A 144,179-nucleotide genomic window follows, 5' to 3' on the forward strand; every position below is an offset into this window, starting at 1 on the left:
CCCTACAAGACTCTCAATACAAGTAGAAGAAATGGTAGTAAAGAATAAGCAAAAGCTTACAAGAGATGCAGTAAAAACCCTAGCTTCTTCTTCTTCTCGTTGCAACTCGCCTCTTGACTTGGATGAACCTCCAAGAACCTTCAAGAACTGGCGGTGAGGAGCTTAGAGAGTGCTGGGGAGGAGCTGTGATGAATCTGGAATCAATCGATAAAGTTCTACTGAAGGAATCGCACGCCAACAGCTATAAACGACGCCAACGGTCGAATCTCAATCGATTGGGGAGGCTTTGGATCGATCCACGGATCGATCCAGAGTGCCTCTGTGTTTTGAAAAAATGTCTGGATCGATCCACGGATCGATCCAGCGCTTATCGCGCGAAGCAGCAGCGTCCCAATCGATCCACTGATCGATTGAGACCTCTGGATCGATCCGGAGGCTTTCTGTTCGCTGGGAAAATCCTGGATCGATCCACTGATCGATACGGAGGCCTGGATCGATCCACTGATCGATCCAGAGGCTTTTTGTTCGCTGGGAAAAGCCTGGATCGATCCACTGATCGATTCGGAGGCCTGGATCGATCCACTGATCGATCCAGAGGCTTTCTGTTCGCTGGGAAAAGCCTGGATCGATCCACTGATCAATCCACTGATTGATTCAGCTCTTGGTTTTTACCCAAAACCAAGTCCCAAGCCTCCCAAACCAACATCCGGTCAACCATGACTTGTTGGTACATAAAACCTAGCATCCGGTCACCCTTGACCAGCTAGGACTCTCTCACCAAGTGTCCGGTCAATCTCTTTAACCCACTTGGACTTTTTTCTTCTTGCCAAGTATCCGGTCAATCCCTTTGACCTACTTGGTCTTTTCTTCCTTGTGTCAAGTATCCGATCAATCCCTTTGACCTACTTGGACTTTTCACCAAATGTCTGGTCAACCTTGACCCATCTGGATTTCCCTTGCCTGGCTTCACTCACCAAGACTTTCATACTGCCTAGCTTCACTCACTAGGACTTTCTCTTCTGCCGGGCTTCACTCACCAGGACTTTCATACTGCCTAGCTTCACTCACTAGGACTTTCATACTGCCTAGCTTCACTCACTACAACTTTCCAACTGCCTGGCTTCACTCACCAGGACTTTCACCTAGCTTCACTCACTAGGACTTTCCTCGTCAAGTATCCAGTCAACTTTGACCTACTTGACTCTTCTTCATCCACACTGATCAGTCCCTGATCAGACTCTTCCCACATAGACAACTGCACCTACATTGTCCATGTGTCTACCTGTATTGTCAAACATCGAAACCATGACCAAGACTCAAGTTTGGTCAACTAGGTCAACCTTGACCTGACGAATATTGCACCAACAATCTCCCCCTTTTTGATGTTTGACAATACCACATGTTGAGTTAGGAAATTAGACTAATCCCATAGCCTCAACTCCCTTCATGCCAATATATGAATGATGGTTTCCTTCATTCTCCTCCTTTTCTAGAGGGCAAACTCCCCCTTTAGGTAATGAAGACCTAACTTAACATGCATTCTCCCCCTATTGGCACACATCACAAACATGCCCCCATCTATGGGCACACATCAACAACTTAACTTGTTGAATAACTCTCCCCTTTGAGACTCTCCCCCTGAAGAGTTGCTCATCGTTGTTCACAACTTCACTTGTTGTGATCAACACGATAAAGAAGGTCTCATACCCTTCATTTATCCTAAAATCTACATTCTCCCCAATGTAGTCAAATGCTCATCCTTGAGCATTTTGAATGTGTCACAACTTGTAACCACTTGAACAATGAGGATATGCACTCCCCATTAAAGTTCCAACGCTCAACCTTGAGCATATTTTTAAAAGAATGTTAACCACCTTCCAAGGTTCATGAAAAATAGGTTTCATGCCCTTAGTGAGTAACTCCCCCTAAAGACATGGTGGTAACTTCTGTCATTGCACCAACAATGACTTGGAATCCCTAAACCTTTAGGAAACCCAAAATTAGAAGTTTCGAGATTCAAAGATTCAAAATTTGAAACAACCTCAGCCTAAACTTCTTCTTAGTCTCACTTAGCCAATCCATCCTTGTTTTCAACATGAAAACACCCTTTTTATGTATACAAATGTATTTAGAGGGTTTGAAAAGGTTCCCTAGACTAAACATGGTTCAAAAGTGCTGAAATTAGGCTTTCCCAGCCAAAATCAGCAACTTGGATCGATTGGAGTTGGGTTCCAATCGATTGGACCATGCTGAATCGATTCAGGCTTCCTGGATCGATCGACTGATCGATCCAGTGAGCTTCTGCTCGCGGAAACTGCCTTCTCAATCGATCCACTGATCGATTGAGGCACTCCAATCGATCGGGTGATCGATTGAAGCCCTGATATTTCTGAAATTCACTTTCACTGAATTTCAGAAACCCCTAGAAAAATCTACAAAATTCCAAAAATCGTAAAAATTTGTGTAGACATTATTTAGGGTATACTTTATCATGAAAAAATAGTTTTCTAAGAAAATACTTCATATTTTCAAAGATTGACACAAACTTGAGAACTTATAAAAACTTTAGTGTTTTCTTCAAGTTTGTGTCTAACTATTCAATGATGATTACTATCAAAAGCTAGCCTTCACCAAGGTTTTCCAAAAGCATTTTAAAAATATTTTCAAAACCAATATCCCACCATGTTCCTTGGGCTTAATGCACATGACTTGTACATTAGCTTTCCCAATGATGGGAAAACACATAACTATGTGTTTTGATGAACTTAAAACTCAAGGAAATGCACTAACTCAGCATGTTGAGTTTTGTTCATCTTCCTAACATCTCACTTGTATCTATTGTGCATAAAACACATACAAGTCATCTTATAGGTCTTTGTGAGATGTTAATTTTGGTTTTGCCCTAACCTAGGGTTCATGCATATTTATCTAGGCATCTTGTGGATATTGACCATCCACCTAGGATGTCATTTGGTATACCACTTGATGATAACTGCCATTTGTCCTTAATTTTAAGGAAATAACATAATGCATGATAATGTTATGGCATACATCAAAAAAAAATAATTTTCAGAAGAAAATTTCCTATAACTGCATGATGTATGTATGTCATGACATGGTATTTTTGAGTTTTTCATAATAAGTCATGAATGCACAAATAAAACATGATGTCATGGCATATAATGGGCAACCAAACATGGCAAGATTTAGCATAATTAAAATATACCTAGATTATCTATCTAAGTATCCTTAACCCTTAGCTAATCCTAAAGCATAAACCCTAGATTGCCCAATTTCCTTAAGAAAATGTCAAAACCCAACTTGACATTTCTTTAATCTCTTGAATTAATTATGCCAATTAAAAATTTAAAACATTTCTCAAATGTTGGCATATTTCATTTTCCCATAAGAGTAATCACTTTAAATTAAGGCTTAGATTTGCCTTAAATTCCTAAGACAATACCAAAGTCCCAATTTGGTATTTCTTAACACTTGATTTCTTGTGTCATTTAAAGTCATCTCAAATTTCTTCCTTTATAGCACATTTTACTCTTTCCAAGAGTAACAATAAATCCATTTCATTTTCAAAGGTTAACAAAAACCTTGAAAATGCTCCTTAAGTGTCAATTTCTTCAAAGTTGGGTTAACTACCCTTCTTCTCAGAGTTGACACTCTCTAACCCATCTATGGGATAGAGAAAATACTCCTGGGAACCCAAAACCTATTGGTGCTCCTTGGATGCTCTAGGTATTCACTAGGGATAACTTCCCTAGATACCTTCCTAGTGACCTTGTTTGGCTTCTTAGAAGTCTTGGTCACTTTTTCTAGGTCAACTCTAGGGATTGCTTCCCTTGTAACCTTCTTTGTGACTTTCTTAGACTTCTTAGAAGTCTTAGTCACATTTGTTGCAAAAATACTCTTAGGGATAACTTTCCTTGTATTTTTGGCTTGACCACTAGACCTAGGGTTGGTTCCATAACTATATGGAACCCTATGGTAAGAGATTACATCCTTCTTAGCCTTTGGTTTGTATCCCAAACCCCTATGGCCATTAGATGACCTTTGTACTCCTAGACCTAGGCTATGCTCATTTTGCCCTTTTAGGATATTTTCCATCCTTTTTAGGGTCTTTTCCATTTTATCAAGCCTTGACTTCAAGACTTGATTTTCTATCACTAAGTCCTTAGTTTTTGGTTTTCCATTAAATTTATGAGTATTTTTATTTCTAGTCTTGTAGCTAAGGTCCTTAGTGTGATTGCCTAGATTTTTATCTACCTTCCTAATCCTAGGTGTGGTAGTTTTAGCATGGTAAGCTACATTATTTTCCTTAATTTTACCATGCTCTCTATTCTTATGGTAAATAGCATTAAAATGATATAAGTTAGAACTAGCATACTTTTTACCATAATATAAAGGAGTAGGCTCAATAAAAGTTACCTTCCTTTTTACCTTAGAGGCTCCCCCTTGACTTGAGCTTCCTCCTTGAGCCTTGACCATCTTCTTCCCCTTAGGGCATTGACTCCAGTAATGCCCCTTTTGATTGCAAGAGAAGCACACAATGTGCTCCTTGCTTTTCTTTGTTCCGGGGATGGTCTCCTTTGGCTTCTCCTTGCCCTTAGGTGCCACTTGGCCCTTCTTCTTGGCCAATTTAGGGCACTTGCTTTTGTAGTGCCCATGTTCCCTACATTCAAAACATATAATATGATTCTTATTATTAATTGAACTATTTATACCTTCTTGTGTAGGGGTGGCACTTGCTCCTCCATTTGATATGAATGTAGAGGCTTCCTCTTGATCCGAAATCGATTTCCCTCCAATTGATTTATCTTGACTTGTGGAGGTGGAAGCTTCTTCATCCTCTTCTTCTCTTGACCCGGATGTGGAGGATTCTCCTTCTTCTTGATCCGGTGTCACCAAGAGTTGCTCCCCCTCAATCCTAGAGGTGGAGGCTTCACCTTCTTCTTCATCCTCTTGTACATGAAACAAGGAATATGCTCCTTCCTTGCTCTTTTGATTACACTCCTTGAGAATGAAGCTTCTTGGATTTCTTCTTGGAAGTTGAGCATCTCTCAACTCGGAGTCCTCCTCTTGATCTTGCTCCAATGAGTCACCCTCTTTGGATTCTTCTTGGTTAGGTACAGTGGAGGGGATCTCATGAGCCTTTTCCAATTTGCTCCATAGCTCTTTGGCATCTTCAACTTCTCCAATTTTCTCCAAGATGTTGCTCGGCAATAGATTGACCAAAAGCTTGGTCACTTTGTCATTGGCCTCACATCTTTGGATTTGTTCTTGGCTCCATTTGCTCCTTTTGAGAACTTTGCCCTTTGAATTCCTTGGAGCCTTAAAACCTTCCATTAGAGCAAACCATTGCTCTATCTCCATCATCAAGAAATTTTCAATTCTTGATCTCCAAGAATCGAAGCTTGTGGATGTGTATGGTGGAGCCACCCTTGTATCAAATCCAAGTCCATCTTGGAATTGCATCTTGAAGTTGAGCTTCTTGAATTCTTTGACTTTGATGAATTTGCTCCAACTTCTTCACCCTCTAGCTTTGCTTGTTATGTTTGCCCCTTCCGGCGATGATTCCAGTGAAGAGCAACCTTGCTCTGATACCACTTGTTAGGACCGAAAAGTAGATAGCTTCGCGTGTGCTCGTCGTGCTTCGTTGCTTGTTTCTTCAAAGTGATGCGCAGCGGAATACAAAGAAACAAACTACAACAATGCTAACAATAGGATTTTACTTGGTATCCACCTCACAAGAGGTGACTAGTCCAAGGATCCACGCACACACACACCTCCACTAATAAACACTCCTTTTCGGTAACTACCGAAGGCGGAGAAGCCCTACAAGACTCTCAATACAAGTAGAAGAAAGGGTAGTAAAGAATAAGCAAAAGCTTACAAGAGATGCAGTAAAAACCCTAGCTTCTTCTTCTTCTCGTTGCAACTCACCTCTTGACTTGGATGAACCTCCAAGAACCTTCAAGAACTGGCGGTGAGGAGCTTAGAGAGTGCTGGGGAGGAGCTGTGATGAATCTGGAATCAATCGATAAAGTTCTACTGAAGGAATCGCACGCCAACAGCTATAAACGTCGCCAACGGTCGAATCCCAATCGATTGGATTGCTCCCAATCGATTGGGGAGGCTTTGGATCGATCCACGGATCGATCCAGAGTGCCTCTGTGCTGTGAAAAAATGTCTGGATCGATCCACGGATCGATCCAGCGCTTATCGCGCGAAGCAGCAGCGTCCCAATCGATCCACTGATCGATTGAGACCTCTGGATCGATCCACTGATCGATCCGGAGGCTTTCTGTTCGCTGAGAAAATCCTGGATCGATCCACTGATCGATCCGGAGGCCTGGATCGATCCACTGATTGATCCAGAGGCTTTCTGTTCGTTGGGAAAAGCCTGGATCGATCCACTGATCGATCCGGAGGCCTGGATCGATCCACTGATCGATCCAGAGGCTTTCTGTTTGCTGGGAAAAGCCTGGATCGATCCACTGATTGATCCACTGATCAATCCATTGATCAATCCACTGATTGATTCAGCTCTTGGTTTTTACCCAAAACCAAGTCCCAAGCCTCCCAAACCAACATCCGGTCAACCATGACTTGTTGGTACATAAAACCTAGCATCCGGTCACCCTTGACCAGCTAGGACTCTCTCACCAAGTGTCCGGTCAATCTCTTTAACCCACTTGGACTTTTTTCTTCTTGCCAAGTATCCGGTCAATCCCTTTGACCTACTTGGTCTTTTCTTCCTTGTGCCAAGTATCCGATCAATCCCTTTGACCTACTTGGACTTTTCACCAAATGTCTGGTCAACCTTGACCCATCTGGATTTCCCTTGCCTGGCTTCACTCACCAAGACTTTCATACTGCCTAGCTTCACTCACTAGGACTTTCTCTTCTGCCTGGCTTCACTCACCAGGACTTTCATACTGCCTAGCTTCACTCACTAGGACTTTCATACTGCCTAGCTTCACTCACTACAACTTTCCAACTGCCTGGCTTCACTCACCAGGACTTTCACCTAGCTTCACTCACTAGGACTTTCCTCGTCAAGTATCCAGTCAACTTTGACCTACTTGACTCTTCTTCATCCACACTGATCAGTCCCTGATCAGACTCTTCCCACATAGACAACTGCACCTACATTGTCCATGTGTCTACCTGTATTGTCAAACATCGAAACCATGACCAAGACTCAAGCTTGGTCAACTAGGTCAACCTTGACCTGACGAATATTGCACCAACACACCACTCTCATACCAGCAGATTGGAGATCTACACCTCCGCCCATAGAGAGCCTCGTAAGGTGTCATGCCGATGGTGGCCTGATAGCTGTTGTTGTATGCAAATTCTGCTAAGCTCAGATATTTGCACCAACTTCCCTTGAAGTCTAGGGCACATGCTCGGAGCATATCTTCGAGTACCTTATTTACTCGCTCCGTCTGACCATCTGTCTGAGGATGGAAGGCTGTGCTGAACTTTAACTTCGTGCCCAAAGCTGACTGTACACACTCCCAGAAGTGTGATGTGAACCTACTGTCCCTGTTTGAAATAATGGTTCGTGGGACTCCATGTAATCTAACGATCTCCTTGAGATACAACTGTGCTAGCTGTTCCATGGAGTAGGATATCCTGATAGCTAAGAAGTGGGCTGATTTAGTCAACCTGTCGACTATTACCCAGATGGTATCAAAACCATTCGTGGTTCTGGGTAATCCCACTATGAAATCCATAGAAATATCCTCCCACTTCCATTCTGGGATCTGAATAGGCTGCAGAACTCCTCTTGGTCTCTGATGTTCTGCCTTGACTCTCTGGCAAGTCAGATAGGTGCTAACGTATCTAGCGATGTCTCTTTTCATCCCGGGCCACCAAAAATGTTTCAAGTCCTGGTACATCTTGGTGGAGCCAGGATGCATCGCATAAGGAGTCTTGTGAGCCTCATCTAGAATCTTCCTGCGTAGTTCCTCCTGATCTGGAACACATAATCTGTCACCAAAGTACAATACCCCACTATCAGATACTCTGAATTCTCCACTGTCTGATTCTGCTAATCCTTGCTTGATTTTCTGAATTTCAGGATTCTGTTCCTGAGCTGTCTGAAGATCACCAAGCAAGGTAGACTCTAACGTCATAGTAGAGAGCTGTCCAACTATGAGTTCAAGACCGAAGTCTGTGATCTCCTTCTGTAGGGGCGGTGACATGGCTGCTAGAGATAATAGGGCAGCACTGGACTTCCTGCTAAGTGCATCTGCTACCCTATTTGCCTTTCCTGGGTGGTAGAGGATGTCTATATCGTAGTCCTTGACCAGCTCTAACCATCTGCACTGTCGCATATTCAGATCCTTCTGAGTGAAGAAGTACTTCAGACTCTGATGATCTGTATACACTCTGCACTGAGCTCCATACAAGTAATGCCTCCAAATTTTGAGAGCGAACACCACTGCTGCAAGCTCAAGGTCATGGGTAGGATAGTTCTTCTCATAATCCTTGAGTTGTCTGGAGGCGTAGGCGATTACCTTGCCGTCTTGCATCAGCACTGCTCCTAGTCCCAACTTAGAGGCATCACTATAAATATCAAAGCTGTCTGTGTTCTCGGGTAGAGCTAGAATAGGTGCACTGGTCAATCTTCTTTTTAACTCGCTGAAGCTGTTCTCACAATCCTCTGTCCACTGAAATTTCCTGTTCTTCCTGGTAAGAGCTGTCAGTGGGGAGGCTATTCTGGAGAAGTCCTCTACAAACTTTCTGTAATAACCTGCCAGTCCCAGAAAGCTTCTGATCTCGCTAGCGTTCTTGGGTCTTTTCCAGTTACTCATAGCTTCTATCTTACTGGGGTCTACCATAATACCATCCTTTGAGATGATGTAACCCAGGAAGGACACCTGATCTAACCAAAATTCACATTTTGTGAACTTGGCGTACAGTTGGTTCTGCTGAAGGGTCTGCAGTACTATTTTTAGGTGCTCTACGTGTTCTTCCTGAGTTCCTGAATAGATAAGAATGTCATCGATGAATACGATAACGAATTTATCTAAGTATTCTCTGAATACCCTGTTCATGAGGTCTATGAAAGTAGCTTGGGCATTTGTCACACCAAAGGGCATGACTACGAACTCGTAATGTCCGTATCTGGTCCTGAATGTTGTCTTGGGTATATCCCCTTCTTTAACTCTCACCTGATGATAACCTGATCTGAGGTCTATCTTAGAGAACACTGCTGCTCCCTTTAACTGATCAAACAGGTCATCTATTCTGGGAAGAGGATATCTGTTCTTGATCGTGACTTGGTTTAGTGCCCGGTAATCTATACACAGGCGAATGCTCCCGTCCTTCTTCTTCACGAACAATACAGGCGCTCCCCATGGTGAGTGACTAGGGCGTATGAAGCTCTTGTCAAGCAGCTCCTGTAGTTGCTCATGAAGTTCCTTCAGTTCTGCTGGAGCCATGCGGTAAGGCGCTTTGGAGATAGGATTTGTACCGGGAATGAGTTCTATCTCGAATTCAATCTCCCTGTCTGGTGCTAAGCCTGGTAACTCTTCAGGGAAGACTGCTGGGTAGTCACATACGACTCGGACCTCTGCTAGTTGTTGGTCCCTATCCTGACTGGTACTGACTACATGTGCTAAAAATCTCGTACATCCTGAATCCATTAATCTCTGTGCCTTCATAGCTGAGAGAAATTTCTTGGGCTTTCTCTTTGGTTCTCCGACGAACTCCAACTGTGCTTCTGCTTCAAGTTGGAATACAACTTTCTGCTTATGGCATTCTATTGAGGCACCGTATTCGATCAAGAAGTCCATCCCAAATATGACGTCGTAGTCAGTCATATTTAGCACTATCAGATCACAAAAGAGCTCTCTGTTTGCTATAATGACTGGCACTGCTCTGAGCCAGTGCGTGGATGCCATAATTTCTCTTGAAGGTAAGGTCGTCAGAAACTGACTACTGAATACCTCTGGAGGTCTTGCTAACTTCTCAGCAAATACCCTGGATATATAAGAATGGGGTGCCCCAGTATCGAATAAGACAGTTGTACTTTGCTGTAAAATACTAATCTGACCTGTAACAACTGTCGAGGCATTTGCTACGTCCTCTATGGTCAGTGAATAGATCCTCGCATTGGTCGTAGCTGGAGGGGCTTCTAATCTGCCCTGACTGATGTGTGGACCATCTAAAGCAGCTTGCATATGATGCAACTGTGCTGGCTTGGCTTCGTACTGGATCGGTTGTGGTGGAGGGAAGCTGACCTTATTCGGACACTGCTTGGCCATATGCCCTTCCTGTCCGCATTCGAAGCATCCTCGTGTGCCCTTACGACAAACTACAGGATGGAATTTCCCACAAGTAGCACACTTTGGGTAACTAGGGTGCTTGCTAGCTGGTCCTCCTTTTGGGTAGTTCCCTGGTTTGCGCTTGTTGCTGGAGTTCCCTTTCCAGTTAGAGCCGTGGGAGCTGTGGCCCTGGTGTTTCTGAGTGCCTGAGCCTCCTTGACCTTTAGATTCTGCGAGAACTTGCTTCTGCTGCTTGATATTGTTCTGGTAGTGCTCGGTGGTCAGAGCACTGCTGACTAGTTCTTCGGTGGTTTGCGGCCTATGAACGCCGCCAGCCACGTTTATTGCTATTTCTGGCCTCAGCATCTTGAGCATCAACCGGACTCGTTCTTTTTCTGTGCTGACTAGTTCAGGGCATAGACGAGCCAGTCTATTGAATTTCTTCACGGCTTCCTCAACTGATAGGTTGCCCTGACGAAACTCAGTGAACTCGTCGTAGTGGCAGTTTGTGACCCGCATGTGAAAGAATTCCTCAAAGAACTCCTTCTCAAAGTCCGCCCATGTCATCTGGTTTACTGGGCGCTTCGCTCTAATTCTCTCCCACCACATGCGTGCATCCCCTGTCAAGCAGAAAGAGGCGCACTTCACCTTTTCACACTCTGGCCAGTCCAGGAGCTCCATCGTACTTTCCAGTGTTTTGAACCAGGCTTGAGCATCCCATGGTTCATTGGTACTTGAGAAATTCTCTGGCTTGACTCTCTGCCACTGGATCAGATAGACTTCTCTCTGTGTTCCTGCTGCTGGAGCTACTGGTGTTGCAGGCTGGGCTGGTGGAACCTCTAAGACTACTGGTGTCGCTAAGTTTGGTTCCGGGGTAACTGTGGGAGTATTCTGCTGATTAGCCTTTAAGGTGGCTATTTCTTGTTGCTGTTCAGCTAGCTGCTGCTGTAACTGAGCCACTAATGATGTAAGGTTTGGGGTAGGCACTGAACTGTCTGCCTCATGCTGGGGCTCAGTAGCTGGTGCCCTTCTAGTTGGGCGTCCTCGTGCCATTCTAGAGACATAGAGGCATATATGACTAATACAATCTTAATAGAGTAACTACTGTTATCATATTAACTACTATCATAAACAAGCATGCTTTAGTTATATCTGAACATGGAAGCAAGAAACATAGAGAAAGTGAGAGACGTTCTTACTTGGAAGCTGCAGGTTCAATGCTGATGTGTGTGTAGGAAGTATAGAACTGCTCTGATACCACTCTGTAACGACCCGCCTTCTACTGACTAGGCTGTGAGGCCGATCGTTACATTAATCTGTGCTAACTATTCCAAGACCATCATCAAATCTAGGTGCGGAAGCTGTACTAATTAAAATTTTGCTAAACTGTCAACATTTCTTGGTTCTACATGTACTAAGGGGTGTAACTAAAGTGTACTTAACATATACTACATCCCCTATGGTCATGGAACTGAAATAAACGTTTTCCAGCTGTTATCAGACCTCCCAATCGATCCACAGATCGATTGGAATGGTTGAATCAATCCAGTGATCGACTCAGCCGGCTATTGTATGCGGGGCTTGGGTTGGATCGATCTAGTGATCGATCCAGCACGCTTCTGTGCTCAGGACAATATTCTGGATCGATCGGCTGATCGATCCAGGCTAACCAATCGATCCAGTGATCGATCCCAGAGCCTTCTGTTCGCGACAGAATTTGCTGGATCGATCGGCTGATCGATCCAGACGTCTACTGTTCGCGGTACGAACTTCCCGATCGATCGGCTGATCGATTGAGAAGCCTCCAATCGATCGGTCGATCGATTGGGGTTTCTGATTTCGCACCAACACTCTGATTTCAGCACTGTTTCGTGCCAGGATTACATATATGAGTTCTAAAACAATTGGAAAACATTCTAATCTCACACAACTAAGGTTCTAAGCATGATAGGGTGCATGATTTACTAATCCATAGCATTTAACATACCAAGGTGCAAATAATGAAATGCTAAAAGGTTTTAATGTTTAACACAAAGTTTGCTGAATTCCCTAAGATCTTTTATTTCAAGTTCCTGCCCACACACATCTTCGTAGCATTGCCCTCCAGCCTCCGCTAGTCCATCTTCCCTTTACCTTTATCTGCAGTATAAGGAAAATAGTATCTGTAAGTTTGAGAGCTTAGTAAGAAACCATCTACCTCACTAAAACATGCATTCGATGCAATATGCTTTTGAAAGAATGCTATTAAAATCATATGCTGAACTTGAGAAACATGGCATACTGAAATCATTACACATGAATACTAAAACATGGCATACAGGTTCATAAGATATGGAAATCAAAACTGATCATAAGACTATCACATGCCTTCATAAGAAAACTAAACATAGCATGGACTGAACTAAGCTGATGTTAAACTATTGCTAGAATTATACTACTTTCACATAACTATTTTGTGAGGTTCTGAAAACTATTTACATAGTAAGTGAAAATACATAATCATGTTGCTATTTGGGCCTGACAACTATACTTTGCTGTGCGCGCATCCCTTACTAGACCCTGGTTTGCAAGTCTCGAATTTAGTAGGGTTACTAGGTTAGCTGAACCTAGGGACAACTATGGGAGCCCAACCTAATGGATATCTAATCCAGTACAGTGCCACTGAGAAAGTAAAATACTGGACATAGGCTAATAAATTCTCGTCTTGCTTTCACTAGGTTGTCTAAACCTAGAACTAGGTTATCTAAACCTAGAGGCGACTGTGGGAGCCCACCCATTGGACATCTAGTCCTATAAAAGCTGGAGCAAGACTCAATAAGCTATGAAATGCTTCTATTGCATTTATCTAAGCCACTAAAATGCCTAAGTTGCATTTTTCTGTGCTAAACAATTTAAATCGAACACTTAGTATGCGCTAATTCGCATCCTTTGTGTCGGTAGTCTACATATTACTAAACTAATACATGAAATTCACACGAGAGCTACTTATACTGCAGGTGAGGGGTTTCTTACCTCCTGCTCGAAGTTTCTTACGATTCTAATCGCTAGATTTCCGGTGGGGAAGATCCCTTCGACGATCTCCTTGCGTCTATGCGTTCCTCTCGCAGAGAGGAGCATCCTCGTGCCTTTGACGTTGCCGGAAACTACTCCTATGGCCCTAGGGATGGAACCCTAGGTCTTCCTTGTGGTTGGCGCCGAAGGAAGAAGAAAAGGGAGAGGTGCGGCGTGAGGTTAGGGTGAGGAGGAGAAGTTGCCGATTAAAAATTCTATCTCCCCACTTATTAATTCCTATTTATATTAAGGAATTAATTCACCCAACTCCAACATAAATATAATTGATTTCCTTTCCTTTCAGCATGGCCCTGTTGGGTTCACTTGGTTACTAGAGTCCGCTATAAGTCGTAGGACCCAATAGGTCTCGGGTTCAATTCCCGCATAGGCTATTTTCGTTTTCTATTTATTTTTGCTACTTCCATTACTCTAAAAATTCTGTAAAAATATCCTAAAATTCCAGAAAAATACTAGGATATTTCTAATAATTATTTTGAGAATTTTCGGGCGTTACAGTGTTTACTGCCATAGGTGTTTTTATCTCTTTAGTATTTTCCATTCCAAATCTCTTAAGTAATTCCTTAGTGTATTTTTGTTGAAAAATGTAATTTCCTTCATTTTTTTGTTTGATTTGTAATTCTAAAAAATAGGTTAATTTACCTACTAGACTCATTTTAAACTCGTGTTCCATTAGGCTTGTAAATTCATCTAAAAATTCTGAATTTGTTGAACCAAAGATTATATCTAAGTAGATTTGGGCAATAAAAATATCTTCTTTTATTAATTTGACAAATAAGGTAGGATCAATTTGACATTGGTTGAACCCTTTAGAGATTAGGTAAGAAGTTAGTCTTTCATACCATGCCCTAGGTGCCTGTTTGAGAGCATATAAAGCCTTTTTTAATTTGTAGACATAGTCAGGGTGTTCTAGATTTTCAAACCCAGGTGGTTGTCCTACATAGACTTATTCTTTAATTAGTCCATTTAGGAACGCAGATTTAACGTTCATCTGATATAATCTGAACCCTTTGTGGGCTGCATAGCTAAGTAACATTCTAATGGACTATAATCTGGCTACCGGGGTATAAGTCTCATCATAGTCAAGTCCTTCTACTTGACTAAACCCTTTAGCAACTAGTCTGCCTTTATTTCTAGTAATTTCCCCAGTTTCACTTAGTTTATTTCTAAATACCCATTTTGTTTCTATTACTTTCTTATTTTTGGGTGGTGGTACTAAGTCTCAAACTTCATTACGCTCAAATTGAGCTAGTTCTTCTTGTATAGCTATGACCCAGTCTAGGTCAAGTAGGGATTTAGCTATGGTTTTAGGTTCAATTTTTGAGATTAAGGATATTTGGCTTAGATTTCTAAAGGATGACCTAGTTTGAACCCTTAGGTCTGGGTCACCAATTATTTGATCAGTTGGATGATTTGGGTTGACTTTTATAGTTCTAGGATGTTGATTCTCTTGAGGTTGATCTTCTTCTTCATGATTTAGGGGTTGATTGGTTCCTTCAGAATTATTTTCTTGAATAAATTCAATTGGTTGTAGTTGAGTTTATTCTAGGTTTTCATTGAATTCTTCAAATTTCACATTGGTAGTCTCTTCAATCTTTAAGGTAACCTTATTATAAACTCTGTAGCCCCTACTATTTAGGGAGTAACCTACAAAAATTCCATTTTCTACTTTTGAAGTGAATTTTCCTAAATATTCTCTTGTGTTTAAGATGAAGACTGGGAACCCAAATACTCTAAAATATTTTATATTTGGCTGTTTGTTATAGTAAATTTCAAAAGGGGTTTTATTGTGTGTTTTATTTAGTGTTGTTCTATTTTGCACATAGCAGACTGTGCTGACAGCTTCTGCCCAAAAATATTTAGGTAGATTATATTCATTTAGCATAGTTCTGGAAGCTTCAAGTAGGGTTCTATTTTTTCTTTCAACAATTCCATTTTGTTGGGGGGTTTTCGGATACGAAAATTCGTGATGATATTCATTTTCGAGACAAAGTTTACTAAAATTGTGGTTTTTAAATTCTCTCCCATTGTCGCTTCTAATTCTTTTAATCTTAATACCTTTTTCATTTTCAATTTGTTTATAGAAATTTGTAAATATTTCAAAGGTTTCATCTTTATTTTTTAAGAATTTTACCTAAGTGAACCTAGAATAGTCATCGATTATTACTAGACAGTATAGACTTCCATTTATTGATTTGACTCCATGGGAGTCAAATATGTCTAAGTGTAACAGTTCTAATATTGAGTTGGTTTGTGATTGATTAGTTGGTTTGTGGGTAGATTTTGTCTGTTTACCTTGTTGACAGGCATTACATATGGTTGAATCTAAGTTAGATAATTTTGGTAGACCTCTAACTAATCCATTTAGTCTGCTTATATTTCTAAAATTTGTGTGTGACATTCTTCTATGTCATAACCAGGTTTCTTCTTTTTGTGTTAAGTAACACTTAATTAAAGAAGTGGTTAAGTTAATTGCATAATGTTGTCTTTTCTAAACCCTTTTAGGCTTGTGTTAGGGTTGTCTAAGTGTTTGATTAAGCATTCTGTAGATAAAAATATAATCTTAGACCTAGTATCACAATTGACTGATACTTAAAAGATTATACTTGAAATTTTTAACAAGTAAAACATTTGTAATAATAAAGTCAATTTTTAGTTCGATATTACCTATACCAATTACCTTGAGTTTGTCGTTGTTTCCAAAGGCAACTGTTCCTAGGCTTTTGTAGGTGAGTTGAGTGAATTTTGTGTGATCTCCAGTCATATGTTTGAAACAATCACTGTCCAAAATCCACTTAAATCCTATAATAGGTAGGATTTGGGGTTAGTCTAAATTTTGGACTTATAGTCATTCTTTAGATTTAATGAAACTAAGTTGAAATGAGATTTATTAGAGTGAATTTTTAAGTTAAGTTTAATTTTTAAGAAAAAAAATTAGGTTTCAATTTTTTGTCAAAAAAAAATTTTAAGTTTAATTTTTAAAATAATTTTTAAGTTAAAAAATATTAAGTTTAATTTTTAAAATAATTTTTAAGTAAAAAAAATTAAGTTTAATTTTTAAAATAACTTTTAAGTTAAAAAAAATTAAGTTTACTTTTTAAAATAATTTTTAAGTTAAAAAAAATTAAGTTTAATTTTTAAAATTAATTTTTAAGATAAAAAAAATTTAAGTATAATTTTTAAGTTAAAAAAATTTAAGTTTAATTTTTAAAATATTTTTTAAGTTAAAATAAATTTAAGTTTAATTTTTAAAATAATTTTTAAGTTAAAAAAGTTTAAGTTTAATTTTTAAAATTAATTTTTAGGTTAAAAAAAATTTAAGTTCAATTTTGAATTAAAAAAAATTAAGTTTAATTTTTAAAATAATTTTTAATTTAAAAAAAAATAATTTAAAATTTTAAAATTAATTTTTAAGTTAAAAAAAATTAAGTTTAATTTTTAAGTAAAAATAATTTAGGTTTAATTTCTAATATAATTTTTTTAAAAAATTAAGTTTAATTTTTAAGATAATTTTTAAGTTAAAAAAAAAATAAGTTTAATTTTTAAGTTAAAAAAAAATAAAAAAGTTTAATTTTTAAACGAGTTTTTAAGTTAAAAAAAATTAAGTTTAGTTTTTTTTTTTTTGTAAAATAAGTGTTTAAGTAAAAAAAATTAAGTTTAAAATAAGTTTTTAAGTTAAAAGAAATTAAGTTTAATTTTTTTTTAAAATAAGTTTTTAAGTTAAAAGAAATTAAGTTTAATTAAAATAAGTTTTTAAGTTAAAAAAAATTAAGTTTAATTTTTAAAATAAGTTTTTAAGTTAAAAGAAATTAAGTTTAATTTTTAAAATATGTTTTTAAGTTAAAAAGATTAAGTTTAATTTTTAAAATAAGTTTTTAAGTTAAAAGAAATTAAGTTTAATTTTTAAAATAAGTTTTTAAGTTAAAAAAAAATAAGTTTTAATTTTTAAAATAAATTTTAAGTTTAATTTTTTTTTAAAATAACTTTTTTAAGTTAAAAAAAATTTAAGTTTTAATTTTTAAAATAAATTTTAAGTTTTAATTTTTAAAATAAATTTTAAGTTAAAAAAAAATTAATTCTAATTTTTTTTAAAATAAATTTTTAAGTTAAAAAAATTTAAGTTTTAATTTTTAAAATAAATTTTAAGTTTAATTTTTTTAAATAAATTTTTAAGTTAAAAAAAAATTAAGTTTTAATAAAATAAATTTTAAGTTAAAAAAATTTAAGTTTAATTTTTTAAAATAAATTTTTAAGTTAAAAAAAATTAAGTTTTAATAAAATAAATTTTAAGTTAAAAAAATTTGGTTTTAATTTTTTTAAAATAAATTTTTAAGTTAAAAAAAAATTAATTTTAATTTTTTTTAAAATAAATTTTTAAGTAAAAAAAATTTAAGTTTTAATTTTTAAAATAATTTTTAAAATAAATTTTAAGTTAAAAAAAATTAAGTTTAATTTTTTAAATAATTTATAAAATAAATTTTAAGTTAAAAAAATTTAAGTTTTATTTAACATGTTAATTTAATTGATTTAATTTATTAATTTAATTTAACTTAATATAATTTAAATTTAATTTATTTTAATTCAATTGATTTAATTAATTTCATTTAGGTCGTTAGTCATCTCACCCGATCTATATTTTCAATCAGAGAATCCTATAATTTTGTGAAATGAATTAGGTTCAAATTTAGGGTTTGTTTTTAACTTGTGTTAGATTCAGGTTTAGCTTTGGGTTCAACAAATAGGCGTTCTCTGGATAAACTTCTGGGTTATGGTGAGTCACTTGGACATCATTAGAGTAACCATGCCTTCGAGGTTTTCTAAATAGTCTTATCCACTAAACTTAGTACAAAACCTTGGTCTAACTGGTTAGGATCCATAAAGGATAGCTTCGGTCAGTTCCACTTAGTCAAATGTACCAGGTCGAAGTCATATCTTCCTAGACATGCATAGACTAAGCTTCCCTAACGTACTATCATCCAAAACTTCACCAATACCATTTTTCAAGTTAAACTTTGAACCCTTTTTAACTAGTCCTAATTACCCTGTCGGGTAGGTTGGTTAGGGTTACCCTGCCGGGTAGGTTAGTTTTGGAGGTGTCAGCTATTTTGGAGCCTCCCCCTGAATTAATGGCCTTAATTTATTTTTTAGTTCTAGGTTTATGTTTATTTCTTTTATAATTATACTTTACTTGGTGATAGTTTAAATTTTGGTGAGTTCTAATATATTTATATTTTAAATTTTTTGGTTTAGATTTGTATTCTGGTTTTTGATTTGGTTTATTTGACTTTATGTAATATATTTTATCTTTAGGGATATAATATTGGTTAGGTCCTATTTGCGTGGTCAAACACGCTTTCAGAACCTAGGCTTTATTAGTTGGTTTGTATTGGGTTATTAATGATTTAAAAGTTTTATTTGAGTTCGACTTATATCCGAGTCTAGTTTTATTGTAACATGCTTTTTGATTATTTAGGATTAAGTCTAAATTTTTTGATCTGGTAGTAAATTTTTCTAATATATTTTTTAAATTACTGATTTCTAATTTTAATGATGAATTCTCCTCCTCAAGTGTTAGATCTTGAGTTGGTTTATTATTTACAACTTGTCCTTGAGGATTTGATTTTCCTTGAGGAGCAATTTGTTTTCATTTTCTAATTTAACTAACTTATTATTTAAGCAAGAAATAATTTTTAAAAACTTTTGGTTTAAGGTTAGGAATACCTCTTCAGAACCTTCGGAAACGAGTATGGACTCGTGGCTCGATTCGGGTTCGGACTCGTCTTCCGATTCGTCTTCCGACTCTGCTTCGCGGGCCATCAACGCGAGGTGCTCTGGTGCTTCTGATTTTCTGCTTCCGATTCATCCGAGGAGGAGTCGTCCCATGTCGCTTTGAGGGCCTTCTTTTTGGTCGGCTTCGGTTTGTCGATCTTCAGTCTTGGACACTTGTTCTTGTAGTGCCCCTTTTTGTTGCATCCGAAGCATGTTAAGTTCCTCGAATCGGCTAGAGAACTGATCTTTTGTAGATCCTTCTTGCTGAAGCTTCTCTTCCTCCTGGTGAGCATCTTCCTTACCAGGTTCACCGGGTGTTCTTCATCTTCAGAGCTTTGGTCAGAGTCTTCTTCAGGTTCAGGCTTGTTCTTCTTGGAGGAACCTGCATATAAGGCAACACCTTTCTCGGCCCCAGCGTTAGTCTGCTCATGTAATTCCAATTCACAAAACAGTTCATCTAATTTAAGTTTAGTTAAATTCTTAGAAATTTTGTAGGCATCCACGATGGATGCCCACAAACTATTACGTGGAAATGAATTTAACGCATACCTGATTAGGTCTCTGTTGTCCATCTGGTGGCCTATTGCGTGGAGCCCGTTGAGGATATCCTTGATCCTCGCGTGCAGCTGACTCGCTGTTTCTCCTTCCTGCATTTTTATATTAAATATTTTATTTAATAATAAATCCCTTTTTGTTACCTTAGCGTCGCGAGTTCCTTCGTGCAGCTCGATCAGTTTATCCCACAACTCTTTAGCGTTCTGATGCGGTCCGACCCGGTTCAGTTCTTCTCTTGTTAATCCGCATTGTAATGTGTTGATCGCCTTGTTCTCCGTTGATGCCTTCTTCTTTATGTCTGATGTCCATTGTTTAGGATCCAGTAGGTTCCCGGAGCTGTCAACTGGCGGTTTGTAAGCTTTTGTGACGCTCAGCCACTGGTCGAAATCTGTCTTGAGATAAACCTCCATCCGCTTCTTCCAGTACGGAAAATCATCCCCGTTGAAAAGGGGAGGTCGCACTATGTTGAAGCCCTCGATCTGCGACATTTTAATTTGCACAAAAAAATAGATAGAGAGGTTCCAAGACTTGGTCTTGGATTAGTAGTGCAGGAAGAATTAAATAAAAATAACTAAATTGGTGTTGCACCAATTTAGATTTAATTACTACGGAAGGAGATTTCCAAAAAGGTAATAATACCAGTTTGGAATTATATGAAAAACTGAAATCCGAAAGCAAGAGAAAAAAAAATCTAAAAAATAGATCACCCCCTTGTTTGATTGGTGGTTGCACCAAATCAGAGCGGTACTTGCTCTGATACCACTTGTTGGATCGTGATCGTTCGATAGAGAGGGGGGTGAATATCGATTACAAAAAACTCATCGAGAGTAGGCGCAGCGGAAAAGTAAAACAATGCTAACACAGAACCTTTTTACTTGGTTCGGAGCCTGTGTCGACTCCTACTCCAAGGCCCGTACTCGTTGAGTACTTTCGTTGGGCAATCACTATCAATTCGAATAATAATTACAAAAGAGTTAAGTACAAGAATTGATAGAAGTAAAATACTGACAATAGAGCAATAATAAAGAAATCGAAGCTTTGCCGGAGTGGTGTTGCAACGTCGTAGGAGCGCAGGAGAGAAGATCGTCAATTCAGAGTTGTTGTCTTGAGCTCCGCTTTTGACCCTCCTTATATAGGAGGCTCGGGGCGCCCCGGATCCCTTCTGGGCGCCCTGGTGTGACGTGGTGGTCCCAACCAGCGAGCTCCATGTGTCAACGCCGCGTCCTGGATAATATTTGCCTCGGGGCGCCCGGATCCCTTCCGGGCGCCCGGATCCCTTCCGGGCGCCCGGACCACCTTTCTCCAGAAAGAGTCCTTCTCCTGCAAGACAAAGTTAGTCCGAGGCAAATATAACAAATTTCCTGCAAAACAAAGTGTTAGCACAGTTTATAAGTTCAACATTAAGAGTATGACTTAGATTCCGTCTTTCCGAGACCGGAATCTAGTCACTATCTCGACTTAGATATCCGAAATGGATCTAAGCCCGATCGGCGCCTATTGTTCCCTTCCCGGGAACGCGTCATCACAGTCACTCCCTTCCAGTGACTTACCTTTACTCACCTGTCAGACGTCCGGTCAGCCCTTCGACCCATCTAGACTTCTTGCCAACTATCCGGTCAGCCCGTCGACCTAGCTGGACTTCGTGCCAAGCGTCCGGTCAGCCCGTTGACCCGCTTGGACTTCGTACCAAATGTCCGGTCAGCCCGTCGACCCATTTGGACTTCGTGCCAAGTGTCCGGTCAGCCCGTCAACCCCCTTGGACTTCGTGCCAGACATCCGGTCAGACCGTCGACCTGTCTGGACTTCGCCTGCACACTCGGTCAAAGTGTTAGATAATGACAAACCTACTTAACCTAATTTGTCATTCATCAAAACCTGAGTTAGATGGTTAGTGCTAACCGCACCAACATTATTAGGTTCAACAATAGAGTATCTTTTAAATCTCGATCGTGCCAGGGTAAGATACATCTGAACCCTCTTGCTAAGAGTTCCTGACCTTTCATTTGTCTTAAACCTTGTTCGTGGAGAAGGAAGGTACTTTCTTGCTCTAGGTCTTAGGCCTTCATTAAATATGCTCATCTTCAAATGGTTGTCATGAGATTGTCTATGTAATTGTTGTGAAAAATATGTCCTACCATAAACATGTTCAAAAAAAAAAGATTGATTAATAACTTCGAATATATCAAATGAAATTTTTACCATCACTAATCACCAAATTGAGCAAATCATCGAACATGATTTCATATGTGGATAGGAAAGACTCTGGCTTAAGTGGTGGTACTACTAAATAAGGTGATTCTTAGGATTTTGCCACCAGTATACAAGTTCCTACACTTCCATCATCAACAAATTCAATTCCTGCAACATCCATTGTGTCAAGTGGTTATGCAATCACAGGAAATGATTCTTGGGACATTTCTTCCACAACATAAGTCCCTATACTTCCATCCACAACATCATCATAGGCAAGATATACTATACCAAAATTAATATCAATAATAGGAGTATCAAGAACAACGGTAGACACAACTAATTTTTCTTCTTCAATTGATGCCTCAGTGTCTTCATCCTCTTTACCCTAGTTGTTTTGAGTATAAAAAAAAATCATCAAAATTTCCAACCAGCTACAATTTTCGGTTATATGCCCTATTTCTTCACAAACCTCACAACATTGTTGGTTTTAATTTTCTATCAAAATTTTCAACTAGTGTAACTTGCTACAATTTTATATTGTATGTCCTATTTTTTCACAAGCCTCATAATATTGTTGTTTTTACAACCAATTATTCTATTCGGGGAGGACACCATATTTTTCTCCACTTAATCTATATGCAGGGTCAATTAGTATTGGACAATTATCAATCATATGTCATGTTACACTACAGAGCTCACAATAAGAGTCAGAAAGATCCACAACATTTAATTGGTTGAACCATTGAGTTTGAGAATCCATTCAGCTTACAAAGAAAGTTTGTCACTTGCAGAATAGAAAATGTGAGAAAAGAAGAGAGATGAAGTAGGAATTGCAAGAAAGAAAGAAATCTAGATTAACTAATTAAATTGCTAGTCAACTAATGTTAATCGAAAATAGTCTCTGACAACAATACTAAAAACTTATTATTTAATCCAAGTGCGCAGTTATGTTGTCAAGTAATAAAATATTAAATCCACAAACACTGTTAATTAAACACTAGTTGAGTTTACAAAGCAAGTTATCTAGACGATCGAAGTTGTGCATGGTCACGAGAATAAGAGAAAAAGAGAGAGTTGAGAGAGCAAGAGAGAAAGATTTGAGAAAGGACCCAGAGCATAGAAGGTTAGGGGAAGGTAAGCAATTGAAGAGAGAAGTTGGATTAGAGGATGATTCTAGAATTTTGATTTCACTACAATGCTAGTTGATGTCCTATGTATTGTTCACCTCCATATTTATGGACTTATAGGGGTTCTAACTAAATTATCGGTACAGACTCGTAAAGAAGTAATACAAAAAAGTCTGGTTAAAGAGATACCCTTGTCATATGAGAGCCCCTAGTCATACAGTCTAGATTACACAAGTCACTTCCTAACATTAAATTGAAAAAAAAACTCATTAAACTCTAATTAGTTGATCCCTTATTGAGAATTGACCCACTTTTCAAGATGATTACTTTAAAAGTCTGATTAAATGGATACCCTCTATCACTAAAGGCTCTCAGTCATACAGTATAGAGCATCACCTCTATATGGTGACTAATGCTCTACATCTAATCTCACATTCAACACACACAATTCATCAAAATAGAGAAATGACCAAATACATAGTTTACACATCAACATCACATCATAGTTACTTCCTACATCCTAGAATTCAGAGAATCTACTCTATAGAGAAGGAAATACACCCAAGAGATAAAGAATAATAATAATCTACAACTCAATACATGAAATAGAGAGGTAAGAATGCTTATCAATGCGTTGTCGGTCTTCTTAGATGAAATTCTTGCTCCGGTGGTAGACATATCGTCTTGATGGAAGATGGTTGCTCTAAGATTTTTTTTCAAAAGGTAAAACCCTCTCCCAAGGAAGGGGGTGGAGCCCCCTAGTGTAAGATGAGCCAAGTAAGGGTTTTATTGACCCTGTTATACCTCTCCCAAATTGTCCAGATCTGTTAGGTTTATAGGGCTCCGCCAAAATGGGTTTTTTACCAATTAAACCTAGTTTTCTTATGTTGTACTCTGAACCAAACTTGTAGATCTTGAAATTATTTATATTTTGATAGGTCTGTTAGGACCGAAAATATAGCTAGAGGGGGGGGGGGGGGGGGAATAGCTCGGCGTGATCTCGTGCCCGTCGTTGCTCTCTTCTTTGAATTGATGTGCAGCGGAAATACAAGAAACAAACACACAACGCTAACTCTAGGGATTTACTTGGTATCCACCTCAAGAAGAGATGACTAATCCAAGGATCTACACACTCACGCACCCTCCACTATAAAAACACTCCTTCTCGGTAACTACTGAAGGCAGAGAAGCCTTACAACACTCTCAATATAACAAGAAATAAAGAAAAGCAAATACAAGGGAAAGCTTACAAGATTTACACAAGAAACCCTAACCCTAGCTTCTTCTTGTTGTTGTATTCTCGCCTCTTGACTTGAACGTGCCTCCAAGATCCTTCAAGAACTGGCGTGAGAGTGGAAAAGAAAGCTGTGGAGAAATTACCTATAGTCGCGTGGAAGAAAGCCGTGGAGAGAAGAACGCTTGCCAACGTCTTTATCTGCGCTAACGGTCGAATCCCAATCGATTGGATTGCTCCCAATCGATTGGGGAGGATTTGGATCGATCGACCGATCGATCCAGAGTACCTCTGTGCTCTTGGAAATTGCCTGGATCGATCGAAAGATCGATCCAGAGCTTATCGCGCGAAATCGCAGCTCCCAATCGATCACCCGATCGATTGGAGGCTCTGGATCGATCGACCGATCGATCCAGAGCTGTTCTGTGCGATCACGAGCTTCTCTCAATCGATTAGCCGATCGATTGGGAGGAGGCTTGTCGTGGGGACTCACCCAATCGATTAGTCGATCGATTGGGCATGAGCCAATCGATCGGCTGATCGATCCAGCTCATGGTTTTTGCCCAAAACCAAGTCCAAAGTCTCATAAACCAACATCCGGTCAACCATGACCTGTTGGTACATCATGCCTAGCATCCGGTCACCCTCGACCTGCTAGGACTCCCTCACCAAGTGTCCGGTCAATCCCTTTGATCCACTTGGACTTTTCTCCTCGTGCCATGTGTCCGGTCATCCTTGAACCACTTGGACTTATCTCCACCAGGTGTCCGATCAACCTTAATCCACCTAAATTTCCCATGTCTGGCTTCACTCACCAGGACTTCCCTTCTGCCTAGCTTTACTCACTAGGACTTCTCATCTGCCTGACTTCACTCACCAGGACTTTCCTTCTGCCTAACTTCACTCACTAGGGCTTCTCATCTGCCTGGCTTAACTCACCAGGACTTTCCTTCTGCTTAGCTTCACTCACTTGGACTTTCTTTTTGCCTAACTTCACTCACTAGGACTTCTCATCTGCCTGGCTTCACTCACCAGGACTTTTCCAGTCAAGTATCCAGTCAACCTTGACCTACTTGACTCTCCTTCACAATCTCCCCCACATGAACAATTGCACCTGCAATCTCCATGTATTATCTACATGTATTGTCAAACATCGAAACCCAAACATCAAGACTCGAGCTTAAACCAATTCAAGCTCAGTCAACCAGGTCAACCTTGACCTAGGAAATATTGCACCAATAATCTTCCCCTTTTTGATGTTTGACAATACCTCATTTAAGTTAGGCTAATCTCATAGCCTCAAACTCCTTCATGCTAATATATGAATGAGGATTCCCTTCATTCTCCTCCTTTTCTAAAGGGCAAACTCCCTCTTAGGTAATGAAGGCCTAACTTAAACTCAACATTCTCCCCCTATTGGCACACATCAAAAACTCTCCCCCTGAAGAGTTACCCAACGTTGTTTACAACTTCACTCATTGTTCACAATACAATAACGAAGGTCTCATGCCCTTCATTATTCTTAACGCTCATCCTTGAGCATATACCACTTGGTATATTCATACACAATTTAAATGAAGGTCTCATACCCTTCATTGTCATCAAATGCTCATCCGTGAGCATACACCATTTGAATAATGAAGATATCCACTCTTCATTACATTCAAATGTCCAACCTTGAGTATTTTTGCTAAAGAAGGTTAACCACCTTCCAAGGTGTATGAAAAAATAGATTTTCATATCCTTAAATAGTAACTCCCCCTAAAAGCATGCACGTAACTTCTGTCATTGCACTAACAATGACTTGGAATCCCTAAACATATAGGAAACTCAAATTTAGAAGTTTTAAGGTTCATAAATTCAATATAGAAACCAAACCTCAACCTAAACCTCTACTTAGTCTTCCTTAACCAATCCATCATTGTTTTCATCATGAAAACTCCCCTTAAATGTATGCAAATATGTTTTGAGGGGTAAGGAGTGGTTATATAGATTAAAAATGATTTAGAATGCTGAAAATAAGCTTTCCTAGCTAAAATCAGCATCCCAATCGATTGGAGTTGGGTCCCAATCGATTGAACCATGTTCAATCGATCACTGGATCGATTCACTAGGCGTGGATCTATCGGTGGATCGATCCAGCGAGCTTTTGCTCGCGGGAAAACTCCTCTCAATCGATCACCCAATCGATTGAGGCACTCCAATCGATCGGGTGATTGATTGGAGCTCTGAAAAACTGAAATTTTATTTCAGTGAATTTCAGAAACTTCCCTAAAATTCTACAAAAATTGAAAAATCATGAAAATTCATATAGACATTCCTTAGGGCATATACTATAAAGGAAAAATAATTTTCTATGAAAATACTTTCTATTTTCATAGATTGACACAAACTTGGAAACTTGTAAAAAGTTTAGTATTTTCTTCCAAGTTTGTGCTCAACTATTCAATGATGATTACTATCAAAAGATAGTCTTCATCAAGGTTTTCCAAAGAATATTTAAAATATTTTTCAAAACCAATATCCAACCATATTCTTTAGGCTCAATGCACATGACTTATATATTAGCTTTCCCAATGATTGGAAAACACATAACTATGTGTTTTGATGAACCTAAAACTCATAAAAATGCACTAAATCAATATCTTGAGTTTTGTTCATCATCCTAACATCTCACTTGCATCTAATGTGTGCAAAAACACATACAAGTCAGCTTATAGTTCTTTAGTGAGATGTAAATTTTAGTTTTGCCCTAATCTAGGGATCATGCATATCTATCTAGACATTTTGAGGTTAGGAACATCCACCAAGGATGTTACTTGTTAATGAATGTCATTTATTCTTAGTTTGCAAGAAATTAAAATAATGCATGATGTGTTATGGCATACATAAAAAATAAATAATTTTCAGAAGAAAATTTTCTATAATTACATGATGTATGTATGACATGACATGGTATTTTTGTATTTTTCATAATAAAACATGAATGCAAGAATAAATATGATGTCATGACATATGATGGGCAAACAAAGCATGGCAAATTAGCATAAATAAAATACCTAGATTATCTATCTAAGTATCCTAAAACCTTAGCTAACTTAACTTAAATCCTAGATTGCCCATGATTTCCCAAGAAGATGCCAAAACCCAATTTGACATTTCTTTTGCTTTTATAAATTTTTGTGCCAATTTAAATTAAGTATATTCCTCAAATTTTGACACACTTTACTCTTTCAAGAGTAACCAAATAACACAAGGCTTAGATTTGCCTTTAACTTCCCAATAAAATGTCAAAATCCCAACTTGACATTTCTTTGCGCTTGATTTCTTGTGCCAATTAAAATTATATACAAATACTCAAATTATGACATATTTTACTCTATTTAGGAAGTAAATGATAATCCTTTTCATTTTCAAAGGTTAATAATAACCTTGAAAATGCTCTCCGAGTGTCAACTTCATCAAAATTGGGTTAACTACCCTTCTAATTGGAGTTGACACTCTCTATCCTATCTAAGGGGTAGAGAAAATGCTCCTAGGAACCCAAAACCTATTGGAGCTCCTTGGATGCACTAGGTACTCACTAGGGATAACTTCCCTAGATACCTTCTTAGTGACCTTGTTAGGCTTCTTAGAAGCCTTGGTCACTTTTTCTATATCAACTCTAGAGATTTCTTCCCTTGTGATATTCTTAGTGACTTTCTTAGACTTCTTAGAAGTCTTAGTCACGTTTGTTGTTGCAAAAATACTTCTAGGGATAACTTTCCTTGTATTTTTGACTTGACCACTAGGCCTAGGGTTAGTTCTATAACTATATGGAACTCTATGGTAAAAAGACACATACTTTTTGGTTTTAGGTTTGTATCCCAAACCTCTATGACCCTTGGATGACCCTTGTTGTCCTAAACCTAGATTTTACTCATTTTTCCCTTTTAGGATATTTTCCATCCTTTTTAGGATCTTTTCTAATTTATCAAGTCTTGACCTCAAGACTTGATTTTCTCTCATTAAGTCCTTAGTTTTTGGTTTTTCATTTAATCCTTGAGCAATTTTATTTTTAGGCTTGTAACTAAAATTCTTAGAATTCTTGCCTAAATTTTTATCTACCTTCCTAGACTTAGGTGTGGTAGTTTTAGCATGAAAAGCTATATGTTTTTCCTTAATGCTATCATGCTTCCTATTTTTATGGTAAATTACATTAAAATGATATAGATTAGAACTAGCATGCTTTTTACCATTATTTAAAGGGGTAGACTCAACAAATGATACCTTGCGTTTTACCTTGGAGGCTCCCCCTTGAGTTGTGCTTCCTCCTTGAGTCTTGACTGCTTTCTTCCCCTTGGGACATTGACTATGATAGTGTCCCTTTTGATTGCAAGAGAAGCACACAATGTGCTCCTTGCTCTTCTTTATTCCAGGAGCGGTCACCTTGGGCTTCTCCTTGCCCTTTGGTGCCACTTGACCCTTCTTCTTGGCCAATTTAGGGCACTTGCTTTTGTAGTACCCATGTTCCCTACATTCAAAACATATAATATGATCTTTATTTTTAAATGAAATATTTATACCTTCACATGTAGGGATGACACTTGATCCTCCATTTGATGTCTCTTGATTTTTGGAGGATACATCTGTTGGTGCAATTTCCAGTAGGTCAAGGTTGACCTAGTTGACCAAGCGTAAACCTTGGTCATGGTTTCGATGTTTGACAATACAGAAAGACATGTAGACATGGACAATGCAGGTGCAGTTGTCCATGCGGAGAGATACTGATCAAGGTCTGATCAGGTTGAATGAAGAAGAGTCAAGTAGGTCAAGGTTGACCGGATACTTGACTGGGAAGTCCTAACTGGGATGTTAGGCAGAGTGAAAATCCTAGTGAGTGAAGCTAGGTGAAAGTGAAAGTCCTGGTGAGTGAAGCCAGGTAGTGGGAAAGTCCTGGTGAGTGAAGCCAGGCAGTTGGAAAAGTCCTGGTGAGTGAAGCCAGGCAGTTCGGAAAGTCCTGGTGAGTGAAGCCAGACAGTTGGAAAAGTCCTGGTGAGTGAAGCCAGGTGAAAATCCTAGTGAGTGAAGCTAGGTGGAAGTCCTGGTGAGTGAAGCCAGGCAGTCGGAAAGTCCTAGTGAGTGAAGCTAGGCAGTTGGGAAGTCCTGGTGAGTGAAGCCAAGCAGTTGGGAAGTCCTGGTGAGTGAAGCCAGGCAAGGGAAAGTCCTAGTGAGTGAAGATAGGCAGTTGGGAAGTCCTGGTGAGTGAAGCCGGGCAAGGGAAAAATCCAGATGGATCAAGGGTGATCGGACATCTGGTGTTGGAAAGACCAAGTGGGTCAAAGGGATTGACCGGACACTTATTGGGGAGTCTTAGCAGGTCAAGGGAGTGACCGGATGCTAAGCATGATGTACCAACAGGTCAAGGTTGACCGGATGTTGGTTTGGAAGGTTTGGGACTTGGTTTGGGCAAAAACCAAGTTCTGGATCGATCAGTGAATCGATCCAGTGATACACTGGGTATCTGGATCGGTCTGGTGACCGATCAAGAATTAAAATGCTGATTTTCGACTGATTGTCTGAACAGGAAACAACGATCGAAGGCAAGAAGTTCGGGAGAAAGGAAGGACATGCATCCGATCGGTCCTGGACCGATCGAGGAAGCTCGATCGGTCCCGGGACCGATCGGTCTTCTGGACCGATCGGACATAGCTGATCGGTCCAGCTCTGATCGGTCCCCAAGACCGATCGGGATGTGGACCGATCAGGTTGGAGCCTGATCGGTCCAGGACTAGCCGTTGTGAGTAACAACGGCTAGATCTCGGTCTTCTGTGTCTTCTTCTGCCTTCATAGGTTTGCAGGTTCAGCTATATAAAGAGTCGAGCGACTCTACAGGGCCTTCTTCTTGCTTCTGCAAGTTCTTCCTGGTTCCTTCTGCGAGCTTTGCTGAGCTCTCATTGCCGAAGCTTCGGGTGAGCTTCCTGCTGGTTTTCTAGCTGAGCTTGGATCCGAGAAGTTGCTGCTTCATCAAGATTCCAGTCGACAACGAGAAGGTAAGCAAAGGGTTTTACATTTCGATTGTTCTTGTTTGCTTTCTCTACTGTTGTACTCCTTATTGCTGTTGCAAAGTTATTGTGGCGAGGTTTCTCCACCCAGAAGGAGTTCATATTAGCCGGTTTTCCGGGGTCTCATCCACCGACAGATTAATAGGTTTCGTCCACCTTACGGACACGCCGAGGAGTAGGAGTTTATCTCCGAACCTCGTTACATCGACGAGTTTGAGGTTTGTTATTCTCCGTTGTCGTTTCTATTGTTTATTTTCGCTACGCTAACCTTGATTTGTAGAAAGAAACGCGAAGAATTTGGGGCGGCTATTCACACCCCCCTCTCTAGCCGCAATCCATCGATCCTAACAAGTGGTATCAGAGCAAGGTCGCTCTTCGTTGGATCAACACCCGGGGGAGCACGAGCTAGAGAATGGATTTATTTGGAGAAGATGTCACGATTCCACCCTTCTACGATCGCGACGACTTCGCGTTTTGGAAGGTAAGAATGAAGTACTTTCTTATGACTAACCTTGAAAATTGGAGTTGTGTTCAATTAGGTTTCAAGCCTCCGATGGACAAGAAAGGAGAAACCCTAGAGAAGAAGGAGTGGACCAAAGAACAAGTCCACCGATCCCTAGTCAACGATGAGGTATTGAAAATTTTTGAATTTTCTTTACCTAATGATGTTTTGTGTAGGATAGGTGGATATAACGATGCCAAGGAGTTGTGGAACAACTTGGCAAAGTTCCATGAGGAGAACTCCACTTCAAGCCATGAAGAGGAGTCAAGTGAGCCAAGGAGTTCACTTCATGGAGGAATGGATTTAGAAGTTGAGGGCCACTCAACATCTAAAGAAGAAGAGGAGGAGAGTTCTTCTTCAAGTTCGGAGCAAGAAGAAGAAGCTTCTACCTCCGGAAGGGATGAAGGAGAGAGCGTTCATCCATCCTCAACTCTAGGTAACTCAAGCCATTTAGTTTCTAGCAAATTACACATAATGTGCTTTGAGTGTAGGGAATTTGGACATTACAAGAGTAAATGTCCAAAGAGGGTTAGAAAGACTCCACCGGCGCCAAAGGTCAAGGAAGCCGGAGTCCCAACACGCAAGGACAAGGAGCACGTGGTGTGCTTCCAATGCAAGCGAAGGGGACACTATAGGAGTCAATGTCCGAGGGGGAGGCAAACTCACAAGGACAAGAGACCGAGCACGTCAATAGGGGGAGCGAAGGCAAACCCTAAGGTAACATTTAAGTCTCACTCTTGTAATAAGACACATGCTAGTAGTTTTGTTGCAATTGTTAATAATGATAAGCATGTTAACTTTAGGAACCAATATATGTGCTTAGGTGCTAAACATGTTAGCCTAGGTAAGGACAACACTAGAAATGTCAATCCTAGGATTAACTCATCTAAGGTTAGGGAGAACCTAGGTAGAAATCCCAAATCAACTAGACACATGCCTAGGAATACCTCAAAGAAAAAGGATAAATTAAAGCTTGAGGTATTAGAGAAAGAAAATCAAGTCTTGAGGTCAAGACTTGACTCTCTAGAAAAGGCTCTTGAGGATTTGACTCTAGGGTCTAGGGGTCAAAAACCCAAGTCCAAGGACAAGAAAGGTTTGGGTCACAAACCTAAGTCCCAAGTGGTCAAGCCCACTTACCATGATGTTCCATTCGATTATGGAACAAAACCTAGGACTAGGAAAACCATCACCAAGGTCACAAGGGGAGTCACCCCTAGAGTTGATCTTGATGAGTCCCAAACGACCAAGGCTTCAAAGCCTAGGAGGGTCATTAGGAGGGTTGCTAGGGAAGTCATCCCTAGTGAATATTTAGTGAACCCAATGAGCTCAAATAGGTATTGGGTTCCTAGGAGCGTGATTTCATCACGCTAGATGAGTTAGGGTGTGCCAACCTTATTTGAATAGGTAGTTAACCTAATCATGGCAAAAGGTGGCACTTTAGGAATTTTTAAGGTGTGATCAAGCCTTGAAAATGAAATTAAGAATTATTCCTAAGGTGATTAGAATGTGCCAACTACATTTGAGGAGTTCTCTTAGGTCAGTTTAATTGGCACATAGTGATCTAAACATCCTTGGTATATGATTTTAGGTCTATTACTCTTAGGAATATAGAACATATGGCAAAATGATCAAAATTATCAAAAATGGCAACTAAGGCTAGAATTAGGTATTTCCTATACCTTTACATGTTATTTGCCATATGTCATGTCATGACATCATATTTAATCTATGATCATTTGAAATGTCATGATAATGCTTAGGTTATTTATATGTCATGCTTTATTTAAGTTTCATACTTTATGCCATGACATCATGACATTGGCACATGTTATTATGTATGATATCATTTTATGTCATGTCATCATTTCTTGCATTTATAATCAATGAAATTGATTTAAGGTTAAAAACACAATTTGATATGGAGATCAAATTGATGTTTAGAAAATGCATGAGACCTTAGCCTAAGATAACCTAAACCCATATCTCACATCAAAATTGACTTGGATGTGTTTGATACACCTTAGATGTGTGTGAGATATTAGGATGATGAGTTAGGAACAAGGTGCATAGTTCTTGTACCTAGATGAGCCTAATTCAAAATTGGGGATCATAGGGAAAGCTTATGTACAAGTCATGTACATTTAGCCCAAAGATTGTGGTCCTAAATTAAATGGTTTAAAATGATTTCAAAATTGATTTGAAAAACCTTGATGAAGCTTTTCTAGTGATAGCATTCATCATTGAACAAGTTGATACAAAGATAAGTTAACTTTGAGCTATTTCAAAGACTTTTGAACTTTGTATCAAGATTGAAAAATGGAAGTTATTTTCATAGAAAACTATTTTTCCATGATAGTATATGTTATGAGGAATGTATCCTCAAAATTTCACAATTTTTGAAATTTTCTGTAATTTTCTAGAGGTTTCTGAATTTCGTGGAGAGAAATCAGAACTTATCAGACCTTTATCAGGTTTGTGGACCGATCAGAAGGGTTTCTGATCGGTCCAGGGGAGCCTGGATCGGTCACTGTGACCGTGCCAACCTGCTGATTTTTCGACTGTTGTCTGAAATTTCAGCTGGGAGTTGGTGTTTTGGATTTCTAAAGGCTTGAAACTCTCCAAGACATTGTTGGTGCAATGGTCAAGGGGGAGTTGACCTTTATGGGGAGTTTTACCTATTAGTCAAAGAGGAGTTGACTTTTAGGGGGAGTTATGTTTGAGGATGAGTGATATGGGATTATCACTTAGTTGATTGTTGACTTTAATATCAAGGGGGAAATTAAGGGTTTCAATGAAAGGTATGGGACTTTCATTAGGAAGAAACTCTTGACCTTGATTCACTCTTTTTGATGTGTGTCAAAAAGGGGGAGAATGGAGAATGTCTAGAGAATGTTCAAGGAAGAACATTGGAGTTAGTGGGAGAGTTTGTTGATCACGACGAGTGAAGTTGTGAACAACGATAACTTACTCTTCAGGGGGAGAGTTTGTTGATGTGTGCCAATAGGGGGAGAATGAAGGGTTTAAGTTAGGCCTTCATTATCTAAGAAGGAGGTTGTCTTCTTAGAAGGAGAATGTAAGGTTGTAACTTATGTTTCATTACCTAGTGGCATGAAGAAAGTTGAGGCTATTGGATTAGCCTAACTTAAAGGTATTGTCAAACATCAAAAAGGGGGAGATTGTTGGTGCAATTTCCAGTAGGTCAAGGTTGACCTAGTTGACCAAGCGTAAACCTTGGTCATGGTTTCGATGTTTGACAATACAGAAAGACATGTAGACATGGACAATGCAGGTGCAGTTGTCCATGCGGAGAGATACTGATCAAGGTCTGATCAGGTTGAATGAAGAAGAGTCAAGTAGGTCAAGGTTGATACTTAACTGGGAAGTCCTAACTGGGATGTTAGGCGAGTGAAAATCCTAGTGAGTGAAGCTAGGTGAAAGTGAAAGTCCGGTGAGTGAAGCTGGGAAGTGGGTGAGTGAAGCAGACAGTTGAAAAGTCTGGTGAGTGAAGCTTCGGAAAGTCCCGTGAGGACACTTGGTGGAAAAGTCTGGTGAGTGAAGCCAGGCGATTCCAAGTGAGTGAAGCCAGGTGAAAATCCTAGTGAGTGAAGCTAGGTGGAAGTCCTGGTGAGTGAAGCCAGGCAGTCGGAAAGTCCTAGTGAGTGAAGCTAGGCAGTTGGGAAGTCCTGGTGAGTGAAGCCAGACAGTTGGGAAGTCCTGGTGAGTGAAGCCAGGCAAGGGAAAGTCCTAGTGAGTGAAGATAGGCAGTTGGGAAGTCCTGGTGAGTGAAGCCGGGCAAGGGAAAAATCCAGATGGATCAAGGGTGATCGGACATCTGGTGTTGGAAAGACCAAGTGGGTCAAAGGGATTGACCGGACACTTGTTGGGGAGTCTTAGCAGGTCAAGGGAGTAACCGGATGCTAAGCATGATGTACCAACAGGTCAAGGTTGACCGGATGTTGGTTTGGAAGGTTTGGGACTTGGTTTGGGCAAAAACCAAGTTCTGGATCGATCAGTGAATCGATCCAGTGATACACTGGGTATCTGGATCGGTCTGGTGACCGATCAGTAACCAAACAGTAGCCTACTGAGTGTTATCTGATCGGTCTGCAGTCCGATCAGGAAACAACGATCAGAAGGCAAGAAGTTCGGGAGAAAAGGAAGGGACATGCATGCTGATCGGTCCCTGGACCGATCAGAGGAAGCTCGATCGGTCCCGGACCGATCAGGTCTTCTGGACCGATCGAGACATAGCGATCGGTCCAGCTTAGCTGATCGGTCCCCAAGACCGATCAGGGTCTCAGGGGGGAGCCTGATCGGTCCAGGACTAGCCGTTGTGAGTAACAACGGCTAGATCTCGGTCTTCTGTGTCTTCTTCTGCCTTCACAGGTTTGCAGGTTCAGCTATATAAAGAGTCGAGCGACTCTACAGGGCCTTCTTCTTGCTTCTGCAAGTTCTTCCTGGTTCCTTCTACGAGCTTTGCTGAGCTCTCACTGCCGAAGCTTCGGGTGAGTTTCCTGCTGGTTTTCTAGTTGAGCTTGGATCCGAGAAGTTGCTGCTTCATCAGGATTTCAGTCGACAACGAGAAGGCAAGCAAAGGGTTTTACATTTCGATTGTTCTTGTTTGCTTTCTCTACTGTTGTACTCCTTATTGTTGTTGCAAAGTTATTGTGGCGAGGTTTCTCCACCCAGAAGGAGTTCATATTAGCCGGTTTTCCGGAGTCTCATCCACCGACGGATTGATAGGTTTCGTCCACCTAACGGACACGCCGAGGAGTAGGAGTTTATCTCCGAACCTCGTTACATCGACGAGTTTGAGGTTTGCTATTCTCCGTTGTCGTTTCTATTGTTTATTTCCGCTGCGCTAACCTTGATTTGTAGAAAGAAACGCGAAGAATTTGGGGCGGCTATTCACACCCTCCTCTCTAGCCGCAATCCATCGATCCTAACATCTTCTTCTCCTTTTGACCCGGATGTAGAAGCTTCTCTTTCTTCTTGATTTGGCGTCACCGAAAGTCGCTCCCCCTCAATCCTAGAGGTGGAGGCTTCTTCATCTTCATCTTGTATATGGAACAAAAAGTATGCTCCCTCTTTGCCCTTTTCATTGTATTCCTTTGAAGATGAAGCTTCTTGGACTTCTTCTTCTTTAGAAGTTGAGCATCTCTCAACTTCAGAGTCCTCTTGCTCTTGGTATCGCTCCAACGAGTTGCCCTCTTTGAATTTTTCTTAGATCGGTACAGTGAAGGGTTCTTCATGAAGCTTGGCCAACTTGCTCCATAGCTCTTTGGAATCCTCAAATTCTCCAATTTGAGCCAATATATTGCTTGGTAACAAATTGACCAAAAGTTTGGTCACTTTATCATTTGTCTCGCTCCTTTAAATTTGCTCTTGCCTCCATTTGCTCTTCTTGAGGATCTTGGCTTTTGAACTTGTTGGAGCTTTGAAGCATTCCATTAGAGCAAACCATTGCTCTATCTCCACCATCAAGAAATTTTTGATCCTTGATTTCCAAAGATCGAAGCTCATCATTATGAATGGTGGAGGCACCCTTGTATCGAATCCAAGTCCATCTTGGAATTCCATTTGAAGTTGAGCTTCTTGAATGAAGTCTTCGACTTGTAGAATTGCTCCAACTTCTTCACCCTCTGGCTTTTTGCCCCTTCCGGCGATAATTCCGGTGAAGAGCAACCTTGCTCTGATACCACTTGTTGGGACTGAAAATGTAGCTAGAGGGGGGGGTGAATTGCTCAGCGCGATCTCATGCTCGTCGTTGCTCGCTTCTTTGAAATGATGTGCAGCGGAAATACAAGAAACAAACACACAACGCTAACTCTAGGGATTTACTTGGTATCCACCTCAAGAAGAGATGACTAATCCAAGGATCTACACACTCACGCACCCTTCACTATAAAAACACTCCTTCTCGGTAACTACTGAAGGCAGAGAAGCCTTACAACACTCTCAATATAACAAGAAATAAAGAAAAGCAAATACAAGGGAAAGCTTACAAGATTTACACAAGAAACCCTAACCCTAGCTTCTTCTTGTTGTTGTATTCTCGCCTCTTGACTTGAACGTGCCTCCAAGATCCTTCAAGAACTGGCGTGAGAGTGGAAAAGAAAGCTGTGGAGAAATCGCTTGTAGTCATGTGGAAGAAAGCCGAGAAAGCTGTGGAGAGAAGAACGCTCGCCAACGTCTTTATCTGCGCTAACGGTCGGATCCCAATCGATTGGATTGCTCCCAATCGATTGGGGAGGCTTTGGATCTATCGATTGATCCAGAGCACCTCTATGCTCTTGGAAATTGCCTGGATCGATCGACCGATCGATCCAGGGCTTATCGCGCGAAATCGCAGCCTCCAATCGATCACTCGATCGATTGGAGCCTCTGGATCGATCGACCGATCGATCCAGAGCTGTTCTGTGTGATTGCGAGCTTCTCTCAATCGATTAGCCGATCGATTGGGAGGAGGCTTGTCGTGGGGACTCACCCAATCGATCAGCCGATCGATTGGGCATGAGCCAATCGATCGGTTGATCGATCTAGCTCATGGTTTTTGCCCAAAACCAAGTCCAAAGTCCCCTAAACCAACATCTGGTCAACCATGACCTGTTGGTACATCATGCCTAGCATCCGGTCACCCTCGACCTGCTAGGACTCCCTCACCAAGTGTTTGGTCAATCCCTTTAATCCACTTGGAATTTTCTCCTCGTGCCAAGTGTCCGGTCATCCTTGAACCACTTGGATTTATCTCCACCAAGTGTCCGATTAACCTTGATCCACCTGAATTTCCCATGCCTGGCTTCACTCACCAGGACTTCCCTTCTGCCTAGCTTCACTCACTAGGACTTCTCATCTGCCTGGCTTCACTCACCAGGGCTTTCCTTCTGCCTAATTTCACTCACTAAGACTTCTTATCTGCCTGGCTTAACTCACCAGGACTTTCCTTCTGCCTAGCTTCACTCACTTGGACTTTCCTTCTGCCTAGCTTCACTCACTAGGACTTCTCATCTACCTGGCTTCACTCACTAGGACTTTCCTTCTGCCTAGCTTCACTCACTAGGACTTCTCATCTGCCTGGCTTCACTCACCAGGACTTTCCTTCTGCCTAGCTTCACTCACTAGGACTTTCCTTTTGCCTAGCTTCACTCACTAGGACTTCTCATCTGCCTGGCTTCACTCACCAGGACTTTTCCAGTCAAGTATCCAGTCAACCTTGACCTACTTGACTCTCCTTCACAATCTCCCCACATGAACAATTGCACCTGCAATCTCCATGTATTGTCTACATGTATTATCAAACATCGAAACTCAAACATCAAGACTCGAGCTTAAACCAATTCAAGCTCAGTCAACCAGGTCAACCTTGACCTAGGGAATATTGCACCAACAAGGTTGAATGACTCGTGGCTCAAGCTGATCCAAAAGTTGGGTGTTTTAAAGTTTGGTCTGTAGTCAAGGCGAAAGCTGACATGATTGTATGACTATGATTTTTAGCATGATCTTGACATGTTAGAAGCTGTTGGTGGAATTTTAGCATTATTTTGGGTTTGATTTCATCCAAGGAACACGACCGTGTCTCGGGACACGGTCGAAGCATGTTCCTTGATTAAAACTCCCTTTTAAAAGTATTTTTTGTTATGTATGTTTCATCTCGATGATGAAGCATGGCTAGCCCGTGTTGAGCCTTTTTCCATTCCATTCTTCGTCTTTCTTGATCATAGGAGCACACCCATGTCATAGGACACAACCAGAGTATGTTCCTTATTATAACTTCATATTTCAAGGGCTTTTTGCTTTATTTTAATTCCAAATTCACATCCTATCAACAAAAATAAGCAAAGAACAGTTCTTTGAACCAAAAGAGTAAAACTAATAAAATCATATAGAAATAAGGCGTGTGAATGTAAATTATGCTCATGAAATACAATAAGATATATGTTAAATGATGCTTAAAAATATTTATAATCTTCACTCATCACTTGCGTGTTGTAGACGATGGTTCCCAACAACTCAAAGATGGATAAAGCGTAATTGATCGGCAACGCCATCGTCCACATCACCGAACTATATCAAAGAGTTGGGGAAATGGAGGTTGTCCATGCTTCCAAGTGCGTGAAGCACCAGATAGGCATGGGTGATAAACGCATATGTCGTACTATGGTTATAATTCAAATTATTGAACCCCCTAACTAGTACAATATAGGGTCAATCTGGATCATCTCTCAAGGAATAAAATGATGAATGATAATCTCAAAATTAAGTTATTTGTGAGGTTTGATTTTTGAGGTTGTAAATGGAGGTTTGTTGTTGATTCGAATGCTAAGAATAATAAATGAAAAATATCCTAATCTAACCTTGCTAAACTATTATTGCAAAGGAATTAATGAAAACATAAAGTAATGCATTCTAAACTAATCTAATTTACTTGAAATCCAAATGAAGAACAAAAACTTAATGTATTCAACAAAACAAGCATTGCAAAAATTAAATGAATTGAAATTCATTGATTAAAGTAGCAAAAGTGTAAATAGAAATTAAATCAAACACATTGTAAGCAATAAAATTAAATGAAATTAAGTGCTACAAATGATGAATATTTCCTTGATAGGAATGAATGTTTGTCAATGAGTTCCGGGACCCCCAAGCTCATGAATGAAATGGGTTGTGGATGATAGATGATTAGATGATGGACTTGCAAAAGCTAAGAAGGTGGAAGACCTCCACACCTACTTCTCCTCTCCAAGTGTGTGTTCCCTTACGTGAGAACCTTCCCAATTGGGGTGAGAATGGAGATGCTTCCATCAATGAGGCAGGGAACCACCTTACCTTGAGGTGTCAGTGAGATAGGGATGGTCGGAGATGAAGATGGTGGCATCTCTCCCAACCGGGCCAAGTGCTTCTTGGATGGAGGATCAAATGGAGGAGAAAGAGCTCCATGTGGAAGAAGATGGAGGCTTGAATCCTAATGGCTGCCTTTTCCTGAGGAAAAAAAATCAACCTTTAAGTGATGAACTGCAACCATGCTCCACGGCTGTGCCATAGGACACGACCAAGCCATGTAGGCTACTGTGGAGGGCTTCGAGTTGCGTTGTAGAGAGGGACACAACCAAACCACATTCCCTACTATGAGCATTTCTAGACATATTGGTTGATTCCTCCTTTGATATCTACAAACAAGATACATTCACATTTTAGTAATAACAATGTCAATTAGAAAGGATTTAAAATAAAGCTCAAAATAAATTCTTACTTATGAAATATGATATAAACACGAATTTAAACACATGAGAGGATTAAAACATCAAGTATGAGTGCAAAACAATATGTTAGAATATTAGTTATCAGTGGGCACGACTGGTGAGGAGATCGTCACCCGCGTGAGCTATGCTCTAGGAGCCACCTAATGAGGAGCATCATCCAACCCATGAAACTGTAAAGGTCAAAGTAGTGGATTAAAAGGCCACTGTGAGAGGCGATAAAGTGATGCAGCTATAGAAAATGAGCTGAATGTTGCAACTATAAGGAAAGAATGAGATTCTTCTTATCCCCTATTCCAAATGCATGTGTACAATGAGGAAAAGTGTGGGACCTACTACATAAGTTTAATAGGATTCATTTTCCCATTTCATCTCTATAGGGAAGCATGAAATTTTTCTGACTCCCTGCCCCAAATATGTACAATAAGAAAAGGTGTGAAGCACATTGCATAAGCTTAATGGGATTCCTTATGTCTTGAGAAAGCTTCCCCTCTGTCGGACCATTCGAGTATGCTTGGGAGTCAAAGACTTTGAGAATCCAAACTTGAGCATAATAGTGATAATTACAAAGGTGGGAGAGGAACAACGATGATACAAGTGCATCCTTTAAGAAAAGGCAGGATAGTCTTTCATCGTTCTTCTCTCCCTATATAAGGTAATGATGACAACATTAAGAGGTATATTATTCTATATTATCTCATCTGTTGGTTATTCTCACATCTAATGTTTGACTTAAGCATCAGAGAGGTTTCGCCAATGTCTGCCTCAAGCCCTTCTAACCTTCTTCTTGTAAGCACAGGATATAAAAAATCAGAAGTTCATCCTAATCCCTACATGGTAGCCAACCTCTTCCTTGTCGTCGACTCATCATTCAATAAGTATCGTTGACCTATCAGAACTTTTTGCCCATTGCCCACCCATCTTGATGTGAACTGGATCATTTTAGCACTGTTTGTGAAAATTTTGAACTGCGACATTGAGATGAGAGGCGTTTGAAGAAGCCATGAAGAAAGAGGATCTACTTCTAAATGAAGGGATTCCACTACATTCTAAGAATCCACCTCCCCTTCCTCATTGATGGAGGGTTTGAGTCTCTAGTATCAACCATTGTAGAAGAGATCCTTCAACAACAGTTCTCCACAAATCCTCCATTCTTGGGGATGCCTTGCTTGTGTTTAAAGGAAGATAGATAAGATGAAACAAAAAATAGGCATGCATCTTTATATGATATCCAAAAAGGAATGAGAGGATATTACTTATATAGTCCTTAGGATAAAAAGGTATTTATAAGTACACATGTAACTTTTTAAGAGGACATATATATAGAAGAATATGAATCAAAAAGTAAAGTTCTTTTGAAAGATAATCCTAGATATTTGCACTAAACCAACTTAATTTAAATTTATATTTTTACCATCATAGATTAATATTGGTTTTATTGGGAAACAAATGGAGGTTCCATCTGTTGTGTCCACTAATTTGGTAACAACTAAGATGGTGGAGGATTATTCAATTTCTTTTATGTATTAAATGAACAAAGAGGGACATGGTAATCAAGTGTTAGTGAGAGAGCAACAATCAATTCCAAACAACTAAGAGCCTCCGCAGCTTAGACGTAGTAATAAGAGAGTTGTTCATTGACCCCCCAGGTACTTACTTTATGGAGAGTCTTTTGAGACAATATCTATTGAACAAGAGGATGAACTCACTTTGTATAAGGAAGCTATAAAGAATATAGACGCTGATCATTGAAAGAGTGTTATGGACTTAAAAATAAAATCCATATACACTAACTTCGTTTGGGATCTTGTGGATATATTTAATGGGGTGAAACCCATTGGGTGTAAGTAGATCTACAAAAGAAAGAGAAGAATAGACAAAAATGTAGAGACATTTAAATCTAGATTGATTGTAAAAGGATATATCCAACAAGAAAGAATCAATTTATGATGCAATCTTCTCACTTGTGGCCATGCTAAAGTCTATTCAGATCCTTTTGTCCATTACAACTTATTTTAATTATGAAGTATAACAAATGAATGTTAAGAGTGCCTTTCTTAACAAAAATCTTGATGAAAGCATCTATATGATGCAACCAAATGGTTTCATCCTAAGGGATCAAGAGGATCTGGTATGCAAAATGAAAAGATCTATTTATGAACTTAAATAGGCATCTATGTTTTGGAACATTAGATTTGATCAAGTATTATAAAGACTTATGGTTATGATCACAATCTAGATGAACCCAATGTCTATAAAAAAAATTAAAAACAACAAGGTAGTTTTTCACGCGCTATATGTGGATAATATCTTGCTCATTAGGAATGACGTAGGAGAATTAACATCAATTAACCATTGATTGACTCAATGTTTGACATGAAAGTTTGGGAGAAGCAAACTATGTTCTAGATATCTAAATCCTTCGGGATAGAAAGAATAAAAGAATTGCATTATCCCAAGTTTCGAATATTGATAAGATATTGGTGAAATTTTCTATGTAAGATTCCAAGAAAGATCAACAACTTTTTAGGGTTGATCCTATCTTTATGGGTAGTGCCCGTAAGGGTACCGTGTGCAACTGTGCACACAATAATTTTTAAATTTTTTTAATGTTTTTTAAACTTCATAATTAGAGATTGAGTTATAATATTAAGTAATTTTTTTTTCCAAAACTCGGTGCAAAAATTCATTTAACCTCATATTACAATTAATATTCACCTAAATCATAGTAGCCTAAGTTTCATATTGATTCGTTAGGGGAACAGATCAAATTTGCCAGTCTACTATAACGTGGTTTACTATATTTTAATTAGGGATGACAATTAGATGGGTTCAAGTCGGATTTGACCAATTTCAGAATTTGCCCTGCTAAAAAAATAAATCCAAATCCGAACTCATCCTACTTAATTTTTTAATTTGTCCTGCCCTGATCCTACTTAAAATTCGACGGAGCTATAATGGGTTGGACCCGCTAACCCATTAAACTTATTATTATTATATATTTTATATTATATTATATAGATATAAAACATAATTATAATATATATATATATTTGTTAAAATAAGGACCTTGCCATGCGGACTCATCCGCGATTTACAAAAGTTAGATTTTTTTAAATATTTTTTTATTTTTAAATATAAGTTTTTCTCTCACCGAAGTTGCTCACCACGCCATCCGCTCACCGCGCCTACTCGCGCGCCCGCCACCCGCCCGGCCGCCGACCATCTGCCCACCGCCGGCGGCCTCTGGCCGCATGGATGCGCCCGCCACCCGCCGGCCATCTGCCCATCGCCGGCGGCCCCACCCACATTATAGCCCAGGGGTGAATCCGTCAGGGATCGCAGCATGGATTCTGTCGCTACCAAGTCTGTCGCTGCATGAATTTTTTTAAAAAATAAAAAAGTATTAAAAAAAAAACTTATGTAGATCGCGGATGAGTCCGTATGCCAAGGTCTTTATTTTAACAATTATATATATATATATATATATATATATATATATATATATATAATAAACCGACTCTAACCACCCGTTCAATAACTTTAGACCGATCTTATAACCCATCTAACCATATTTAAATCCGTCCCAAATAAAACAAATTTAATATGACGTCGGATTTAAACCCGACCATTACGATCCCTAATTTCAACCGACGGAAAATACTTGTTTTTTACCTCGCTACGTAGGATCAAATTGTCAATTGTGCGAAGAGCCCAGGACTTTTATGCTGACAACGTTTCCATGAATCGCCCAGGAAACGCGTGTCGAATGTGATACCGGATCCCATATTCCTTGCTCTTCCCTTCCGCAAAGCCGTGCCCTTTGAAATGCATCCCCATCTCTCGCTGCTCTGCTCTTCCTCCCATCGCCTCCATCCAAACGCCAATGATCGCCGTCACTTCCCCAGTGCTCCTCCCTTGTCACAGTATACGCCGCCTCCGCACGGCTCCTCTCCTCACTATCTCCTCCTCCCTCTTCGGTCGCCGCCATCGCTGGTCCCCAGAACCCAAAACCTCCACTGGCCGCAACCTTGACCTCACAATTGACGCTGAGGCCATTGCAGCGCGTGCCTTAGCTGCAGGTACGCGCTCCCTACGCTCCTTGGAGGCGTCCGTCCGCGGTTTCCTCTCCGACGGCAGCGAGGCCTTCCGCGACCTCCAGACTTCGGTTAGAGTCGACAGCGCACGCAACCGCGTCGTCTTCTCCTGCCGTCAATCGTCGATTGTCTTTGTCGCGAACCTGCTCCTCTGGAGCTTCGTTGCAGTTTTAGTTGCCAGGACTGTTCTTTGGCTGAGGTACGGATTCCGGTCGGGATGGAGATTGATAGGTTCAGAGGTGATTAGGAGGGATCGGAGCCTAGGAGGGAAGGAAGTAGTGGTGGGAAGGCGGCTGAGGAGGGGTAATAGGAACACGAAGAGTTTTAGGGTTTCAGCGAATCCTCTTTCAACTGTGAGAGGGTATGAACTAAAAACATCGGATAATGAGGCCAGAACTTGGACAATGAAGCAAGAAAAGCTGCCCAACTGGTGGCCAGATCCAGTTCCTCCTCCTGTGATTAGCACAAGCAAGCAAGACTATCAGAGAGAAATTGATAGGCTCGTTCGAGGTAAGTGATTTTGTACTTTGGCCAAACATTTAAATAATTACCTATAGCTTGGTGTTTGGTTGCTTAATATATATAATTCAAATTAATATCCGAATATATGAATATTCAAGGTTTGTTTAATCAATGTGTGATGGTCGTGCTGGGGCTTATGCTAAAAAAATGTTGTGATATGATCATCATGTTCTTTGAGTCTTAAATTTGTGTATTGACATTAAAAAACTCTATCTAATATAACTGAAGATATATGAATGACTTGGGCATTGCTTGCAATGAAGTTTTTTAGAGCTCAATAACAGAATAAGATGAATATAGCTGACACCAGGTAGTTGGAAATTAGAATTCATATTGTTTATGGTCAATTATGAGTATAATAATTTCGCTTGTGTACATAATTCATTGAGGAAAAATACTGGAAGAGTTTGTATCATACTATTGAACATAAAGATGTAACTAAAGAGATGTTGTGACACAGGTAATAGATTGTTGATTTATCATAGATACATGTATAATGACAACTTGTTGATCTTATTAATTATCAGGGATGATCTTAATCTCTAGTTAGTATAGAAATGATTTAGTTAAGAAGGGATCAATTAGTGCTTAGCTTGGTCAAATAATAAGTAAATTCACTTGGGTGATATGTTTTTACTAATTCTTTAATTCAGCTAAGGTAACTTAAAGAAATTGTAAGTAATTTTTTGTTAAGCAACAACAACCACCACCACCAAGCCCTTATCCCATCCCACCAAGTGGGTCAGCTATAGAGATCTTCCTATGCTATTAGACTCGATCTCCTACTATATCCTCATTTATATTTAAATGAGATTTATCCTATTTTATCATTGTTAACCTAGTCTTCCTTGGTTTCTTTATTTTTCAATTAATGTACGTATTTGTCATGGTCTTACATCACATTTATAAGTCGCCTAGGTAAATGTTCATATCATCTTAAATGCGTTTCTTGAAGGTTACCCGCAATAGGTATAATCCTGATTTTCTCTCTAATGTTCTCATTTTTATCTGTCCATCCTCGTATCTTCACACATCTATGTTAATATCCATATCTCTGCAACTCTCATATTTCATATGTTGACTTTATAGTCCAACATTGAACTCCATCTAACATAACAGGTTTAATTATTGTTTTGTAAGACTTCCCTTTAAGCTTTAGAGGTATCTTATGATCACAAAAAAAACACTTGATGCCTTCCTCCATTTCAACTATCCTACTTGTATCCTATGTAAAACATCTTTATGAATCCTTCCATCATTTTGTAAAAACAATCTTAGATACTTAAAAATTTCAGCAATAGATAATTTATCGCCTCCTATCTTAACAATTGTCTTTCTATGTCTTCTACTACTAAATTTAAATTTTATATATTCTATCTTTACTTTATTAAGTCTAAAACCTTTAACTTCCAATATATTTAGCATTAACTCCCCACGTGTCTCATTGACCAAAACAATGTCATTTGCAAACAATATACACCATGGCAACGTGTCTTGGATGTGTCTAGTAAGTTCATCCATAATTAGTGTAAAAAGATATGAATGTAGAGTTAATTCTTGATGTAACCCTATTTTTGTAAGATACGCTTTGGTTAATCCACTTGGAGTCTTCACTCATGTCATTACATTCTCATATAATTCTCTATATAATTTCTTTCGGACTATGCCATAAGCTTTTCTTAGTCAATAAATATCATGTGTAGCCTTACTTCTTTTACTAGTACTCTTTAATCAATTATCTGATAAGATGCATAGCTTTTATCTTTGACCTTTTAAGCATAAATCTAATTGATTTTCGGTCACCTTAATCTTCTTTCGTAATTATTTTTCTATCACACTTTATTAGATTTTCGGTCACCTTAGTCTTCTTCTGTAATTATTTTTCTATCACACTTTCCTAAAGTTTTGTAGTGTGACCCTATAATTCACTCAATTTTGTACATCTTTTTTGTTTTTATATAGGGGACTAACATACTTACTCTTCACTGATCACACATTTTCTTTGTTTTCAATAACATTTTCTTTGTTTTCAATATTAGGTTAAATAACTTTATAAGCTATTCAATATCATGCTTTCCTAGGTAATTCCATCCGATCTAATCATTTTTTTCATTCTTCATTCCATTTAACGCTTCTTCTACTTTTGAAATTTGAATTATCCAATAAAATTTTTAAATTTTTTACTTAAATTTCATAAGTTCAGTTGGTCACCTACACCTTCATTAAAAAGGTGATGAAGCTTTTTTATTTTCTAATCCTTCACTATTATCCTATTGGATTCATCTTTAATACATCTTAGATAAGCCCCCTTATTTTTCTATCTCTTTATTTAGTTATTCTATAGATATCTCTTTCCACTTCTTTTATATCAAGCTGTCGATACATTCGAAAGCTTCATTCTTTGCTTCACTTACTACTTTCTTAAACTTTTCTTGGTTACCACATACATTTTCAAGTTTGTTTTGTGCTTTTAGGTGTACAGTAACTTATGAACTCCTCTTTTTTTCCCTTAGTTTCTCTTGTATTTTCTCATTTCACCATCAAAATTTTTTATTCAGTGGTGCTTGTTCTCTTGACTCAGTGAGTATGCTCTTGGTCACTATTTTCAAATATGATGTACCATGTAGTATTTGAGTTACCATACATTTCTCTTACTTGTGTTTCTATCCTCTCCTAAAGATATTTTACTTTGCATCCTTTAACTTCCACCCTTCTCCTCTTGATCCTAGGAGTTATGCACATTTTCCTTTTATGGATACTATGATTGAGGCGCATACTAGCATTACTAATCTAAATTGGGTGGTTAAAATTTCTCTAGTAATCTTGCAATCTTTACAAATTTTTCCATCTCTTTTCCTACAATAAGAAAGTTGATTTATGACTTATTGTTCTTACTTTTGAATGTAATCAAATGTTTTTTCTTCTTAAAAAATGTATTAGTTGTTATAAGTTTGTATGCTATTGCGAAATCTAATATTATTTGTCCTTCTTCATTTCTTATTCCAAAACTGGAGCCTCTATACATCCTATAATATTCCTTATTTCTTATTCGTACGTGTCAATTTATATCTCCTCCTATTATCTCATCTAGGTCTTCACAAAATCTATATTTGGGTTTTTCATCTAATCTCACTTGAGGTGCATACATATTAATTACATTAATAGTTTCTTTTGCTACCACTATCTTGAGAGTTGTAATCCTATGTCTCTTTCTAATTACTCTTACTAATTCGTCTTTTAACGAATTATCTACTATAATCGCTATTCTATTTCTCTTTTTACTCTTTTCTTTCTTGTGTATCATAACTTCAAATATGAGTTCACTATCATATTTGTCTTCTCTCCTACCAATTAAATATAAAATAGTAATTATTTTTCCTTATCATCGTATCTACTACCTTTATTGTTTTATCAATAAGCGGTCTTACATTCCATATTCCAAATTTGAGACAACCAATATTTGTATAATGTCTATTCTTATCCAACATAGGTAGGGGTGAGCAAAAGTTGGGTTAAATCGAACAAACCGACCGAATTGATCAAATTTTTAAATTCGGTTCGGTTATTTCAGAATCTCGTTTTTTTTAAATTGGTTTATTTGGTTAGTTCATTCAGGTTCGGTTTTAAAATTTCTTATTTGGTTAAACTGAATAAACCAAAATATAAAACGAACTTGTAAAAAAATTGGTTATGATGAATTCGGTTTAAGCATTATTGTGATTTATGATGAATATTAGTTCTAATTAGAAAAATTCAGTTACTTCCATTTTTGATCGAATTAACCGATATTTTATTGGTTCGGTTTGTTTGGTTTTTATTTAAAAATTCGGTCGGTTTAGTTAATTTGAAAAAATTTGATTTGTTTGGTTTCGGTTAATGGTTCAGTTCAATTTTAACCAAATACTCAGCCTTAAATATGACTTCGCCCATGACAAGCCCGTCATGACCGGTCCCAAGTCCGGATAAAGGAGGAGGGTTGCGTTAGGTTGCTAACCATCGTTAAACTAAGACAAATGATCAATGAATGGACTCAGTCTTAAACATAGAGTGTGAGAACTTTTGCATATTGAACACTATACTTAAGTTCTCATAGAGATGTAGTGGTCATGATGTTGTGGTTGGACCTTACAAGGTGTTCGGAACAACTTAGTATAGTACAATAGTGTGATGAACTCATACATGAAATTGCCTATATTTTAACGCTGGTTGACAACCTAACGCATCATTCCTTTATCGGCCATGACAGAGTATTAGTCATGAGCGGAGTTTGTAGTGATTTATTGTGCTTCATATTTTTTCCACCTGAAGTTTCCTCAATCAAAATTGAAGAACCATTTTTTAATGGGAGTGACGAACTTTTTTGTGACAAATACTTATGATAAACAAAATTAAAAGAAATTGAAAGATAGAAAGTAGAATCTATCTTTTGTATTGCAATCAATAAAGAGAATTGATCAAATTGTTTAATAAAGATCTACATAAATGAGGCAAAATGTGGTGTGAAAAGGAATTAATAATTTGTTAGCAAAACAAGGAAATAAAAACTCTAGTGTCAACTTCAAGAAAAACAAGAGATGTTAAATAAAGGAAATAACAAATTTCCTAAAGTCAGGTAACTAAGGACAACAAGATAAATGCAAAACTATTATGGAATTATAAACTTAAAACTACTTCAATCTTGAAGTAAATGGGAGGACGGAGGAAGATTTACGAATTAAAAAAATTCCATTTTCACCCATGACTTATGTTACATTGCACCTTTGCTTACCTCAATTTTGGTTATTTATACGTGACCATGAATTTCGGTGTTTGCACCGTAGGTGAGTTTATTGTTGATCTTCAAAACCTATATGGTGTAATGTGATTACATAGTGTGTAAATCAAGATCTATACCTTCAATAGTTGCATGGAGGAAGAAAGTTTGAGATGTGCGAGATAAGTGAGAGGCATGAGGCATAACTACTGCATTTGTTTGGGAGGTAAGTGAAAATATATGAGGGGCAAGGGTTATATGTAATATTATTCATGAATATTATAGAGAGGAAATTGAATTTTTCCCTAAACATAGTACTAGAGTTGCCTCCTCTCTCATGTAACCCATCATACTTTTTTTGTCAAACATTTGCATGTAAGCTAGTTCACCTTTGTCTCTCTACTCTTCCCTTTGTTTGCATGAGTCCTTCTCTAAGATGAATTCTTGACTAGCAACACTGAACCTTGCTTTATCCCAGTTGGCTCTTAGCTAAAGGTTGACGCAACCCTCCCTTTTCCCTGTGCAATTTAAGGCTAACAAGTCACTCTTCCCTATACAACCAGCCGAAAACGACCCTCTGCCTTGTAAAACTTGAGGTTGACGTGTTTCTCTTCCCTATGTGACGTGAGGCCAATGCAACCCTCTTCCCTGCATAATGTGAGGTTGACACAACCCTTTCCTATGCAATGCGAAGCCAACGTGACTTTCTTCCTTGCATGACAAAATGCAAATATGACCCTCCTCTATTCATGCGGGACCAACATGACCCTCCATGCGTGCATTTGTTGAAGTCTAGTCATTAATCCTCCTTGTGTGAGCTTTATCTATGTGCACCATTTTACAAAGCTAAGTTGGATTTCTCCTTCCTCTACATGCATCATTTTGCAAAGACCTTAACTTGGATTTCTCCTCTCTCCATGTGCATCATTCTATGGATCTCAAAACGGATTTGTACTCCTTTACTCTCTTTGTGTGTGCGCTTTCCATGAATCTCTAGCTTAATACTCTTCTCAAGCCAAATTAGTCGTTTCTTTGTGTGTCTCATTCCACGTGCATCTTAAACTTTGTCTATCCTCTCTTTGCACGAATCATTCTATCGACCTCAAGTAGGATTAATCCTCCTCTCACCACATGCATCATTTTGTGAACCTCAAACTAGATTAATTCTGCTTTGTTTGTGTGTAATTTTGCAAATATATCAATTGATTATATTTTTGAGTAGTGATCTCTTTTGAATATTCGAATGAGCTTGAGGGGTTGTTAGGGTGATATGTGAAAATATGTAAGGAGTAAGGGGTACATGCAATATCCCCTATTCATCAATAATATTTAAAGTAGAGAGGGCTATCTAGGGTTCAAAACCTAATTTTTTTTCCCTTAACAATATTAAACCAGTGGCTCATAGGATCGAAAACAGACAAAAAGCCTTAATTTAACTTTTTTTTTTCCCATAGAAATTTTATGATTTTCCCTATTAATCATAAGATATTGAGCATGCTTTGATACCAAAAAAATAAAATGGTACTAATCAGTAGGAAATAGCGTGATTAAATCCATATATAGTGCACTAATCAGATAATATCCCATGTGGACTGAACTATATTTGCTAACAAGAATTAGCAAATTTTAATAAAGTGAATTTTACAACAGTTTGTTTTATACTGGTTATTATATCTTACAGTTTGAAATTATATTGAGTGGACAAATTGATCATTCTTTGAGATTTTGCATTCAGTTTTTGATCAACATACATGAGCTTCTTTTACTTTCATTTGATCTGTTTAATCTCTAAAATTATAACTTGGGAATTTCTGAACTGATCCTTCAATAATTTTGGGGTTTAGCAGTATGTATTTGATTATCTTGACTTCAAAAAAAATGTTCTATTTCATCATGAGTTATTCCCACTCAAGATATTGTGATTTCCATTAGTTTGTGGATATTCATTTTTGTTGTTATATCCTAGGATATTTCCTTTCAAATGTGTTTTGAAATTTGATGACATGTACTTACATAGATCTGACTTTTAGTAAGGTATTTACTTATCTTTTATCTTTTTTGTAGGTAAATCCTTATTCTATCCTGGAAATGTGTTGGTTCAAGTTTTGCTTATGCTATTCCTAAATCATTGAACATTTATTTGTGTCAGATATAATGGATTATAGAATGAGCGGGAAGGACTATAGATATGATGATATGATCCAAGTTAGTGTTCTTAGACCTATTTAAGATTTGTATTATATGGTGTTGACTTTCCTCTGTAGTGTTTAACATACTTGCTCTTAATGAATCAGTGGCATCTTAAGTGCAAGTATCTTTGGTTTTCATTTAAAGTACATTTTTTTTTATATATAAAACTGCTCTAGAATTAACAAGGTCAGAAATTGTAACCTCCACATCTGTTCTTTGCAATTTAATTGAAAGAAAAGTATATGTATTGACCAAGTATCATTAGATAATAAATTTATGAACAGAGAAATGTTGTGTTTTCTTGTGAGTTCTTATAATAGTATTAGTAGCCAATCTTGCAATCTAAATATATAATTTCAGAATTTTGAAAATGTTGTGTCCACTGGATTTTCACAATTTACTATGCTTCTAAGCCGTTGTTGGGTTCTCATCGTCTATTGGATTAATTTTAGCAGCTTTATGAAAGACTGATTATATACCTTCCAACTATTCTACTTTGAGCAAAAGAGTTTAAACGTGATGGTCATTTATCTTTGCATCAGAAGTTATCTGCCCAACCTGACCTGAACACCCCTAGATGAGTATATACTGAAAGAAGGACAAAAAGGTGATTTCCATTCATCCTTGTCCTCACTCTTCGATCTTTTTGCTACTTTCTAATATCCATGGGCTATTCTAAGCAAGTTCCTCTCCTTTGCGATCTCTCTCAGTGACATTCATGCTCTTGCTCCCTGAGGCGCTTTCATCCTCCATATAAAAAACTCCAACCTTGTTGATTGCCACCACTTCACTTAGCACGCTCAGTCCTACATTTAATTTGAGTTGGGCACCTCAAGAACCTTGAAACCAGTATGCTCCACCATCGTGTCAGAGAAGCCTTTTCTTTCATCGTGATCGCATAATCTTCCTCCTTTCCTTTTATTAGCCTGTAAGTTTTATATGAGAATTTGTAAGATTGCAGTTGTTTGCTTTCTTTCTTGTTCCCCAATTTATGATCCATGGTATGCTGCTAAAGCAGTTCCAATCATTGTCATGTTTCTCTGACCAGGGTAGATTTTCTCTACTGGTCAGTGGGAAGATGCATATTTTGAAGGGTCAAGCAAGACTTGGTCTCAATATATATGGGAATTAGCTCAGGTTTATAGTTTCAGGGGTAGTCATGAAAAGTTGTAGAAAAACACATATTGGCCAATGCCATTATAAGACCTGCTGCTGTCACTCTCATCTCCCTGCACCCTTATTGTGCTTCCATTCCAAGAGTTTGATCTACTATCCTTGAATCCAGGCTAAGTAGGCCATGCTACTAGTAGAGCTATTAGTTATTTGCTGGCAAATGTGCAGTTGACATTGTATCAGTCTGTGAACGCTGAGTAGATGGTGTTAATGCAGCCCCTCACCGTGACTGTGATCTTGGAAAATTTTGATTTATAGGTATTTGGCAAGCACCTCTAGTGGAGGAACAGGTGTTCCAACCTTGTTGCAGGTCTCATTCCTTGATGATAGTCAATTGCTTGGTACCGATCATGGTTTCGTCTCAGCTGATGTAGGCTTGATGTATCATTGTGAACCAACGCCATCATGAGGGACATGGAACACCACCATGTTGGGCATGCTATCTCATGCCATGATATGTGAAGGTTATCTCAGTGGGAAGCATGGGGAAGGTCTGATGCTGAGACCAACAAGAAACATCTCTGCAAGTGATAGTGATATTCTTGTACAGATAGCTGGTATGCGACATCCTTCTTCCTCCTTTTCTAACACCACTGCACCATGTTGACACAGTTGAGCTGATCTGATACACCAGTATTTTAAAACTTGGTGTGTCATTTCTTTATTAATATATTCGAAGATTGATAATGGGAATAATCTGGACCTGAAACTAGGAGATATCAAGAGGGTTGTGGGAGATGAACAAAAATGAGAAGGATCTCTGTAGCAGAAGTGCTTCGGTGTCGATGAATGAGATTATGGGGAGAGGAAGAAGATAATTCTCATGGCCTTAATAGCTAATAGGATAGATAAGCGTTATTTGGGTTATGGGCAATCTGGTAAATTAGGATAGCCCTAGTGGGTAATGGAGTGGTCAGGTGCAGCCGTAAGCTCATGTTGGCAAAATGTAACGTAACTTTCTCAGAGGGTAAAAACACAGTTTATTTGTTCCCTCAAAGTATATATATTCTTCTTAAAGACAGCTATCAGAATGTTGTTGCAAAATAAAAATAAGATTGAAAGCTGCTATGCAAAAGGATGTCTCCTGGTTAGACAGAAGCATTCATTGTCATAAACTTTGAAGCATAGAATGTGCATATTGCTGCTTGACCTATCTGCTGGAAGAGTTATGGATTCCTTCTTTGATGCAGCTTCGTGAGCTATGCAAGGTATCTGGTGTGAAGGTCTCATTTGAAACAGCTAATGCACGGGATTCTTTTTATCGGGCATCAGTAGACTTTGTTTTAAATTGTTGCAGCAGGTAATTTGCGATGGCTTATCAGTGTTAGTTTGCTGATAATAATTCTTTTACTATTTTTTGTGGGAAGATCTTTTCCAGGTGATCATTTATCAGATTTCATCTTTAGATATCTGAGACTTTGATTTCCTATATATAAAACAATATAGAGCAATAATACCAAGTGAGAAACCTCAAGTTGGTGACGAGGATGCAAGACAATTCATTGCTGGACTTGCTGATAATATTGGACTTACCAATTCACGTGCTCCTACACTTGTAAGTGCAGCTGTTGCAGCTCGCACACGTTCATGTTTTTTGCAATGTTGGGTGAGTTCTCTGTTTTTAGTGTTACATTTGTATTCATAGAGCATATTTTATGGCCATTTAGCATACACATGATATCTCATGCCTCTTTAGATTCAGCTTTGTAATATTGAATCTGTATGATTTAGGCATTGGAAGTTCAAGGAAAGCGATCTGAAGCACTGGAGGAACTGTCAAAGCTTTGTCTTATCCACCTGGCATTTCCACCAGAGGAGAACTCGGTAAGCTGGCGCTTGTCTATTTTCCATCCATTTTCAGTTTGTTCTTTCCTTATTTCCTCAAGGTAGTATAAACTACTTGTCACTCATTCTCTGACTTTATGCTGTTCTTTTTAATATTTCAATTTCTTGTTCAAATGAATAGCTAATTACCTATGATGTTATATATTTCTTTCATCTTCATCAGTGGTTAATAGATCCTATGCCTCTAAGCAATGTACTAAATTCTGGTGGAGATAACATACAGGAACCTATTAAACTTACACTAAATTTGCCTTTGTATATGAATGTCAAATAGCACAAAGAGAGATTTTTGTTAAATTACAAGGCTGTGTATGAATACTCTGAAAGTGACTGCAATTACTGTCAAATTGCAATCATTGCATTAGTTCAGATATACATATTTTAGCCTTGAAGGTCGCAGCATTGACTACATTCCTCACTTCATGTGAAGACAAACTAAATCAGAAGGAGACCTTTACAAAACCCTTACTTTACTACTTTCAGGAGATCAGATGTGTCCATGTTGACATATCAGGATGAAGGGTATGCACTCATGATCTTTCTTCAGATTTGTGGCTTCATAATATAACTTAGAAACAATCTTATATATCCTGTGCCATGTTAACACTAATGATGGTTAACCACTTTTATACACGTTGTCTTAGTTTTTTGTGATATGTTGGCAGCGGACAGTTATGGACATCTTTACTACAGGATCTTTGTTCTGTTCCATTTTAGTGTAAGGATGGTTAACAACTTGCTGAAAAAAACTATATATAAGTGAGCATATTGTTAGGACCTTCGGATGCGGCTAGAGAGGGGGGGGGGGGGTATGAATAGCCGACCCCAAATTCTCGTTTCTTCCTACAATTTAAGTTAGCGCAGCGGAAATAAAGAGTAGAAACGAAAATGGAGAAGATCAAACCTCAAACGCGACGATATAACGAGGTTCGGAGATGATACTCCTACTCCTCGGCGTGTCCGTAAGGTGGACGAATCCTATCAATCCGTAGGTGGATGAGACCCTGGAAAACCGGCTAATAAAAATTCCTTCTGGGTGGAGAAACCTCGCCACAATCTCTCTTGCAACAGCAAGATCGGAGTACAAGAAATACAGCAAGAAGCCAAGAACAATATGAATGTAAAAACACTAGTTTGCTTGCCTTCTTGTCGACTGTTGATGAAGCAGCAACTTCACGGATGCCAACCACAGCATAGCAGCAACTGTTCAGTTGGAAACTCAGCCAAGGGAAGCTCACACGAAGCTTCAGGGATGAAGAGCTCAGCAAAGCTCAGATCGCAAGGAGGAGGAAGAAGCCATATGCTCTTCCCTGTAGTGGCCCTCTTATATGAACCTGCGAAGAAGAAGACACAGAAAGAAATCTAGCCGTTGTGACTCAACGGCTAGACCTGGACCGATCAGGCTCCACCCTGATTGGTCCAGGATGGCTCTGATCGGTCAGGGGACCGATCAGGCCCTAGGCTGATCGGTCCCCACACCGATCCCAACTCTCACAGAGAGTTGGTTGCGATCTCTGATCGGTCTGTGGACCGATCAGGCCCTAGGCTGATCGGTCCCCAGACCGATCCAAACTCTCACAGAGAGTTGGTTGCCAGAGCCCTGATCGGTCTATGGACCGATCAGGCCATTCCTTCTCCCAATCTGTTTGGTTACTGATCGGTCACCAAATCTATCAGATGACCCAGTGTATCACTGGATTGGTCAGCAGACCGATCCAGATACCCATAGTATCACTGGATCGGTCAGCAGACCGATCCAATTTCCCAGCATTAAACCTAAAGCCTTTCTGATCTAGAGAACGAGCTACCGAGCCCTCTCTGACCTAGTCCGGAGAACGAGCTACCGAGCCCTCTCCGACTTCCACGTCCGGTCCAGAGAACGAGCTACCGAGCCCTCTCTGACCTAGTCCGGAGAACGAGCTACCGAGCCCTCTCCGACTCTATCCAGTCTAGAGAACGAGTTACCGAGCCCTCTCTGACCTAGTCCGGAGAACGAGCTACCGAGCCCTCTCCGACTCCATCCAGTCCAGAGAACGAGCTACCGAGCCCTCTCTGACCTAGTCCGGAGAACGAGCTACCGAGCCCTCTCCGACTTCGTCCGGTCCAAAGAACGAGCTACCGAGCCCTCTCCGACCTCCCATGCCAAGCTTCCATACTTGGACTTTTCCCCGTGCCAAGCTCCCTGCTTAGACTTTTCCCGTGCCAAGCTCCCTGCTTGGACTTTTCCGTGCCAAGTCTCCCTGCTTGGACTTTTCCCGTGCCAAGCTCCCTGCTTGGACTTTTCCCGTGCCAAGCTCCCTGCTTGGACTTTTCCGTGCCAAGTCTCCATACTTGGACTTTTCCCGTGCCAAGCTCCCTGCTTGGACTTTTCCGTGCCAAGTCTCCATACTTGGACTTTTCCCGAATCAGGTCAACTCAAGTCGGGTCAACCAGATCAATCTTGACCAAAGGTTGCACCCACAATCCCGCAAGTTCCTATTCTTGTCAAACATCAAAATACAACTTCTCTATTCTTGTCAAACATCAAAATATACCTCGAGTCAGGTGACCCGACCTTGACCTAAGGTTGCAGCTCTTTCCAATGTGACACATATAACATAGAAGTAAACCATACGAAATATATCTGCAATGTGATGTTGCAGCTCTTTCCAGTGTCCAATGTATATATCCTGCCAAAGTTTTTGCATTATGTTCTCAATTGAGGTTCTATGGCTTTAAATTACATATACTATCATATGTATCATTAAATTTTCTACACAGATCTGATCATGATGTGTTCTATTCTATAAAAGAACAATTCCCTGTCACTTTTTCACAAGATGCTGGAACTTTTTTGTTTGGTTGTTGGTCATTTTTTCATCATCTTTATTTTTATCATTTTTGCTTTTTTTGAGTAGTGTGCATTTCATTGGTTTAAACTCTTGTGCCATTTCTTTCTTTTGTTCAACGTTTGTTGCTTTGTTGTGATAGTATTTATTTCCATTTTAGCAATGTTCGAAATTGCGCCCTAGGCGGCCGCCTAGGCGCTGTGCGGCAGGATGCCGAGCCGGAAACCAGCGAGGCGGAAGCCCTAGGCGGCTGGGCCGCCTAGGCGGTCCTCGGCGTTCCTCCGCGGGCTTCGGCGGGTTTGGCGGGCTCGGCGGGCCAAGCTTTTTAAGGCATGTTAAATCTAATTTTTAGGTATTTGGCAGGCGTTCGTTTGTTTCATTGCCCCGGCTGTTCGTCTTCCCTGATCGCTCCCTGATCGCGTTGCTTTCGGTAAGTTTTTGTTTCCGTTCATTTTTGTTTCATCGCCCGTTTTTTGTTTCTCAAATCTTCGTCGCGGCAACACCGGATGCATCGCAGGTGTCAGACGCTGCCGGAAGCTTCGCCGGACGCGCCGTACGCGTTCGGCGAAGTCCGACGTTGCTTCGAGCAACCGCATCGGACTCGTCCGGCGAAGCTTCCGGCAGCGCCGGAGCCCTCCCGCGAGCCGCCGGTGGCGGCTCGTGGCGTCCGCCGTCCGCGCCGTCGCGCGAGTCGCGAGCGAAAGAGACGCGCTTTTTAGCGTTTTCTTTTTTTCTTTTTTTAATTTTTTTTAGATTTAATAAATTAAAACAATTCCTAACTCCTAACGGGGATAATTTTAATAATAAGGTTGAGTTCATAAACCCTAATAAAATTAAGATCCTAATTAAATATATTTAAAATTTATCTTTTTTATAATAAATATTATTAATTTATATAAAACAAATTTAAATATATAAAATTATATATAAAATTCTAATAACCATTATTAATTTATATAACCATATTTAAATATATAAATAATATATTTAATTTATTTAAATAAATAATATTAAATATTAATTTATATATTAACATATTTAAAAATTTTAAAATTATAATACATTATACATATCAATAAATTAATAAATCATATTTAATTATTTATAAATTATATTAAAATTTTAAAATTTTTAATAAATATTATTAATTTATATAAATCATATTTATAAATTTTATATATTATAAATGTATATTAATCGGATTTATAAATATTAATTATTAAATTTTTTAAAATTCTAATAAATATTATTAATTTATATAAATCAGTTTTAAAAATATGAAAATTAAATTAAAATTTTAAAAATTCTAATAAATATTATTAAAATTCTAATAAATATTATTAATTTATATAAATCAGTTTTAAAAATATAAAAATTAAATTTAAATTTTAAAAATTCTAATAAATATTATTAATTTATATATAAGTATATAACAGATTTAATAATATAAAAAATATATTTAAAATTAAATTTATTTAAATAAATATCTAATAAATTTTATTAATTAGATTAAGATATATAAAAAAATATTCTCAGACTTGTTAATGACTTAATGTTATATTTCATATTTTCATTATTTTGTATTGTATATTTGTATGGTATAATTAAATTTTATTATCATATTATGCCTTGTTATATATAAGTTTTTTTCCTTCAGATTATCTGTTATCAATGGCAAGCAATCCATCTTCGACAGCATCTGTCACTCAACCCGAATCCGGAATTCTTAGAAGAAAATCAAATGACATCGGATGGGAGTTTGGAATATTGATTGATCCTAAGAACCTCGACAAAATTAAATGTAAGTTATGTGGAAAAGCAATGTCAGGAGGAGTGTATAGGATAAAGGAGCACATTGGAAATATACCTGGAAATGTATCGGGTTGTCGAAAAGCATCTCAAGAAGACAAAAATAAGTGCAAACAGGCTATTTTAGAAGGGAGGAACAGAAAGAAGAACAAAATAATGGAAGAACAAAGTTGTAGAGCAGAGGTGGCTATTTCCGTAGATGAAGAAAGTCTTGAAATTGAAGGGATGGATGGACTTAAAAACTCTCTTCCACTTGGCCCCATGGATAGATATGCATTGGCGAGTGCTCCAGAAAATACAAACTCCAGTGGAAGTAAAGTGCTTCGCCGAAAAAATATAAATGAGGCTCTTTTCAAAGAGAGAACTCAACAAGTTCAACAATATGTTGGGAGATGGATTTATGACAATGGAATCTCATTCAATGTTGTTGATAATGATAGCTTTAAGCAACTAATGGAGGCAGTGGGTCAATTTGGACCAGGATTCAAGCCTCCAACTCAATATCAACTTAGGGAGCCACTATTGAAAGCCGAAGTTGAAAGAACAAAACAATTGCTGAAGAAACATGAAGAAGAATGGGCAAAGAATGGATGCTTGATCATGACAGATGCATGGAGTGATAGAAAAAGAAGAAGCATCTTAAATTTATGTGTTAATTGCAAGGAGGGTACTACATTTTTAGAGTCTAAGGAGTCTTCAGAAGAGGCACATACAGCTGAACTTATTTTTGAGTATGTTGACAAGTGTGTTGAACAAGTAGGAGCTCAGAATATTGTTCAGATTGTTACAGACAATGCCACCAACAATATGGCTGCAGCTAAATTGATGAGAGAAAAACGACCCGGGATCTTTTGGAGTTCATGTGCAACTCACACTATTAATCTCATGCTTGAAAGTATTGATAAACTTCCACGATATAAAAAGGTGATTGAGCAGTCCAAGGCTTTTGCCATTTTCATCTATTCACCATAAGACTTTATCATTGATGAGAAGTTTCACGAAGAAGAGAGACATAGTCCGACCAGGAGTTACTTTGCATCAAATTTCCTCACATTGCAAAGTTTGATTGAAAAAAAAGCTAGTTTAAGGGCCATGTTTACAAGTGATATGTGGGAGAAATGTAAATGGTCAAAAACAAACAAAGGAAAATTGGCTTACTCTACAGTGATGAGCATGAGTTTTTGGAATGGTGTAACACTTTGTTTGAAAATATTTGCTCCTTTGGTAAGAGTTCTTCGATTGGTAGATGGAGATAGAAAGCCATCAATGGGGTTTCTATATGGGGAGCTTCTTCAAACTAAAGAAGATATCAAGGTGGCTCTGAATAACGTGGAATCAAATTATCAGCCTATCATAGTCATTATTGAGTCAAAAATGAAGGATAGACTTGATACATCATTGCATACCACTGCATTTTTGTTGAATCCTTATTTTTACTACAAAGATAGTTCGATTGCTCTTTATAAGGATGTCGCGATGGGGATTTTTGAATGCATGGAAACTTTGCATGCCAATGAGTTAGATTTACAAGATACAATTATTAACAAGGAATTTCCAAAATATAGAAATAAGACTGGGTTATTTGGAAAAACATTGGCAGCAAAAGCATGTGAAAAAAATGATGATACATTTGATCCATGTGCATGGTGGAGTACATACGGTGCTCACACACCTAACTTGCTAAGGGTGGCATTGAGGATACTTTCATTAACTACAAGTTCATCTGGTGTGAAAGAAATTGGAGTACATTTGAAGGAGTAAGTTTTAAACTTTCAGTCTACTCTTTAATTAAATTAGTTAAAATTTTTAACGTCTATACTGTATATTCAAGTACTAACTATAGTATTTATTTTCCCTGTTTTTTTAGATTCACACAAAGAAAAGAAATAGATTGGATGCCAACAGGTTGAACAATCTAGTGTTTGTCCAATTTAATGCTAGATTGTTAAACAAACAAAAAAGAGAAAAAGAAAGAAATGTTGATGTCCTTCTTGCAAAAGATGCTTCAAATGCACAAGGTTGGATTGTGGATGATGGGGAAGATGATGAAGTTGAACTAGGTTCCGGGCTCACTTGGCAAATGGTTGATGAAGCAAGTGGAGCAGATGAAAATCTACAACCCCGAAGAAGCTCCAGAGTGAGAGAATTCCATGAAGATGATTTTGAATCCGAAGAAGAAGACGAGGATCACAATAATGATATTGAGTTTGTGTCCGATGAAGAACAAGTTATTGAAAATTATGGAGAAGAAGAAGCAGAATAAATATGAGTCTATGAGATATTATTAGTTGTGTAATTTTGAACTCATTTTGTTAAGACATGATTTATGTTATTTAACAATTATATTTTGCTTAGTGGTTACTAGTTCACAATGCATTGTAATCTTGAATTGAACTATTGCTACTATTTTCCAATGTTCTACTGTTTACTATATGATTATGATAACTTACTACATGTTCATTTTTTGGTATTGGAAAGTATGTATTTATTTCAGCATATATAGTTAGATCTTCATTGCTATGAAATTGTTTAAAACAACATTTAGATTTACATATAACATTGTCCACAGTCCACATGAAACAAGGGATATCGAGGAATCCGCTTAGCGGCGCCTAGTCCCCGCCTAGGCGGCCTAGGCGTTAGGCACTGGTCTGCCGCCCGACTAGCGCCTAGCGAATTTTAGAACCTTGCATTTTAGATGACATGTACTTTAGACACCAATAAATGTTCCAGTTAAGTGATATAAAACTATGACAAACACATATCAAACGAGGAAGAGATAGACCAAAAAAGACTTGGTTAGCAATAATAAAATAAGATAAAATTTATTTAAGTATAAATAATGATATAGTAGGAGATAGAACTCAATGGCGTAAAAGGATCCATATAGCCGACCCCATCTAGTGGGATAAAACTTGGTTGTTGTTATTGTATGGTTGTTTTATTGCAGTAGGTTGCTACTTTTCACATTTGATTAAACAATACATAAATGAAATTTTAATTTTACTGAGATAAATACTATCCTAGGCTTCCCTTGTATGTTCTTTTGAATATTAGTAAGGAAATGCTTATTGATTATAGATGCTATAACTAGCACTGGCTGGTTGATTGATTGAAATGATGAGATTTTTTTGTATAAAACCAATTATAACAGATAAATCAAATAAAAATTGATGATTAACATAGATTAAAGAAAAAGTATGTTCTACCAAATGCTTTATTCATGCATAGTTCACTGTAATCAGACTTGAGTTTTAGATAGAGTAAAGAATTACAGATGTTAACAAAAAAAAAAGCAAGATCTGATATTCATACAAGCTCTGCAGTAAGAGGTTCATGAAGATTTTTAATTGTATCTTGGGTATTGGCCGTTCTACAATTGCCTTTTCATCTGACAATTCCAATTATTTTAACTATATTAATGTAAGTACACAGTGAGAGGGACAGTTACAAAGAAGTGAATGTGGAATAAATTTTGTTGTAGTATTCTGTCTTCTTGTTTCCCTAATAGTAGGTGTTGGTTTAGTTATTGCTAAGTATTTCTCTGGGGGAAGACCAGTATAACAGTAGGGTTCCCCTGTTGAAACTGGTGGTGAATATAGATCTGAATCATGGAAATTTAATTTCCTATGTGAAGTTACGAGAAAACTACTGTGAAATTTATAAATTGATTCACTCATATATAGATCAATTACTTCATGTTTGAACGTTTGATGGATATTTGACATTATCATCATGACTTTCTTGTGAGGTTCATAATTTCTTTTATTCCTGACCTTGCAATAATTATATAAACATTTGCAGGCAGAAATGGAGATGGTAGGTAGCGGTCTCAGAAGACACTTGAGCACTGAACAAAGGAAGCACTTATTTAGTCTGTATAAAAAAGTTTGCGTTGCTTATAGTTACAGATCTATAATGGAAGCTCTATCTTTGGTAAGCATACCTCTCTGTTTAATATCACCTTAAAACATGAAAAAAAATTGGTGCTACTGCTGTGGAATTTATGAGGCTTAATCCTCATGACATGAGAGGATACATTTATTTCTCCATGCTCATCTTTGATGATAAGGCTAAGATAAATATACTTTTGTCTTGAGGCTTTTTTCACATATATCCTAAATATTGATCTGTAATTTACACAGTTCAAGATTTGAGGATAAATTAGGGAAAAAATATTTTTTTACAAGTTTGTTTAATTTTTAAAGGCTGTTTTGAATTTTCAACAGTTTGTTATGATTTTTAGAAATAAGGCACAAACTGATGTTTGTAGAAAGGGGCTAGATTCTATGTAATCTTCATTATCCTTGATTTATGATTTTACCCATCTTCGTGAGAGTTTGAGATTAGTTTGGTGCTTGCTTATCAATTTTGTTTTCGGACATTTTCATGCTGCATTAGTAACTCAAACTGATGGGATATGTTTGTGACGAGTTTGTATAATAGTGAAAAATAAAAATTGTACAGATTTTGAAGCAAATTAGTAACGTGGATGGATTATGCTTATTAGTTAGCCTCTGGAACTATTGTGCTTATTTGCAAGTGTTCCAGCATATTTCTAATCTGTTCACCCATCATTTCAGGAGCATTTGCCTTCCGAACCCGAGGATTAAGCTTTTCCCCGGAAGATTTTTGCAGCATTTCTTGGATAATGTTGATCAAAATTTTGATGCAGCACATCCAAATTGAGATGAAATATGAATATGCGTAAATTATGTGATAAATAATTGTATATTGCTGCTCCGATTTTTTTTTTTATTATTTTTTTAAAATCTACTCGTGCTAGAAGACTTTGATAGTCAGAGACATGACACAGGTTTACAATGTAACATATAGTGACTGGGGAATCCCGACGCGGACGTCGCCTTGATTTCTTTTTTGAATATTTATACATCGAAGATGATTATAGGATCCATTTGATGTATCATACGCAATCTCTAATTATTAAAGCCTTTTATTTGCAGAACTTGGACTTATTCCTGATTGAATGATCTCTTTCCATCTTGTTTTGTTACTTTTGTAGATTATTTTGTTCGGCTTCAATCTTGAACTCCGAACACTACTTAGTTCATTATTTGGAACCATCGGTTATAATTTGATACAAGATTATTATTTATATATATATATCTATATATATTTTAAAAATATTTATAAATTTATAAATGTGAAAAAATAAAAAAGGAATAATTATAATGAAATTAAAATTATGTAATTCGTTAGTTTCTTCAATATTAATTTTTTATATTAAAATCTGAATCATCTCTAACTTAGGGTATAATAAGGGAATTAAAATTATGTAATTCGTTAGTTTTTTTAATATTATTTTTTTTATTAAAGTCTGAATCTTCTATATTTTTTTATACTAATGTTTTTTTTAATATTAATATTATTATATTTTAGTATGATGAAATATATAATATAAATTCTATATTTTTTTGAATAATTTTGTATGTTCGGTGATAAATTTTACTATATATATATATATATATATAATTTTATTATCAAATAAATTATATATGGGATATATCATACAAGTTAAATAATTTTTAATAAAAAAATAGAATAAGATTAACCTATTAAGAGAACTAGATTGATAAATTTGATAAGTTAAAGGTATAATAATTTCATATTAAAAAATTGAAAGTAAATAGATTGAAAAATTTATCTTAAAATAGTTTCATATTAAGTTTTTTTTAAATAAATGAGTTGATTTATATTGAATTTCATCATTAATATATTTAAATTTTCATTAAATAATTAAAAAAATATTTTAAAAATAAATATTAATAAATTTGACGATTTGAACCATTGATTTATTAGTTTACTTGGGGCTTGCCCCTTAATCTTGATTATTAGTTAGATCCGTTGAATCAGATCAATAGGTCATTAGTCCATTGATCTTGTTCAGCTCTGATTTCTAATACGTATATCAGATCTATCTGTGTCATTGCACACTTGCTATGATCCTTTGAATATCCATGTCGCCCTCGAGGTTATGTCGCCCTCAGGGTAAGGGTGCTCAGTTGTCTCCAAATGAGATTTGTAATTAAGAGATGTTGGACTTTTAAGCCTGCTTTTTGATTTATCCTAGTGGTCGGTAAGAAATTTTCATAAAACTGGATTAGTCATCCAGATTCAACGTTACCTTGCCTGATTAATTTCTATTTTTTTGGATAACCATGTCACGTGAGATTGTTTACTTTGCGGATTGAGGTTGAAAGAATCGTTTGTTTCTTAATTTAGTTAATGTTAATATTTCATTCTTGTCTATTTTTTCCCATAAATAAATGGTTGAAATATTCATATTCCAAGTGATCGATTTTTGTGGATGGCAGTGTGACTTCTGAGACTTTAGATTAATATCTACTTATTGGAGTATACTGGAGAAATTTGTCAAAATTGATTCAATAAATTTGGATCTAATCAATCAACTCATTAGTAAATCGAGGGATTAAAAGTAGTGGCGTCAATATTACATTATGGATCATGTCCTTCTACAAAATTTTGACACACTTTTGATTACTGAGCGCCCTTTTGGTAGATTTATTCACATATTTACCAACAATTCCACTATTTGTGAGATACCCTTCGGGTTTGGCAGCTGTACTCCTTTCTGTATCAATATCATCAATTTAATAAAGTTAGTGATTGAGTAAAAGAGTCGACTTATCCTTGTAGCAAGATTTATTCCTTACGCTAAGAAATGTAGGTTGAGATAAAGGTTGAATCTTTTGTCTTTAAAATTATGTTCCTTTGCCCGAGCGTTTATAGTTTATCGACGATGCTCCAAGATACAATAAATTTAGACTCAAAATAGAAACATTTTAAATTTTGAATCTAGATGAACTTTTGAAATCTCGCCTATATTTGAGCTGACATACTCATTTGCATTGGAGATGATGTAAAAATATTTTGGTCTATTATCCTTACTAATTGTGTAGTTTCAATTGTATGTTGAATGATTACTATTTTCTATCAGCTATATTAGTAATTACCATATTAGGATCATATATACTTCTCAAATGATATTTTTTTAACTTTAATACTTCCACCATTCTTAGTGAATTTGACATCATCCGTCTTGAAAAATGATTTACTTAAGAAGTTGAAAAACTTGAAGCTCCTTAACTTTTAACTCCTTAACTTTTCAGAGTATCTCATAAAATGATAATTAATGATTTTTAGTCCAGTTTTCTTTTGTTGGACATATAGGGTCTAGTCTCAATTGGACAATCCTATATATATAAATACATAATGCTAGACATTCTACCTATCCACATCTTGTATGACGTAGTTGAACAATGAATACCTAATGCTAGGCATTTGAACAATGAAAACCTAATGCTAGGCATTCTACCTTCGATGATTAGGAATCGCTGGCTCGATGGTTCCCGAACAGATCAACCCTTAACCCTAACCGTCCAAGACAGTTACGGTTCATGATTCAGAATCGTCGGTTTATGGTTCGTCACGGTTCAAGATTATTATTATTTTAAAAAAATTATAAATTATAAATTTATAACAAAATATACAAAATGACTTGTATTATTTAAGTTGCCTATGTATCCCCTATAATTTTAAAGGAGTATTTAAAATTTAGAAGTATTGTCAATAGTACTTCTTTATATCTCAAGTGTTAAAATTTGCTTGGATTTATCATTGATAAATTGAATATTATGATCCTCATTTAGATTTATTTGCTTTTCCGAAATTGAAATTATGAACCTCCTCCTACTATGATTAGAGAATTGAGGTTGCAAGCAATTGAGATTTTGGAATTAAAAGACGAGAGTAGAGAAGATGATATGTAAATGAAGAAATTAGTCCCTTATTTATAAAATTTAGAAAATAATGGATACTATATTGTAATCACCGATAAAAAATAATTTAATAATCTGAATAATTAAAAAAAAATCCTCCTTCTCTCCTTTAATGGTCAGAACTATTAGTCTAATAGTCGGAATTACTTTTACACAGTTGAAAGAAATTATTACTTTCTTATTCTTCTTTTTGTATATCAAAATAAAATTATTGATCGATTATTAAATAATTAACTACCACATATGAATATTAATATGTTCTAGTTTAATTGGTTAAGATATTATCACCCAAAATACTTAGGTTCAAATCTCGGGTAATATAATTATTTTTTAACAAATTTTGTATACACACACGCACACACCCACACTTCAAATCTTGGACAACACACTTATTTTATAGAGAAATGATATTCATCTAGAATTTTCATCTAGAAAATTCATCTAGATAGACACATAAATGATGGGCCCACAAAAAGTGAAATGGTGGGTCCCATCATTTATGTGTCTATCTAGATGAATTTTCTAGATGAAAATTCTAGATGAGTATCACAGCTCTATTTTATATATATATATATATCAGTTGCTCTAGTTATTTGTTCCATTGAACTGTAACCGGTATGGCTGGGGTCGGGCATATTACAGTTTAGGCCCGATAACCAACTCAACAGGTAATTGGTCTGTCAACCCGGTTACAGGCCTGAGCTGGGTCCGAATTATTCAAGATGTTGTTCATTTGATCCATCAGATCTACTATAGTATTCACTATTACAGTTAAATTTTATGACTTTAATCTTCTTGCCTAATTAATTTTCCATTTTGAAAAGTCTGAACATGTCCATGGATTGTGACTTCTTATGAATTATGTATAAGTATCTGCATTGGGAATAATCTATTAGTATCAACCCTGAGAGCTAATTATGAGATAATTGACAAGAGACCCATTGTATCATATTTTATTAGTAAAAGACAATGTTTATGATTATTATATTTATTTCAGATTTGTGCCAGTTGAATAAGTATAATAATGACCTAGGGTAGTAGGTTCTAGTCTATAACAAATTAATTTGTTGAATTGATAGTGGGAGGCTGTAGATATACATATAGAACACTACTCTTAATTATTTCTAGTCAAGCATTAATATACAAGAGTAATATTAATGCATTGAGATTAATATGTAGGTTAACTGATGACTTAACCTCATAAGTCATGGATACAAGATATTAAGTTGACACATGAGTATATATTAGAGAATATGTACTGAATTGACCCGCCATGAGAATATTTCATGGATCGTTATATGAGTGACATAAATATTCTCATAGTGATTATTAGTATAAATAGTCCTTAGACCTGAAGTCACTACGATTTCCCACATAAGGAGTTGTATACTTTGGTATCAATAAATATTATCTGTAACAAGATGGACTATAAAGTCTATCACTGTACATACAATAATTTATGTAGAAGGATGTGAGTGATGTAGATAGTGTAGGACCGTTAGATTCGATAGAGGGGGGGCTAACCGCACCAACAGATAGAATTTATCCCTTTCATATGATGGAAGTGATATCTGTAGGCCCTTTGATCAAGTAAGACTACTAACATGCATGATCATACTCAAATAAGTCAATATGAGATATTGAGCTCATTTGGTTAAGTGAGTCTACTTGGAGATCAATAAATACAAAGATTGATAAGAGGATGACACAGTTTATGCCTCATAGATCAATATAGATATCAAGGATAGAAGAATTGAGTTATACAAGATAATAGATACAGACAGATTAGGTCGGATCTCAATATTTTCGCTATTTGAGTAGCAATGATGTATTGCTAGATGTCACTCATTGCTTGTGTATCTAAAATAGTCTTAGGAATACTACTAACATTACAAGAACCTATTGGGTCACACATAAAGAGCATATTGACATGGAGATTGATTTATTTTAGTTTGACTAAAATTGTATAGGTTTGAGCCTTAATTCTGAAATTGGTTTCGGACCTTATTAAGGCCCAACCTAATTATAGAGCCCACTAAGATAAACACTAATAGTCATTAGAGAAGATGAAGAGTTTATCGGATAAGATGAAGAGTTTATCGGATTAGATAAAGAGTTGGTGTTTTCTCTTCTTTTAATGCCACCTTAAATAGCCATAAAGATACCAAGAAGGTGAAGAGGTATATGTGTCTCTTGGATTACCATGGTATATTGTTGGTTCGGTGGAACCAGTAAGATGAGGCTGAATTGTTCTAAAATTATGATTATACACTTCTTGTTCTTTTGTCTTGAATAAATAAAAATAAAATGTGTATAAATAAGTATGAGGCTATCGAGATTTACTTGGTTTGCAACTGGGAAGGTTGCTAATCTAAGACAATATAAGCACTAGTAAAGTCTCCTTTTTCAAGCAAAGTCGGAGGCAGAGAAGCCTCGTACAACGTTTGAAAGCACAAATTGTAAACATGAAAAACAAAGTGGAAAATGAATTATAGAAAGTGTTAAAGTAAACTTTTAGGACCAGGACTCTATTTATAGCATAATGGTCGAATTAGTCCGTTAGATGATGTGGCAGCTCCAAGCGCTCCCAGCAATGCACTTTATCTGCTTCACAACAGCTTTTCAACGGGTTGAAGATAAAGTTTTATCCTTACGCAGGTGCTTGCACCAGTCCGGGTGCTTGGACTGGTGTTGACATGGACTCCGAATGTCATCCTCATAGCAACGTCTCGAAGGGGCGCTTGATCTGACCCAAGGTGGTCCGGACGCGTGGAGTCTGGGCACCTGAACAAGTCAACTTCATATTGACTTGTCCATCTATTCTAGTTGCTGGGTGATTCTTCGGCCATCCAGAGTTGAGCTCATCGAACCCAACTTTGGCCTACTCCTTGAGCAGTCTTCCGCTTCGGGTTCTTGTCCCTCGGAAGTGTCGCACGCATCCTTCTCGTTTGCCTGTGTATTCTTTAGTAGCGCATCGTCCTTCGGATGCACTGAGCTCGTCGACTCACTTTCCATGTCATCCTTCTCATTAGCTGTACCTTTCGCTCGACTTCTTGTGTTCCTAAGTCCCTGAACACTTAGACACAAGGCATCAAATATACAAAATCAAATTTAGCCAGTTGATCACATCAAAACTAACTCAGGGTACTTACATATATATCATTTCTAGCAAGATGTTGAGTGGCATGTGACTATCCATTCTTGTTCTTCCAATTTCATGTTAAGAGAGAGCTCTCCAATTTTTGAAGTTCTTGGAGAAAAATCGTGGGACTTACTCGTGTAGTTACTATAGAGGCGTGGACGTTCTGATCATGCTAAGATCTGCTGAAGCATCTGTGTTGCTAGAATTGTTCCGTTCACGCACTAAAGGTAACAATCCGATCAAAATGTGTATTTTGCATTCACTTGGATCTCTGGAGAGATCTTCTTTTTGCTGTGTATGTATGTTATTTTTTTTACAAAAGATCTCTACATAGTCATCTATAAAGCTAATAAAGCATGCTTGACAATTCTAAGAAACTTTAGAGAACGACCCACATATATCCGTATGTATCAACTTTAAGACTCCATTACACCATCTTGAACCCTTATTATGTTTGTTAGTTGTTTTTCTCTTAATACACTCAATACAGATTTCAAATTTGACATATCAAGGAAATCGAGAATTCTTAGTAACATTAACCTTTCAAGACATTATTTAGAGATATGCTCTAAATGCCTATGCTACAATATGGATAAATTCTCATTCGTCAAACCATGCTTTGCACCTATACTATGCATTACAACATTATTAATATAAGTCTCAGTGTCAAACTAGTATAGTTTATCAATCAAGGTACTAGTACCAACCAATATAAAATGACAAAAAAATATTGAACTTTCTATTTTCAAATGAACAAGTGCATCTAGATTTGTCCAACATGAAATCAAAAATAAGTTCCTTCTAAAAGACAGTACTACAAAATTATTTTTCAAATTAAAAAATACATGATTTTCAAGATAAACTCTAAAGACACATATAACCTTTACTTTTGCCTTCTTGCTAATTCCAATGTATCTTTCAACATTAATTGATAGTCAATTCTAATGATAATTCTGCATAGTTACACTTATGTGAGTATTTGTATTTGTATCTATTCACCAAGTATTATTAGGTACAGTGGCTAAGTTAACTTCTAAATTAACAAAATTGAGGAATACACCTTTCTTGATACACTAGTTGGCATATTTGGGGTAATCCTGCTTTAGGTGGTCTTTCTAACAAGTTGGATCCAGATTTTGTTGTTTTTGTACATTTGCTATAAAGTCCTATCCATTGTAAGTTACTTACCCTTACGCTTAGAATGATCTTTTTTTTTTTTTTTTTTACTTTTCTTGCTTTAGTACTGAGATAAGAATGCAAAGTGTGCACTATGAGATGTGTCATGTTTTCATCTCTCTTCTTTCTATACACACTGAGTTATCAACTCAATTTACACTTCCTCCTTTTAAGTGTTATAGTTAATTTTATATGGAGTGAACTATATAAGAAGAGAGATTATGATTAGGTTCACAAAAACACTTTCGGATATTTCCCGTTTTAGTGTCTTAAGTCTTGTATCTAAATTTGATATCTCCATAATATACTCTCTAATGCTACCCTTTCCATTATACCACATGAACACTAACTTTGTGAGAAGTGTGGTAGTCTCAACCTTTTTATTTGAGGTGAATCAGTCTGCTAATTCCTTAAGAAAGTTCTTAGCATCCTCATTTTCAATAATATAGCTCCTAATTGATTGTGAAATTGACATATTCATGATCATGAGACTCATGTGATTCAAAATTCCCACTTCCCAAATATTACCTTTTGATCCGCAAACCAAACACTAGATAAAGGTGCATTATGATAGTGCCTAAATACAAAGTCCAAATTCATGCAACTTAAAAGTACCATTATATGTTCTTTCTATTGATCAAAGTTTGTGCCCATAAGAACAAGAATGTTATTTTGATTTGCATATATTGAGAGTGCTACATAAATAAAAGCAAAGAACATAACTCAAATTATAAACAAAACATGCATATTTATAGATGTGCAATAAAATAAATGCAACAATCAAAACCTACAACCGCTTGAGCATTTATTGATATATTAAGTACAACATTACATTAAGTCTTTAGACTAAAATGCAACTTGCTAATAATATTCTCCAAATAGCTCATAATTATATTCATCTACCACACAACATGCCTTTCTTCCGACCAACATATTATGCGTATGATTGTATATGAGTTTCCCTAGTTAGCTTATATTTTTAAGTGTCACTCATAATATTTCTAATCGGCCACAAAGTGTGCCTTTCTTTAGGCCGACCTACCACAAACATGATTAAGATGTTTGACTTGAATTTGTGAGCTTCCTTAAATATACATTTAACATAAAAATTGATTTTCTTTTGGGTCAATTATCTTTAACATATATATACATCCATATATGCAAATAGCCTAAGTCTACCTAATAGTTCTCGCTTTTACGATAATATTAGTTTGATCAAGTAGCAAATGTGAAGATAGATATAGAAAAATTTAAGAAAACTCAGCTAAATAGTCATCAGTCGATTGCTAACATTTATCAATCAATTAATATTGTCAGCAATCAATTTCCCTTGAAAGGCAATCGATTGATATGATTCTTATGTGCTAATTTATGAACACAACAATCAATTGCCTAGTTTTAGCAATCGATTGCCCCACAACAGTCAAGTTCATTGGTTGAGTTGAAAGGCTTTTTGTCACAAGTTTATCCACAATAATTGATTGGTGTCTTACAACAATCAATTAATATCCATTAGTCAAACTCACCAATCGATTTGAAAATCTTCTATGGATGATCCTGTGAATAGCAATCGATTGACACCTCACAACAATTGATTGATGTTCATCAATCGAACCCACTAATAGATTACGAAGCCTACTGTATGCAACCTTGGGTTCATCAATCGATTGGCGCCTTACAACAATCGACTGATATGCATAAGACAAATCCGCTAATCAATTACGAACCATTCTATACGTAATTTTGGACTCAACAATCGATTGGCCCCTTACAATATTCGATGGATCAGTATCAATCAAAAGCTTGTTTCTTGCATGCGATTTTCAACGTGCATGGTAAACCCTAAATACTAGTGTCGTTCGTCGTGTTCTTCGTGGGATACTTGAAAAACTCAAAACCAAAATTAAATCCTAGTTTTCCAATCTTGGATTCTATGGATATGCATTGATTTGTAACTCCAAAGTGAATTGAATGTACAATCGATGTATATGTACTAAATCATTGAAAATTGATACTTATGCCGTAAAGGTGACGATAAACTAATCCTAAGCTCTAGTGCCAATTGAAAATAATACGATACATCTAATTAAACCGAAGGATCCATCTAATAGATATAGTTATCATCATCAATGTGGCTAAATTGAAACCAATATTGAAACAATGACAAAACTGAAGGGCTAAAGCCAATGTCATTGTCTCTTATTTGTCGCTCAATGAAGTTCTTGCAAACGCAGGGGAGAGTATTCTCTAGCAGTTGTGCCACAACCAGAGTTCTCATCTCAATGGGAAAGAGAAGAAGGAGGTTAATACTTCAACATCATGTCCAAAGGAATTTTGACTTCTTCTTCTTATACCAGTTCATCCTACAGGGACCATCGATCCATCATAAAGCTCATAACAAGTTAACAACCCACTAATATTAACGAATTGGGTTGTTAGATCCCACACATACATCCAATAACTTAAACTCTCCTTCATACAACATATATTAGATCACTTAATGGGGTTTAATTCTTAATGACAATTGTGTGTGGTGTTAATTTATGTATTTAGCCACCAAATGGATACTTAATCTTCACTACGAGTTCTATGTGCTATCAAGTTCCATCACAACTTAATGCACAAATCAAATATATAGATAAGGCATAACTTAAATCTTTTGCTCAAATATCAAAATCCATGATAGAGTCTAATCACTAGAGGCAACCTATCTAGATTTTTCAAAACTAAAAGAATCCAGATTTACTATTTTTAAATATAATTTACATATGTTTCCATCTAATCAATAAATTAACAAGAAAAATTTATTCTTAGTTTAATATTTTGAGTCATTAAACCTAATCCAATTATCTTTTTATTCTGAGAGGTTGCTAACTTAAGGATAGAGTACTAAGCTGACTTTAAAAAACGCTTTTAGCTCAAAATCTTTTGAAGAACACTCGCCAAGTGTTTCTTATTCATGGAAACTGATCAGTGTGAGTAGGAATAAAGGTCGTAGTCCTCTTTTGTCCTTTATAAAGCTTTAACTGCTACTACTTGACTTCCATTTATTAGAATTAACTCAACCTATGACAACAAAGTAGAAGAAACTATCATTTAGCAAAGGAACAAAATAGCACAGTGAAACTGTTTGAATGATTATTTGTTTGCTTATAACAATTGCCAATCTCGAACCAACAGCCAGATGGTCATGAGCCTAGCTAGTTTTGTTGTCCTTCTATATATTTATAACACACACACATAGTAGTCTACACTATTTCATTTTGAAACAAAGTAAGAGTGATAAATGAAAAACAAGGGTGTGCCAATTAGTGTGCTCTTGTTTCTATTCTTCTTTTTAATGGATAATTCAGACAACATCCTACCTTCTTTTATCATACATATAGTTCAAATTGTTCTTTAATTATCAATTTTTCCATATAAATTAAAGTCACTGTGTGTTTATGGCTTCTGTTCAGATAGAATGAAGAGCGCGAGCGCTAAATTCTGCTACAAATTAAACATCAAGTATCTGATTTGTATCAGTAGAAGAAAATGCAGTGACAATTGCAAAGATAAGGGTTTCTGCTTCAGACAAAATAAATGTCCTGAAAATTTTAATGTATTGATAATTATTTAAGTTTAGGTTAATACGTTGGATCTAACATGAGTTTTAAGTTTGCAAGAGAAGTCCTTGCAGGTCGGAAGACGGGATACGAGGCAAGGGAAGTCCAAGGAAGTCGAGGACCGGATTCTGGGCAAGCAAAGTCCTTGTAGGTCGAAAGATTGGATGCAAGGCAAGAGAAGTCTAAGAAGATCGAGTACTGGATTCTTGGCATGAAGACCTAAAGATGAGGAAGTTCCAGGCACAAAGTCCAGGGAACCAGAGGTTCATCTGGAATGAGGTACTTGAAATGATTTGGAATTGTGTAAAAAATTAAATTGTGAGCTAAAATGTGTATCAATCAATTAACCGATCGATTGGAAAGCAACCAATCGATTGGTTAGCAACCAATCGATTGGTTAATCGATTGAGAAGCATTTGCCAAGAATAGAATACTCCTGGATTAATCAGGAGATCGATTGGTGGTAAACAATCGATTAACCGATCGATTGAAGAGGATTTTACATAAATACACACAATGCTCCTGGATCGATCAGGCGATCGATTGGTGGTAACCAATCGGTCAGGCAATCGATTGGTGGTAACCAATCGATTAGGCGATCGATTAAAGAGGCTTTTTGCGCAAAAGAACAAAATACTCATGGATCGATCAGGCGATCAATTAATGGTAACCAATCGATTAATTGATCGATTGAAGAGGCTTTTGCGCGAAAGCACAGAATTCTCCTAGACCGATTAGCCGATCGATTGGTGGTAACCAATCGATCGATTAACAAGGCTTTTACGCGAAAGCACAGTGCACCTGGATCGATCAACCAATCAATTGAGGTAACTAATCTATCAGCCGATCGATTGAGATTCAAATTAAATAATCTACATTGTTGATCTGGAGTTGGTAGCCCAATAGATATCTCGGAATCGATTGGAGATTTACCCGAATCGATTCATGATGGAATTTCTATGAGAAATGACTATATTTTTGAAGACATAAAAAGCTTCTCGTCGAGGAAAAACAACAGAACTCTTGCAAAATACTGTTCTATTACTCCCAAGTGCTCAACCGAGGATGGAAAAGTGCTTGAATCATCAAAATGGATGGTTGAACAAAAGATGAAGGCTCAAGCAAATGCCAAGGTGATCATGACTCTTCAATGTGGGTTGAACTCGGAGCAACTCAATAAGGTTGGACCCTTCAAGAGTGACAAGGATTTGTGGGATAAGCTCATTGAGCTAAATGAAGGCACCAAGGATTCAAGGATTGCAAACAAAGGTCTCCTAATAAATCAACTTCAGAATTTCACAATGAACGATGGAGAAATGGTAAGCTCACTACATGGGAGATTCAAGAAACTCCTAAATGGTCTTCATTCAGTTGGAGAAAGTATGGAGAACCGGGATCTCATAAGGTGTGCACTAAAATCTTTCCCAAGAAACTCATTATGGTCATCTATGGTGGATGCCTATAAGGTTTCAAGGGATTTGTTAATAGTAAAGTTAGATGAATTATTTTATGAACTGGAATTGCATGAATAAGCTAATACAAGCCATAAAGAGAAAGGTATAACATTGATTGCAGGTGAAAAGAATAAGAAGAAGCACAAAGAAAAGAAGGAGGAGAAGAAGGAGGAGTCATCGTCAGAGTCTAAGCAAGATAGTAACAGTGATAGTGATGAAGAGCTATCATTATGTGAATGGCAAATTTTGTTTGAAGAATGATGAGACGCTCAAGGATGTTTAACAAGAAGGATGTCAAGAAGATCTTCAATGATGACAAAAGAAAAGGTAAATCTCTTGTGGATTCCAAGTCTAAAACTGATGTAATTTATTATAAATGCAAGAAGAAGGGGCACTACAAAACAGAGTGTCCAAAATTGAAGAAGCAAGAAGAATAGATTTAGAAGAAGAAGAGAGTCTTGAAAGCCACACGGGATGAATCATCTTCAAGCTCATTGGAAGAATATGAAAGAAAGAGCTCAAGGCATGTGGCACTCATGGCCTTAAGCCATGTCAAAGATAGCGAAGGTGAAGATGGTCATGGGGAGAATGAGGAATCTGTTGGAACCCCAAAGTACTTTGGATGTGATCAAACAAGTTAGGTCAGGTCCTGTTGGGTTTAACCTTGTGTCTAAGTGTGCAGGAACTTAGGAGAACAGGAAGTCGAGCAAAAGACGCAGCTAGCGAGAAGGATGACACGGGAGAGAGTCAACGGGCTCGGTGCGTTTGAGGGACGAGGTGCTGCGGAAGAGTACGCAGGAGGATGAGAAGGAGGCGCTCAACATTTCCGAGGGATGAGAAGTCAGAGCGGAAGGTTGCTTGAGAAGGCTGGAAGTTAGGTTCGGGTAAGCCCTATTTCGGATGGACGAAATCACCCAAACGAGCGGAGCTGGAGTGGAAGACTCGGATAGAGGCGAGTGGAAACTGAGAGGAAGACCCGGACGAAAAAAGTTAACTATGTTAACTTTCCTGGTCTGGGTGCCCTAACCTGGTCGGGGCACCCGGAACTAGTTCGGGGCGGTCGGACCATCCGAGCGCCTGGAACCCTTCTGAGCGCCCAGAACCCAAACTTTACCCAAATCGACATGGAGTTTAACCGGTGAATTGGGTATAGAATTCTATCTCATTCCAAGCTCCTGGAACCCTACCAGGCGGTTCGACCTAGACTATAAATACAGTCCTGGTCCAAGAGGTTCAGAACACCACCTGTGATTCATTCTAGTTTTATTTTGTTCTATAATTGAGTACTTCAACTGTTGTACGAGGCTTCTCCACCTGAAGGAGATTGTTTACTAAGCCCCAACTTCCTTGGATTAACAACCTCCCCGGTTGTAACCAAGTAGCCCTTTCGTGCCTCTTTTTTTTCAGTTATTTATTTTATTTATGCAAGTGTTAGATTAATTACGCCATAAATTCGAGAAAGGTTCTTTTTATTTGTCAGGGCTATTCACCTCCATCTAATCAGCCACCAACGGTCCTACAGAATCTTCAAGTGATTCATCATCTAGTGATGATGAGTTAATTTCTCCCAAGCTTGATAAGATGTATGCTACCATTGCATCTTTAACTAATTCTCTAGCAAAATCAAAAGATAAGGTTAAAAAGTTACAAAATGAATTGAGATCATTTAAGAATGAAATTGTGCCATGTGAAAGTTGCATGCATCATGAAAATGACATGATTAAATTAGATGACCTTAAGAATGAGAATGCATCTTTAAAATTGCAAGTTGATGATTTTAGAGGTGCTTTAGAAAAGTTTACTTAAAGTTATAAATATTTGGACATGATTCTAAGAGCTCAAAGGGGTGTTTACAATAGAGCGTGTTTGGGATTTAAATCACAACATAGAGAAATCAAATTCATGTCTTTAGTTAGTAGAAACCATTTTTCAAGGGTTAAGATTGTCAAGCTTGGGTACCCAAGAAATTTATTATTGATGCTACCGGACCCAAAACTTGGGTACCAAAACATTTGGTTTATCGTGTTTGAATAGGCATACGTCGAGGGGGAGCATCCAACAACATGGTTTGTAGATAGTGGATGCTCTAGGTATATGATGGGGGATTCATCAAAAGTAAAAGTACCGTTTCTCTTGGTAATAGTGGTGAATTAAAAGTAATAGGAATTGGAGATATTAGAATTTCTGAAAAATTTATGATAAAACATATTTTATTAGTGAAAGACATGATTTTTGTTGGAACTCCAAGGTTGTTTTGATGTGATCAAACAAATTAAGTTAGGTGTTGTTTGGTTTATCCCCTGTGTCTAAGTGTGCAGGAGCTTAGGAGTATAGGAAGTCGAGCGGAAGAAGCGACTAGTGAGAAGGATGGGACTAGCGAGAAGGACGGCACGGGAGAGAGCCGACGGGCTTGGTGCGTCCGAGAGACGAGGTGCCGTGGAAGAGTACACCGGTGAATAAGAAGAACGTACGCGACGTTCGAGGGACGAGAACCTAGGGAGGAAGGCTGCTCGAGGAGAAGGCCGGAAATTGGGTTCGGGTGAGCCCTATTCCGGATGGCCGAGATCACCCAAGTGAGTGAAACCGGAGTGGAAGACCCGGACTGAGGCAAGCAGAACCGGAGCAGAGGGTCCGGAGCCATTCCGGGCGCTCGGAACCTCAATCTTATCATATTCGACATGTCCGTTGACCGACGCTCGGAAAAGTGCTATAAATATAACTCTGATTTCGGTAGTTCATATAAGAACTTGTAATTCTTTTCTTTCTATTCTACTATTGTGTACGAGCTATTAACATTGTAAGAGGCTACTCCGCCCGAAGGAGATCTTCAGAAAAGTGCGCTTCATTTTTCTTGGATTAGCAATCTCCTGATTGCAAACCAAGTAATTCTCTTTATGTCTATGTCCTTTTAATTAGTCTTTTTTTTTTATTATTACAAGTGTTTTTAATTAAGCTATACAGTCGAGAAAGGGTTGAGTTTATTTTTGCAGGGCAATTCACCTCTCCCCTATTGCCGACCACCAAGGGACCAATAGTTTTTAATCTTCTAAGTGTTAGTCAACTATGTGATTCAGTTATAGAGTTGAGTTTACCTCATCTCAATGCCTAATCAAGCATAGTAAACTAAATACCATTATGCTTATAGGCCATAGAAAAGAGAATGCTTATCAAGTTGAACTATTTGGTGCTACTAATATGGTTGCTAAGTGTCTCATGTCTAAAGAAGAGGTGACTTAGCTTTGGCACCGATGACTTGCTCACACCAACATGAGGAACATCAAAAGGCTCTCAAAGAAAGAGTTGGTTCAAGGATTGCCAAAGTTGAAGTTTCAAAAGGATAAAATATGTGATGCATGTCAAATGGGTAAGTAAATAAAAACTACCCATAAAGGTAAAAATGTTGTAAGTACTTCAAATGCGTTGGACCAAGTACAGACACTCAAAATGCTAGACAAAGAGTCAACTCTGAAGTTGACACTTGTTCTAGCGGTTGGACCAAGTCCAGACACTCGGAGTCCGGGCGCCAGGAGATGATCTGGGCGCCCAGACCAGTTTGGCGCTGAAAGGCCGCCTCGATGCAGTGGATCAACTTTGAGTCCACGTTAGCAGCGGTCCGGGCTCCCTGGAGAGGGTAAATTCTTACACTTCACAGTTGCATAGACATTGCGTGGAGATAGAATTTGCTGGTCAATGGGGGCCCCAACCATGCCACGTCAACAAACGTTCACTTCAACCAGTGAGCCTATAAAAGGAGCCCTGGTGCTCTTCATTTCTACAACACTTTCTCTGTACTTGAATTCTTTCCTATTCTTTACTGTTCGTGAGATGTCAATGATTTGTACGAGGCTTCTCCCCCTCTGACTTGTGTGGAAGAAGGAGTTGACGTATAGAGATTCATTTTCCTTGGATTAGAAACCTCCTCGATTGCAAACTAAGTAAGTCGTTTGTGTCTAGTACTTATTTTATGCATTTCAGTTTCATTTATTAAAGTGATTTTCTAATCTAAAGTTGAAAATTTTGGAAATGGTATATTTGTTTTTTAGGAAAATTCACCCACTCTTTCCGGCTACACGGGATCTACAAATTGGCATTAGAATAAGGATGCTTAAAAAGGACTAACCACCGACCAAAGCATATAAGAAATGGTTGGACCAAGCATCTACCTACCTAAGTTCGAGGGGGAGTTCGCTACTTGGAAAAAGAAGATGGAGGTATTCTTCAAAACAGATTTTGATTTACTTTTAATTATGAAATATGGTTTTTGTACCACCTAATGATTAGCAAGGAGACGACAAAGAAGAATATCAATGGACGAAAAAGGAGTAAGCCAACTTCGTAGCAAACAGTAAGGCAGAATTCCATCTGTTGAGCATTTTACCACCACAAGAAGTCAACCAGATTGGAGCCTACGAGTTAGCCAAAGAGCTTTGGAAGAAATTCCTGGAACTACGTGAAGGGACCTCAGAGGTGAAACTCGCAAGACGGGACTTGCTCCGGAACCAAATCAGCAACCTCTGAATGAGAAGAGGTGAAACAGTCGCACATCTACACTCAAGGATCAAAGAATTCATCGCTGAACTCACAAATCTCAGAGAAAAGGTAACAAGGTTTATTAAGATACACTTTAAATTCATTTTCAAGAACATTCGAGTGGACATCAACAGTCGACTCATTCTACATCTCTAAGGACCTCGAGGTTAGTACCTTAGAAAATTTATTTTCTACTTTTGAACTTCACGAATCAAGATGTGCAAACCTAAAGAATAAAGAAGAAAAGACATCCCAAAATGTAGCACCAAAAGCTAACTAGAAAGGCAAACCAGATTCAGACACATCGCTTGATGAAGACGAGGCTGCATTTATGGTAAGAAAATTTGGTAAATTCCTTAAAACTAACAAATTTAACAAGTCACAGGCTAAAAAACATTCACAAAGCAAACGAAAGATAAGATGTTATACTGTTAAGAAGAAGGGCATATAAAGGACCACTAGCCAAAATTGAAGAACAAGGAAATGAACAAAAGACTGACTAGAATGAAGCACAAAAATCTAAAGACGACATGAAATGAAACGTCATCATCAGAATTGGAAATCAAAGCCTACACCGGACTTGCACTGATGGCAAGTCTCTAAGAAGACGATGAAGTGAGCTTATTCAAAATGAGCATCGAGAGCATCAACAAATGGGAAGCCACTTTAGAAGAAAGTAGTAATACATGGGGAGCATCAGATAACGAGATCAACAAGGTAAGTTAGATACGATCTCTACCTCCTGATAAATTATATAAGTTTATAAAAATGCTTTAAAAAAATTCATATAAATTAGAAATCAAAAATGAAAATTTTAAAAAGAAAAATGTAGAATTAAAAATAACTTTAGCAAAATCTTGTCGATTAAAATATTTAAACAAGGTAAAAATTGAAAATGAAAAATTAAAGGATCAAATAGAAAAACTTGAAAAGAATCAATTTCAAAATTTTAAGAACTATCAAGGGCCAAATTGGTATTATAGATTCTATAAGGGTCAAATCAGAAAAGTAACAAGAAAAGATATACCAAGAAAATTTTTAATTAATCCAGTAGATAGGAACCTATATTGGGTTCAAAAATTATACTAGGTTAAATTTTCATGTATTTTCTAATTTTTATTTGCCTTAATATTTTTGTTGTGTGCTTAAAATTGTCTAACTTTTTTCAAATAATTTTTTCTATTCCTTTCTATTCGAAATTAATTAAATCTTAACTTTATACGATAAAGAATTTTATTAGTTATTTGTAGGAAATATTTTGAAATTTTTTGACTGCTATATTATTTTTTATAAAATTTTCAACAAAAATAGTATCTTTAAAATTAAAATTATTTTGAAAAGTTATTTTTAAAAATTTTATTTTTTTATAATAAAATATCATGTTCTTTGTCAATTTTTTTTTAAAATATGTTTACCATTATTTAATTTTATACAATTTTTTTTTATCAAAATACTAATTTTTAATATAAAAAATTCTCTAATATTCAGTTTTTGAAAATTTATTTTTTCTACATATATATTTCTTATTTTACATAATTTTTAAAAATTTATTTTTTCTGCAGATATACTTCTTATTTTACATACTCAGAAAATTTTGCAAATTTTTTAAAATATTTTAATATGTATATATAATAATTAATTACAGTTTATTTTAATTTTATTTATTCGTGAAAAATTTATCACTATTTTGGATAAACATGTTTAACCGTTACAAAAAATTTCTAAAATTTTCAACCACTAAAAATAAATTTAAAATAATTTCTTCTAAACTAGTTTTTAAATCATAAAAATTTAGTTTTTCTAAAAAAAAATTTCTAGAATTTTTCTAAGTGTTAGTCACTATTTGTGTAACCCTTAAAATTTTTTACCCCTATTTTTAATGTAATCAAAGGGGGAGAATATTAGATTAAGTTTAAGGGAGGTACATTCATTTTTTTTACATATTAATTGTTTTAATATTGCATATTTATTAATTATAATTATTTTATTATTATTTTACTATTCTTTTAATCCTAACTTAACTTAGGTTGATCACATCAAAAATAGGGAGATTGTAAGTATCTCGTGTTAATTTTGATGTAATCAACCATGTCAAGTTAGACTCTACGTTATTTGATGTCTCGTGTCTGAGTGTGCAGAGACTTAGGAACGCAAGAAGTTGAGCGGAAGATGCAGTGGACGAGAAGGATGACACAAGAATCGAGTCAATGGGCTCAGTGCATCAGAGGGACGACAAACTACGGAAGAGTAGGGGTGTAAATAAACGAAGCCGCTCATGAGCTATTCGAAGTTCGATTCGATAAAAGCTTGTTTGAGCTCGTTTAATGAGTCTCGTTAAGATAAACAAACCAAGTTTAAGCTTCACATATTCGGGTGGTTAGCTCGTGAACATGTTCGTTAAACTTATGAATCAGCTTTTAAATAAAAATAATAATAGATTTGATATTGAATTACACTCTACTTATGAAACATATAGACAAATATATTAAATTTATTTATTAGAATAAAATTATAAATTTTAATAAGAATATTATAATTTTCTTTAAATATATAATTTTATTTTTAATGAATAATTAAATTTATAATTTATATTTATTAAGCTCGTTTAGGCTCGATAAAAGCTTGAATAAGCTTGTGAGTCATGAATATATTCGTTAAATAAAGCTCGAGCTCGGCTTAATTATAAATGAATCAAACTCAAACATTCAAGAGTTTGGCTCGGCTTGGCTTGATTACACTCCTATGGAAGAGTACACTGGTGGAGCGAGAAGGATGCGCGTGACGCTTCTGAGGGATGAGAAGCCGGAGCAGAAGGCTGCTCGAGGAGAAGGTCGGAGTTGGGTTCAGGTGAGCTCAACTCTAGAAGGCCAGAGCATCACCCAAGCAACCGGAGAGGAAGACCGAATAAAGAGTCAACTTTGAAGTTGACACTTATCACTACAACAAAAACTGCAAACGACAACACCCCTACGACAACGGTTTTAAGAGAAAGCGTTGCGTATTTGCTCAAAGACAACGGTTTTTGCCAAAACCGTTGTCTTTGAACTCCCCATTAAATATAAAAGACAACGGTTTTAGCAAAACTGTTGTCATTGAGTGACTTTTTTTTTAAAACGACAATACTTTTTACAATGGTTTTATAAACCGTTGTCTTTATCCACGTTTTTAGCAGTTACGACAACAGTTTTGAAAAAACCGTTGTAATTGAATTTGGTCATTTCCCCCCTTTGCTGTTTTCCTTTCCCTCGCTGTTTTCTTTTCGGCGCCGTGTTTTCGCGTTCCCAAACCTAAGCCTCCATTTATCTTTCCCTCTCCTCATACGACGTTGTGCTCCTTCTTGTTTCCTGGTGAGCGGCGGCGTTCTCCAATGGGTTGCCGAAGATCCAGACACACGGGAGGGAGAAACCGGAGAACGGGATCTGCCACGACGACAGCGCACCGGCGGTGAAGGCGAAGACCATCGACGAACTGCACTCCCTGCAGAAGAAGAGGTCGGCGCCGACGACCCCCATCAAGGACGGCGCGCAGCAGGGCAACGCTGCCTTCGCCACCATCTCAGAGGAGGAGCGCCAGAAGCTCCAGCTCCAATCCATCAGGTCAATATTTAATCTCCATCTTCTTGAGAACAAGAAGGTGGAATCCAATCTTTCTCCCGCGTTTCTTGTAATGAAATCGTGCTGTGCGCAGTGATTCATTGGCGTCGCTGACGAGGGAGACAGGGCCGAAGGTGGTGAGGGGCGATCCGGCCAGGAAGGCGGAGGCGACCAAGGTCGCCGCCGAGCACCACCACTACTTGACGCCGACCATCAGCGTCAGCGACAGCGCCCTCAAGTTTACCCATGTCCTCTACAACCTCTCCCCGCCCGGTATCTGCTCTCATCTCCTCTTCATCACTCAAATCATCACATTTCATTCTCATTGAAAGAATTCCTTGTAGAACTCCTTGTAGAACTCTACGAGCAAGCTATAAAACATGAACATGGATCATTCATAACATCGACTGGAGCCTTGGCTACCTTGTCCGACACGAAGACTGGTCGTTCGCCGAGGGACAAGCGCGTCGTCAAGGATGAAACCACTGCCAATGAGCTTTGGTGGGGAAAGTAAGTCCACACAACTAATTCATGATCCTTCCATTGATGGTTCCTTCTCAAAATGTATGTGCACTATTCACGCAAAGGCTCACCGAACATAGAGATGGATGAGCACACCTTCCTGGTGAACAGGGAGAGGGTTGTCGATTACCTCAACTCTTTGGATAAGGTACACATGCACATCAAGTGTTTGATGTAATTCCTCATAGATCCTAATATGTCATCTGAATGATACAAGGTATTTGTGAATGACCAATTCCTCAACTGGGATCCCGAGCATCGAATCAAAGTTCAAATTGTCTCTGCAAGGGCCTATCATTCCTTGTTCATGCACAACATGTAAGTGAAAAATACTACTAATAAGAATGCTAAAGATGTTGGATATTGTGGCCTTAAATGGACCAAAACGATTTAGAGGAAGGAAGCCATCAATTGTTGAAAGTCGTAATTGACTTCAAAATTGAAATCTACGATTCGCGTAGATAGATTTAGACTATTAATTTGCTCAAAACCGATTAAGGGTGAATGAGAAATTAATGTTTAAAGTCAACCCAAAATAACATTTGTTATTCATTAATAAAGTGCATAGGAGAATAGTCCCACATCGGAAATTCTCGATGTGTATTCTCTACTTATTAATGAAGATGTGTTAATGGAGTTAACACAAAAAATAAAAGGACAGGTGACCCCTTAGCCCAGGGCGAGCAGGTGCTCGCACCTGTGAGCCCGCCACCCGCCACGTGCGCAATGGGCACTTTGCACTTTACACTTTGCACTTTGCACTTTGCACGTACGCATCGTCGCGAGGAGCATTGAGGAGCTTAAATTTATGCTCCAGGTGACATTGCAGTGCCTGCGTGGCACTCGGGTGACGTGTCAGGCTCTTACCTGACGTGGCAGTGCCTATGCGGCATCCTCGTGGGCAAAGGGAGATGACTGGACAGTTGACTTAGGGAATGGATGGCTACCGTTGATCAACGTTGATCAAATAGATATGATGGATCGCTTGTGATGCGATCTAGAGCGTTGGATCGCAAAGAGTAACGATTTGACTGCCTGGGATGAGACTTGATCTGAAGCATCGAATCAATGGATCCAGATCCGATGGCAGATGACAATAGGCGGGATCTGAGGGTCACAACTCCTCAGATCTGATGGATGAGATTGAAGTGGGCTTGGTGAAGGGACACATCCACTCACCAACCCTTCAGAATAGATGATCTAGATCGATCCAGCCCAAGGAACACATCCACTCACCCAAAGGACACTCAACCTCTTCGTTCAGTATAAATAGAACCCTCCAGATGATGGAATACTCACTCAATCTTCTCTTCTCTTCCTCAAGCATTCATCTCATCTTGTGCATTCAAGAGTCCAAGAAGTCTACTAAAAGGTTCGCTGGTCTTGGAAGTCGGAGTGCTACGATTCCGAGACGTTCGTCGTCGTTGTATCTTGGGAACGAATTGCAACAATCCGTTAAGCACCGTAGCGGAGCAATATCGTTTACGGAGATAGTGTCGAACACTAGCCTCGACGATCAGTTTGCATACTCCAGAAGCTACCCGGAGACAACAAAAGATGCTCTTCAATTCTACAGCTCGACAGTTATCCAGATAAGTCATCTTTGCGTTGGTTTTGTTGATCTCTAGTAGTGAATCATAGTTGTGTTAGTAGCAGGCTGGATCATACATATGCATATATTAGTGTTAGTGAGCTAACTAGCTCCTCTTTCTCTCCTTAATGCCAAGGGAAAACATGTAAACTAGAAGAAGAAAAACTCTCTTTTGCATGAAATAATTGGAAGGATCGCAGGTGCATCTGTCCTACGCCTGAAGAACTGGAGGATTTCAGTACTCCGAACTTCACAATTTACAATGCTGGCCAGTTTCCATGTAATCGATACACACACTACATGACTACCTCCACCAACATTGATCTTAATCTTGATTGGGAACAAATCATCATCCTTGGCACATAGTATGCCGGGGAGATGAAGAAGGGTTTGTTCGGTGTGATGCACTATCTAATGCCTAAAATAAACATTCTCTCCCTGCACTCTAGCAACAATATGGGCAAAGATGGTGATGTTGCCCTCTTCTTTGGACTATCAGGTAAGTGTTGGTCGGACGAGATTTTGGCGCATCACCTGCCCATTGATGGATTGTCGAAGTCACAGATTTAAGTGAATCTTTCATCTGACTGAATACGTCATGGGCAATTGCATTTTCTGCCGATTTGTGACAACTCTCCTAGAATTGTTCCGACTACAGGAAAATATAAAAAAGTTTCGTAGATGCTTCATGGTTTCTCATGCAGCTGTGAGAGCCCTTCATTTTGGTTAGAAGTTGAGCCATTCAAATTTGACTCTTGCATTACTGCACATTTGTTTTTTTTTCTCATATGATATCTTGCAAGGAAAAGAAAAGGAAAATATGAGTGTGGTTAGATAGGAGGATATTGAAAGGCATGGTACACTCCTAGTCCTACAATTGGGCAACCTACTTATCCAAGCAAACAAAGAAACAAGTTTGGGATAAGAGGAAAAAAAGGTAGATAGGAAAGGTAAGATGCTCCCGACTCGTTCAGTGAGTTCAAGCTGCGGTTTTCGGGTTGTTGAATTGGTTGGTTGGTCCGGTTCACAACAACTTTGGTATGCACAATCTTGGGAACAAAAGAATCAGTCTTTAAGCTTGTGACTTGCTAAACATGTTTTTGCATTCTCTTTATTTATTTATTTTCCTTGAGTTATTGCGATGCTGCTTTGAAACAGGTCAAATTTGCCTTCCTGGAGAATGTCTTTAATGACTTGCTCTTTGGATCTCCAAGCTGATTAACTTGTTTGCATCCACTGATCAACCTCAGTTTTTTTTTTAACTTTCAAAATGATCTCAATTATAAAAACAGGATTTTTCTTTAATTTTTCTTTTCCTCAGATGGAGTTAAATGAGTACAATGGCATGAGAAAGGTTCCGCCTCTTCAGAGCATCTAAACTGACACAAAGTGTGCGCGGTGGAGTCCAAGTTGTATTGGGAGGCATGCCCGCCCTTTGAGCCAAGTGTTCTCTCACCACCTCCATGAGCTCTAACTCAAGTCACTTGGCTCCATCCGACAGCAACACTCTTTAACCATGGTTAAGAGTTGAACAAATCCATCCATTTATGAGTTGTCACTGTAAATTCATGGTCAAGCTGAAACCACCCTCCCTTCCTCTCCTATATATGCACTCACAAACATCCTCCTTCAATTATTTCACTTATGCTTTTGTGATGGGTCTATTTATTGCAGATCAATTTGCAGCTCCTGGAAACTTGTTACTTGCAAAATGGAAAAGCATATTGTGCCTACTAGGACTCAAAGGTAATGCAGTCTGGAAAATGGCACAGAAAATTGCATGAATATTTTGTTTCAAGATGTTAATGGATGTAATGCGCTTTGCATGGATTCTATTGATCTTGGATGATAGTTCACTTAAATAATGTTAGCTGCATGCAGTGCTAATTATTTAATAAACTATGCTAAGCTAGGTATCACTGCTCCTAGTAGATTCCATGTACTATTATTCTCTTATAAACACCTCTTTTTGTTTCCTTCATTTGGTTTGTTTTTGCCTTCTATGTACTACAGATTGGTTAATTACATTCTCCTTTTGGAATTCTGGAATTTGATAAGTTTTGTTAAATTTTCTCTTGCAGGTCGGGCAATTCGTGAGGCTTGAGTTTTTTTGATGCAAGAAGTGAGCTTTGTTAGGATGTAGCTTGCCTTGCTAATTTGTAAATTAAAAGCCATATGGAGAACAACAAATGGAAAACATGTGATTTAATGTATATGGAGAGTAATGGAAAACATGTGTATTTTGATGAGTAACAACTCATTTTGTATATTTTTGTATATGTGGCTACAAGATGAATTATATATGGATGTTTATTTTGGATTTAATGTAGTAAATATTTAGTTTTTTATTGGTGGTTTGCTTAGTAAAATAAGATTGGTTGTTTGGTATTAATGAACATTAAAGACAATAGTTAAAAATATTGTAAAAACTAGGTAAACCACAACGAAATTTTTTTGTAAAAAGTGATAAAAGACAACAGTTTTATCCGTTGTAAAATATATTAAAACTGTTGTAAAAAAAAATAAAACGTGTCAAATATTATCTACCACAACAGTTTATATCTGTTGTAAAAAATGTCTACAACAACAGTTTATTTATGTTATTGAAATTATCTACCACAACGGTTTTAAAACGTTGTCGTATCCTTGGTAGCCAAATTTTGGGCATATAAACAACAACGGATAAAAACCGTTGTCAAATGTCTACAAAGACAACGGATTCAAAACCGTTGTCGTAGGACAATACATTCTACAACACCCTCAGTTACAACTATTTTTTGACCCTACGACAATGGATAATATCCGTTGTCGTTTGCAGTTTTTGTTTTAGTGTATCGAGGCGCTTGGACCAAGTCCATGCACCCGAAGTTTGAGCGGCCAGAGCTGATCCCGGAGCTCGGACCAATTTGGTGCCGAAAGGGCACCTCGACATAGTGGATCAACTTTGTATCCACATCAGCAGCGGTCTGGGTGCCCAGAGTGGGTCCGGACACCTAGGAGAGGATAAATTCTTATCACTTCACCATTGCATAGTTGTTGTGTGCAGATAGAATTTACTGTGCTGGGGGCGCCCGGAGAGGATCCGGACACTTGGACCGCACTACATCATCAAACAGTCACTTCGACCAATGAGCCTATCAAAGGAGCCTGGTGCTCTTCATTTTTACAACATTTTCTTCATACTCGAATTCTTTCATGTTCTTTATTATTCGTGAGCTATTAACATTTTGTACGAGCCTTCTCCACCTCTGACTTGTGACGAAGAAGAAGTCAATATGTAGAGCTTCATTTGTCTTAGATTAACAACCTTCTCAGTTGTAAATCAAATAAATCATTTGTGTCTCATACTTATTTTATGCATTTTAGTTTCATTTATTAAAGTTCTTTTCTAATCTAAAGTCAAAAGTTTTGGAAAGTGTATATTTGTTTTTTTAGGGTAATTCACCCCCTCTTGCCAGTCGCACGAGACCTACAAAGATATCTCTCAAATATAACATGGACTTCATCCTTATCAACTCCTATTGGATTTCTAACCGTCAAGTAGCTAGTCCACCGTGACTCACTTGGACTTCTTCATTTGTCAACTTTTTGTTGGACTTCTGGCTATAAGTGTATGATCAACTATAATTCACTTGAATTTTCCATTTGTCAACTCCTTATTAAACTTCTAGCAGTCAAGTATCTAATTAATCATGACCTTAAATTTCTTACTCATCTATCAAGATCGAGCCAGGACTAGATATCGAGGGGGGCCAATAACAAACTTGAGAATGATCAATTATTTATTATATATAACAAAAAAATTTAAATATATCATATTTGCATCAGATAATACGTCAATATGCAATATCCACTATCAAAGTTTCTAAAATACATCATTACTCCCAATTCCCATATCTATTAGAATTTAGAACATCTCTCTTGCATATCACGAAAATCATCTATAATTGAATTTATACTGAATTGTTTAGCAGTTTGCTTCTCATTATACACTAGCAAATAGTCATTAAGAAATTCATCATCCATCTTATTATGAAGTGTAGTCTTTACGATATTCATTGCAGAAAAAGATCGCTCTATGGTAGCCATAGAAACTAGAAGCATGAGAATAAGTGTTACGACTCTAAACACAAGCGGATAAATTTCTGACTTTCTAGTTTTCACCAACCATTGGCATAAATCGGAAATAGTTGCCAATGTTCTAAAATTAGGAAGTTGTCGAACATGATCAAAATGCTCAAATTGGATTCTTAATTGTTGCATCTCGTGCTTTGCAAAGTCTTTTAGGTAAAACTTTTGTACCAGTCTGCAAATAACATCAATTCTGAATGAAGTGTGCATCTCTCTTGGATATAATGCTGAGCTAAGAATAAACAACTCTACTACATTGTCATTGAATTTGTTGTTCAATTCTTGCAATTGAGAGTCTATCATAGCATTAAAAAGATCAACTTTGTAATGATGTTCTACTGTAACTTGTTGATGGCATGCCCTTCCTCTTCGTGCAATATATTGAGCATTAAAATTCGGCATAGGTATACTAATTGTTTGACAGAAAGATTTCACATTTGCAACCAATTCATCCCATCCATCATCTCTCAAATTCTGAATAAGCAACTTAGTAGATGAAACAAGATGCATTACATTCAAAATATCTTGAGATTGAAGTTGCAAAGCTTGACAAAGTAGATTAGAAATCTACAAAATCTTCCTCATAAGATGCAAAATAAACACAAATTCAAAAGAAGTTAACATCTCATAAGCTGCATCAGCATCTCCACGTTGAGCGGGTGTGTTTCCATCCTCAATGATATTCAATAAAACTTCACATGTTGCACTAAACATCTTTATCAAACTAGATATAGATTTCAAATGAGAACTCCAACGTGTATCACCTGCCCTTTGTAAAGAACCAATTTGATTAAGTCATTTCCCAGTTTCAAGCTCATTAATATTAAGAAAATGAGTAATATTTGATGCAAGAGTTACTTGTAATTGGTCATTACGCTTACACGAGGCACCAACAACATTGATAATAGAGCTTAACTTGGTAAAAAAAAATGATGGACATGGATAACTTCTTTCGACGCAGCAACTAGTGCCAATTGCAAACGATGTGCAAAACAATGAATATAGTAAGCATAAGGACATTCACTTAAAATTAAAGCTTGCAATCCATTCCATTTACCACACATGTTACTTGCACCATCATAACCTTTCCCTCGAATATTTTGAATGTCAAGTGTACGATGAGATAGGACAAAAAAGATACCTTCTTTCAATGTTGATGCATTAGTATCTTTAACATGAACAAGTCCAAAAAAATGCTCCTGCACATAACCATCTTTGTCAACAAATCTCAAGACAATGACATTTGCTCCTTTTTAGAATCATCTCGAGCTTCATCAATGATGATACAAAATTTTGCATCACCAATTTCTTCTCGAATGGCATTCTTGACTTTAGCTGCCAAGATTCGAAAATTTGTTTTTGTGTTGTTGGTGATGTATATGATGCATTTTGTGGAGCTTTCTCCAAAACTTCTGCTACTTTGTCATTGTAAGAGGCTATGAAACTCAACAGTTCTAAAAATTTCCATGACCTCATCATGTTTGGACTCATCATGACCTCTAAAAGAACATCCTTGAAATGCAAGCCATCTGGTCGCCTCAATTGAAGATTTCAAGCGAAGTCTATTATCATCAACTTCTTGAGAAGTGAACTTCTCAAAACTTTGCAAAATATGTGATTGTTGGTTCATGAGATCTTCACATGCGTTCTCAGCTTTTCGATGAGGAAAAGTTAGATCTTTTCCAATATGTGCCAAAAATGAATAATTTTTCCCATCTCTTACCTTCTTCCATGAGCAAAACCCGTTAATTGTAAATGCATCTAATCCAGAAGGTCATCTTGAGTATGAAACACATAGCATGGTAAACAAAATGCAGCATCTGCACTAGGAGAATATTCTAACCAAGATGGGAATATCTTAAACCATGATTCCTGAAAACTGTAAGAATGTTTTTCTTCATACTTTGGATAATTTGAAAGCATACATTGATATAGGCCAGCTTTAATATAAGCTCTTCTAAATTCATCATGCTTTTCAATGGGATATTCCCATATTCTCGGCCACAATCTTGGATCACGTTTTAATGTTTGAATATCAAATTTGTAAGTGATTTTAACTCTTAAAGACTATAACGACCCAATTTTCCCTATTTCAAGTTCTAAAAGTCCTTATTAATACTTAGAAATGCTATAAAAATATTCTAGAGATTTTTAGAAATTTTTAGAGTATTTTTATACAATTTTTGGAGGTCGTTTGGTATTTTTACAAAACGAAAGAAGTTTTTGACAAAAATAATGTCCAAGCCAAGATTCGAACCCGAGACCTCCGGCCGAACCAAGCTTTAAGCGAATCCAGCTAACCAAGTGTACAAGCGGTCATTATTGATCAAATAAGGAAAGAAAATGTATTTAAGCAGTAAGGAAATCAAAAATAAATTGGAATAAAAGGCTCGGCTGAGGATTTGAACTCACGACCAGGGGTTTCGGCGGAAACGCAGCTAACCAAGTGCTCAAGCAGTTGTTGCGTGAAAAGATAGGAAACGAAATATATTTAAGTTATAGTGGAGACAGAAATAGAACCTAGGTATTAAAGGATGAGTTAATAGCGTTTGGGATTTTATTTTAACCGAATCCAGCCAGTCCGCGACCTTTTCGAGAACATATAGAGAACGAAATTTATATAAGTAGTAGAAGTTAATAACAGGGAAATAATAGGAAGAAAAGGGTTGCAGCCGAGATTTGAACCCACGAGCCGAGCCTTAAGCAGAACGCAACAACCAAGTGTTCCACGGGAGTTTTGTTAATCAAGTAGGGAACAAAATATATATAAGCTATAGTTGGAACCGAAAATAACCCTAAGTATAAAGATTTAATTTCTTTTCCCGAACCCCTAAATCCCGTTTTCCCTTTCCTTCCCCTTCTCCCTTGCGACGGTCGTTCTCTCTCTCGGGCGAAAAGGGGCGACGACGCTAGGGCTTGACTCCAGCGGCCGGCGAGCACCCTTCTCCGCGGGTTCTTAACAGATCCGAGCTCCTCTCGGCAAGGTGAACGCGCGGGCACAAGAAGAGGCCGAGAGTTGCAAGTCATCCGAACCCAAGATCTCTCTCTCCCGGTTGTAAGTCCAAGCAAACCGTTGTAAGTACTACTCACCTGCGGTAGGAGTGGTTTTCGGATTTTGCTTCTCCTTGTTTTTAAATCGTGCAGTGAAGGTTGTTATTTGGAATTTTCTGCCGTGTACCTCAAATGGGCAGCAAGTTCAATTTGAATTTATGCAAAAATAGGGACACGAACAGCTTCATTTGGAGCTTAGAACATCCCCATTCCTTTTACATTTCTGCGGGCATGAACCAGGCCATTTGGAGCTTACGGATTGGGTTGGTTTCGGATTTCAGTTGTAGGGAATTATGATATTTAGGGCCCTTGTTTTTGGAAGTTCCAGTAGCATGCTTTTAGTAATGTACAGATGAATTTTTTTTGGTGTTTAATTTCTGTTCTGGATTCCTATTCCAGTAGCATGCTGTGTGAAATGTCTAAAGGTTAGGACAATTTCCTAATTTAATTAAGGGCACTTTGATCATGTATAGCTTAGAGTAACAAGGGAAATCTAGTAGTATGATCGTCCAACTCATGTAACAAATAAGTAAAAATTTGATGTTGCACCTTCTTAGTAGTAGAGGATAGCTCGTACATTGGTTCAGTTTAATGTTTCACATGTGCTTAGTTTAATGTTTTCCTTGTTAATGTTTAAAGGTTTGCTAGTAATGAATTATTTTGCATGTACCACAAGTAGGAGTAGCCATGACCGAACTATGCAAAGATATATATGTATGCAAGTTCTAAATACCATGATGGAAACATGCCATTACACCTTGTTTGAATATAAGGCAATGATAGATAAGCAAGATTAGCTTCACATACACTACAACAAAATCCCTCATAGACATCAGTGGAACAACAACAGTTTTAAACAAAAACCGATGTCTTTGAGTATTTTACGCCAGTTTTTCCAAAAATCGATGTCTATGAGCGCTGAATTTCGCTCATAGACATCGGTTTTTTAGCCGATGTCTATGAGCGCCTTTTTTTTCGTTAATAGACACCGATTTTAACAGCGGTTTTTAAAACCCGGTGTCTATGATAAATAAAATAATTTAATTTTTCCACCCATACTTAGCCAAAATTTACAACACTTCCCTCCAAACCTAAATCTATATCGCGTCGTCCTTCCCCTTGCTAGATCGACGCCCCCTTCCTCTTCGATCAAGATCAGCACACGACTCCCTTGTGAGGTCTGTGGAAAACGACCGCATCCATATCCTCTTTCCCCTTCTCTTCTCCTCTCCCTTCCGTCTTTGCCCTCTCGCGGGTTGCTCCATCTCTTAGGGATTCTTCTCCTCATGCTTCCTGGTTTCTGGTTTCTCCGTCTTTTCCTCATGCTTCCTGGTGCTTAGGGTTTCTTCTCCTTCGTCCTCTGCACATTTTGCACCTCGCCTAGGGATCTTTCCAATGACGACGTCCTTGACCGCTTCCGCTCTCATTCTCGCCATCATCCTTCTGCTTGTCACCCCCTTGTCACCTGGGAACTGCGCATCGACTGGAGAAGGTAACGCTCTCTTCTTCTCTTTCGGTGGGTCGGGGAAAAATCGGAGCTTCGCCACGGAGTTTGCCCTCTATGGCGATGCTGAGATGAATAGCTCGGAGGTGAGGGTGATGCGTGCGGCGAACGAGAGCTCCGGGCTTATGATTTACTGGAAACCAGTCAGATTCTTCGGCACCAAGCCTGAGTTCTCTTCTTCCTTCTCGTTCTCTGTTTTGCCCGGCAATGGCGGAGGCCTAGCTTTCTTTTTATCTCCCGTCAGCGTTCCCTTGGAACCGGCGAATGGCGACTGGACTAGGTTATCGACCAGTGTCGTTGTAGTGAAGTTCGTGATGGCAGCAAGCCTCGTCGAAGTCGATGTTGGCGGAGAACTTTTGACAAAAAGCAGTAATCTTTCTGATGATGGTTTGCTTCTCATCCTCAGCAAAGGAGAAAAATTGCATTCTTGGATTGATTACGATGGAGAATCGAAGAGAATAGAGGTCAGTCTTTGCCAGGATAAGGATCCGAAGGAAGCAGCCCCTTCGATCTCTCACTATATCGATTTGTCTTGCATGTTGTGGAGGGAGGCGTCCTGGGTGGGTTTATCTTCCTGGAGTGGCAATTCTAGTCATGGCAGTAGCATATACTCGTGGAATTTTACAGAGAAGAGTAAGCTCTGTACTTGCACAATTCCAGTTTATTCTGCATTAATGCTTAGCAACTTCAGGCATTCATATGACTGATGATGAAAGCAAATTAATTGTTCTATAATATAAGTACAGGATTGTTATATCAAAAAATTCATGCTAAAAAAATTTAGTAAAAAATATTTATGGACTCAGTGCATCTTTTTTTAACTAATAAATTGTAAAATAGTTTCCTTGTTTCCCATTCTTTAGGTTATCCTTTGATTGTTACTGCTTCATGGCATCATGAATGTTTTGTTTGGTTTATTAAGTTGTTTGGCTGTGGTTAATTTCATCTCCTGTTTGAAACAAGAAAATGGTTTTGGTGTTGAGTGAATAGGATAAATACTAATATACATGTATCCTGATTATATTTGCCCCTTTCATGGAAATTACTATATATTTCTTGTTCCTATTTAACTTTTACAATTCATTTCTGATTATTTTTCATTGTGCGTTGTATTTGTTTGCCTAGTTCATGTTTGCTACTTTGTAGACAAGTCTCAATTCTTAATCAGGATCGGACAGGATGTGCTGCATAATGTATTTAAAAGGATACTTCTTTCGTAATATAGTGATATTCATCGCCTATTCTCAAAGAAATTGTTTTGACAAGATTTGTGACAGAGAAGGAGTTTTTCCTACTTGCAGGCATCACTCACTAATGATGCTACTGTATCTATCAACAGATGCTTGTGGAGTCCTGAAGGTTCTATTCTTGGTATGCCGAAGTAAAAAAACAAAGTTGGATTATTTTGATCAAGTTCATCAAACTAAAATTCTTGTTATTCTTCTGTGATACTAATAGGTGTTGCATTTTCAAAGCATCTAGTGCAGATCTATGCTTTTAATCTAAATGAAGAATTACGACAACATTTGGAGGTCAGTTAATAGTTATGGTGTTTGGCAACCATATATATGATGATGATGATGATGATAGCATCTTGTTCTGCAGATTGATGCTCATATAGGCAGTGTTAATGACATTGCCTTTTCCTATCCCAAGAAGACTCTCTCGATCATCACTTGCGGCGATGACAAGGCAATTAAAGTGAGTAAAACCATGTGGTTGATCAGTCAGAAGATTGTACAAGAAGAATTGTATGTTCTTAACAGGTTCCGTTGCATGATGAATAGGTGTGGGATGCTTCAACTGGACAGAAACAGTATACATTTGCTGTTACGACTAGTGATAATGGAATTAAAATCCTGGCAAATGCTGATGGACAACGGGTTTTAAGGATGCTTGAGGTTTCACGTAGTGTTTCTAAACAATCTAATTCCAATGTGAAGGTAATATTCAGCAACTACTCAAAGTGAATATTGTGTTTACAAAATTTTATATGACATGAGCAAAATCAGCAGGCTGTTGTGGATAGTACTAGAGCTGCTGATGTCAAGCCAAGGATACCTGAAGAAACTGAAAGAATCAGAAGCTGGTAGCTAACTGAGATTGTGAATGTTGGGCATCTTAAAACTTTGCGTTTGCCCGATTCAACATCAGCAGTGAGCAAGGTTGTGAGATTGATATACACCAATTCTGGATGCAGTTTACTAGCACTTGGTTCCAATGCAGTGCATAAACTCTGCAGTGGCCATGCGATGAACGAAATCCATCGGGCAAGGTCAGAAAGAAACAGTTGTAAGAAATTATCTATTTGCTATAAGCCTAGTGCTGATTGTTTGCTTTGCTTGTTCAGTCAACTGCATCTGTTGCTCCTCAGCTCCGTCAGCCACCAAATGGTATTCTTATGACCAATGAAAGGAGTGATAACAATCCAGAAGAAGCAACTGCTTGTATTGCTTTATCTAAGAATGACTCTTATGCAACGTCTGCATCAGGTGGAAAAGTTTCTCTGTTAAATATGAGGACTTTTAAGGTGCGTAGCCATGAATTGATTTTACTCTTGCTACCAAAAATGGAGAAACCAAACCGACTAAATCGAAACATATCTTTCAGGTTATAACCACTTTTATGCCAACCCCACCGGCAGCCACGTCTTTAGCATTTCATCCTGAAGATAATAACATGATTGCTGCTGGAATGGAAGATTCTAGTATTTTGATCTATAATATTCGGATTGATGAGGTTCATAATCTCGTGCTTTCTATTTGTCAAACTATGTCGATTCTTGATGCCTTCTATAGTTTGTATTGCTTTTGAAATTCAATAGGTAACTTCCTCTTTTGCATTACTTTGAAATCATTGTCTATAATGTCACTTTCTTGTAGGTGAAAATCAAACTCAAGGGCCACCAAAAAAAGATAACCGTCTTGCATTTTCCCCTTCACTAAATGTTCTCGTGTCTGCTGGAGCCGATGCTCAGGTGTGCAGATAAAAAATAATTCATTGTCGACCATATCTCCACTTGCATTCTGAGTCATATTTTAAAGTTGTATCTGCTAACATCTTCGCTTCTAATGTATATTCTAACCCCTTTACTTGGTGATTATATGCAGCTTTGTGTTTGGAGCATAGGTAGTTGGGAGAAGAAAAACTCCCGCTTTATCCAGGCGTTTACTAGATGTACATCTCCATTAGTTGGGGACATCCAAATTCAATTTCACTAGATGTACATCTCCATTAGTTGGGGACATCCAAATTCAATTTCACAGTAATCAGACACATCTGTTGGTTGTTCACGAAAGGCAAATAGCTATCTATAACAGTAAACTCGATTCTTTGTGTTGGGTTAGTTCTTTGTGTTGACCAGAATATTACTTAGTATTAGTCGCTTTGTTAAGATTAAGAGAATTATACTTTTCAAGTAACATTTATTTCTTCTTTGTCATCTATTACCAACATATTTTTTGTTTTTATAACTTTTGTCAAAATGAGTAATTTAACATTTTTTGGGTATTGATTTTGTTTTCTTTATGTGCTTATTTCTTAATAATTTTTCTCATTGACCAAGAAGTTTTTGGACATGTTATTTTACTTTACATTATTCCTATTTCTTTCATTAGATGTTGAGATTGTGGAAATTTCCTATGCAGCGTCTTTCAGATATTTTGAAGGTAAATGGATGTATTCAGGAACTCCAACTAAACAATTCAGGTATTGGAGATGAGGTTGTTTAATTTTACTTGTTGCATGTTCCGGTTGTTTGTTTCTTGAGGAAGAAAATGATTCTTGATTCTGGTAAAGTCTGAATGCTAAATATGTTATGTAGGGTGCAAGGGTTATTGCAGATATGCTGAAAGAAAATCAAACTTTACGTGTACTGAAACTTAACAATAATATGAATGAATATTCTGTATGACCTTATTCTTGGGCAATCTTTCATGTTTTTTTTATGAAATTCCTAGATCTTTTACACTTTGTTTCTAGTGTCCTTACTCCTTACACCTTATTTCCATGTGAAATTTTATAGGGTTTTGCAAGTCTTGCTGGAGCACTAGTTGAGAATAAGGCAATTCGATCTATACATCTCAAGCTAATAAGACTTACACACACTTAGATTTTCTATCCATGCAGTTCTTTCTTGCAGATTTAATTTCTTCATCAGATCTATTGGCTTTCCAGTATTTATTGATTGTACTACTTCTCAGCAATTATATAAAACTATATTTCTTCTTGTTTAGGAAAAATAACACTTCTAGATATTGGCAACAATGAGATTGGTCCCAAAGGCGCCTTTAGCATCGCTGAGTTTGTTAAGAAAACTAAGTCCTTGCTACGGCTGAATCTTTACATGAATGACATTGGCGATGCGGTGTGGTTATTGACTATTGTTGCTTTATGCTCTGTTGCTTCACTTCTGAAACATAAATTATCATCTAAGGTGCATATATATATCTCATTGGAAATCATATAAATGAATTGATGTTACTCATCTTTATTGCTGCTGAGGAATTTATTTATTTTCCATGTACTCTTAGTGATAAAAGTGAATTTATTTTTTGCAAACTAAAAGTGAATTTATTTACTTTTCATATACTCTTAGTGGTAAACAGTTATGCCATTTGGGTCGACTACTAATGAATTGAATTTGAAAGATTAAATTGCTGTTTATGTAGTTAGATTAAAATTTTTGGTTTGGATTATATTAAGTTCCCAGGAATGATAGATCTATCACTATATGATGTGGTTGAGATAAATGATGAATGTTTTTCTTTTTAAGCATTCCAATTAGTCATCTTGTTACCTGGTGCTCTTACTACTTTTTCAACTATGATTTTTAGTCTTGGTTTACTAATATATTATTTATGTGTTTTTACAGTTTACAAATCTCAAGTACTCCAGAGTTGAAATTGATGAAGTGCGGTTCGAGTAGGCTGAATGCATGCTAGAATACATTTGAAGTGCGGTTCTACCTTGATGTGTTATTAAAAGAATGTTCTACCTTGATTTTGATATCTATTAGCTAGCTTTTGATGTAAAAAGAATATTTGAGTATTTTATGGATATTGTTGTAAGAAGATTATTTATATAATTTGTGAATATTTGTGTATTTTATGGATATTGTTGAATGAAGAATATTTGTATAATTTGTGAATATTTGTGTTTTTTTTTATTATTGTCGGTTTTTCATTGTTTCGAAAATCAAATTTGTGCTGTTAAAAAATATACATATTACATCGATTTTCCACCGCTGCAAAACCGGTGTTATTAACTAATATTACATCGGTCATTTATCGCTGCCAAAACTGGTGTTATTAACATACAATATTACATCGGTTTTACACCGTTGATGAAACGGTGTCGTTAAGTGATACTACACCGGTTAATAACCGATTCGAAGACCAGTGTCGTTAAGTGATACTACACCGGTTTTAACCCGATGTCTAAAATGGCAGACTTTTAACATCGGCTTCATAGACATCGGTCGAAAATGAAATAGACACAGGTGGAAAACCGATGTCTATGAAGGTTTTTGTTGTAGTGATAGGTTTTAATTTCAGCGAGGTTTAGATTTAGTTTGAGTTTGTATGCAGATTTCTTATAGCTTAAATACAGATTCTTATAAGTGTAGTATGCTGATTTGTTTTCCCTTTGCTTTAAGATGTGCATGAACAGATTATAGTAGTATGCTGATTTTGTTTTCCCTTTGCTTTAAGATGTGCGTGAACAGATTATAGCATATACATATATATACATAGCATTTAGTTTAGACTTTCCTTGCTATAATGAGTAGTTATAAGTGAGAAAAGACCAAGGTCTAGTTAGAAAAGATAACAAGTAATTTAAAGTAAGAGGCTAGTACCCGACTTTCAAGGTTGTCGTTAAACAAATCCAGGTGACCAATTCCAAGGTATTGGCCCCGGTAAGACCAAGGTCTTTACCCTCATAGGACTGGAGGCTCGCTACCTCAGTCTCTATTAGAGAGCGCGCATTTGGTACTAAGCCTGGGCCCAAGAAAGAGAAGAAGAAAGTTAAATATTAATTTCAAGTATAAGGCTATAAGTAAATGAGACAAGTATCACCTATGTTTAGAATCCGCAAAGTTTAGCTCTTTTAATTCTAAGCATACCGTATTAGTTTTCATTTGCTTTCCTTATGAGTTTAATGAGCATGATTAGCTTTATTTCCAGCACGCAGATTTATTCTTGTATATCATGAATATGCAGATTATTTTAGTGCCTTGCTATTAGATGAGCATGTGTAGCTTTTCTTTTTAGCATTTCAATTTTAGAATCCTTTGTATCTTATGCACTTTCGAGTTTTTGTGAGATAGTTTAGTACTTATTAAGCGTTTCGCTTATAGATTTATTTTCCTCCTACCGCAGATAAAGGAAAAGCTAAAGTATAAAGAGGAAGGCGACAAGGAGGATGCGTGATGGATGGTGTGTGATGTTGAACTATGGAAGCCTCAGGACTTGGCTAAGAAGTTGTTTAGAGTCCTTCTTTAATGTTATTAGAGAAGTTGAGATTGTTAAGGAGTTGTTTCCTTTTTCTATGTTGCTAGTTGAGTCTATTCCGCATTGTTAGTTTGGTTGTTTCCCACTGTTGGAGCTTTATTCATTTGATATTGCTAGAATAGTTTTCTTTAAGTTGTTGTGTCTTATTACTGCGTGGTTGTGAAGTATATATATACCAACCGCATGTGGCTGATGGTTTATTTTGCATGTATTGATGATTATTGTCACCGGTACAGGAGAGACTCTGTCGAAATTTTTCGGTAGAAACTTCTCTGGGGGCCGTGATAAATTTAAGTGTTGCTAATAATAGCATAAGTGACACTAGTAAGTAGAGTAATAGTTAAGTAACGACCACCTTTAGAGAGTAGTAAGGAAGGTCGGTCGTTACAGTTGGTATCAGAGCAGTTCCCATTCTCCAGCATCACACACACATCAGCATAAACCTTGCCGTCTTCAAGTAAGAAAGTATTTAAGTTTTTCCTTTTATGCTTTCTTTATTATTTGCAGTAAGGAGTAATTGCTTATATGTGCTTTAGTAAGATAGAAGTTTTGTTTTTCTTTATTCATACATATGTTTGTTTGGAAAGGATAGAGAAGATATCAAGCCTTGTTCTTTGCATAATTAGATGGCAAGAAGAGGGCGTCCCTTACCGCTCATACTGAGGACCAGGATCAGGAGAATGAAGGCCCAAGCTCAACTGAGCCCAATCTCTTTGAAGTTGTTGCTCAACTCCAGAAACAGGTAGCAGAGCAGCAACAAGTGATTGCCAATCTGATGGCAAATCAGCAACTAGTTCCTCCCACTCCTCCAACAGTAACTGTGGAGACTCCAGTGGTAACCGAGGTTCCACCAGCTACCCTGGGAGTCGCCACAGCACCTCAGAGACAAGAAGCTTACCTCATACAGTGGATGAAACTGAAACCAGAGAGCTTCTCAGGCACGACTGAGCCCTGGGATGCCCAGGCTTGGTTCAAAACACTGGAGAGCACAATGGAGCTTCTTGACTGGCCATAAGTCGAGAAGGTCAAGTGCGCCTCTTTCTTCCTGTCAGGAGATGCTCGTATGTGGTGGGAGAGGATAAAGACCAATAGGGCAGCCAATCAGATGAGCTGGGTTGATTTTCAGTCAGAGTTTTATGAAGAGTACTTCCACTTACAGATCACCAACAAGCACTATGAGGAATTTATAGAATTCAAACAAGGTGACCTAACAGTGGAAGAAGCAGTCAAGAAGTTCAACATACTAGCTCGTCTCTTCCCAGAGCTAGTAAGTACAGAGAAGGAGCGAGTCAGACTGATGCTCAGAATGCTGAGACCACACATAGCACTGAATGTGAGTAGTGGAGCTCACCGGCCCTAAACTGGTGAAGAGTTGATCAGTAGGGCATTAATTGCTGAGCACTACCTGAACGACATCAAAGCACAACGAGCGCAGCACAAGCCAGTGAAGATAGAGGACAAGACAGTAGGGAGCCAGAAATCCCAGTCAAGTAAATAGAACTGGAAAGGCAAGGGTAGTAAAAGGAAGCAGTGGAACTCAGGAAGTAACTAGAAGGGAGGACCAGCAAACAAGCAGACCAAGTTCCCTCCCTGTCCCAAATGTGGGAGAACACATCCAGGAGCCTATCTTTTGGGTAAGACTGGATGTTATTCCTGTGGTCAGGAAGGACACATGACTAAAGAATGTCCTAACAATCTCAAAGCACCTCAGCCACAGCCAGTGCAATATGGAGGCAAGCCTGCACAGTTGCACTACATGGAAGCAGCATTAGAGGGACCTAAACTCAGTCAAGGAAGGTTGGAAGCACCACTAGTTCCAGCCAATGCCAGAGTATTCTCCCTCACTAAAGAGGAAGCTGCTAGTGCCTCCACGGTCGTAACAGGTCAAGTGGTTATTTTTCAGCATTTAGCTACTGCACTATTTGATACTGGGGCGACCCATTCTTTCGTATCAGTACCCTTTGCCAGTAAATTACAGGTGCCTACAGAGAGTGTGAACTCCAAGTTCTTGACGACCCTACCTTCTGGGGAAGTCATGGAGTCCAATCAGTGGCTTCGAGCTGTACCGGTCAGAATTGCAGACCGAGAACTATATGTTAGCCTGGTAGTCCTCGCCATGCAAGATTTCGATATCATTTTGGGTATGGATTTCCTCAGCAAGTATAGTGCTTCAGTAGACTGCCGCAGATGGAAAGTAATCTTCAGTCCAGAGGGTGAACCACTTTTTGAATTCACGGGAGTGCCAAGGAAGAAGACCCAGAAACTTCTCTCTTCTCTAGCAGCTCACCAGATGTTAGCTAAAGGGTGTACTGGTTTTCTTGCATACATAGTAAATGCAGAAGAACAGAAAGGACTCAAGCAGGAGGATGTTCGGGTAGTATGCGAGTATCCAGAAGTGTTTCCAGAAGAGCTACCTGGATTGCCTCCCAACAGAGAAGTGGAGTTTGAGATTGAATTGGTTCCTGGTACCGGTCCAATTTCAAAACCTCTGTATCGCATGTCTCCAGCAGAGCTGAAAGAGTTACAAGAGCAACTTCAGGAGCTACTTGACAAAGGCTTCATCCGCCCTAGTCACTCACCTTGGGGAGCTCCTGTGTTGTTTGTCAAGAAGAAGGACGGATCTATGCGGATGTGCATTGATTATAGAGCTCTGAATTAAGTGACAATCAAGAACAAGTACCCCCTTCCCAGGATCGATGACTTATTTGATCAATTGAGAGGGGCAACAGTATTCTCAAAGATAGACCTGTGCTCTGGGTACCATCAGCTGAAAGTGAAAGAAAGGGATATACCCAGAACGACATTCAGGACCAGATACAGACACTACGAGTTTGTAGTCATGCCTTTTGGTGTGACTAATGCACCAGCGGTCTTCATGGACTTAATGAACAGAGTGTTCAGAGAATACCTTGACAAATTTGTCATCGTATTCATCGACGACATTCTAGTCTATTCAAGAACCCCAGAGGAGCATGACACGTACTTGAGGATAATATTGCAGACCCTTCAGCAAAAACAGTTGTATGCTAAATTCTCAAAGTGCGAATTCTGGTTAGATCAGGTGGCGTTTCTAGGTCACATAATTTCTAAAGAAGGTATCCAAGTGGATCCAGCCAAAATAGAAGTGGTCAACAACTGGAGTAGACCCAAGAATGCCAGGGAGATCAGAAGCTTCCTTGGTTTAGCTGGGTACTACAGAAAATTTGTGGAGGACTTTTCCAGGATAGCCTCTCCACTGACAGCCCTGACCAGAAAGAACAAAAAGTTTGAGTGGTCAAACAAATGTGAGCAGAGTTTCCAAGAGCTGAAGAAGAGACTGACCAGTGCTCCCATTCTGACTGTTCCAGCTAGTGACAAGAGTTTTGACATCTACAGTGATGCCTCCAAGATGGGTCTAGGAGCTGTTCTCATGCAAGAAGGAAAAGTGATAGCTTATGCTTCCAGACAACTCAAAGATTATTAAAAGAACTACCTCACTCATGATCTTGAGCTGGCAGCTGTGGTCTTTGTACTAAAACTCTGGCGACATTATTTGTATGGCGTTCAATGCAGAATCTTCACAGACCATTAGAGTTTAAAGTATTTCTTTACCCAGAAGGACTTAAACATGAGACATCGTAGGTGTCTAGAGTTGGTCAAGGACTATGACTGTGAAATCCTCTACCACCCAGGCAAAGCTAACAAAGTGGCAGATGCACTAAGCAGAAAATCCAGTGCATCCCTGATGTCTTTGTCATCATTAGCCCTACCACTGCAGAAGGAGTTGTCAGACTTTGGTATGGAAATTATTTATGGACAACTCTCTGCATTGACCTTAGAGTCAACCTTGCTTGAGGATATACAGAGAAAGCAAAGTGAAGATCCAGATATCCAGAAGATCAAGCAAGGGATACAAAAAGAAGGAGATACAGAGTTTCGAGTATCAGACAGTGGAGTTCTTTATTAGGGGAACCGTCTTTGTGTTCCCAATGATGAGGAATTAAGGAGGAAGATTCTAGAAGAAGCACATAGTACACCTTACTCCATGCATCCTGGTTCCACCAAGATGTACCAAGACGTGAAACAGAGGTTCTGGTGGTCTGGACTCAAAAGAGATGTAGCTAAATATGTCAGTACCTGCCTGACATGTCAGAGGGTCAAAGCAGAACACTAGAGACCAGGAGGAGTTCTACAACCTCTCCCAATACCAGAATGGAAGTGGGAAGACATATCTATGGACTTTATAATAGGTCTTCCAAGAACTACAAATGGAAATGACGCAATATGGGTAGTAGTGGACAGATTGACTAAGTCTGCTCATTTTCTAGCCATCAAGGTGTCCCACTCTATAGAGCAGTTGGCACAAACGTACATCAAGGAAGTGATCAGACTTCATGGAGTTCCTAAATCTATTGTTTCTGATAGAGATGGGCGCTTCACCTCTCGCTTTTGGGAGTGTGTTCAGACTGCACTAGGCACCAAACTCAAGTTCAGCACAGCCTTCCATCCTCAGACTGATGGACAGATAGAGCGAGTAAATCAGATCTTAGAAGATATGATCAGGGCTTGTGCACTAGATTTCAAGGGAAGTTGGTGCAAGTATCTGTGCTTTGCTGAATTTGCCTACAACAACAACTATCAGGCCACCATCAAGATGGCACAATATGAGGCGTTGTATGGTAGGAAATGCAGATCACCTATTTGCTGGCAAGAAGAAGGTGAGAGAAAAGAAATGGAAGTAGAGCTGGGCATCCAGACAGAGATGATAGATGAGACCACTCAGGCTATCCAGAAGATCATACAGAGAATTGAGACTGCTCAGAGTAGACAGAAGAGTTATGCTGACACACGCCGTAGACCACTGGAATTCCAAATAGGAGATTCAGTCTTTCTCAAGGTCGCTCCTAGAAGTGAGTGATGAGATTTGGCAAGAAGGTCAAATTAAGTCCTCGCTACGTAGGACCTTACCTGATCATAGAGAGGATTGGGAAAGTAGCTTACAAGCTGGACTTACCACAAGACATGTCAGAAATACATAATGTATTTCATGTCTCCATGCTAAAGAGGTGTCTCCACGATCCTAGCCAAGTGATTGAGCCTCAGTCAGTGCAGATTCAGGAGGATCTTAGCTATGAGAGCAAACCTACACAAATAGTGGACAGAACAGTCAAGAGACTAAGAAATAAAGAAGTACCATTAGTGAAGGTCATCTGGCAGAACCAGAAGCACGAGGAAGTCACTTGGGAACATGAGGACAGTATGAGACAGAAATATCTAGAACTATTCTAAGTTCGAGGACGAACTTTTTATAAGGTATGGGGGATTGTAACGACCCAATTTTCCCTATTTCAAGTTCTAAAAGTCCTTATTAATACTTAGAAATGCTATAGAAATATTCTAGAGATTTTTAGAAATTTTTAGAGTATTTTTATGCAATTTTTGGAGGTCGTTTGGTATTTTTACAAAACGAAAGAAGTTTTGACAAAAATAATGTCCAAGCCGAGATTCGAACCCGAGACCTCCGGCCGAACCAAATCCGGCTAACCAAGTGTGCAAGCGGTCATTACTGATCAAATAAGGAAAGAAAATGTATTTAAGCAGTAAGGAAATCGAAAATAAATTGGAATAAAAGGCTCGACTGAGGATTCGAACTCGGGACCAGGGGTTCGGCGAAAACGCAACTAACCAAGTGCTCAAGCAGTTGTTGCGTGAAAAGATAAGAAACGAAATATATTTAAGTTATAGTGGAGAACAGAAATAGAACCTAAGTATTAAAGGATGAGTTAATAGCGTTTGGGATTTTATTTTACCCGAACCCTAATCTCTCTTCCTCTCCTCTTTCTCGCGACGGCGCCAACTCTTCTCGGGTGAAACTGCAGCAGGACTTAGGGCACGCCTCCGGCGACCAGCAAGGGTGTTCTCCGAGAGATCCCTTCACGCGGTGGTGATCCCCTCGTCGAGAAAGGTCTGTGGACGCAAGGGAGGTTGAAGATCCGAGCTAACCGGAACCCTAAGTCGTCACCTTCTCGGTTGTAAGTCCAAGAACACTATGTAAGTACTACTCACCTGCGGTAGGAGTAGTTTTCGGATTTTGCTTCTCCTTGTTTTTAAATCGTGCAGTGAAGGTTGTTATTTGGAATTTTCTGCCGTGTACCTCAAATGGGCAGCAAGTTCAATTTGAATTTATGCAAAAATAGGGACACGAACAGCTTCATTTGGAGCTTAGAACAGCCCCATTCCTTTTACATTTCTGCGGGCATGAACCAGGCCATTTGGAGCTTACGGATTGGGTTGGTTTCGGATTTCAGTTGTAGGGAATTATGATATTTAGGGCCCTTGTTTTTGGAAGTTCCAGTAGCATGCTTTTAGTAATGTACAGATGAATTTTTTTTGGTGTTTAATTTCTGTTATGGATTCCTATTCCAGTAGCATGCTGTGTGAAATATCTAAAGGTTAGGACAATTTCCTAATTTAATTAAGGGCACTTTGATCATGTATAGCTTAGAGTAACAAAGAAAATCTAGTAGTATGATCGTCCAACTCATGTAACAAATAAGTAAAAATTTGATGTTGCACCTTCTTAGTAGTAGAGGATAGCTCGTACATTGGTTCAGTTTAATGTTTCACATGTGCTTAGTTTAAACAGATTATAGCATATACATATATATACATAGCATTTAGTTTAGACTTTCCTTGCTATAATGAGTAGTTATAAGTGAGAAAAGACCAAGGTCTAGTTAGAAAAGATAACAAGTAATTTAAAGTAAGAGGCTAGTACCCGACTTTCAAGGTTGTCGTTAAACAAATCCAGGTGACCAATTCCAATGTCTTGGCCCTGGTAAGACCAAGGTCTTTACCCTCATAGGACTGGAGGCTCGCTACCTCAGTCTCTATTAGAGCGCGCGCATTTGGTACTAAGCCTAGGCCCAAGAAAGAGAAGAAGAAAGTTAAATATTAATTTCAAGTATAAGGCTATAAATAAATGAGACAAGTATCACCTATGTTTAGAATTAACAAAGTTTAGCTCTTTTAATTCTAAGCATACCGTATTAGTTTTCATTTGCTTTCCTTATGAGTTTAATGAGCATGATTAGCTTTATTTCCAGCACGCAGATTTATTCTTGTATATCATGAGTATGCAGATTATTTTAGTGTCTTGCTATTAGATGAGCATGTGTAGTTTTTCTTTTTAGCATTTCAGTTTTAGCATCCTTTGTATCTTATGCACTTTCGAGTTTTTGTGAGATAGTTTAGTACTTACTAAGCGTTTCGCTTATAGATTTATTTTCCTCCTACCGCAGATAAAGGAAAAGCTAAAGTATAAAGAGGAAGGCGACAAGGAGGATGCGTGATGGATGGTGTGTGATGTTGAACTATGGAAGCCTCGGGACTTGGCTAAGTAGTTGTTTAGAGTCATTCTTTAATGTTATTAGAGAAGTTGAGATTGTTATGGAGTTGTTTCCTTTTCCTATGTTGCTAGTTGAGTCTATTCCGCATTGTTAGTTTGGTTGTTTCCCACTGTTGGAGCTTTATTCATTTGCTATTGCTAGAATAGTTTTCTTTAAGTTGTTGTGTCTTATTACTGCGTGTTTGTGAAGTATATATATACCAGCCGCATGTGGCTGATGGTTTATTTTGCATGTATTGATGATTATTGTCACCGGTACAGGGGATATTCTACCGAAATTTTTCGGTAGGAACTTCTCTGGGGGCCGTGATAAATTTAAGTGTTGCTAATAATAGGATAAGTGACACTAGTAAGTAGAGTAATAGTTAAGTAACGACCACCTTTAGAGAGTAGTAAGGAAGGTGAGTCGTTACAAAGACTTTGCAGGGCAACCTTCAGAATTCAAATGGTTAACATCTATAGCTGGATTTGATTGAGATATTCGAATTTTATCATTCTTTCTTTTGAAGAACGAATCAATTGTTTGTAATTTTTTCATCTACAAAAAAAAACGATTACTCAAGTTTGAATCACCAATAAAACTATAAAATTACTTATCTACTTTATAAAATTATAACATAGATTAGATAGTTAACAAAAAAGATACATTTTCATATAGCATAACTTGTTAAATCCAGCAATAACATTTTGCATTGTGATGTGGGTCACATGACTCACATCGAAATTAAGTAATCGCCAAGTGATAATATCATATATTATTAGTCTATTGATGCTGTAAATTTGTAACGCATTGAAAAGTCACAATTAAGAAAGGAAAGATAATTGCTTACCAGTTATCATGGGATAACCTTGAGCGGTCTTCAGAAGCGATAAGGGAAGCTGGAGAAGTATGATTGACACTATGACACATAAAAGACCATAAAATCTACTAAAACCTTCAATAGACACTAAGAAAGATCAAGGATTATACTATCTTATTTCTTACCTTTATGTGAAGATCAGACGTTCAAATAACGGAAGAAATAGAAGGGAGCTATCAGATACGAAAATTAGAATGAAAATAGCGACTGACAACCTCCTCTGACAAAGCGAAAAAGCTCATGGTACGTGCCGGTGGCCCCAAACCCTAACTTATTCACAGTTGTCGCTTCTACCGAGTCTCTTGTATGGTAAAGATGATCTGGCCCGATAACAATTAAAAAACTTGACGGATCATTTGCAAAGCAATACCATTTATTTTTTATCGCTTGGCGTTTGCGAAGTCGGTGCTGTCGCAGGAGTCGCAATAGAGGCGTTGAGGCAGGGACCATCCTCCTTGGCCTTGATGCTGCCATGCCGAAAAAGGTGGATATGCCCCAATTCATGTCCTCCATCGCAGGCGAAAAAGGGCGAGAAGAGGGAGGAGGGGAGGCGGGCGGCGTTGAACGCTGTTTTGGTTTGAGATTACGAGGCGATGCGGCGTAAACCACTAGTGTATGGCATTGATAATTATGAGGTAAATGTTAACCGTTTAAAATGTTTAGAGTTTTTTTTTATTAAATTTAAAATTACGTGGTGCCTTTTGAAAACGTGAGAAATTTCAAGAAGCATTTTGACATAATTTCATAAAGTTAAAAGGGTTAAAACATAATATGAAACACAATTAAAAATTAATAAATTCTGGACTCGGCTCACCCGGGAATATGCCCAGCCTAGCAAAAGAAAATTCATTCGGATCCGGATTCTATCTCTTAAGTCTTATCGGTTTTATTTGCGAACCGCATCCAAAGTAGTAGTCAAAATCCCTCTCCTTCTTCTCGCGACAGACGTGCCACTTTCACTCGACATTCATTGGAATGTTGGGCGGCGCACCTCCTACCTCAGGCCGGAGGGGGCCAGGCCCCCATATACAGTGTCCCTCCGCCCTTGAAGATCATTGGCCAACAATCTCTCTCACCAGTCATCTCCCCTCCTACTTATCGTTTCACTCTCAACTAATAAATATATTTATCAGACATTTAAATCTGATTCGAACTGGATCCACGAGGTTGAAGATTTGGAATTTCAAATTGAACGGATATCTTGGAAGTTTACTTATACATAACTTGTGATTTGAATTTATCTAGTAGACGAAGTAAGAGGAAGGATGTCTAACTCTAAAATTTGTCGAGTAAAATCCAAACACTTAAATTAAAAAAAACTGATCAATTAAAATTAGTTATTATAATATATAGATATGATGATTTGTATAAAAGCGTGTATATATATTGATATTATGCGTGAATTCTTTTATGCGTCTGTGTGCGACGGTGTATGTGGCACCCGCGTGAATTTTTTTTCTTTTATTTTTCAAAATCTAAAATTTTCTCGTCGCATCATTTCATTTTTCGGTAAATTAGAGAAAAATCTCCAATCATAATGTTAACTTTGTATGCAATCCCCATATCCAAAAAACTTTGTTTCCACTCCCTGCATGCAAAGTATTACTTGTTTCAACTCCCTCATGCAAATATTGATACCTAAATTGTCCCTCAGATTTTTTAGATACAAAAATTCCAAAATTGAGTACAAGAAATCTAAAAATGAGTATAATTTTTCTTAAAGTCAGTACTTTATATTAAAAATCGAGTATATTTTCTATCAAAATTGTCCCTCTTATTTTTTAGGTATAAAAAGTCTAAAAATAAGTATAATTCAGGTTAAATTCAGCACTTTATACTATAATTTAGTACTCTATACTATGATCGAGTATATTTTCTATCGAAATTAACCCTCATATTTTTCGGTACAAATAGTCTAAAAATGAGTATAATTTCTATTAAATTCAGCACATTAAATTAAAATCGAGTATATTTTGAGGTGAAAAAAGAATCGTACTCAATTTGATAGAAAATATACTAGATTCTAAATTAATATACTCAATTTAAGAGGATTTATACTGATTTTTAGACTTTTGTACCTAAAAATATCATGGGCAATTAGGTAAAGATGTTTGACTGGGGACTGAAAACAAAGATTTTCATGGATGAGGACTGCATGCAAAGATTTGTTTGCCAATAAGGACTGTACGTAAAATTACCCTTGATTTTTCCTTTTATTTTATAAAACATAACTTTTCCTCTCCTTTCCTGTGACGTCGTTCCTGCGACACCGTCTTTGCTCTCCGATCCTCGCTTGCCTCGCCTCGACATTCCTCGCTAGTCGATCCCCGCCATCTTTTGTCACCGCCGCCGCCATCTATCTAGAGCCGCAGACCCGTCACCGCGACGGCGTCCCTATTGCCATTTTTCGTCGCTGCTACCGCCACCGTCTATTGAAAGCCGCCAACACCAACCCGTCGCCGCGACACTGTCCCTACCGCCGTCTTTCGTCGTTGCCACCGCTATCTGTCGAGAGCCGACGAAGCCATCCCATCGCCGCGACGCTATCCTTACCACTGTCCCTCTCCGTAAGACCCCTCCTTATTTTTGCTATTTACATATTAAATTTCTCTTCTTGAATCATCCCCTGCTCACTCTGCTGAAACAATCCAAACGAAGTGTAACGTGAAGGCCAGAGATTTTTATAACCTCTGCCATTCTCCCTCTTTCAAAGACCATATTCTCATCTCGTCTAAAATTTGTTATCTGAGGTCAAGCTCTAAATTTTCTCTCTAAATTTCTCAAATTTAAACTGCTGTAATTTGAAAACTTATGATTAATTCGAAAACTGATGATTAGCCTGCAACACTGTCCCATGTTGCTGAATGTTTATAAAATCCACCCTAGTAATTGATGAGGTCAAAGTCTTTCCTTGGACTTGGAAGAGTTAGTGATTTCGAAAGTAAATCGAACTCAAGCATGTGCTACTCCTTTTCAATTATAAAAATTAGATCGCATATATTTATTTTCTTCAATCAATCAAGATAAACAAGTACGTAGAAAAATATATTTCTTTCCTTTTCCATTCTCTTCCCCTAAATTTACTTCATCTATTCATCATCCACTCTTTATGTAAGAAGAGCATGAGTGAGATTTTGAGGTTTAAATTTGGCATATCCTTTTCTATGTCTTAATCACTTGCACTAATAGTTAGTAATTATTCATGATTTATTTTTATCGTCTTGACATAGGAACAGATTGATTAATGAAGATACTAAAATGAATGAATTACTTTTTGCCATATATAAGCCGAGCATGAGGGAAAAAAAACTTGCTCAAACTATTTAAAATGGCAAAATGAAAAAGTACGCAAAACTAGGAATAAGAGCAAAAGGAAAAGAGTATGAAAAAGTAGGAGCGCAAGAATGCAAAATTCTCTCTCTACTTTAATCTTTGAAACATTACATGACGTCCGTCGGTGGCCCTCTTCCACCACCGCCCACCCACCCACCCACCCCATCAGAATCGCCGTTTCCTGTTCGTGATATCCACGCCAATCGATGCTAATTTATTCCTTCAATCTTCTCCATCAATCAGAGGGAAGAAGACTCCAGGACTTCCGTAGTATATCACCGACCGTCTCATTGTTGACTTCGTTCTCAAAGCTCCGATCCAGATTGCTAGAGCATCCAACCGAAATGCTCCGATCCAGATTCTAGACGGCGGCGATACTTGCCCTTGCCTCAAAGAGACTAGCTTGAGGATGAAGCAACCGTCCCGGCCCAATAAAATGGAGGAAGAACTCGGCCCGGGTCGGACCGGTGGCCCTACACGAGCATTCCGCTTTCTACAATTCTGTTTTTTGAAAGTCAACGCTACAAACTCCAGTCCACAATGGAAATTCCATGTGATATCCTCAAGCAGAGCACGCAATTACTGACCAGTGGATCAGCCGATGCTTCAATTGGTAATCGAGAAGCTTGAGCAATGGAGCGACGATCCAGAGACGACAAGAAGCTGCCTTTATGCATCTCCGTGGTGGTTCTGGGCCTCGTCTCTTCCTCCTGCTGCATCGCCGCCGAGTTCAGCAAAGTGAAGGTAAATTAAACGAGAACAAGGGAAGAAAAAAAAATAAAGTTGTAATCTTTCGCTAGGAGTGTATGTTGGCGTTTACTTTGAATCGAAATGGAAGGTGGAGGACATGAAGCTCGACGGAAACCTCTGTTCTCTGCCACGGAGCTGCGCATTTGGGTTGGGTATCGCCGCGCTCGTTTGCCTCTCCACTTCTCAGATCATCGGAACCACCATGGCTCGTTCCATCCGCAGAAAGGCAGCCGGCGGTCGAATTGCTTCTGTTTCCCTGCTACTTCCTTCGTGGTATAGATACATATACATATATATATAGAAGCACAGCTGTGGCTTTAATTGCATAGTGGATTCATGAACAGGGCAGTGTACGGTGTGTCGTCTGTCCTGTTGGCAACTGCATCGAGCATGAACGGTGGGCAGCGATACGGGACGGGCTGGATGAACGGCGACTGCTACATAGTTCGCGACGGCGTTTATGCTTGCTCCGCCGCCCTCGCTGTCTTCGTCATGCTTCTCACGCTTGCCCTCGGCTTTGCGACGGCTGCGGCAGGAGACGAACCGAGGGCGGATGGGGAAAGATGCGGTCCGCAATTGAAAGAACCCAGAGTCGTCGATTCCGTGAAGGGTTGAACACTGGCAACGAGCAACCCATGACTGAAGCTCATTCATGCGTTGATCGAGACAAATTAATTAAGGCCATATAGCATATTTTTGTGAATATCAACGGATGGATAATGCATAGAAATAAAAGAAATATTATTTTATTTTTAATGTATTTTATTGGCTTTCAGATGATTAGAGATAAATCACTAGGCCTTCTTTTTTTTAAGTTGGAGGTAGGCCTTGCTATCCACTATATGGTGCTGTCCTCAATTTGCGATATACCTTATGGATTTGATGATTATCCGTCCGTCATATTAGCATCATGGAATATGATTTGCCAACCAATTAGTTATGGTGGTATAGGTATTATTAATTTCAGGAAGCTTAAGTTACCTATGGGGAAGGGCCCAACTCAAACTCAATAGGGACAACACGGCTACATTTCCATTTTAAGCTCATTTATGTGTTAATTGAATCACTTAGTCAGTAGAACCACACGAGTAATTTAGAGCAATTATAGATTGAGTTGACTCAATATCCTCATCAGTCGTTTAAATTATTATCAGTCCACTATAATATATAGAGTTAACTAATAGGTTCCAAAGAGCACAACATCTGTTAAAATTTTGACAATTTGGGTTTATATAGTAGTTTTGTCCGTATAGTAGTTTTCGACAAAATTGCTATGTGATGCTAAACTATCTAAAATTGAAAAATGATAGCATAAAATAATTGGATCAATCATGAAGGAGAGCTTCTTCGTGAAATTTGACTAATATGAGCCTATATAATTTTTTTAGCAAAACTACTATTAGCGCAACCATGGCCGATTTTGATGTCCAGATAAAATTTAACTTAGGAAGATAATTGTTAGAGTAAAAGGTAATATCATTCACTCCAAATAATCCAGTATCACCACCCCATGTCAAATAATGGTTGATCTCATTGTAGAAATTAAGAAAAAGAAAAAATTAATCATATTATTGAATCCAAAATTGATGATTGAAAATACAAAGTATAAGGTCTTTATATATTTTAGTTAAGAAACCATAAGCTCTAAATATAAAAGGGGAAAAGATCAAATTACCCTAAAAGGTATAAACAGATAAATATATATAATTTAATATCCCCACAAACTCATGATGCTACAGCTAGAAGTATTGAGAATTTGTCAAATAAGAAACGAAAGTGTGAAGCAGAATGTGACTTGGTAAACATATCAGCAATATGTAGCTTTGAAGGAACAAAAGGTAATGTGATGGTGCCAATCTGAAGATGGTGACGAGTAACATGACAATCAATTTCAATATGTTTGGTCTGCTCATGAAAAACTTAATTACGTGTAATTTGAATAGCACTCTGATTATCACAATATAATAGAGTAAGTTGATGAAGAGAAATACTCATATCCGCAAGCAACCAACGCAATCAAACTATCTCACAAGTAGTTGAGGTCATAGTACGATACTCAGCCTCTGTGGAAAATCTAGAAATAATATCTTACTTCTTACTCTTCCAAGAAATGAGTGAATCACCAAGAAAAACGCAGAAGCCAGTGGTATATTTACGATCCATAGGATCACCAGTCCAATCCGCATCAGAGTATGTACGTAGTTCAAGAGATGAAGTAGAAGGAAATAAAAGGCTTTGAAATTGAGTACCTCAAAGATACTTGAGAATACGAAGAACAGTAGCCCAATGAACTGTAGTTGGTGCAGCAACAAATTGACTAACCACATGAACAGCATACACAATATTTGGACGAGTCACAGTGAGATAAATCAAGCTTCTAACAATAGTTCTGTACAAACTAGGATTTGACAAAGATGAGCCATCAGATGGAGAATATCGAGCATTAGTCTCAATAGGAGTATCAATAGGAGTATCAATGACTCTATTATCAATAAGATAAGCATGCTCAAACAGATCAGATATATACTTTGACCGGATAAAAGATAACCTTTCAGGGAATAAGCAATCTTAATGTCCAGAAAGTAGCATAATATACCCAAGTCTTTCATAGCAAAATGACGAGCCAACTCAGACTTCAGGGAAGCAATTCCATCATAATCATCACTAGTAATAATCATGTCATCAACATATAATGATAAAAGAATATGACTTGCACTCGTATATCTAACAAACAATGCTGAATCATGATTACTAGGATGAAAATCAAGCGAAGTAATCACTGTAGAGAACTTCTTAAACCAAGCACAAGGTGCTTGTTTGAGACCATAAAGCGCTTTACGAAGCTTGCAAACTTCACCAGGTTCGTGTGAAATACCAGGAGGAGGTGTCATATAAACTTCTTCATGAAGATCATCATTTAGAAATACATTCTTGACATCCATTTGAGATATTCTCTATCGATGATTAGAAGCGACAGTAATCAGAGTATGAACTATCATCATTTTTACAACAGGAGCAAATATTTTCTCATAATCCATGTTATACTCCTGAGAATAACCTTTAGCAATAAGATGAGCTTTGTATCACTCGATAGATCCATCAGATTTAGTTTTGATCTTATATACACAATGAGAACCAATAGTGTGTTTTCCTAGTGGCAACAGAACCAAATCCCATGTATGAGTCTGATGCAAAGCAGTTAGTTCCTCAACCATAGCACTCTGCCAAAGTGGGTTACAAATAACTTCTCTATAGGATACACGTTCAGAAAGACAATGAATAGATGTAGCAAATGAAGCAAAAGAATAACAAGAGTAAGCAAAATCTGGCAGTTTAGTAGACTTATGAATATGAGTGGATTGATGACAGTGGAGAGAAGGATCATATGCAACATCAAGAGATGATTGGGTAGTGGTGGAAGGAGGAGCATGTGGAGCGGATATCTAAGGAACCAAAGTACCAGATTCAGTTGAGCTACAGTAGGAGTTGTGTGTGAAACTTCCTCAGTGTCAGTATTGAAAGGATCAATACAAAGTAGATATGTCTTTATCATATTATGCGAACTAGCTGGAATAGAAAAAAAAATGGAATATGCTCAAGAAATACAACATGACGAGAGACATATAATTTTTGACTAACTGGATCAAAGTAATGATATCCTTTTTTAGTAACACCATGACCCAAAAAGACACAACGAGTAAACCAAGAAGCTAATTTATTACGCTCAACATGTGGACGAAGGACAAAGCAAGTACAACCAAAAATACGTAAAGAGGAATAGGAAGGAGCATGCCCATATAATTTTTCAAAAGGTGGCAAGCCTAAATTGTGTGAGGTTGGAATTCTATTAATCACGTGAGAAGCGGTATGGATTGCTTCCCCCCAAAAGGTACTAGGAACACTGGCAAACAATAAAAGTGAACGAGATGTTTCAACAAGATGCATATGTTTTCGTTCAGTCACATCATTCTATTCAGGAGTATTTGTATAAGATGTTTGATGAATAGTTCCATCAAAAGCAAGTAATTATGAAAAATGATTCGAAGTGTATTCAACCCCAAATCACAATGAAAATACTTTATGACACTAGAATGTTGAGTTTTCACAAGAGCTCTCAAGTTGTTGAAAATGATAAGATAATCAAACCTGTGTTTCATAAGATAGACCCAAGTGTAATGAGTGCAATCATCAATAAACGAAGCATAATACCTTGACCCCCCCCTTTATAGGAATAGGAGAGGGTCCCCACATATCAGAATGGATAAAATCAAATGGAATAGAAGACAAAGGAAATTTTTTAGAAAATGATAAGGTAGAAAATTTGGCCAATTTACAACTACTACAATCAGAAATATCAGAACTTTGTAAAGATCCTAATACTCCTGTAGAAGCTAAAAATCGCAAACAAGATGATGAAACATGACCTAAACGAGAGTACCACAACTAAAAATTAGAAGATGAATGATTCAGATAAAAAGATGATAAATCCACACTCGAAGCTACAACTTCTGGTACTTTGAGTTGATCTAAAACATAGAGTCCTCCTTGCCTACGACCTGTCCCAATCAACCTCTGAGATTGCGCACACAGGTCTTGAACATAACAATTGGATGAAGAAAAAGAGACTAGGTATCCAGACGCACATAATAACTAACAGAAATAAGATTTAAAGTAAGACTCAGAATATAATAAACATTATTAAGAGATAAACAAGATGTAATAATTAAACTGACACCTGCTAATGATATAGGAGTGCTATCAGCAATCACAATAGATATAAATGAATGGAGAAAAAAAAATAAAAGATGATAAATTAGATGACATATGATGGGAGGCACCAGAGTCTAAAATCCATAAGGATGAAGATATACCTGAAATACCAGACGATGATAAACCTATATGAGAGAAAGCTGACATGATAGAGGATTGTGAAGCAAGAAACTGTTGAAACTGCTCCAACATATATGAATCATATTTCCATGAAGCATTTGCATGACCAGGCATGATGACAGAACGAATAATGCTTAGAATAACCAAATTGTAAAGATACACATCTGTACGATCCGTAAAAACTAGTGTCAAGATGACCTGTGGTCTCATAGAGAATTTGAGGTAGAAAAGGATGTCAAACATAGAAATCAGTAGCACAGGGCGTCAATGTCGAAATCAGTAGAAAAGGACGTCAATACTAAAATCGGTAACACAGGGCGTCGACACCGAAATCGACAGAAAAGAGTGTTGGTACTGAAATTAGCAGCATAGGACATCGGCGCTGAAATCGACAGAAAAGAGCATCGGCGTTGAAATCAGTAGGGCAGGTTGTCGACGTCGTAATCAGCAGGACAGGGTGTTTGCGCCGAAATAGGTAGCAGTAGGAGGAGATGACAGCAACAACAATAAGCAATAACAGGGGGCTGCATAAAAAATTAGGTCAGAGAAAGAAAATCTTGCTCTGATACCATGTAGAAATTAAGAAAAAAAAATTAGCCATATTATTGAATCCAAAATTGATGATTGGAAATACATAGTATAAGGTCTTTATATAGTTTAGTTAAGAAATACTAAACTCCAAATATAAAAGGAAAAAAAACCAAATTACTTTAAAAGCTATAAATAAATAAATATATATAATCTAACACTCATATATGTGTGTGAAGTGTACAAATGCAAGAAATTTGACATGTATTATAATGCAACAACTTGCAATCTAAGTGATACGGAGCAATAAAGCTTGGAGTTTTGGGACCATTTGATCAGTGGTCACAAGCGAGTAAACTTTGATCGATCATAACTTTTGATTTGAATTAAATCACGTGACCTTTAACCAGTCAAATCGAAGTTGTTCAGAGATCTACAATTGGTTACCTATAATAGTCTAGTTTTGAACACAAAAATCATCGTTTAAAGCCTTTTCGAATGATCCAAATAATTTTATCATTGTTTAGGGTTGTTTTTTGTCTTTTACATCTTAAGATTTTTGGAGGCTATTTAAACTATTTGTTTAATTATTTTAGGGTATTTTTTTATCAATAATAATTTTCAATCGCTGTCTTCTCTTTGGGGAACGACGAGTTTTGCTTTTCTATTTCCTAGTTTCTCTTGAATCAACAAGTTATAGAATCAATAGCTTGCACTATGTCATTTTATATCAGAGCCAAACTAATCTTGCATAATCATGTTGCCTATAAGACAACATGTGTTGACAATGTAAACAACATTTATGAACGTGATATGGAGCAGTGGGTTCAAAAGATGATTGATGAACGGTTGGAAGTGGTGGTGGGACAATTTACTAAGCAGATAATGGCTACCAAAATAGAGGAAATCCAGTCCAACTTCATCCTCGAGTAAACTCGGATATGGAGGCGAGTGATGGTGAGGAGGACGATTATGAAGAGAAAGTTCCCCGGAGGCAACGCAAATCAATAGTAGAGAAGGATCATAAGTGTTGGGAGATATGTATGAGAACTAAATTTCCTGAGCTTTATGGCAGCTTACAACCTAAGGAGTTTCTAGACTAGCTAGCCTTTGTAGAGGAAATTTTGAATTTTAAAGAGGTGATAGAAACCAAGCATGTGCTATTGGTTGCAACCAGATTGTGTGGGAGAGCGATTGTATGGTTGCAATAACTGAAATTGATGCAAAATAGGTTTGGTAAGACAAAAATTATCATTGAGAGAAAATGAAGAAGCACATGTGAGCAACCTTTTCGTTGTACAATATTTTTTAGTGATTAATATATCAAAGGTTGTAGAACTTAAAGCAAGGCACTCGATACGTGAATGAATATACCATCAAAATTTTTAATTAATCACCAGGAACAAAATACAAGAAATTGAAGACCAGTTGGTGTTAGGATATATTGGAGGTTTGAAATATCATATTCAGGATACTGTTAATATGTTTGACCCTATTTTTTGTATCTACTGCACACTATAGAGCATTGTTGGTGGAAAAACATACATGACGTCATAGCTGATTTTTTCCTACAAACACTACGAGTGGAGGGCCTAGTGGTGTGGCTACTGGGATTGATAACAAAGGTATCAAAAAAATTAATAGAGGAATTGGTAGCAATGGAAAAACAAGGTGTTTTAATATGGAGAGATTGGGCGCAAGCAGACAATCAGAGTGTAAAAAGGCTGCACAAAAGAAAGCACTACTTGTAGAGAATGATGATAATGAAGAAGGTGTAGTAGAGTTCATAGGAGACCTCGTGTATGATGAGGAGGTCATAAAAAAAGTTTTATTGAAAGGAGATGTCGGGACAACATTGGTGGTTCGACATTCCTATTTGACATTGAAATCAATAGTGGATAATGATTAGCCATAGAGTAATATTTTTCAATCTACTTGTACCATTTTGGGTAAGACATGTCATTTTATGATCGATGTTGGAAGTTATGAAAATATTATCTCTGCTGAACTTGTGCAAAAATTAAATATTCAGATTGGAAATCACCCTACATCTTATAAATTGGCATGACTTAAGAAGGGAGGTGAGGTATCTGTTAGACTCCGTGGTTGTTTTGATATGATTAACCAAGTTGGTTAGGTCCTGCTTTGTGTTTGATCTCTGTGTCTGAGTGTGCAGGAGCTTAGGAGCGCAGGAAGTCGAGCGGAAGACGCAGTTATCGAGAAGGACGGTGTGGGAAGGGAGCCGACGGGCTCGGTGCATCCGAAGGACGAGAGAGCTGTGGAAGAGTACACCGGTGGGCGAGAAGAATGTGCGTGGCGTTCGAGGGACGTAAAGCCGGGACAGAAGACTGCTTGAGGAGAAGGCCGGAAATTGGGTTCGAGTGAGCCCTATTTCGGTTGGCCGGAATCACCCAAAAGAACGGAACTTCGGAAGTCGAAGCAAGCTGGAAAAGCTGCCAGCTTGGAGGCGCCTCCATCAGGCATTGGAGGCGCCTCCAGCTTGAAGGCGCCTTCAGTCCTTGTTGAAGGCGCTTTCAACCAGGTCAAACTGACCGTTTGCATTCGGATAGAGTTCTATCCGATCACTCACTTGGAGGCGCCTTGGACCTCTGTTGGAGGCGCCTTGGACCTTCGGGATAGACTTTCCAGGGGCTATAAAAAGACGCCAGGAGCTAGGAATTATTGATCAATTGTTCTTTCAACTCTGTAGTCATTCCTAGCAACTTGTCTGAGCTTTCCATTGTGTAAAAGGCTTCTCCGCCTTCAGAGAAGGAGATCTTTTCAGAGCGTCTTTCTTCTACCTTGGATTAACAACCGTCTTGGTTGTAACCAAGTAAATCGCTGAGTCTGTTTCTTTGTTTATTTTACTGTTAGTTATTATTTTGAGTTGAAAGCCTTGAGGAGGGTATTTTTTATTTTCAGAAGCAATTCACCCCCCTTTTGCCGGCTTCCGTTGCACCTACAATTGGTATCAGAGTCAGACCGCCTCAGAAGGACTAACCGCCGACTGAAGCACGAAGATCAAGACGATGGCCGGAACAAGCATTGATACCACTCTGTAACGACCCGCCTTCTACTGACTAGGCTGTGAGGCCGATCGCTACATTATGCTGTGCTAAATTACTATTGCGGAAATATGGATTGATTAAAATTTTACTAAACTGATTACTATAAAATCTGAACTTAATGTTTTAGGTGTACCTAGGAGTTGTACACATGCTAGGGAAGATAATCTATGCCTCTCGGATGTCTTGCTAGCTGTAATCAGGCATTTCAATCGATCCATGAATCGATTGGGATGTCGGATCGATCCAGTGATCGATCCAGCTTGATACTGGCACGGAGAAAAACTCTGGATCGGTCGGCTGACCGATCCACAAGCTATATTGCTTCTGTATGCGGCTGGATCGGTCTACCGACCGATCCAGGAGTACACTGATCGGTCGGTAGACCGATCCAGTGGCTCACTGATCGGTCGGCTGACCGATCAGTGAGCTTCTGTACTCTCTGCTAACTCTCTATTCGCGACTAGATCGGTCAGCTGACCGATCCAGTGGCACAACCCACTTCTGATCGATCTGTAGATCAATCAGGTTTCTGATTTCGAATCAGAACCCCGGATTTCAGCACTTGTTCGTGCCAAAATCTCACACAATAATTATATAATGCATGGAAAACGTTCTAATATCTATCAACTAGCATTCTAACATGATATAGTGCGAGGTTTATTAATTTATAGCATTTAAGCCACTAGAAATGCATAAAGGTATCTTAAGAAAAGAAACTAAGTTCTTAATTTGCTAAACTCCCTAAGAATCTTCATTCCAGGTTCCTGCCACACACACCATCTCTGCATTGACCTCCAGCTTCCTCTGCTAGTCCATCTTCCCTTTACCTTTATCTGCAGTATAAGGGAAAATAGTATCTGTAAGCTTTAAGCTTAGTAAGAAACCAACTACCTCACTAAAACATGCAACGATGCAAACATGTTTTTAAAGAATGCTATTTAAAAACATGCACTGAATTTGTTAAAGCATGGCATACTGAAGTTACATGGCATAAATACTGAAACATGGCATGCATAATAAAATCTAAGCATGGAGCTATTTCATGGTATCATATAGGAGAACTAAACTGAAACTGAAACTAAAACTGAGCTAACACTATATTCACATAACTAGATTACGAGTTTGAAAGCTATTATCATAATAAGTGAAAATAGTAATCATGCTGCTGTTTAGGCCCGGCAACTGTACATCCCTAGCTAGACCCGGGTTTGCAAGTCCCGCATTTAGTAGGGTTTACTAGGTTATCTAAACGTAGGGACCGACTATGGGAGCCCAGCCCAATGGATATCTAATCCTGTACAGTGCCCCTACTGATAATAAAATACTGAATCATAGCTAATTAATTTATCTTGCTTTTACTAGGTTATCTGAACCTAGAGGCGACTGTGAGTACCCACCCATTGGACCGTAGCCCCATATAAGCTGTAGCAAGACTAACTAAACTATTTAAATGCTTCTATTGCATTTACTGAGCTATTAGAAATGTCCACCGTAGCATTTTACTGAGCTAAGCATTTTATCGAACACTTGATGTGCTCCAACTCTCCTCTCTATTAGGGAGACCACCTCTAGGCACCCGACAACGTCTAGAATCTCCAACTGAAAGGAGAAACCGTGTCTGTCCCATCTAGAGGTGCTCAACTAGATCCCTAAACCTGAAAAGGAGGGTTGAATACACCCTATGCGTCGAAAAATCTACATATAGCTAATTTAAAAACATTCAATCGTACAAAAAGCTACTTATACTGCAGGTGAGGGGTTTCTTACCTCGTACGCTAATTTTCTTACAACTCTATTCGATAGAATTCCGGTGGAGACGATCCTTTCGACAATCTCCTCGCTCCAACACGTTCTTCTCGCGGAGGGGAACGTTCTTGTGCTGAAATCACTGCCGGAAGGTGCTCTTAGGGTCCTAGGGAGAGAACCCTAGGGTTGGCGCCGAGAGGAAGAAGGAGAAGGAGAGGGGCGGCGTGTATGGTGAGGTCTCGGTGAAGAATTCCCGAACCAAAGAAAAATAAACCAAACCCCACTTAAATTTTCTATTTATATCAAGTGGGTAACTCGGCCCAACTTAAATATAAATATTATTGATTCCCTCTTCTTTCAGCACACCCCTGCTGGGGCTCCTGGCTAGCCGGATTCACTTAAGTCTCGGCTCGGCTAGAGGTCATGGGTTCAATTCCCGCGAAGGCCGTTTTACGCTTATATTTATTTTTGCTACTTCCGCTACTCTAAAAATTCCGGAAAAATATCTAAAAATTCCAGAAAAATCATGCAATATTTCTAACATAGTTTTGAGAATTTTCGGGTGTTACAATCCCCCATACCTTATAAAAAGTTCGTGCTCGAACTTAGAATAATTATGGGTACTTCTGTCTCCCATGTTCCCTCTTCTGCTGTGTGACTGTGCCAAATAACTTTGACTAATGGTACTTCCTTGTTCCGCAATTTCTTAACTGCTCGGCCTCATAGCTGAGGTCTTCGCGGATCTGTACCAACTGGGGCTCAATCACTGGGTGACATCTGGGGTATGCTTCTTCACATAGAGACATGAAACACATTGTGGACGGTGACATTTCTGGGTAGCTCTAGCTCATATGCTACCTTGCCCACTCTTCCGCTAATAAGGTATGGTCCCACATATCGGGGACTTAGCTTGCCCTTCTTCCCAAAACGCATTACTCCTTCATGGGAGCTACTCTAAGGAACACCGAATCCCGAAAACTCTAAGGGTGCGCTGTATCGATAGCTTTTCAGGCGGCTCGATCTCTATCCTCTGGCGGATCTGGTGTATAGTTGCGGTGGTATCCGCCACTCTAAAGTTCTAGTTCTTCTACCTCCTCTCACCAGCAGATTGAGATCTACACCTCCGCCCATAGAGAGCCTCGTGGGTGTCATACCGATAGTGGCTCGATAGCTGTTGTTGTATGCAAATTATGCTAAACTCGGATATTTGCACCAACTTCCTTGAAATTTAGGGCACATGCTCGGAGCATATCCTCGAGTACCGATTTACTCGCTCCATCCATCATCTGCGGATGGAAGGTTGTGCAAACTTTAACCGTGCCCAAAGTCATACACACTCCCGTGTGGCGTGAACTCTTGTCTCATGCGAAATAATGGTTCGTGGGACTCCATGTAATCTAACGATCTCCTTGAGATACAACTGAGCTAGTTGTTCCATGGAGTAGGATATCCTGATAGCTAAGAAGTGAGCTGATTTAGTCAATCTGTCGACTATTACCCAGATGGTATCAAAACCATTCGTGGTTCTGGGTAATCCCACTATAAAATCCATAGAAATGTCTTCCCACTTCCATTCTGGTATCTGTATGGGCTGCAAAACTCCCCCTGGTCTCTGATGTTCTGCCTTAACCCTCTGACAGGTTAGGCAGATGCTGACATATCGAGCGATGTCTCTCTTCATCCCAGGCCACCAAAAACGTTTTTTCATGTCCTGGTACATTTTGGTGGAGCCAGGATGCATCGCATAGGGAGTCTTGTGAGCCTCGTCTAGAATTTTCCTCTGTAGTTCCTCCTGATCCGGAACACATAGCCTGTCACCAAAATATAACACCTCGCTATCTGATATTCTGAACTTGCTTGATTCTCTGAATTTCAGGATCCACTCCTGAGCTGTCTGGATGTCACCGAGCAAGGTAGACTCTAATGTCATAGTAGAGAGCTGTCCGACTATGAGCTCGAGACCAAAATCTGAGATCTCCTTCAGTAGGGGCGGTGACATGGCTACTTTCCTGGGTGGTAGAGGATATCTCTGTAGTAGTCTTTGACCAGTTCTAGCCATCTGCGCTGTCGCATATTCAGATCCTTCTGAGTGAAGAAGTACTTCAGACTCTGATGATCTGTATACACTCTGCACTGAGCTCCATACAAGTAATGTCTCCAAATCTTGAGAGCGAACACCACTGCTGCAAGCTCAAGGTCATGAGTAGGATAGTTCTTCTCATAATCCTTAAGTTGTCTGGAGGCATAGGCGATCACCTTGCCATCTTGCATCAGCACTGCTCCTAGTCCCAACTTCGAGGCATCACTATATATGTCAAAGCTATCTGCGTTCTCTGGTAGAGTCAGAATAGGTGCACTGGTCAATCTCCTTTTCTCTGCCCACTGAAATTTTCTATTCTTTCTGGTAAGAGCTGTCAGTGGGGAGGCTATCCTAGAGAAATCCTCTACGAATTTTCTGTAATAGCCTGCTAATCCCAGAAAGCTTCTGATCTCACTAGCGTTCTTGGGTCTTTTCTAGTTGCTCACAGCTTCTATCTTACTGGGGTCTACCATGATACCATCCTTTGAGATGATGTGGCCCAGGAAGGACACCTGATCTAGCCAAAATTCACATTTGGTGAACTTGGCGTACAGCTGATTCTGCTGAAGGGTCTGCAATACTGTTTTCAGGTGCTCTACGTATTCTTCCTGAGTTCTGGAATAGATAAGGATGTCATCGATGAACACGATAACGAACCTATCTAAATATTCCCTGAATACTCTGTTCATGAGGTCCATGAAAGTAGCTGGAGCATTGGTCACACCAAAGGGCATGACCACGAACTCGTAATGTCCGTATCTAGTCCTGAATGCTGTCTTAGGTATATCCCCTTCTTTAACCTTCACCAGGATGATAACCCGATCTGAGGTATATCTTAGAGAACACTGCTGCTCCCTTTAGCTGATCAAACAAGTCATCAATTCTGGGAAAAGGATACCTGTTCTTGATGGTGACTTGGTTCAGCGCTCGGTAGTCTATACACAGGCGCATGCTCCCATCCTTCTTCTTCACGAATAATACAGGCGCTCCCCATGATGAGTGACTAGGACGTATGAAGCCTTTGTCAAGCAGCTCCTGTAGTTGTTCATGAAGTTCCTTCAGTTCTGCTGGAGCCATGCGGTAAAGCGCTTTGGAGATAGGATTTGTACTGGGAATGAGCTCTATCTCAAATTCGATCTCCCTGTCTGGTGCTAAGCCTGGTAACTCTTCAGGGAAAACAGCCAAGACCTGTCTGTGCTTCCATTTCTCCTGAGGGTAACGTCGTAAGGAACTGGCTACTGAGTACCTCTGGAGGTACTGCTAACTTCTCAGCAAATGCCCTGGATATGTATGAATGGGTTGCCCCAGTATCGAATAAGACAGTTGTACTTTGCTGTAAAATCCTAATCTGACCTGTAACAACTGTCGAGGCATTTGCTGCGTCCTCTCTGGTGAGTGAGTAGATCCTCGCATTGGTCGTAGCTGGAGGAGCTTCTAATATGCCTTGGCTGATATGTGGACCATATAAAGCGGCCTGCATCTGATGTAACTGAGCTGGCTGGCCTCCATACTGAATCGGCTGTGGCTGAGGAAGACTGGTCTTGTTTGGACACTGCTTGGCCATATGCCCTTCCTGTCCGCATTCAAAGCATCCTCGTGTGTCCTTACGACAAACTCTCGGATGGAATTTCCCACAAGTAGCACACTTTGGATAACTGGGCCGGTTACTAGCTGGTCCTCCTTTTGGGTAACTCCCTGGTTTGCGCTTGTTGCTGGAGTTCCCTTTCCAGTTAGAGCCATGGGAGTTGTGGCCCTGCTGTTTCTGAGTGTCTGAGCCTCCTTGACCTTTAGCTTCTGAGAGGACTTGCTTCTGCTGCTTGATGCTATTCTGGTAATGCTCAGTGATTAGAGCACTGCTCACTAATTCTTCTGTGGTTTATAGCCTATGAACACCACCAGCCACGTTCATTGATATTTCCGGCCTCAGCATCTTGAGCATCAACCGGATTCGTTCCCTTTCTGTGCTGACTAATTCAGGGCATAGACGAGCCAACCTGTTGAATTTCTTCACGGCTTCCTCAACTGATAGGTTGCCCTGAAGAAACTCAGTGAACTCGTCGTAGTGACGGTTGGTGACCCGCACGTGAAAAAACTCCTCAAAGAATTCCTTCTCGAAGTCAGCCCATGTCATCTGGTTCACTGGGCGCTTCACTCTGATTCTCTCCCACCATATACGTGCATCTCCTGTCAGACAGAAGGAGGCGCACTTCACCTTCTCATGTTCTGGCCAGTCCAGAAGCTCCATCGTACTTTCCAGTGTTTTGAACCATGCCTGAGCATCCCATGGTTCATTGCTGCCTGAGAAATTCTCTGGCTTGACTCTCTGCCACTGGATCAGATAGGCTTCTCTCTACGTTCCTGCTGCTGGGGCTACTGGTGCCGTAGGCTGGATTGGTGGAACCTCTAAGACCACTGGTGTCGCTAAGTTAGGCTCCGGGGTGACAGTGGGAGTGTTCTGCTGACTAGCCTTTAAGGTGACTATTTCCTGTTGTTGTTCAGCTAGCTGCTGCTGTAATTGAGCCACTAGTGCTGTAAGGTCTGGGGGAGGCACTGAACTGCCTGCCTCATGCTGGGGCTCAGTGTAGAGTGTATACAGATCATCAGAGTCTGAAGTACTTCTTCACTCAGAAGGATCTGAATATGCGGCAGTGCAGATGGCTAGAGCTGGTCAACGACTACGATATAGACATCCTCTACCACCCAGGAAAAGCAAATAGGGTAGCAGACGCCCTCAGCAGGAAGTCCAGCGCTACCCTATTATCTCTAGCAGCCATGTCACCGCCCCTACAGAAGGAGATCTCAGATTTCGGTCTCGAGCTCATAGTCGGACAGCTCTCTACTATGACATTAGAGTCTACCTTGCTCGGTGACATCCAGACAGCTCAGGAGCAGGATCCTGAAATTCAGAGAATCAAGCAAAGTTTAGCAGAATCAGAAGGTGGAGAGTTCAGAATATCAGATAGCGGGGTGCTGTATTTTGGCGACAGATTATGTGTTCCAGATCATGAGGAACTCAGAAGGAAGATTTTAGATGAGGCTCACAAGATTCCCTATGCGATGCATCCAGGCTCCACCAAAATGTACCAGGACTTGAAGAAGCGTTTTTGGTGGCTCGGGATGAAGAGAGACATCGCTCGATATGTCAGCACCTGCCTAACCTGTCAGAGGGTCAAGGCAGAACATCAGAGACCAGGAGGAGTTTTGCAGCCCATCCAGAATCCAGAATGGAAGTGGGAAGACATTTCTATGGATTTCATAGTGGGACTACCTCGAACTACGAACGATTTTGATACCATCTGGGTAATAGTCGACAGGTTAACTAAATCAGCCCACTTCTTAGCTATCAGGATATCCTACTCCATGAAACAGCTAGCTCAATTGTATCTCAAGGAGATCGTTAGACTACATGGAGTCCCACGAACCATTATTTCAGACAGAGATAGTAGATTCACATCACACTTCTGGGAGTGTGTACAGTCAGCTTTGGGCACAAAGTTAAAGTTCAGCACAGCTTTCCAGCCTCAGACAGATGGTCAAACGGAGCGAGTAAATCAGGTACTCAAAGATATGCTCCGAGCATGTGCCTTAGATTTCAAGGAAGTTGGTATAAATATCTGAGCCTAGCAGAATTTGCATACAACAACAGCTATCAGGCCACTATCGGCATGGCACCTTACGAGGCTCTCTATGGGCGGAGGTGTAGATCTCCAATCTGCTGGTATGAGAGTGGTGAACAGAAAGAACTAGAACTTCAGACAGATCTAGTAGCAGATACCACAGCAGCTATACAGCAGATCCGCCAGAGGAAAGAGACAGCTCAGAGCCGCCAGAAAAGCTATGTTGATATACGGTGCAGACCTTTGGAGTTTTCAGTTGGGGATTCAGTGTTCCTTAGAGTAGATCCCATGAAGGGAGTAATGCGTTTTGGGAAGAAGGGCAAGCTAAGTCCCCGATATGTGAGACCATACCTTATCAGCAGAAGAGTGGACAAGGTAGCATATGAGTTAGAGATACCCCAGGAAATGTCAGCCGTCCACAATGTGTTTCATGTCTCTATGCTGAAGAAGTATACCCCAGATGCCACCCAGGTGATTGAGCCCCAGTCGGTACAGATCCGCGAAGACCTCAGCTATGACAGTCGGCCTATTCAGATAATAGACCGAGCAGTTAAGAAATTATGGAACAAGGAAATACCATTAGTCAAAGTCATTTGGCACAGTCACACAGCAGAAGAGGCAACATGGGAGACAGAAGCCGGCATGAGACAGAAGTACCCAGAATTATGCTAAGTTCGAGGATGAACTTTTTATAAGGTATGGGGGATTGTAACGCCCGAAAATTCTCAAAACTATTTTAGAAATATTCTATGATTTTTCTGGAATTTTAGGATATTTTTACAGAATTTTTAGAGTAGCGGAAGTAGCAAAAATAAATAGGACCGTAAAATGACGTACGCGGGAATTGAACCTGAGACATATTGGGTCCTACGACTTTTAGATAGCTTTAGTAACCGGATGAACCCAGCAGGGCCGTACTGAAAGGAAAGGGAAATAATTTTATTTAAATTAGTGTTGGAGGAATTAATCCCTTAATATAAATAGGAATTAATAAGTGGGGAGATAGGATTTTAATCGGCAACTTCTCTTTTCCTCACCCTAGCCACGCCGCAACCCTCCCTTCTCCTCTCCTTCTCTCGGCGCCAACCACAAGAACAAGCAAGGGTTCTGTCCCAAGGGCCCAAGGACACTTTTCGGCGACGACTTCGACACGAGGACGCTCCCCTCCGCGAGAGGAACGCATAGACGCAAGGAGATCGTCGAAGGGATCTTCTCCACCGGGAAACTAGCGATTAGAATCGTAAGAAACTTCGAGCACGAGGTAATAAACCCCTCACCTGCAGTATAAGTAGCTTTTCGTACGATTCTATGTTTTTTTAAAATTAGTTATATGCAGACTTTTCGACGCATAGGGTGTATTTAACCCTTCTCGCAGGTTTAGGGATTTAGTTGAGCACCTCTAGATGGGCCAGACACGTTTCCTCCTTTCAGTTGGAGATTCCAGACGTTGTCGGGTGCCTAGAGGTGGTCTCCCTAATAGAGAGGAGAGTTGGAGCACACTAAGTGTTCGATAAAATGCTTAGCTCAGTAAAATGCTACAGTAGACATTTTTAATAGCTCAGTAAATGCAATAGAAGCATTTAAATAGTTTAGTTAGTCTTGCTACAGCTTATATGGGGCTACGGTCCAATGGGTGGGCACCCACAGTCGCCTCTAGGTTCAGATAACCTAGTAAAAGCAAGATAAATTGATTAGCTATGATTCAGTATTTTATTTTCAGTAGGGGCACTGTACAGGATTAGATATCCATTGGGCTGGGCTCCCATAGTCGGTCCCTAGGTTTAGATAACCTAGTAAACCTTACTAAATTCGGGATTTGCAACCCCGGGTCTAGTTAAGGATGCGTGCATAGCATGTACAGTTGCCGGGCCCGTTAGCAGTATGATTATGTACTTTAATCTATTACATTATTAGTTTTTCAAAACTCACAAAGATTAGTTATGTTAGTTGAGTTTGAATTCAGCTCCAGTCTAGTTCAGTTTATGTTCAGTTCAGTTCTTTTTATTGATACATGTGATAGTTTATGATTAGCTTGTATGCCTTGCTTTATCGTTTATGTTCAGTGATTTCAGTATGCCATGTGTTAACAAGTTCATCATATGTTTGATAGCATGTTTTAAAAAGTATAAATGCATCGTATGCATGTTTTAGTGAGGTAGATGGTTTCTTACTAAGCGAAAGCTTACAGATACTTTCTTTTCCTTATACTGCAGATAAAGGTAAAGGAAAGATGGACTAGCAGAGGCTGGAGGGCAATGCTACGGAGATGTGTGTGGGCAGGAACTTGGAAAGAATATCTTAGGAAACTCTAGCAAGTTGTTTAAACATTAAAACCTTTCAGTATTTTATCATTTGCACCTTAGTATGATAATTGCTACGAATTAGTTAACCATGCACTTTATTATGCCTAGAATACTGTTTTTATAATGTTAGAATGTTAGTTGTTATTGTTAGAGTGTTTCATAATCATTTTAGAACCTATAATGAGATTGAGGCACGAAAAAGTGCTGAAATCAGGGGTTCTGGTTTGAAATCAGAAACCCAGATCGATCTACAGATCGATCAGAGTTGGGTTGTGCCACTGGATCGGTCAGCTGACCGATCCAGTCGCGAACAGAGAGTTTATGGATCGGTCAGCCGACCGATCCAGATGCGAACAGAGAAGTACAAAGCTCACTGATCGGTCAGCCGACCGATCAGTGAGCCACAGGATCGGTCTACCGACCGATCAGTGTACTCCTGGATCGGTCGGTAGACCGATCCAGCCGCATACAGAAGCGATAAAGCTTGTGGATCGGTCAGCCGACCGATCCAAGGTTTTTCTCCGTGCCAGTATCAAGCTGGATCGATCACTGGATCGATCTGACAGCCCAATCGATTCATGGATCGATTGAAATGTCTGATTACAGCTGGCAGGACATCCGAGAGGCATAGATTACCTTCCCTATCATGTGTACAACTCCTAGGTACACCTAGAATATTAAGTTCAGATTTTACAGTAATCAGTTTAGTAAAATTTTAATCAATCCAGATTTCCGCAATAGTAATTTAGCACAGCATAATGTAGCGATCGGCCTCACAGTCTAGTCAGTAGAAGGCGGGTCGTTACAGAGTTGTAACGCCCGAAAATTCTCAAAACTATATTAGGAATATTGTATGATTTTTCTGGAATTTTTAGATATTTTTCCGGAATTTTTAGAGTAGCGGAAGTAGGAAAAATAAATATAAGCGTAAAACGGCCTTCGCGAGAATTGAACCCATGACCTCTAGCCGAGCCAAGACTTAAGTGAATCCGGCTAGCCAGGAGCCCCAGCAGGGGTGTGCTGAAAGAAGAGGGAATCAATAATATTTATATTTAAGTTGGGCCGAGTTACCCACTTGATATAAATAGAAAATTTAAGTGGGGTTTGGTTTATTTTTCTTTGGTTCGGGAATTCTCCACCGAGACCTCACCTTACACGCCGCCCCTCTCCTTCTCCTTCTTCCTCTCGGCGCCAACCCTAGGGTTCTCTCCCTAGGACCCTAAGAGCACCTTCCGGCAGCGATTTCAGCACAAGAACGTTCCCCTCCGCGAGAAGAACGCGTTGGAGCGAGGAGATTGTCGAAAGGATCGTCTCCACCGGAATTCTATCGAATAGAGTTGTAAGAAATTTAGCGTACGATGTAAGAAACCCCTCACCTGCAGTATAAGTAGCTTTTCGTACGATTCTATGTTTTTAAATTAGTTATATGCAGACTTTTCGACGCATAGGGTGTATTTAACCCTTCTCGCAGGTTTAGGGATCTAGTTGAGCACCTCTAGATGGGCCAGACACATTTTCTCCTTTCAGTTGGAGATTCTAGACGTTGTCGGGTGCCTAGAGGTGGTCTCCCTAATAGAGAGGAGAGTTGGAGCACACCAAGTGTTCGATAAAATGCTTAGCTCAGTAAAATGCTACGGTGGACATTTCTAATAGCTTAGTAAATGCAATAGAAGCATTTAAATAGTTTAGTTAGTCTTGCTACAGCTTATATGGGGCTACGGTCCAATGTGTGGGCACCCATAGTCGCCTCTAGGTTCAGATAACCTAGTAAAAGCAAGATAAATTAATTAGCTATGATTCAGTATTTTATTTTCAGTAGGGGCACTGTACAGGATTAGATATTCATTGGGCTGGGCTCCCATAGTCGGTCCCTAGGTTTAGATAACCTAGTAAACCCTACTAAATGCGGGACTTGCAAACCCGGGTCTAGCTAGGGATGCACGCACAGCAAGTACAATTGCCGGGCCCAAACAGCAGCATGATTACTATTTTCACTTATTATGATAATAGCTTTCAAACTCGTAATCTAGTTATGTAAATATAGTGTTAGCTCAGTTTTAGTTTCAGTTTCAGTTTAGTTCTCCTAGTTGATACCATGAAATAGCTCCATGCTTAGATTTTATTATGCATGCCATGTTTCAGTATTTATGCCATGTAACTTCAGTATGCCATGCGTTAACAAATTCAGTGCATGTTTTTAAATAGCATTCTTTAAAAACATGTTTGCATCGTTGCATGTTTTAGTGAGGTAGTTGGTTTCTTACTAAGCTTAAAGCTTACAGATACTATTTTCCCTTATACTGCAGATAAAGGTAAAGGGAAGATGGACTAGCAGAGGAAGCTGGAGGTCAATGCAGAGATGGTGTGTGTGGCAGGAACCTGGAACGAAGATCCTTAGGGAGTTTAGCAAATTAAGAACTTAGTTTCTTTTCTTAAGATACCTTTATGCATTTCTAGTGGCTTAAATGCTATAAATTAATAAACCTCGCACTATATCATGTTAGAATGCTAGTTGATAGATATTAGAACATTTTCCATGCATTATATAATTGTTGTGTGAGATTTTGGCACGAACAAGTGATGAAATCCGGGGTTCTGATTCGAAATCAGAAACCTGATCGATCTACAAATCGATCAAAAGTGGGTTGTGCCACTGGATCGGTCAGCTGACCGATCCAGTTGCGAACAGAGAGTTAGCAGAGAGTACAGAAGCTCACTAATCAGTCAGCCGACCGATCAGTGAGCCACTGGATCGGTCTACCGATCGATTAGTGTACTCCTGGATCGGTCGGTAGACCGATCCAGTCGCATACAAAAGCAATGTAGTTTATGGATCGGTCAGCCGACCGATCCAGAGTCTTTCTCCGTGCCGGTATCAAGCCCAATCGATTCATGGATCGATTGAAATGCCTGATTACAGCTAGCAGGACATCCGAGATGCATAGATTATCTTCCCCAGCATGTGTACAACTCCTAGGTACACCTAGAATATTAAGTTCAGATTTTACAGTAATCAGTTTAGTAAAATTTTTAATCAATACAGATTTCCGCAATAGTAATTTAGCACAGCATAATGTAGCGATCGGCCTCACAACCTAGTTAGTAGAAGGCGGGTCGTTACAGAGTGGTATCAGAGTAGTTTTCATACTTCCTACACACACATCAGCATTGTACCTGCAGCTTCCAAGTAAGAATACCTCTCACTTTGTATGTTTATTGCTTTTCTGTTATAGATAACTAAAGCATGCTTGTTTATAATAGTAGTTAACATGATAACAATAGTTTCTCTATTATGCTTGTGTTAGTCATGTATGTCCTGCATGTCTTTAGAAATGGCACGAGGACGCCCAGCTAGAAGGGCACCACCGAGCCCCATGAGGCGGGCCTGCCTCCCAGACCTTACACTAGTGGCTCGATTCTGACAGCAGCAATAGAAATAGCCACCTTAAAGGCTAGTCGGCAGAACACTCCCACTGTCACCCGAGAACTTAGCGACACCGTGGTTTTAGAGGTTCCACCAAGTCCGACCTCGGCACGAGCCCGATGGCGAGCAGAGAAGCCTATCCGATCCGGTGGCGAGAGTCAAGCGGAGAATTTCTCGGTAGCAATGAACCATGGGATGCTCGGGCATGGTTCAAAACACCGGAAAGTACGATGGAGCCCAGAACATGAGAAGGTGAAGTCGTCTCCTTCTGCGACGAGAGATGCACGTATGTGGTGGGAGAAAATCAGAGCGAAGCGCCCAGTGAACCAGATGACATGGGCTGACTTCGAGAAGGAATTCTTTAAGGAGTTCTTTCACGTGCGGGTCACCAACCGTCACTACGACGAGTTCACTGAGTTTCGTCAGGGCAACCTATCAGTTGAGGAAGCCGTGAAGAAATTCAACAGGTTGGCTCGTCTATGCCCTGAATTAGTCCGCACAGAAAGGGAACGAATCCGGTTGATGCTTAAGATGCTGAGGCCGGAAATAGCGATGAACGTGGCCGGCGGCATTCATAGGCCGCAAACCACCGAAGAACTAGTTAGCAGTGCTCTGACCGCTGAGCACTCCCAGAACAATATTAAGCAGCAGAAGCAAGTTCTCTCAGAAGCTAAAGGTCAAGGAGGCTCAGGTACTCAGAAGCAACAGGGCCACAGCTCTAACTGGAAAGGGAACTCCAGCAACAAGCGCAAACCAGGGAGTTACCCAAAAGGAGGACCAGCTAGTAAACGGCCCAGTTATCCAAAGTGTGCTACTTGTGGGAAATTCCATCCGGGAGTTTGTCGTAAGGGCACACGAGGATGCTTTGAATGCGGACAGGAAGGGCATATGGCCAAGCAGTGTCCAAACAAGACCAGTCTTCCTCAGCCACAGCCGATTCAGTATGGAGGCCAGCCAACTCAGTTACATCAGATGCAGGCCGCTTTAGATGGTCCACATATCAGCCAGGGCAGATTAGAAGCCCCTCCAGCTATGACCAATGCGAGGATCTACTCACTCACCAGAGAGGACGCAGCAAATGCCTCGACAGTTGTTACAGGTCAGATTAGGATTTTACAGCAAAGTACAATTGTCTTATTCGATACTGGGGCAACCCATTCATACATATCCAGGGCATTTGCTGAGAAGTTAGCAGTACCTTCAGAGGTACTCAGTAGCTAGTTCCTTACGATGTTACCCTCAGGAGAAATCATGGCGTCTACGCACTGGCTCAGAGCAGTGCCGGTCACTATAGCAGACAGAGAGCTCTTTTGCGATCTGATAGTGATTAATATGACCGACTACGACGTCATCTTCGGGATGGACTTCTTGATCAAATACGGTGCCTCCATCGAGTGCCGTAAACATAAAGTCATATTCCAACCTGAAGCGGAAGCACAGTTCGAATTCGTCGGAGAACCCAGGAGAAAGGCCAAGAAGTTTCTGTTGGGGTTGCAAGGTTGCAAACATAGTCCCATATTGGAAACACATGAGAAAGATCATGGGTTTATAAGAGAAAAGATATTTCCATTGGTATGAGGCCTTTTGGGGAGAGCCCAAGAGCAAAGCCATGGGGGCTTAGGCCCAAAGTGGATAATATCATGCTATTGTGGAGATATCTAAATTCTTTTCGATCCAACAATTGGTATCAGAGCCCGGACTGCCAGAAGGTTTAACCGCCGACTGTGCACAAGAGCTATGGTCTGATTAAGTCATGTGAGTACAATATTAACCTCGAACAAAGAAAGTGGGGGCTCCTATATTCGGATCAAGAGGACCAGACACCAGGCAGGAAGTCCTAGTTGCGACTAGGCAGGGAAGTCCTAGTAGGTCGAGTGGACCGAGGGACAGGAAGACCTGGTGGGTCGAGGATTGGACGTGGGAAGCCTATGGTCCTTTGTTTGAGGGGGGGATTGTTGGGGTTGCAAGGTTGCAAACATAGTCCCATATTGGAAACACATGAGAAAGATCATGGGTTTATAAGAGAAAAGATATCTCCATTGGTATGAGGCCTTTTGGGGAGAGCCCAAGAGAAAAGCCATGAGGGTCTAGGCCCAAAGTGGACAATATCATGTCATTGTGGAGATATCTAAATTCTTTTCGATCCAACAGTTTCTCTCAGCTATCAAGGCACAGAGGTTAATGGATTTAGGATGTACGGGATTTTTGGCACATGTAGTCAATACCAGTCAGGACAAGGACCAATAGCTAGCAGAGGTCCGAGTCGTATGTGACTACCCAGCTGTTTTCCCTGAAGAGTTACCAGGCTTAGCACCAGACAGGGAGATCGAATTTGAGATAGAGCTCATTCCCGGTACAAATCCTATCTCCAAAGCACGTTACCGCATGGCTCCAGCAGAACTGAAGGAACTTCATGAGCAACTACAGGAGCTGCTTGACAAAGGCTTCATACGTCCTAGTCACTCACCATGGGGAGCGCCTGTATTATTTGTGAAGAAGAAAGATGGGAGCATGCGCCTGTGTATAGACTACCGAGCGCTGAACCAAGTCACCATCAAGAACAGGTATCCTCTTCCCAGAATTGATGACTTGTTTGATCAGCTAAAGGGAGCAGCAGTGTTCTCTAAGATAGATCTCAGATCGGGTTATCATCAGGTGAAGGTCAAAGAAGGGGATATACCTAAGACAGCATTCAGGACTAGATACGGACATTACGAGTTCGTAGTCATGCCCTTTGGTGTGACCAATGCTCCAGCTACTTTCATGGACCTCATGAACAGGGTATTCAGAGAATACTTAGATAAGTTCGTTATCGTGTTCATCGATGACATTCTTATCTATTCAAGAACTCAGGAAGAACACGTAGAGCACCTGAAAACAGTATTGCAGACCCTTCAGCAGAATCAGTTGTACGCCAAGTTCACCAAATGTGAATTTTGGCTAGATCAGGTGTCCTTCCTGGGTCACATCATCTCAAAGGATGGTATCATGGTAGACCCCAGTAAGATAGAAGCTGTGAGCAACTGGAAAAGACCCAAGAATGCCAGTGAGATCAGAAGCTTTCTGGGATTAGCAGGTTACTACAGGAAATTCGTAGAGGGTTTCTCCAGGATAGCCTCCCCACTGGCAGATCTTACCAGAAAGAACAGAAAATTTCAGTGGATAGAGGACTGTGAGAACAGTTTCAGCGAGCTGAAAAGGAGATTGACCAGTGCACCTATTCTGACTCTACCAAAGAACGCAGATAGCTTTGACATATATAGTGATGCCTCGAAGTTGGGACTAGGAACAGTGCTGATGCAAGATGGCAAGGTGATCGCCTATGCCTCCAGACAACTTAAGGATTATGAGAAGAACTATCCTACTCATGACCTTGAGCTTGCAGCAGTGGTGTTCGCTCTCAATATTTGGAGACATTACTTGTATGGAGCTCAGTGCAGAGTGTATACAGATCATCAGAGTCTGAAGTACTTCTTCACTCAGAAGGATTTGAATATGCGGCAGTGCAGATGGCTAGAGCTGGTCAAGGACTACGATATAGACATCCTCTACCACCCAGGAAAAGAAAATAGGGTAGCAGACGCCCTTAGCAGAAAGTCCAGTGCTGCCCTATTATCTCTAGCAGCCATGTCACCGCCCCTACAGAAAGAGATCACAGATTTCAGTCTCGAACTCATAGTCGGACAGCTCTCTACTATGACATTAGAGTCTACCTTGCTTGGTGACATCCAGACAGCTCAGGAACAGGATCCTGAAATTCAGAAAATCAAGCAAGGATTAGCAGGAACAGAAAGCGGAGAGTTCAGAGTGTCAGCTAGCGGGGTGCTGTATTTTGGCGACAGATTATGTGTTCCAGATCAGGAGAAACTCAGAAGGAAGATTTTAGATGAGGCTCACAAGATTCCTTATGCGATGCATCCAGGCTCCACCAAAATGTACCAGGACTTGAAGAAGCGTTTTTGGTGGCCCGGGGTGAAGAGAGACATCGCTCGATATGTCAGCACCTGTCTAACCTGTCAGAGGGTCAAGGCAGAACATCAGAGACCAGGAAGAGTTTTGCAGCCCATCCAGAATCCAGAATGGAAGTGGGAAGACATTTCTATGGATTTCATAGTGGAACTACCTCGAACTATGAACGGTTTTGATACCATCTGGGTAATAGTCGACAGGTTAACTAAGTCAGCCCACTTCTTAGCTATCAGGATATCCTACTCCATGAAACAGCTAGCTCAATTGTATCTCAAGGAGATCGTTAGACTACATGGAGTTTCACGAACCATTATTTCAGACAGAGATAGTAGATTCACATCACACTTCTGGGAGTGTGTACAGTCAGCTTTGGGCACAAAGTTAAAGTTCAGCACAACTTTCCATCCTCAGACAGATGGTCAAACGGAGCGAGTAAATCAGGTACTCGAAGATATGCTCCGAGCATGTGCCTTAGATTTCAAGGGAAGTTGGTGCAAATATCTGAGTTTAGCAGAATTTGCATACAACAACAGCTATCAGGCCACTATCGGTATGGCACCTTATGAGGCTCTCTATGGGCGGAAGTGTAGATCTCCAATCTGCTAGTATGAGAGTGGTGAACAGAAAGAGCTAGAACTTCAGACAGATCTAGTGGCAGATACCACAACAACTATACAGCAGATCCGCCAGAGGATAGAGACAGCTCAGACCCGCCAGAAAAGCTATGCTGATATACGGTGCAGACCTTTGGAGTTTTCAGTTGGGGATTTAGTGTTCCTTAGAGTAGCTCCCATGAGGGGAGTAATGCGTTTTGGAAAGAAGGGCAAGCTAAGTCCCAGATATGTGGGACCATACCTTATCAGCAAAAGAGTGGGCAAGGTAGCATATGAGCTAGAGCTACCTCAAGAAATGTCAGCTGTCCACAATGTATTTTATGTCTCTATGCTGAAGAAGCATACCCCAGATGCCACCCAGGTGATTGAGCCCCAGTCGGTACAGATCCGCGAAGACCTCAGCTATGACAGTCGGCCTATTTAGATAATAGACCGAGCAGTTAAGAAATTGCGGAACAAGGAAGTACCATTAGTCAAAATTATTTGGCACAGTCACACAGCAGAAGAGGCAACTTGGGAGACAGAGGCCAGCATGAGACAGAAGTACCCAGAGTTATTCTAAGTTCGAGGATGAACTTTTTATAAGGTATGGGGGATTGTAACGCCCAAAAATTCTCAAAACTATATTAGGAATATTGTATGATTTTTCTGGAATTTTTAGATATTTTTCCGAAATTTTTAGAGTAGCGGAAGTAGCAAAAATAAATATAAGCGTAAAACGGCCTTCGCGGGAATTGAACTCATGACCTCTAGCCGACCCGAGACTTAAGTGAATCCGGCTAGCCAGGAGCCCCAGCAGGGGTGTGCTGAAAGAAGAGGGAATCAATAATATTTATATTTAAGTTGGGCCGAGTTACCCACTTGATATAAATAGATAATTTAAGTGGGGTTTGGTTTATTTTTCTTTGGTTCGGAAATTCTCCACCGAGACCTCACCTTACACGCCGCCCCTCTCCTTCTCCTTCTTCCTCTCGGCGCCAACCCTAGGGTTCTCTCCCTAGGACCCTAAGAGCACCTTCTGGCAGCGATTTCAGCACAAGAACGTTCCCCTCCGCGAGAAGAACGCGTTGGAGCGAGGAGATTGTCGAAAGGATCGTCTCCACCGGAATTCTATCGAATAGAGTTGTAAGAAAATTAGCGTACGAGGTAAGAAACCCCTCACCTGCAGTATAAGTAGCTTTTCGTACGATTCTATGTTTTTAAATTAGTTATATACAGACTTTTCGACACATAGGGTGTATTTAACCCTTCTCGCAGGTTTAGGGATCTAGTTGAGCACCTCTAGATGGGCCAGACACGTTTTCTCCTTTCAGTTGGAGATTCTAGACGTTGTCGGGTGCCTAGAGGTGGTCTCCCTAATAGAGAGGAGAGTTGGAGCACACCAAGTGTTCGATAAAATGCTTAGCTCAGTAAAATGCTACGGTGGACATTTCTAATAGCTCAGTAAATGCAATAGAAACATTTAAATAGTTTAGTTAGTCTTGCTACAGCTTATATGGGGCTACGGTCCAATGGGTGGGCACCCACAGTCGCCTCTAGGTTCAGATAACCTAGTAAAAGCAAGATAAATTAATTAGCTATGATTCAGTATTTTATTTTCAGTAGGGGCACTGTACATGATTAGATATCCATTGGGCTGGGCTCCCATAGTCGGTCCCTAGGTTTAGATAACCTAGTAAACCCTACTAAATGCGGGACTTGCAAACCCGGGTCTAGCTAGGGATGCGCGCACAACAAGTACAGTTGCCGGGCCCAAACAGCAGCATGATTACTATTTTCACTTATTATGATAATAGCTTTCAAACTCGTAATCTAGTTATGTGAATATAGTGTTAGCTCAGTTTTAGTTTCAGTTTCAGTTTAGTTCTCCTAGTTGATACCATGAAATAGCTCCATGCTTAGATTTTATTATGCATGTCATGTTTCAGTATTTATGCCATGTAACTTTAGTATGCCATGCGTTAACAAATTCAGTGCATGTTTTTAAATAGCATTCTTTAAAAACATGTTTGCATTGTTGCATGTTTTAGTGAGGTAGTTGGTTTCTTACTAAGCTTAAAGCTTACAGATACTATTTTCCCTTATACTGCAGATAAAGGTAAAGGGAAGATGGACTAGCAGAGGAAGCTGGAGGTCAATGCAGAGATGATGTGTGTGGCAGGAACCTGGAACGAAGATCCTTAGGGAGTTTAGCAAATTAAGAACTTAGTTTCTTTTCTTAAGATACCTTTATGCATTTCTAGTGGCTTAAATGCTATAAATTAATAAACCTCGCACTATATCATGTTAGAATGCTAGTTGATAGATATTAGAACGTTTTCCATGCATTATATAATTGTTGTGTGAGATTTTGGCACGAACAAGTGCTGAAATCCGGGGTTCTGATTCGAAATCAGAAACCTGATCGATCTACAAATCGATCAGAAGTGGGTTGTGCCACTGGATCGGTCAGCTGACCGATCCAGTCGCGAACAGACTGATCGGTCAGTGAGCCACTGGATCGGTCTACCGACCGATCAGTGTACTCCTGGATCGGTCGGTAGATCGATCCAGCCGCATACAGAAGCGATGTAGTTTATGGATCGGTCAGCCGACCGATCCAGAGTCTTTCTCCTTGTGGTATCAAGCTGGATCGATCACTGGATCGATCCGACAGCCCAATCGATTCATGGATCGATTGAAATGCCTGATTACAGCTAGCAGGACATCCGAGAGGCATAGATTATCTTCCCTAGCACGTGTACAACTCCTAGGTATACCTAGAATATTAAGTTCAGATTTTACAGTAATCAGTTTAGTAAAAATTTTAATCAATCCAGATTTCCACAATAGTAATTTAGCACAGCATAATATAGCGATCGGCCTCACAGTCTAGTCAGTAGAAGGCGGGTCGTTACACCCCCGAAGTTCGACGGAGACTTTGCGACGTGGAAACGCCGGATGGAGATATTTTTTAAAATCGACTTCGATATTTTACTAACTATGAAATATGGTTTTGAAGTTCTGAAAGATAAAGAAGAGCATCAGTGGAGCAAGAAGGAGCAAGCCGATTTTGTCGCCAATGGAAAGGTAGAGTTCCACCTGCTTAGCGTGCTGCCACCACAAGAGGTAAGTCGGATCGTAAGCTACGACTCCGCGAAAGACTTCTGGGAAAAAATCCTAGAGCTTCACGAAGGTACCTCGGAAACTAAGCTAGCGAGGCGCGACATCCTCCGGACCCAGTTAACGAACCTTCGGATGAACAACGGCGAGAAGATAGCGCAACTCCAAGCAAGGATTAAGGAGCTAATAACTCAACTAAGCAATCTTGGAGAAGAAGTAATGAACCAGGACTCGATCCGGTACACGCGCAATGCCTTCCCCAGAACTCCAGAATGGACGTCCTTGGTAGATGCATACTACATATCTAAGGACTTCGAGATAAGTATTTTAGAAAATTTATTTTCAACTTTTGAACTTCACGAATCTCGGATTGCAGAGCCCAATAAAGTGGAGAAAACAAGTCAGAACATTGCCTTAAAGGCAAGAACAAACGATTTTGACTCCGAAGCCTCGATCGATCAATCGGAAGCGACACTACTGGTAAAGCGTTTCAATAAGTTTTTTAATTCTAATAAATTTAGATCGCAGACAAAGAGGCATGAGCGAAAGAGAAGAACAGTTCGTTACTACAACTGCAACGAGGAAGGGCACATCAAAGATGACTGCCCAAAATTGAAGAAA

The 144,179-nt window shown here is 38.8% G+C and overlaps 2 protein-coding genes and 1 pseudogene across 3 annotated transcripts; all 3 read left to right on the plus strand.

The window, feature by feature from the left end:
• Positions 1–43,812: 43,812 nt before the first annotated feature.
• On the plus strand, positions 43,813–64,219 carry LOC122055977. Of its 2 annotated transcripts, none has more exons than XM_042617694.1 (7): positions 43,813–44,646; positions 51,561–51,616; positions 53,965–54,074; positions 54,209–54,380; positions 54,506–54,598; positions 63,061–63,192; positions 63,840–64,219. In XM_042617694.1, exons 1-7 carry the CDS (start codon positions 43,926–43,928, stop codon positions 63,867–63,869), a joined length of 1,314 nt encoding a protein of 437 aa, XP_042473628.1. In that variant the 5' UTR covers positions 43,813–43,925; the 3' UTR covers positions 63,870–64,219. The 2 variants fall into 2 exon arrangements, with proteins under 2 accessions (XP_042473628.1, XP_042473629.1); XM_042617695.1 differs by having other exon boundaries at positions 43,814–44,646; positions 54,221–54,380.
• Positions 64,220–78,034: 13,815 nt separating this feature from the next.
• Positions 78,035–87,259, plus strand: LOC122054701 (annotated as a pseudogene).
• A 26,812-nt stretch (positions 87,260–114,071) lies between these two features.
• LOC121968097 (protein MODIFYING WALL LIGNIN-1-like) lies at positions 114,072–114,832 on the plus strand. Its single transcript, XM_042518601.1, has 3 exons — positions 114,072–114,211; positions 114,306–114,490; positions 114,562–114,832. Exons 1-3 carry the CDS (start codon positions 114,101–114,103, stop codon positions 114,830–114,832), a joined length of 567 nt encoding a protein of 188 aa, XP_042374535.1. The 5' UTR covers positions 114,072–114,100.
• The last annotated feature ends 29,347 nt before the right edge of the window (positions 114,833–144,179 follow it).

This window comes from Zingiber officinale, chromosome 3B (assembly GCF_018446385.1).
Source record: "Zingiber officinale cultivar Zhangliang chromosome 3B, Zo_v1.1, whole genome shotgun sequence".
In the NCBI taxonomy this organism is placed as follows: Eukaryota; Viridiplantae; Streptophyta; class Magnoliopsida; order Zingiberales; family Zingiberaceae; genus Zingiber; species Zingiber officinale.

Coding starts and splice junctions, on each gene's coding strand:
- LOC121968097 (XM_042518601.1), top strand. CDS start 114,101: ATGGAGCGACGATCCAGAGACGACAAGAAGCTGCCTTTATGCATCTCC. Junction 114,212..114,305: donor CCGAGTTCAGCAAAGTGAAG/GTAAATTAAACG, acceptor TCGAAATGGAAG/GTGGAGGACATGAAGCTCGA. Junction 114,491..114,561: donor TCCCTGCTACTTCCTTCGTG/GTATAGATACAT, acceptor ATTCATGAACAG/GGCAGTGTACGGTGTGTCGT.
- LOC122055977 (XM_042617694.1), top strand. CDS start 43,926: ATGATCGCCGTCACTTCCCCAGTGCTCCTCCCTTGTCACAGTATACGC. Junction 51,617..53,964: donor GATATGATGATATGATCCAA/GTTAGTGTTCTT, acceptor TCTTTGATGCAG/CTTCGTGAGCTATGCAAGGT. Junction 54,599..63,060: donor TTCCACCAGAGGAGAACTCG/GTAAGCTGGCGC, acceptor AAACATTTGCAG/GCAGAAATGGAGATGGTAGG.